Raw genomic sequence first — 144,179 nt, 5'->3', positions numbered from 1 at the left:
TAGAGGCAGGGGGAGGGGTGTGATGAGGGTGGGTAGACTGGGGACATTGGTATGGAGAATGTCCACTGGTGGAGGGGTGGGTGGTCAATCAGTCCATGACTGAAACTCAAACATGAAAGCTTTGCAACTGTATTTCATGGTGATTCAGTAAAAAGAAATAAACATAAAAATAAAATTCCTATTAATTGTTCAAGGTATGAATAATATCAGACTCATTGTTGTGGACAAACTCAACATTCCTACTAGAATAAATGTATTGCTCTTTTCTTTCCTTTCCTTTCCTTTCCTTTCCTTTCCTTTCCTTTCCTTTCCTTTTCTTTTCTTTTCTTTTCTTTCTCTCTTTCTTTCTTCCTTTTTTAAAGAAAATACCTGAATTCCTCTGTTCTCCAGACCACAGATGAATCCTTAGCTCAACAATGATCAAACTTCTACATTTTGGGGTAAGGGAAAGTTGCTCAGATTAGCTCTTTCTTGCTGACTCACAAGGACACTGTTGTAACTCAGTTTTACAAAGCCTTAGGGTTTTGTTCAGCTGGGATGGGACGTGTGCTTCTGACTTCTGTTCATCCAGAGTGGATTGTACATGAAACAGGTTTCTCTGTATAACCTTTAAATGTTCATCTGTCTCTTTTCCTAGACTCACTTGATTAAGTGTGGGGCTTTCTGTCCTTATCTTCTACTTTCAACAGTTCTTTCTAACTTGAAGTTTCTGTGAACAACAGTGGAATCTTGTCACCACTGTGCTAGGGACTACCACCGACCACTCTGTCTCATATTCCCCTCCCACCCCACCTCATATTTTTCCCCCTTAGAGAACTGCTTTGTAATCCAGTGGTGTCTAAAAGTGGTGACTCTGATGTAATTCTAACATGTTTCTGTTTCCAGAGTCTGGATTCTATTCCTCTTGCCCCATAGTATCACATTTATATAACCCAGAGAGTCCATGGAACTGTTTTTTCTTTTTGCATATTCAATCTCCTTGTGTGATTCCTCCCCCTATATCTAAGTAGAACATAAAGAACAGTGGCTGGCATGAATTATAAGTTCAACTCCTCAACAGATACCCTCTTTGATATATTAGCAAATACATCCTATGACAATGATACTCTGATAAGTTATATCCTATGGCAGTGATGTGCTAAGATGTCATGATTATCATCAGATATCCATTTACTTGGCACCATGAAACAAAGCTTGGGGCTTGCAATCTGGTAACTTGAAGTACCTTGTTTTATTTTCTCATGCTGAGAGTCTAGCCTAGGGCCTCACACATGCAAGGCATGAGCTCTGAGCCACATCCCCTCAGTTACATCCCTTGAGCTAGTCCCTATAAGCCAATGGCTTTGAAGCCTGACTCCCAACATCACTTCTGTGGTCAGAATATTGTCATGCCAGCCTCTTGGTTCAGACTCACTCACCCAATCTTCACACTGCAGCTGGTGTGATTCATCTAAACAACCACTCTGTGTAACAGGTTTAAAAAAAATCCCTGTTGCATATTCCAAGTTTGATCTATTGACCATACATTCCTTTCATATTTTAGAGTGGGGGATGGAGAGGTAAGGCATAGGAATAGATAAGGTAATATGAAAAACAATGGCAAGGCTGGAGTAAACACAAGGGTTGACCACATGCTTTGCATGCCTTGCATACTGGTTTTCTGTATTTGATTCCTAAAACTGCATCGTCCCCCTAGCACCCCTAGGACCAACTCAAGCACCAAGCTAGGAGTAGATACTGTTCATCATCGGGTGTGTTATGATTCAAAAGCTATATCTCCTACTCCCAGTCCCCCAAAAGCAATGGTGTTGTATACAGAAGTTATGAGAAATGAACCAGATCTTTATGTAGTGGCAAGAATGAATCACCAAACCACATGCCATGAGAATGACTAAAATTAGATTTCTTGCACATATATCTTATATGGTTTTATTTAGGCTCATTTTTAGACAAAGAGCAGAGTAAATAATGTCAATATTTAAGGGAATCATATAAATATAATTTTTGTTCTCCCCAGACTTCAAACTGTCTCATGTGGGGTCACAGTTCAAATTGTCTGTGCGCCAATTAGAAGGACCCTCCACCTGGGTCGTGTGTGAAAGAAGTGTGGCCCTCTCTCTCCCCTATGATGGGAGGGGTGAGAAGAGCAGAGACCCAGTAAGTAACTTCTCTATAAAGACTTCCACTTTCTGAGCTCTTTATCCTTTGGAAAAATTAATTATAAGCTCTTTCATAAAGTCTTCAGGTGGATGATGGGGTTATGTTGACTTTCCTCCTGCCTTCACCCAGAATTTCAAAGATACAAAATGCAGGACATTTGATAGACATGGAATTGGGTTTTTAAATTTTATTTCTATAAAGTTTTTCACAATATTTGGTTACATTTAATATCAGAATACCAATCCCACCACCATTATACCTCCCCACCACCATATTTTGGATGTTTCCATCCCGAACCCCAAGCCCTGCTGGGGGGATTTTTGCGCCCATGACTTTAGGCTTCCCTAAGGCCCAGAAGCTTCAACTGGGCCTTAGTGTCCATTCTCCTGAGTTCAGCTCTGGGCTGGGGTCTTACACATGAACAAAGCCAGGATCCTGGCCTGAAGGTTTTCAGACTAGTTGGAATTAGCCACCTAGTCATTCATTTTGTTTTTCAAAAATTATTTGTTTTTAATTAAAGGCCCATGAGTTACGAAGTTGTTCTGTCTTGAATTTTAAACATACTATGTTCCATCACCAGTCCCACCACCAGTGTCTTCTTCCCCCAACCAGGTTCCCGGGTTCCCTCCCTCCCATCCAGCTCTGCTTGCCACTTGGACAGGCACATTTTAAAGTTTGGTTATTGAAGTTTGGATCTCTTGTCTTCGTTTTGTTTGATTCTGTGGTTTGGATATTGAGCTCTATGACTCCTTTACACCACATATTCTTGGATCTCATGACTTCTCCCCATTGTTTTCTGTCTATCTTTCCCCCTCAATTTCTCTCCTCTGTCCTTCTCCTCCCTATACTCAGGGGTCAAGTGTGACCTAGACATCCTCCCTTTCAGACACTGTGTTCTCTTGTACAGTTCTTCTATATTCCACATGTAGGTGATATCATCCCATGTTTGTCTGTCTTTTTTCTGGATTATTTCATTTAACATTATATCTTCCTGTTCCATCTTTGCTGCAGCATATTGCATGGCCTCATCCTTCTTTGTAGCTCCAGAGTCATCTTCTTGCAAATGTTTTCTACCAACAAGCTCAGCCTCAGTTCCAGGCATGCCTGGATGTTGGGTATGCTAGCATGGGCTGAATGTTGGGTATGCCTGCTAGTCAACAGAGGGAAGAGAAGAAGGAGGAGAAGCAGATAGATAAGTACTTTTTTTCTGCATCCACTATTTGTGTCCCACATTCAGGTACAGATGTACCATAATTCTAGAAAATGTTATGTTAATATAATACCCACAACTACACTAGTATAAATTCTATGGGATGGCATCTGTTTACAGGTTCAATTGGTTAAGTAATTCGCCTTGGGTCACAGAGCTCATGAATAGAGCCAGAAATTAATTAATTTCCCTGAGGTTTTTCAATTTTGATGTTTTCTAAGGACTTACTCCCTCCTGCTCACCCCTTTCTAAGAGTTCTAATGCAGTGACCAAGGCCCTGGAAAAATAGATGACAGGTGCATGGTTTAGGTCTTGGTCCCTGCCTTCTCAGCTTCCTGTTCCACTTTCCTTCAGTGAGGCCCCATCTTTCAAGTGGCAACCTGTCACTCACAATGCTAAACATTTCAGAATCTTGCTATTTTCTGTGTTTATTTCACATCAAACCTCCCCCTGTATCTCTGTCTCTTTTCCTTCCCTTCCGTCCTTCCTCTCTGGTGGGTAATAAACTCAGAGTTTACAGTAAAAGCACAGGAAGAGTTGAATGATGTGTACCCTTCAGGAAAGTACCTGTTCCCCCAGGGAGCCAGTGACATCCTCAGGACCTCCTTGCCTCCTGAGCTGTGGCTCCTGAGGACTTTCAGTGAAGACCCAGTCACCTAACGCCTGCCTTTGATGTGGCTTCGACAGGTACAATACACAGCGGCCCTGATTAAGAGTTGCAGAAAAGTTTGCTGGGCTCTGTCACTGCTCTTGGGGACTGAGTGGTCTTGGGGAACCCAGGGAGAATGACAGAGAGCATGAACCTTTATAAAACACACTTAACATGATTTTAGACTTCAGGGAGCACCAACCTTTCTTCCACCTAAACTCTCCTGAAGTGGGAAACAGAATCTGTGTGCCTTGAGAAGCCAGATGAGGTTCCAAGGAAGTTCCCACAAAGACAATTCATTGATTAATCAGCCCTACAATCATCAGAGGTATCTATGGTTTTATAAAGAATCTTGCAAGGAATCTGCAAACCAATTGTTCATGTCTTATTTTTTTGAGCAGAAATAAAGATGATGGAGGATCCTGACTATTTCATTTCAAGTCATGGCTTTCATTCGATTCACTCTTTAGGGAGTTAGGGGAGCAGAGGCACACCATACTGTGTTTTGGGCTTATTCTTGTCTCTGTGCTCAGGGATCCTGGCCACCTGGGTCAGAAATATCATCATTCTCTTTCTCTCTCCTGCTTACCCCTTACCTCTCAGCAGCCAGTCCTTTACTTAAAGTTACTATGAGCCCAGAACTGGATCTGACCCCGTGATGGTCAGCTTTGCTGTTCCAAGTTTGCTTCCTGTCGTCTTCCCTGTCCTTGCCCACTAGACAGTTAATTCCTGATATTTGGAACATGTCTACTTTATTTTAAGATCTCTACCACCTAGCAAGAGGAATTTCTCAAAACTGATTAGCATGGTGATTAGCATAAGGAGTTTCTCAATACTAGTATAGAGAAATACTAGTATTGAGAAATACAGTGAAGTATTGCTGTTACTTTTTACCAGGTCTAGAAAAATACTGGAATCCATAACAGAATAGACAAAGTAGAAGACAAGCTTTTGGCCATGGATTATTTCTTGTAATTTTCAGATCCTTTAATTCACCCTCCAATGAAGTCATCAGAGTTGGTGACTCTTAATTCTTCATTAAATCCTGACTCATGGAACCATACTCCCCTATATATTACAGTGAATGTTTTCCCTCTCACCTTCCTCTCCAGTAACCTCCCCCACCTCCTTCTATTTCTGTCTTCTTGCTCTTTTTCATTGTGTGTGTGTGTGTGTGTGTGTGTGTGTGTGTGTGTGCGCTTCACCCAACAATGCTCAAAACTTGCTTTTGGTTCTGTATCAGAGATCATTCTCCTGGTGGTACTCAGAGGCCCATACAGGGTACTATAGTCTACACAATGCCATCATCCTTCACACTGACCTGCTTGTTCCACTAGACATGTTTGAAGTTCTAACCCAATCATGGCGTTAGTGCACTCAACAAGCTCTGTGATTTCCTTTCCACATGTTTTTGCTCGCCATTCTTGTACCCTGAAAGGCATCCCCCATCCCCATCCCCATGTGAAATTCATATCCTTAATCTAAAATCTAGGGAATGGAGACACATAATATTCGTATGAGTTTTCCCACCCCCAGCTTTCCAAGCTTGGCTCTTTTTCCTCCAAATTTCCTTAGCACCTCTAATTTTTTAAATTGGTTTCTTAGGAAGTACTCCAAGAGAGGGATAAAGTTTTGGAGATAGACACAGTATGTTGAAATTCCTTTTTAGTCCCTTTTGACATTGGCAGCTATTAACTTTAAGAATATTTATCCTTTCAGGGCCAGAGAGATGGTAGAGGTGCTAAAGTATTTGCTTTATGAGGCCTTCCCTTGGCATAACATATGGTCCCCCATGCACTGCCAGGGTTCTCTTCTGAGCACAGGGCCAAGAATATTCCCTAAACACTACAGAATGTTCTTCATCTCACCTCATTCTCCCCCCCACCCCCCACATAAGGAACTTTTATAGGCTGGAAAGGTAGTACAGGAGTTAAGGTGCTTTCTTGCTTGTGGATAAACGTGGTTCAATCCGCACAACACATATGGTCCCTTGAGCACTGTCAGAATTGACTCCTAAACACAGAGCCTGGGGTAACATTCCCCCTTATCCCCCAAGAATACTTAGAATTGTCTGAGTTTCCATAAAAAAGGAGATCACAGGTTATATTTTGGAAATTTGAGGGAATTCTCATTAAGAAGATTATGCCTTTCACTTTCACCCTCACCACTACTTTGTTTTATTGGCACCATCCTGCCTTCCACAATAGCTGAGACACCATGCAGGCTATAGGCCTAACTTAATGTCATCATATTTCAAGAAATAGTGATGATAGACTCAAAAATCACCACTATTGGCTATCATTCCTTTTATTTCATATGCCCTCATAGTGATTTCCTTAACTCCTTGTGTTTGTCTCTGTGTCTGGCAGGCTTGAATATCTGTCTGATCAGGGATCGAAGGTCTAGCTCAAAGTCCTTGTCTACTGGTTCAGATTTTAGGTTAGACAAAGGGTATTACCATCTCTGTATGGAAAAGAAGAGAAAACGTGTATGTGTGGAAGGAAAACAATTGGTTCTAGTTATGAAACTGCCTCTAAACTCATCCTGGGAGTTCCATCAAAACGACCCCTGGCTGGCCTCAGTTTCCAATCTGTGCAATGGCATGATGACACTCACTCTCCAAACAATGTTTACTTGGACCAGTGTCTGTGGTCTTTGATTTTGTTTAGGTGAGTCAGCTTGGCCTCAGAGGCCCTGTGGTACTGGAAAAAAGTATGATTTTTTTTTCTGGGTCCGGAACAGGGGGGACATCCTGAACCTGAGTTGCCAAGGAGCCTGGTGTGTATGTGTGAATTAGGGTGCGTGAGTGGAAACGGTCAATCCAAAGGACTGAAAAAGGATATGTGGCATTTATGGACCAAGGGACAGTCCCTGGGAATCCAGTCTCAGATAAAGGTAAAGGTAAAGGCCCTCCCGTTGATCATCGATTTGCTCGAGCGGGCCCAGTAACGTCTCCATTGGAGACTTTGTTGTTACTGTGTTTGGCATACCGAATACGTCACGGGGAGACAGTCTCAGAATTTTTTAAAATTTATTTTAATGAATCACTGTGAGACACAGTTACAGACTTACAAACTTCGGCAATTACATTTTAGTCATACAATGTTCGAGTACCCATCCTTCCACCAGTGTCCATTCTCCACCATCAATGTTCCCGGTATCCCTCCCACCACCCCCACCCCTTCCCACTACCCCCTGCCTCTGTGGCAGTCACATTCCCTCTTACTCTCTCTCTCTCCTTTTGGGTGTTATGGTTTGCAATACAGGTACTAAGTGGTCATCTTATTTGGTCCATAGTCTAGTTTTAGCACACACCTACCATTTAGAGTTCTTGAAGAGTCTCAATAACCTTTGTAGATTATTCCATTGCAAGTAATTGACAAGCATCTAGCACCTGCTGTATAAGCTCTGTTACACTGTTGTTGAAAGTTTTCCATTGATATTCATTCTTATTGTTTCTTTTTTATTATTGTATTTTGGGAACACACTTGGCTGTGCTTAGGTCTTACTCTTGGCTCTGTGATCAGGGTATCATTTGTGGGGCCACACATGAAACCTGGGTCAGTTGCTGGCAAGGTAAAGAATTTTACCTGCTTAAATAAATCATTTTAGTTCTGCTTTTGGGCAGGGTTTGGGGTTCATGATTGAAACATTCAAAATATGGTGGGAGAAGATGTAATGATGGTGGGATTGATGTTCGAATATTAAATTCAATCAAATATTGTGAACTACTTTATAAAAATAAATTTAAATTTAAAAAAGAATTTTACCTGATTTACTCTCTCTCCAACCCAATATACATGCTTGTATACATTGTCTATTAACTTGTACACATTATCTCAGGGCACAATGCCAGGATTAGCCTGTCATGCTAGTTTTATTTTACATTATTTTAATATTATGTTTTTTTCCCTGAATCATTTGGTCTGCTTCCTACCTCTCCCTTAGCTCAATGTAAGATTATGTATGTATGTATATATATAGATACATAATGATAATAATAATAATAACTTCACACCAAACTGTGGAAAGTGTGAGAGCCCTCCCCACCCCAAGGGACTCAGCCCTGGCTGTTGACCTCCACTGCTCAGTCACTGCCATGCTTTCCGGATGCTCAGGCCAAGCCTCACACATGAATGAAGTGCCACGGAACCCAGATAATGCAGATATTTGTGACCTTGACTCTGGAATCAACAAAACCCGGAACAGAGATCCTCTGCCTGCTTCCCCCAGTCTTCAGTGACTCAGGGATCACACCCTTAAGCCACACCCTGCCGGAACCAGATAATTTCCTCATCGGCCACCCTCCAGAACTCACGGATGCTCCTCCCAGATAGGAGTATAAAAGGAGGCCCCCAGAACCATGCCACTGGACTCTGTGCCAGGTTGTGGGATGGATGAGAGCCTTCCCCACTCCAAGGGATCTAGCCCCGGCAGCTGGCCTCAACTGCCCAACCACTGCCACGCTCCAGGCTGCTTTCTGGACACTTCCTTTTATAAGACACTTCCTACGCATTTGTGCCTCTCAGAGAGCCCGGCAAGCTACCAAGAGTATCCTGCTCACATGGGCAGAGGCTGACAAGCCCCCCGCCATGGCATATTTGATATGCCAAATACAATAATGACAATAGGTCTCATTCACCTGACCCTGAAAGAGCCTCTAACTGTTGGGAAAAGACAAGTAAGAAAAGGCTCTAAAATCTCAAGGCTGGGAGGAATAGAGATGTTACTGGTGTCCGTTTGAGTAAATCAAAGATCAACGGGATGACAGTGATACAGTCACACACACACACACACACACACACACACACACACATATGCTCGAGCAGACCCAGTACCATTTCCATTGTGAGACTTGTTGTTATTGTGTTTGGCATATCGAATACGTCATGGGGAGCTTGCCAGGCCCTGCCGAGCGGGCGAGATACTCTCGGTAGCTTGCTGGGCTCTCCTAGAGAGATGGAGGAATCGAACCTGGGTATATTTATGATTGAGCTTCAGGAATATATTGTTCCAACACCAATCCTGTCACCAGTGCCAGCTATCCTCCATCAATGTCTTCAGTTTCCCTCCATCCCCCAGTATGCTTCTGTGGCAGGCACTTTTCCCCTCCCCCATTGTCCTAGTGTTAGCTTCCCCAATTTATCCCCCCTCACCATGCACTGTGTCAAGCTTCCTACTGAAGACCAGCTCCCTTCTCTTTGTTTCTATTGCATTCGGCATATTTGATATTTCCCTATTTGGTTCCTTTATATTGCACATAAGAGAGCGATCATTCTGAGTCTGCTCCTTTCCCTCTGACCGATTTCACTCAACATGATATTCTCCAGACTATCCACATTAGATCAAGTTGCATAACTTTTATCTTTTCTTATGGCTAAATAGTATTCCATTATATATATGTATAAACACACATATATATATATATATATCGAGAGAGATATAGATAGATAGATAGATAGATAGATAGATAGATAGATAGGTAGATAGACTGTAGCAATAGCACAGCGGATAAGGCATTTGCCTTGCATGCAGCCAACCTGAGTTCGATTCCTTTGTCTCTCTCAGAGAGCCCAGAAAGCTACCGAGAATATCTTGCCCGCACGGCAAAGCCTGGCAAGCTCCTGTGGTGTATTAGATATGCCAAAAACAGTAACAAGAAGTCTCACAATTTGTTCTGAGATGTTGCTGGTGCCCACTCAAGCAAATCAATGAACAATGGGAGGACAGTGCTATAGTGCTCTCTCTCTATATATACATTTATATATATACACACATATATACATATACATGTATATGCATATATATATATTTTCATATCCACACCAAGCTCATTGAGGTTTCTCGGGAGTTCAAGATGCCACTCTGTCTAACGTTCATTGATTTAAAGAAGGCCTTTGATTCTGTTGAGACTGAAGTGGTCATCAAAGCCCTAGACAAACAGGGCATTCAAACTTAATACATCAGGATCCTCCGTGAGCTCTATTATGGATTCACTACCAGGATCTCACCATTCTACAAGGAAGCGATCATCGACATCAAGAGAGGGGTTCGGCAGGGATACCATTTCACCAAAACTCTTCAGTGTCACCCTCGATAATGTCATGAAACGACTGGAATGGGAAGGAATGGGAGTAAAGATAGACAGTCAGCAACTACACCACCTCTGCTTTGCTGATGACATCATTCTAATAAGACCAAACATTATCCAAGCGTCACAAATGCTGGCCGACTTTGACCGTGAGTGTGGAAAGGTTGTACTACAGCTGAATCTCACGAAGACAATGTTTATGAGAAACGAACTCATTCCTGATGTTCCATTTGCTCTCAATGGAAAGAACATCTCTGAATGCAGCAGTTATATGTACTTAGGTCAAGAAGTCAACATGATGAATGACCTGGCACCTGAGTTGCACAGGAGGAAGAGAGTGGCTTGGCACGCCTTCAAGAGCATCAAAGAAATAGCTAAGGGGACGAAGAACCTCTGGCTCCAGGCACATCTCTTTGACTCCACCATTCTTCCTGCATTAACATATGCCTCAGAGACCTGGGCCCTACCAAAACAGGATGAGAATGCTATTTGGGTTTCCCAAAGAGGAATCGAAAGAGTATCATACTTCACTCAAGTGAGAGAAGAAATCCGGAGTTCCAACCTCCATCGACAATCGAGAATCAGGGACGATGTCTCGTTTGCCAAGGTGTCAAAAATCAGATGGGATGGACACATAATGTGATTTGGAGATGACCTCTGGACTAGAGTTGTTACCGATTGGATTCCACAGGACGTCAAAAGAATGTGTCGCCGCCCACCTACGAAATGGTCAGACTTCTTCATCAAGACCCTGAATGATCTGTTTGAGGCTCTTCGTGTTCCTGGAGCGAGCAGATGTCGTTGTGCTACTCTAGCACATGACAGGAATGAATGGAGACTTTACTGGCACCCACTCGAGCAAATCGATGAGTAACAGAATGTCAAGTGATCAAGTGATCAAGTGATATACATACATACATACACACACACACACACACACACACACACACACACACATATAGTGGTTTCTTTATCCAGTCATCTCTTTATGGGCATTTGAATTGTTTCCCACGTTTTGACTGTTTCATATAGTGCTGCAATAAACATGAGAGTGCAACTGTTTTTTTCTGATTTGTGCTTTTGGACCCTCAGAGTACATTCCCAGCAGGAGGATAGATGGGTTATATGGAAGCTCATTTCCTAGTTTTCTGAGAAATGTCCATATTGTCTCCCAAAAGGCTGGACCAGTCAACATTCCCACTAGCAATGAAGGGAGGGGAGTCCCTTTTCCCCCTCATCCTCACTGGCACTCTTTTTGATGAGTGTTGGTCTCTGTGATGTGAAGAAATGGAAATGTGCATGTTTATGAGCTTTCAAATATGTGACTCTGTGGGAGTTACATTATTCATTTTCAATTCTTTTACTCAACTTTTAAAGCCTGTATTTATATCATTGAAGACTCTACCTACATGTGTTTCTAGTTGGCATTTGGGGTGTGTGTGTGTGTGTGTGTGTGTGTGTGTGTTTTAAGGGGTTGCTCCTGGAGGTACTTGGTGAACCTTAGGTAGTGCTGGGAATTGAACTAGGGTCAGCTGCATTCAAAGTGAGAACCTTAACCCCTTACACTCTCTGGTCCCTTTAGAGTTGGCCTTTGAGACTTCTACAGTTACGTACTATTTCACTGTGAAATCACTGTAACATCAATCCCTCAACCCCCTTTTATTTTCTGAGGAATGAGGCCTATTTTCATCCTTTATCCCCAATTTCAGAAACAGCGATGCAGCTCATTTGGAAGAGTGACTTTTACTGTTTTCCCAGTGTCTTAGAGAGCAGACACTGCTGCTAATTGATATAGTTTTGGATGGCATTACATGACTATTCCAAAACATGCCATTCTGATATTACAACATTAAGATCCTATCATATTGGAACTAATAAGTCATTGCTAATCCTCTTTGTAGGCAAAAATTCCCTTTCTTAGTAGATTAGGAGCAGACCTCAGGCTAAAATATTTGCAGCATACTCAACTGAAATTTAATTATGTTGGGAATTTAATTAAAATGTAACCTAATAAAATGTATTTATTCAAAAGGATTCTTTGACTTTTAATAAGCTACCCTGACTTTCCATTTAAAGCAGTGACATTCCATATTTAATAGAATCAAAATGTTTCCTATTATAAAACATCATTATTATATATTCTATTAAGGAAAAAATAATTCTACTAATTAAACTATCAGACATCACTGATTTTAGAAATGTGTTTTTCCAAAGATTAAACAATGTGAGTGACTGCATGTTCTTTTATTTCCTTTAACTATTAAACTTATTTAAATCAAGAAGAGATTTGACTGAATGGCAGGTAATTGACAACTCTTGTGGAAAGTAAAATTGGCAAAAATGAGGTATTGGTGCAGGAATGTCTCCAGTTTGAGAAGCCATGAACTATCTTATTTGGGTGTTCCTCACACCAGCTTTGTTTGCAGTATTATTATCTGTTGGGCAGTTGTGAGGATATGGCTCTCTCTAGGCCACAAGACTTGGAATAAATTTATATTCTGGCCAGCAGGTTCAATAGTCACCATTTCCAGGTACCAAAACCACAAAACCTGTGACCTGGTTCCAGTGTGGTCTGATGCTTGCCTCTCTCTATGAGATTAACCAGCTTCTATCTGATCTTGAGCGGGTCATCAGCCCTACGTGCTTGCAGCCTCCAATCATAACCACCTGAGTATAAAATCTTGACTATCAGTACCTTTCTCACAGTGACTCCTTACAAAAGGGAAGGAAAATAATGATGATCACTTATTTCTTACCTAATAACATCCACTAAAGGGAGTATATGGAAGACAGAGAATCCTCTGGTGGTACTTGTACTTCTATTACCTCCACTTTCACTATAATTGCTACTCTTAATACAAATTGCTAAGTGAGTTACAAGCTGTTTCACTTTTACTTTTATTCAATCTTCACCACAGTCATTTGAGTAACTATTTCCACATTTTATAGGTGGAAAAACTAACAATGTTAATTTTCCACCAAATCACACAATAATTGAGGGAGCCATAGATGATCTATGAAGACTTTCTCTTTCTTCTTAAATTTAAGTTTTAAATTTTAGAAAAAAAAGCAGATTCACTGTTGTAAGAAATAATACAGAGAGATTAGAAAGACCTAATGTTCTGTTTTGGTTTTGGGTTTTGGTGGTACTGGGTGCTACTCCTGGTTCAGTGATCAGGGGTCAGTTTCTGACTGTGCTTAGGGAAACATGTAGTGCTGGGGACCTAAAAAAGACCTCTGGACTTCCCACATGCAGAGAATATGCTAGCCCATTTAGTTAGCCCTTCTATTCCAAGACCTGGTGCATTAGCCCCTTTCTGTCATTGGTAATAACTTGGGAAACAAGGCATGGAGCAATATCACTCTCAGGAGGCCGGCATCCATCACCATCACGAGATCCAGAACAGGTTTGTGGTTGAGGAGTGAGAGAGGTCATTTCTATAATTATATCCTATAAGAAATGGTGACAGTGTAGGTTCGGGGCCGCAGTACTGATAGTTATACCCATCTTTGGTGTAACTTTGTGGTTTATCTATGTATTTTAACCACAGAGTCAACAACACTGGAAGCATATGATCCAAAGGACAATAACCAAACATAAAAATATACATGTCATGGAGGCAGGCTCTAGTGTGTATGTGTGTAAGGGGGTGTAGTTGGGGATACTGATGGAAGGAAGTTGATGCTGGTGGTGGGACTAGTGTTGGAACATTTTATGTCAAAATTCAACTATGAATGAATAACTTTGTAAATCATGGTACCTTAATAAAAGAATTAGTTTTTAAAAGTCACATAAATATCATCGTGCAGCATATATAATTGTCCACTCAGGTTATTTCTTTGGGTATTCATGGAGGTTACTCAGTGTGCCGTACACACTTCCTTTCTATGGCTGAGTCAGAATCTCTGATCCAATTACACCACAAAGTATTTAGCATCCAAACTTGAATTGTTTCCAGCATGGGGCTATTATTTCAAAGCTCTTAGGGACAGTTTTGTACAGGATTCTTTATGAACATAAGTCTTCACCTTTCTGGCATAAATATCAAGAGGACAAGAGTGGGGCTATAGTGGAAGTATGTGTTTGTTCTTATAAATTGCTTATCTGTGTTCCAGGTAGTCCCATTATTTTCTACCTCACTTCCCCAACAATGTCCGAGTGACTCTGTCACTTGACAAACATTTGATTTTGTCACTAATTTTTGTGTTAGCTATTTTGTAGATGTGTTGTTACAATTTGTGGTTTTAATTTGCTTTTCCTGCATGACTTACAATGCTGAAGGTGTTTTCATGTGCTTGGTTACCATCTATATATTATTCTTGATGAAATAATACTCCTTTAAGAATATTATTTCCCTTTTATTTGTTCCTCAGTGTCACTTTTGAAAAAACAAAATAGAAATTTATATTGAGATAATTGTAGATCTCTAGGCAAGAATACGACATGATGCAATCAATAGTGAAAATGATGCAAACCCAATTAAAAATGGGCAAAGAGTTCAAGTAGTTCTCTAAAAAACAAAACAAAGCAAATGGACCACACAAATGGACCACAAGCATTTGAAAAGATACTTAAGTTCATTGGCCATCGGGATATTGCAAATTAAAACTACAGGAAGTAACCACTTCTCACTCTGTAGGATAGTTAGAATAAAAAAGGAAACAGATAAAAAACAAGCATTGTGAGGACGTGGGTACATTGAAACCCACATGCACTGATGGTGGGAATAAAAAATTATGCACTTATTTGGAAGAGTTTGTCAGGAGGTTAATAAACAGAGTTACCGCATGAATCAACAATTCCAAACCAAGATGTATGTTTGAGAGAGTGGAAAATACATGATAAGGCAAAACATGAACAATTCCAAACCAAGGTATATGTCTGAGAGAATGGAAAAATATATGATACAGCAAAACATGAATATACTTAGTATTATCCTAAATAACCCAAAAGTAGAAAACAACACAAATGTCTGTAAGTGATTCAAAGATAAATAAAATGCGTATCTGTATAGTGGAATATTATTAATAAAGGAAAAACTGACACTTGTGTCAATAAAACCTAAATTAAAATGAACCAGAAAATAACCACATATATGATTTTATTTATATGAAGTATCTCAAACAGGCGAGTCTGTTGAGACAGAAAACAGATGTGTGGTTGCCACTGGCTCAGGGATAGAAGAATTAGAAGGTATGTGTAAAGAATGTAGGATTTCTTTCTTATTTATTTATATTTTGAGATAATGAACACATTTTAAAATTTGACTGTTGTGATGAACACATAACTCTGAACAGCCTAAAAACATTCAATTGAATACTTTGCATGAATACTCACCTAATAGTGAGTCATTTCTCAAAATCTGCTTATTTGTCGTTGTTTAAGGGCCTTCCTTAGTGGTGATCTCAGGGTCATTTCAGGCAGTTCTCAAGGACCGTGCAGTGCCATGGACCAAATTTGTTTCTTCCACATGCAAACCATGCACTCCAGCCTTTTGATCTATCTTCCTGCTCTCTATCAACTTGTATTTTTAAAACAGAAATAAAAGAAAAATTTGGTGTACCCATTACCTAGTTTTTGACAATGGTAATATTCTGCAAACCTATATATTATGAGAGAAATTAAGACCAGAACATTGAGACAGCTGCTATTCTACTGATTATTTAGATTAGATTCTCCTAATTTTATTTGTAGATTCCCTCCAACTGATCATGCATAGGGGTGTATCCACTACCCTAGTCAGCACTGAATAAAATATTGCTTCAGTAAAACTCTGTTCCCCCTAGACTCTGTCTAAAGCAGTGTTCCAGAACCTTCCATCTATCCTCTCCATTAATCACCCAAAGTAAGGGCGCCTTCTGTCTTGTCTGTCCCTCTTCCTATCAGGTGGATGTCTCCTTACCACAGAAGTGAAGTTACAGAGGGTCTAGCATTCCTAGCCTCAAAAGAGGAACAGAAGGTTGGAATTGTGGGAACCATTCATCAAGATTCTAGACTCACCCACGCTTCTGATGGAGTAGAAAAATTTCTCGCCCAAAGAAGGAAGATGAGTTCTGGAAGGTGATATATCCCTGTATTTTCCACTCCCTGCTTCTTCCTCCCACCCATTCCAGAAGCCATGTCTGGGACTCCCAGGCCTGAGAGTCCTGGGACGTGATGTGTCAGCACTTTTGGAGCCCTGGTATTGATCCAGTTGCAGCAAGCAAACACTCTCAAGGAGACGAATGACAATGATTCATTTGTACTAATCCCTGGGTTTTCATCACCCAGTCTTGCCTCTGTGTGAGGGGACAGCCCCGGGCACTCTTCCACATCATCATCACTTCTGTTTCTCTCAAAAATTTGCTCAGAAAAAGTCCAGAGTTTGGCCTTGGTTCACTGTGGGCTTCCAGGGGAATTTCCCATCCTCCTCACTCCATGAGCGAAGTTGCTAGAACTTTGCTCCTTACCTGGCAGATGAAAGGTAGTATTGACTCCTGCAGAGATGTTTGTTTTTGGCACCAAGTCAGACTTACTAAAATCACATCATTTAGCATGAAAGATGGGGCAAGAAGTACCATACTTTCTTCTTTCATCTGTAATCCCACTGCCATAAATTTCTGGCCTTGTTATAGCTGACCACATACTCAAGACAGCTTACTCTTTTCCCTGGAATTTACAACCACACCATTGTCTGGCTTCCTAGAGCATATATTTGATCCATCATAGGTCATAGGAGGCCTGTTGTGTCCCCCTGATTCTGGTCTCATATCCAATTCTCACCCCTCCACATCCTTAAACTCCAGCTTTCAAAGTTGAATGTTACACAGTTGTTGATTCATGATAGAATTTCTGAAAAAGTGAACTATTAATAATGATAACAATATTTTGACTTCAGCTACTTTTTGAGACAAACACATACTCTGAAATGTGAAAAGGTTTATCCAAGATCACATTGGGTAATGATAATAAAAGTGTTTAATAATGAATTAGAATGTCTTATTTTCATTACTTTTTTTTTTCCAGGGGGCTGGGTGGTGGGGAGGTTTACCCAGCTGTGTTCAGGGCTTACTCCTGACTCTGGGCTCCAGGATCACTTTTTTTTTTTTAAATTAATTGATTCCTCATGAGATACACAGTTACAGAGTTGTTAATGATTGAGTTCCATCATGAACAAAGTTCCAACACCCATACCTTCACCAGTGTACATTTTCTGCCACCAATGTCCCCAGTTTCCCTCCAGGGTCCCTCCTCCAGCCTGCATCTATGACAGATATCTTTCTTTTCTCTCTCTCCCTCTCCCCCCTTATTTTCCCTCTTAGGCACATTTTCTTTTACACATTGTTACTGAAGAGTTATCATGCATATCACATTACCTCCTTTCAGTACCCATTTCTTGTCCAGACTGATCATTTCCAACTATCATTATCATAGTGGTGTATTCTCCACCCTAACTGCTCTCCCCCATCACCTACATTCCACTCCTACTGTGGCACGCTTCCTACCATGAATCAGTTCTCCAGGCCCTCATTTCTATCATCTTCGACTATCATTTTCATTCTATGTATGTTTTATATCCAGGATCACTCTTGGTGGTGGTGCTCAAGGGACCGTATGTGGTGTAAGAATTGAACTCAGGCCTACTAAGTACAAGGGAAGTGCCCTACTCACTGTTCTATCCCTCCAGCCCCAAACATCATCTTTTAGTTGTGGTTTTCTTGCCGCTTTCTAGCTCCTTAGCCTTCTTTATTTCAGAGGACAGGTTCTGGACCTCCTTAGTGACACCACAGCCTTGCTAACTGGTCTGCCTCTAAAGAAAAAAAAAAGGTTTTCTAAACAGTTTAGCAATAACTCACATCCTTTGGACTGACTAAGAAGAAAAGGGTTCAATAGATCCTTTTACTTTACATTTTTCAGATAAAATATTAAGCATATAGGGCTTGTACCATTAAGGTTAAGGTATGGGGTTGATGTCAGGATTAGGGATAAGAAATAAGGATTCCTAATGCTTGATGAACACCATGTTTGTCAGCTGTTATAGGTCAGGATTATCTAAAGAAAACTAAAAATTAATAGAACGGATGTCAATATCTATCACCTATCTGCTGACCATCTTTCTACTTATCTACTCTTTTACCTATCTTGAGTCATCAAAACATGCAGAATAAACCAGCTGACTTGAGACCCAAGAAGAAATCGAAGTTGCAGCTGGAGACTGATGACCTTCTACCTTCAGAATTTCTTCTCCTTGAGTGAGATTAATCTGGGTTTTTTTTAGGTCTTCCACTAATTCGATGAAGTCTACCCACATTATGGGCAATCTTCTTTCCTCAAAATGTCCTGAGTTAAATGTTAATCTCACTGAAAAAAAAATTTGCCTTCTCAACAACAATTTGCTTTTGTCTTGAGCAAAACAAGTCGTTATCTGTTTATTCAAATATATGGGTTTCATGGCCAGGCCAAGTTGTCACATAAAATTAACCTTCACTTTAGTACAGGGCTGTATGAAAATAAGTCTTCTGGAAGGAGAGAGGATTGAACCATTTGGTGTAGGCATTTCCTCAGGGAAATGGAAGGGTTTAGATAAATGAAAACAAAAACAAGTATCCGAAACAGAAGTGATTCTTGCTTCTACTTTCTGCTTGGGTAGCTGCCTGCAGAATTACCTCACCGGATGCTGTTACAGTCAGGACAGCTACCTCAAAATAAACATGACAGCCTCGCCTCTGGATGGTTCTTTCACCATCCCTGCTTTCACTGTGCACTGTGCAGAGCTGGGGTGGGAGCAGCTTTAACAGTCTGGCCAGAGCAGAAACAAATTAGTTTTGTAGATAAGCTTGCAGAGATAAACTAGTTGGGCTGAGAGATAATGGTGTGGGGTTTATATAGTCAGACTTCAGGTATCAGGAAGGCGTGGCAGTGGGAAGACTAAATTAGCCAGGGAGCATTGAGACTTTGCTCAGAATAATAGAGTGGAAGGGCGGGGAGAGGGAAGGGGAGGGAAGAGTTAGGGAAGGGAGAGAAAGATAGAGGGAAAGAGAGTAAGGGAGAGAGAGGGAGGAAGAAAGAGAGGGAGAGGAGGATAGAGGATGATGGAGAGAAGAGAGGTAGAGAAGGAAAGAAGGATGTAGGAAAGAGAGTCAGGGAGTAAGAGGAAATGAAGAAAGGAAGAAAGAAGGAACAAAGGAAGAAGCAGTAAGAGAAAAGATAAAGAAGGAAGGAAAGAGAAAGAAAAAGAAAGAAAGAAAAGAAGAAGAAAGAGCAAGAAAGAAAGAAAGAAAAAGAAGAAAGAAAATCACAGAAGACCTCAGGTTTCACCTGGGGGCTTCAGTTGTGAACACTAGCAGGTCAGTGTCAATGAGCTGAGGTGGGTGGGTGTTAATTCTGACATCAACACACCAATATCCAAAGGACTTTGTGCCTCAGGGCCTCCACATTTCCTTCAATCACAAGGTGACATGAGTCACACCCATGCCCAGCCTTGGAGGAAGTTAGGGAAAGCTGGCAGAAAGCCATAAATTTTGAGTCTGATTCCTTTCTCCTAGAGATACGAGGAAGTATCTAAGCAGTCTACTTACAGTATTGGCTCAAATGAAGTAAGCATCATTTTGAATTTAAAGTCCACATTTTATCTGCTCACTGACATGAAGAACCAGGTTCATTTGACAAAATAATGTGTTTCAGCGTTGATGTGGGATACCTTGGTGACCTTGTTGCATTTGTCTGTGGTTGATCAGGAATAAAAAGTAGATTGTCAAACCAATGGTTCATGCTGACTTTCAAACAAGATTGATTATTGTGTTTTGTGTTTATAGTCTCCACCATCCCAGTCCTCTACTGACTTTGGTTAACTCCTGGCCCCTAGCCATGGCCTCCACACTTTTAATCAATAGTCCTTTTAGGCCGAGGAAAGGACAACTTCCTTATTCTTTGTGCAACTCATTGCTATACTTTTGTCACTATCATTTTGAGAAATCTATAACACACAGAATATAGCACATATTACCGCTATCCAAATACACAAATGATAAGAGTTCGTCACATTTTTTTCAGGTTTTTTTTTAAACCTGATGAATTTGTCATATTTGTATTTAGTTTTTTTCCACCACTGATGGGAACATTACCGTTGCAATTTCTATCCCTTTTGTCCATTATCTGTTGAATCATTTTCTTCTCACCTTCTCCAGCGGCAGATTCATAAGCCTGATGTGAATTCTCTTGCTACTTTAAAAAATTCAGTGGTATGCCCAAAGGCACACAAGCATGGAAAAACACAAAATATTGTAATGTATTTTAAAATCTAATCAAATGGTACCAACTGATAGGTAATTTGGCTACTGCATTTTCACTCAGTCTTAATGAGATTAGATATTTATGACTCTAGTTTTATATCTGAAATATTTTCCTTACTCTCCTATTGATGAACATTAAAACTTTTTAAATTCACAGCTAGAATTTCACAAGCCTATTTCTTCCAACTCCATGCCTTTCCTGCTGGCATGCTTTGGAAGTAGAAATGCCAGCTCACTTGCACCCAGAGGAAGTGGTTATCACTAGGGGAGGAGTAACTTGTGTGCACCTATCTGTCTTCATATCTAGGTGCTGATCTCCTCTGGGTAGGGGAGTCTGTTTTATTAATCTCTAGTGGCCAGAGCTAAACAGATAATATTGGGTTAATATATAAAAACACAAAAGCATCAAAGGTTCCATCCCTATCCCCCTGCTTAGGATCCCTGCTATAACTAACCACGTGTAACACCTACATGGTCTCACTGAGCAAACCCACTTCTCTGTCATCTATCATCTTATAAGAGATACAAAGATGCTGAGAGAAGCACAGCGGATTCCTGCAAGTGGATTCCATCACACAGTCTGGTAGGAGGAAACCTGAGAGTTGGCCCAAGATCAGTCGAAATCCAGTCTTGCTACTTTTATCTGCTGTTGTCATTTTTTTGAATATGGAAAAGGTGCGATCTTCAGTCTTAAGTGAGTCAGTTTTGATAATTCTCTCCCTCTTGGTGTCATTTTTTTACCCCACTTGGCCTCTGGTAAAAGGGCCCCTCTTTATTATCTCACAGCTTTGATTCCTCAATCCATCTTTCCTTTTAAGCTGATACCTTACACCCCAAAGTTAGTGGTCACTTTGACATCAGTGAGACCAACTCTTTCATTTAGGGAGGCAAATGCTATATTCAGGAGTTGAGCAAATGTGTTCTGGGCATGGATTATCATGAATTCTAGATTAGTGGATTAAAAGTGGGTCTAAGATCAGGAAGCAGGTGTCATCTGACCTAATTGATTCTCTTGAATCTGTTGTTCGAGGGGACAGCTCCCTTACAGAAGCCCTGAGTGGTGGATGTGTTTATCATGTCACTTTATGGAAAAGGCAATGAACAAAGGCCCTGGGCAGCGGCCTGGGGATAGGAAGAGATATATAGTCAATGAAGACCCGGCTTGGAGAGCCCCATATTGAAGCTTTAAGTGATGCTGAGTCTGCTGCGCTAAGATCAGAGGCAACTTGACTACAAGGGACTGTATTAGTCAGTGATGGTTGTTCTAAGGAATAGGCTCTTCACCCCCTTTTCTTAGTGCCAGGAGGCTATAAAAATATATCAATTAAGTTGGGGAGGGTCACATCATGTTCCAAGACTGCTGGTGTCCACTGTGGGATGATCCAAGGCCGTTGAGTTCTTTCCATCTTCAAAATTCTTCCCACCTCTCCTACCTTCACAGTCTGCAAGGTAATTTTCCAAGGGCCAGAAAGAGCTAATGGTGAGTAAAGGCCAGTCTGGGGCAGTACTTGGATTAGAGTGGCCTTCCTAGCTCCATGGTCAGTGGCAGGTACTTCTAATACAGTTCTGTAGATTCTTCTCCCTGAAGGAGCATCCAGGGACCATGATGCTGGTCCTCAGCACCAACATTTCCATTCTCAGTGGAATAAGATTTGTAGATGGGAGCTCGACCTGCAGATAGAAGGGTCACCATGGTTTCTTTCTCAGTCACAAGGAACTAAGCATCTGATCCTCTGAATCTGAAATCTTATCCTTTAAGGCACTAAACATTGAGGATATGTCTGAACAGAATGGAAAGACAGTTGTCATGTCACTGAGCAGGACACAATCACAGTTGTTGTTGTGTCTTTTTTGGGGAGGGGGTCACACACAGCGATGCACAGAGGTTATTTCTGGCTTTGCACTCAAAAATTACTTCTGGTGGTGCTCGGGGGACCATATGGGATGTTGGGAATCTAATCTGTGTTTACCACGTGCAAGGCAAACGCCCTACCTATTGTACTATTGCTCCAGCCCCACTGTTGTGTCTTAAGCACAGGGAACATCTTTCTCCAGGTGATTCTCTTCAGTCCTTGATGCTGCGTGTGCAGTGGGGGTTTTGTGGGGTCTGGTACTTGACCTTCTGCTCAGGGGGTTCTGGGCAGCCCATATTGGATCAGATGGTCAAAATCTCAGTGCTGCTTGGTCCTTGGTGGTGCCTGAGGATCTCCAAAATTATACCTGGCGATGCTCAGAGAACTGTGTGGTGCTGTGGATCAAAGTCTTATCCCTGAGAATTCAAGACACAAGTCCCTGAACTATGTCAGTTCCAGTCTTTCCCAGCCACACCTCTCTTCAGCCATCAGGCTCAATCCGCAGGGTTGGTTGTTGCGCTTGAACATGAGCTGAAGCATCATGGGCAGGAGAGTTGGCAGTGCAGTGCATGGAATTGGAAATCGAGTACCTCTAGAGAGTCTTGGTCATGCTGTTTTAGGAACTCACTCAGATCACCTATAAAATGAGGCAAATAGCTCGCAGAGTTGTTCTGAAAGCAGAATGAGCTCAGTGTGAAAAGTGCTTAGCTGATTGAAAGCAGACAGCACTCAGGAAAGCTGCGGTTCGGTTCCATTCATGCCCTATCCGTCATGCCATGCGTGATTTCTGGGCACTGGCAGAAGGGCTGAGTCAGAACTTTATCTTGCACTTTCCCTGGTGACCTCATTTTTATGAGCAGACTTTCACTCCAGGGTCTCTTCTCTGCCAATCCCAATCCTCTCCCTGAATTCCATCTGGCCTTGCCAAGGTCAGACTTGAGAGAGGCTGAGCCTGGGTAACCAAGGTGACCTGATCCTAGGCTGGGTGGGCTCTATCATCTTGACTCGGTGAACCCTGTAGTCTGAGACCTGATGCTTTTCCCTGGCCTGTTTATCACCTGCCTTGAACTGATCACACGGGTGTGAGCCGGGATGTCACTCTTGATCCTTATTGTGGTCCCTCCAGAGTGAGCATCTGCCTCAGTGAATGAGCCCTAAAGCAAAGCCAGAGACACGACTTGAAGAATATTCCAGGATGCAGCATAGGGATGTAGGCAGGGCAAGGTTGCAGAAAATGCCAGCACATTCTGCGGGCAATAGAAGCTCTGTTCCCTGGGGTCTTCTGGGAGAAGGCAGCCGGACTCACCTTGAAATTCTCTTGTGAACACTGATCCAGAACACCTGTCCCTCCAGGTTGAGGGTCCTCAAGGGATATCCCCCACCCATTTTGAAAATGTTCCTGGGTCAGATCTGTGTGGACTTCTCATGCTCTGCAACCCTAAGAAGTAGAGAGATCTTGAAGGAGTTGAGAGGCTGCTGGTGATGTAGGCAGGTAGACAGGGAGGGCCCCCTCCCGAGGCAACGACAAAAGCCATCCCTGCAGAAAATAGGAAAACAGGAACTAAGGCTTGATAAGACCCTCACCTGGCTCCAGCAACAGACCCAAAGAAGCTCCTCTAGGAACAAAAGGCCAGGAAAGGAATTTCAAAGAAGACCATCACCACTCCCATCCTCCCTGGCAACCTCCTTAGCAACAGGACATTTACCTGGGAAGAAGCCCAACGTGGGGGCAGGTTGGAGGAACCCTATAAAGGCCACCTTGAACAAAGGAAGCGCGCGCATATGCTGCCTGAGCCCATGTGCTGCTTGCGCCCATGTGGCCGAGCACATGTGGTTCCCGAGCACGTGTGTCGCCCGCATCTCCCCTCTTGAGATGTGTACTTTCATGCTTTCGTGTCTAACTTTACTCTCTCACTCCCTCTCCCTCCCTCCATACCTAAAAATCCTCCAAATAAAATCTATTTACTTCACTGCTTGTCTACTCCTGAAATTCCTTTCTGCGAAGCGAGACAAGAACCCAGCAACCCTGGGTCCCGAGTGGCAGAGGCAGATGGGGAGAAAGTGACTGTCTTTCTTCTCCCCGCTTCACATAAGTCACCCGTGGGGCCCACCGACATCACTGGGACACATGGAAGTTCATTGGCTAGAGCACGTTTGTGTCTCCCTGTGGGTGTTCCTCACTGACCATATCCTGGACCCCTCTCAGGATGGAGGTTCTTGTGTTCTCTTCTCAGAGGGGGCTTTCCTGGCATCAGATCTAAAGGATCTCCGTGAGGCTAAATCCATTCTCTGGCCATTTATTTTCTGTTTTCTGGCAGCCTAGCCAGCTCCTCTAAAAACTAACTATCCAGAGAGCTGAAGAGATAGTACAGCATGAAGGCACTTGCCTTGCATGCCACCAACCTGGGTTTGATACCTTGTACCCCATGTTGTCCCTTGACCTCCAAGAATGATACCTGAGCCAGGTGCAGGCCAGAAGTAAGGAGTCAGGAGTATGCCATGAACACTACCAAATGTGGCCTCAAAATAAAAACAAACAAACAAACAAACAAACCTACCATCCAAGCCTGTATCCTGGTATTAAAACCTGTTCTAAGAAGCTCTGCACCAGACATGGTCTGAAGTCAATATAGAGCAACAGGGAGTCTCCAATGTTCACAGCAGCCCAGGTGCCAAAGAAGCATGGATATTTCAGTGATCAGTGTTGGGGTGTCAGGATCAGGCAAACCCATTAAAGTGAGCCATGAGTAGAAACGTAACAGCCAGAGATAAGGACTTGGGAGGAGGAAATTAAGTCCAGCATTCTTTCTGAACACTGTGTTGGGTTGGCTAGAAGTCTCTTGGATGTGGACAAGACATGCCTTCTTCTGGTCTGCCTTTGACATTTTTTTGGGGGGTGAGGGGCTCCCAATCAGTACTCAGGGAGCCATGCATGGCAACACTTAGCCAGTCAGGTCAGACAGTTCAATGCAAATGCAATAGGATGTGATGCTGCAATGTCACTGAGGGACCAGGTACCACCAAGTCCACTTGGGTGATGCTCAGTAGCCTCTGGGCCATGCACACATGGTGTTTAAGGAACATCAAGGTCAACCCAGTGTTGCCAAGGGTCCATTAGGTCCATCCCAACAGTGTTCCAGGTTCTGTTTTGACATCTCTTATTCTTTTTATTCCAGGCACTATGGTTTACTATTCTGTTAGTGGCATAACACGTTCCAGAACCACACTCTCCATCACAGTGTCCTCTCCCTTCTGCCGTTGTCCAGTGTTCCCCGCAGCTGACCTTCCCATATACTGCCATGTTAAACTTATTACTGAAGACTGGTTCTTAGTTTCCGTTGCCTTTGGGCATTTGTTATTCCCCATCTCCGTTTATTTATATCCCACATATGAAAGTGATCATTGTGTGTCTGCCCTTTATCTAATTTCACTCAGCATGAGATTTTCCAGATCCGTCCACACAGCAACGAATTGCATTAATTTCCACTTTGCTTATCGCCAAGTAGTATTCCACTGTGTATACGTACCCATGTTCACTGCAGCATTAGTCCTGAGAGCCAAAATCTGAAAACAGCCCCTGTGTCCCACTTTACATCCTAAGGGCACTCTTCTGGGTGGGGATCCCATGGCTTCCCTCGGCCACACCAATGCTGTCATTAAAGGTTGGGGAAGCAATCCCTTCCAGGCATATCTCTTTGAACAGACATTTTCACCTGGCTGCAGTTCATTCTGAAACTCTGACGGCTGAGGCACAGAGAGAGTCTAGACCTGGAAAGAGATTCTTTTTGAGTCTCGCCCCAAAGAGGAAGGTGCCTGCAATAACTCCTAGAGAACAGAATGCAGAACAGCAAGGCAGTTGCTTCCACTCACCACTGTTTTCTGAGTGCAGGTGGAAGAGCTGCTTCTCCACCAGGCCAACTCTGCATGGGGAGCTCTCTGGAGACAGCGAGAGTCGCCTTCTAGTCTATGGGCAGTAGCGGGGGCTGCTCCCTTCTCAATGACCTCATCGTCCCATCTCAGTTTTCCATGCTGTGGAAGTGCATCCTGTCAGAGCACCAGTGCATCTCTCCCCATTTGCCTGGCAGGCAGAGAGAATAGTAGGGAGCATGGTCTTTTGCCTTGTGACTCTTTTCTCCTTCCAGCCCAGTTCCAACCACGATTCACCTCTTGACTTCTGTTGTTTGCTGTAGTCAGGCTGTGCACTTCCAGGTTGTAAAACTTGACTGGCAGAAGAAAAATTGAGTTTCCTCCCTGTCTGCAAGCACTTGTGGGTCTGCACTTGTGGGCTCATTGCCAGCATCTGAAATGTATTAATTGTATCCTGTCATCAGATAAATGGGACCCTAAATGAAAGGATCCCAACTTAATAATGTCTGAAATACAGTGCCTACTCATGGGTGCAATTTTGAAATCACCTCTCTGTGCCTCAGTTTCTCACCCTGCATAATGGCTGTGATGAGATCACCTTTCTCATAGGATTTTTGTGTTTCCAGCATGGGAAACACTTGACAGGACCTGGTATAGATCCAAAGATATGAGTTGACAGTTGCAAGTCAAATAAATAGTCTACGTTACAAGTTGACATTTGGTATTATTATTTTGTGCATCATAATACATTTGAAGAGAGAAATTTGAGAGAAGACAAATACCATCTTAAAGGTGGGAGTCTGTGTGTAGCTTCGTGTATATATATTTAAAATAAATTAATTTTTATTTATGTATTCTTTTGTTTATTTGAGCCATACCTGTGGTGCTCAAATACTGATACTACCACTCCTGATACTCCTCCTCCTCCTACTCCTTCTGATACTCCGAGGTGGCTCCCAGAGGTGGTTTCAGAAACACATGGTGCTGTGGAAGAAATCCGTGCCTCCCACATGTGAAACATGGATACTCCAACCCCTTAAGCTATATTTCTGGTCTCTCTCTTTAAAAAAAAATTTTCCCCCTTCCATCTTCTTTTTCTTTTCAGCAGAAGAATTTACAGTGCTTTATGGAGGTCACAGAAAATAAAATGGAACCATTGGGATAAAAAAGAGAACAGAGACCCATGAAAAGAGCTAGAAGGAATAGGTTTGCCATAGACCTGAGTCATTCCATTCATTCATCCACTTATCCAATCTATTTCTGATTATGGGGCCACATATGCCTATTTCATTTTCTGATCATAGCAACTGATAAGAATTAATCTTCAGAAATAAATCCATTGGTGACACAGAGAGGAGACAGAGGCAATGAAAATTTATGATAGGATTAGTTTAAGTGAAAATGACTTTGGGGCCAGAGTCCAGGAGTTAAGGTACTTCCTTGCTTGTGGCTGATCCTGGTTCTGTCCCCGGCACTGCATATGGCCGCTTCAATATAACCAGGAGTGATTCCTGAGCTCAGAACCAGAAGTAGCCCCTGAGCACTACCAAGTGTGGCTCCCAAAAACCTCCTCCCAATGCCCACCCCCCAAAAAAACCCTCACAAAGATACTATTAGGGAACAGGATAGAGAAGAGCACTTAGGCATGCTGCCAATCTTGGCTCAGTTCCCAGCACTGCATGGTACCCTGAGCATTACCTGGTACAGCCCTGGAGGCCTGTAAGCACTGCTAGGTGTGGCTCTGGAGATCCCCAGTACCTTCGAGGGGACATGGGTATCCCCAGCACCTCCAGGCCCAGGCAGTTTTGCATCCTCAGGACCTTGGGATGAACTGATGTCCCGATTAGGAGATTGAGTTTGGGACTTGCAGGGGCTGGAGTGATAGTACAGTGGGTAGGATTCTGCACCAGAGTAGGTCTCAGCACTCTATCTGGCCTAGGAAATGGCTGAATGTCAACTACTGACGTGAACAAAAGGCCACACAAGAGGCAGCTGCCTCTCAGTTAACAGAACCACTTAGTTTAAATTTCCTTCCTCCCCTCCATCCCAAACTCTTCTATGGAACATCTAGCAGCTGCTGTGAACCCAGGCGCACAAATTCGCCTCCCAGTGCTCCTTCTTGTCAAGGTAACTGGGAGCATTCAAATCCGTTCCCCTGAGCCATCATACAGACTTTGGATGTTACGTTCTGTGGAAGCCTGGTTCTAGGTATGGTCAGTAGCACCAACTCTATGTCAGAAGCTTTCTACGACGCTGTATCAACAGGAATCCTTTTGGAAAACATCATCCTTTGAGTTTTGATGTATAGATGAAAATGTTGGAGCCGTTTGGTAATCGACCAAAGGTTATACCAACAGCTCTGTAAGTTGGAAATGATCCATCTAGAGTTACATCATTCACTGATGTAACTCCAGGCTGTCATCCAGGCCAGGTATGGACTGCTGAGGCACATGTTACTACAAAATCACTCTTGCCTGGAGCCTGCTTACAGTCTGACCTGGATGCAATCTCCTGAGTGCTTGTCACTGGGTCTGGTTAGAATCAATTTTGTCTTGGAATGAAATGCATGCATGATGGGATGTCCCCGGAACTACTTGAAATTCTGTGGTAATGCACTTGGTATTTAGATGAAGTGGGCAAAGAGGATTACGTGGTGACTGCACTGGATCCGTGGAAGAGTGATAAGACAATTTCTTTTCCTGTAGATAAGGGCGAGCTTTTATGAAGGCTGCCTCTTGGCACCCGCCTCCTAAACTCCCTAGGTTAAGATCAGAAAGTGAAAATGGGCTTTGTGCAATCGCTTGCCTCCAAGATGCTGGCCCAGGAGGCCGTGAGATTCTTTGGCAGCAGGTCCTGATGGGGACAGCAGATTTCTTTCTCTGTAAGTTTTCTTCAGAGAATTTCTTCCACTGGGAGTTGGCAGGGAAGTAAGGATTTGCCAGCTTGCAAGCCTGACTCCCTACCGGATCCCTGCGTGTGCAGAAGAATGCCTGTCTCCTCTGTCTTCTCTCCCCAGAGGGTTCACCTTTTTTTTATAGGCAGATAGGGACTCCCAAACAATGCTCAGGGGGCTCACAGGTGATACTAGGCTTCTGAGGCCATCATGATCTCAGGGGACTTTGGGACACTCTGATGGTGCTCATAGGCTTCCAGAGATACATCAGGTGGTACTCAGGAAACACACAACGCAGGGGATTACATATGGGGATTTAACAATCTCATTGTCCTCTAATCTCCAAGATCATCTTTTGTAAAAGAGAATTGCAGTTTCAAAAATCTCAACTCCTTTTTTGTTTGTTTTGGGATCACTCCTGGAAATACTCAGGGATTTTTCCTAGTTCTGTGCTGAGGAATAACTCCTAGCAATCCTCAGGATATCATATAAGGTGCTGGCCACGTATGACCAACCATTAACTTAGGTCTGTCCTGTACAAGGGGGTGTCTTTTTTAAATTCTACTTTATTTTTATAAAGTTGTTCACAATATTCCTTCCTTCCTTCCTTCCTTCCTTCCTTCCTTCCTTCCCTCCTTCCTTCCTTCCTCCCTTCCCTCATTCTCTCCCTCCCTCCCTCCCTCCCTCCCTCCCTCCCTCCCTCCCTCTGCCTCTCCCTGCCTCCCTCCTTCTCTTCTTCCTTCCTTCCTTCCTTCCTTCCTTCCTTCCTTCCTTCCTTCCTTCCTTCCTTCCTTCCTCCCTTTCTTTCCTTTCTTCCTTCCTCCTTCCCTCCTTCCCTTCCTTCCTCCCTTCCTTCCTTCTTCCCTTCCTGCCTCCCTCCCTCCCTTCCTGCCTCTCTCCCTTCCTTCCTTCTTCTTTTTTTCCCAGAATTGAACCTGGGATCTCACAATTGCAAGGCAAGTACTCTATCACTGATCTCTGCCCTCCTCACTTCTTTCTTTGCATTTAAAACTCAGACTGGAGACTGAAAATCGAGAGCAGAAATGCTTTTGAGACCAGACATGGTGCTACAAACGCAGAGGAGAAGAGTACCTGAGGGCTAGAAAAGACATCCCCTTCCCTGGAGGTCAGGTCTGAACTGTACTTGAGGCCTTGACTCACACAAGCATTGTATCTCAATGAGGAGGAAGCTTTTACTAAGTGTCCCTTTAAGAGTTCCCTCTCTCCAACTGAGCCTGCTTGAGACCTCAGAGTCCTTTCCAGAGAAATGAACATCTCTGAGGATGATCAGGCCTCATTCCACTCTGGAAGACAGAGGTGCTGTTTAGAAAAGTTTTAGAACCCATGACTAGGTGGGTCTGGTGTAAGGATGCCACAATGATGGCAGGTTGCTTTCTCACTGGCCTCTTGGTAAGCTGCTTCAGTGAATGGAGATCAATAAACAGTCAGACAGTTCAGCTACCTTTGCTCCCTCTCTCACTGATCCTTGAGAAATGATGGTTCCTTAAAAAAAAAATGGCAGTGCTGAGGATGGAACATGGGACCTTGGGACTGCAGCAGGGAAGGTGTTTGCCTTGCACATGGCTGAACAGAGTTTGTTCCCTGACATCCCATATTGTCCCTGGGGTCCTATCAGGAGTGATTGCTGAGCACAGAGCCAGGAGTAAGTTCTGAGCACTACCAGGTGTGGCCCAAGGATATGAAGAAAATAAGGAGAAAGGATGGCTCTTGCTGGTTCTTCTTTGACAGGGTGGTAGGGTCTGTGCAAAGAGAGACTTGGTTATTCTCCAAGGGGCCGTGTGTTAGGGAAGTATGTGGGGAATAGAAGACCCCACCTGCAGATGGGCAGCTGTTTGCACACCTGATCCGTAGATTGGAAGTTATAACCACGGTTCTAGAACAATTGGTTGTTCTAGAGCCATTGTTCATAAGTACTCTGTGAACCCTGATCTGCATGTCTGCTGCATTTCCTCCTCCTTTGGCTGAAAGGCAGTCTTGGGTCACACCTGTCACTCCCTGGGAAGGGCCACGGCTGGGACTCCTAAGAGAACAAGCCCTTTTCTGTTTCTTTAAATCGCATTAGAAGGTTTTGTTGCGAATGTGGGCGCACATCTCAAACTCTACCGCACTGATAAACCTGTAGTAGCACACCAGATGGGGTACAACGTCAAAGGCAACCAATCTCAATTAACAAGATCTAAACAGAGAAGGCTTAGCCTGTAACAACATCTTAGTAATTCCCTTATGCAAGGATTTAGTGGCTCTATGTTAAAATATAACAGTCTTCACTAACTTTCTTCTAAGGGATCTTTTTTTGATCATTCTGTTAGCAAATTGCTGATAGCAAGGAATATAAAATACATTATTGAGGGCCTGCTACGGGAACAGGCTTAAGGGCTGGTTGAGAAAATTGGAGACAATGATGGAGGGAAGGTGTAATGGTGGTGGGATTGGTGTGGGAATAGTGAATGACTGTAACAAATCATCATGAACAACTTTGTAAAGTATAAGGAAAAATTTGGAAAAAAATTACAAAAGGGGCCAGAGTGATAGTACAATGGGAAGGGAGTTTGCCTTGCATGCAGCCGACCAGGGTTCAATCCCGGGCATCCCGTATGGTCTCCCAAGCACTGACAGGAGTAATTCCTGAGTGCAGAGCCATGAGTAACCCCGTTGCATCACTGGGTGTGATCCAAAATGCAAAAATAAACGTTCTCCTGTTGTTCATCGACTTGCTTGAGCAGGCACCAGGAACATCTTCATTGTGAGACTTGTTGTTACTGTTTTTGGCATATCGAATATACCACGGGGAACTTACCAGGTTTTGTCCTGTGGGCAGAATACTCTCAGTAGCTTGCCGGGCTCTCTGAGAAGGATGGAGGAATCGAACCTGGGTTGGCCACGTGCAAGGCAAATGCCCTACCTGCTGTGCTATTGCTCCAGCAAAAATAAAATAAAATAAAATAAAATACAGTCACAGTCACGGTCCTCCCGTTGTTCATCGATTTTCTTGAGCGGGCCCAGTAACGTCTCCATCGTGAGACTTGTTACTGTGTTTGGCATATCAAATACATCATGGGTAGCTTGCCAGGCTTTGCCCTACGGGCGAGATACTCTCTGTAGCTTATTGGGCTCTTCGAGAGGGGCAGAGGGATCGAACTCGGGTCGGCCATGTTGGCTGCGTGCAAGGCAAACACCCTACCCGCTGTGCTATCGCTCCAGCAAAAATAAAATAAAATAAAATAAAATAAAATAAAATTATTAAGACAATAAATCACACCAGAAGGTAGTGACCCATCATGCTGAGGTGCGTAGGAACTGGAATTCAAATCTCCTGGGAGTGCTCAGCGACTGTGCAAAGACCATATCTACGTTTGCTGCTGCTAGTATGATGATCTAGGAGCAGAGGGTACACACAGAGCAGAGGGTACACACAGAGCCCATATGAGGCTCGTGAAGACGCTCACCTCTCCTCCAAAGCAGGCACAGACGTTCAGGCTCTTGTGCTCCAGCAGTCAAAATTGAAAGCAAGAGACCAGAAAGCAAATGGGCGAATTCAGTCAAGATTTCATAAGTATATAAAGTACTTATATACTTACTTATAGAAGTAAATCTAATTTACTTATATTAAAGTCAGTATTATAAGACTATATGATTGAATACAGAAAATTCAATAGTGACTTTATAAAGTCTTTAGATAAAGATTCTATACAGGGAAAGGAAGGGAGTCAGGGAGGGAAGCCCCTTGGATTATGGAAGAGGTCTCCCCGAAAGCAGGAGCCTAAAGAAAGGCTGGAGCCCTCCCCCTTTTATGCCTTTTTAACAAAAGTGGAGACTGAGCATTTCCTTTTAAAGCTGTAAGGATGTGGGCCATCAGAACAGGAGAGGATGCTGAGACGATTCTCTTCTGGGGTTCTGGTCCAGCAGAGCCCGCATGGTCCCGGTTCACAGGCACCACCAGGCCTTCCTTGTGACCGTCCAGGTAACTCCTTTTCCTAGGGTCATATCCAGTCTCTGACTCCTGCCTGCAGAGGATTCAACAGATGTGCCACACGCACACACAATTCCGATTGTCACAGAGCTAGATGTCTAGAAAGTAAGTCACTAAGGGAACAGGCTATGTGCTGGGTAGAAACACAAGTGACAAAGAAAAATAGAAGATGGGGGATGGGAGGGTGTGTGTGCATGTGTGTGCATGTGTAGTGTGTGTCTGTTGTGTGAGCATTGTGTGTGCGGTGTGGTGTATGAATGTTTGTGTGTGTCTGCTGTGTGAGTGGTATGTGATATGGTGTAGGAGTATTTATGTGGGTTTGTGTGTATGCGTGTGTAGTGTGTGTGTCTGTTGTGTGAGCATTGTGTGTGTGATGTGGTATATGAATGCTTGTGTGTGTCTGCTGTGTGAGTGGTATGTGTGATATGGAGTGTTTATGTGGGTGTGTGTGTATGCATGTGTAGTGTGTGTTTGTTGTGGGAGCACTGTGTGTGATGTGGTGCATGAGTGCTTGTGTGTGTGCATGTGTGCGTAGTGTGTGTGTCTGCTGTGTGAGTGGTATGTGTGATGTGGTATAGTAGTGCTTATGTGGGTGGGTTTGTGTGTGTGCGTGTGTAGTGTGTGTCTGTTGTGTGAGTGTGGTGTGTGTGATGCGGTGTATGAGTGCACGTGTGTGTAGTGTGTATAAATGTCTGTTGTGTGGGTTTGGTATGTGGTATAGAGTGTGCACGTGTGGTGTGTGCATGCGGGTATGTTTGTGGGGAGAGTGAGCACATGGTGTGAGGTGTGTGTGTGTGTGTATGTGTGTAGTATGGTGTGGTAGACGTGTGTGCTGAGGAGCAAGCTCACAGAGAGGGTGACCTTGAGAAGGTCACAGGGAAGAGAGGGAGCCAGCATTTTCCAGCAGGGAAGAGCTTGGAGATGAGGGGTCTGAGTGGGGAGGATGCGCTTGTTGGGTTTGAAGAGCAATGAGGGGGGACAGGCAGAAGTGTCCTGACAGAGGAGTTATGGTCAGCGCCCTAACTGACCAGAATCCAAGGCCATGCTAGTGCCCTGAGCTTTACTCCTGGCCGGAAGACAAGCCATGGGGGCAGGATCCCAGACAAGCCTTGGGAGCATTTTGATGAATTAATGAATTGATTTTGGGAGGAAGGGGGTCCCCCAGAGGTGCTCCGGAAGTCCAGGGATCCACGGCAATACTTGGTGACCTTGGGCCATAGCGTCTTGGCTCAAGGGCCCAGGGTGTGTGATGCTGCCTGGGTCCCTCTGGGGCCTGGAGGTGGCGCAGGGCACCTTGACATGCAAGCCCAGCCCCCTCATTGCTGCACCTTCTCTGGATCCTGACACTTTTCTATTTTTAAGAGCAGTTCTCGGCTTTGGTTCTGGGGACACAGGCAACGGCACGCTCAGAGTTGCCTCAGCTACTGAGGTCCCCGGAGGTCCGGCTCCAACAGGCATCCCAGGCCCATGTGGCAGGAAGGGAAGACAGTGGCCAAGGCAAAGGGGCTCTTACCCATTTCTAGAGGCACTGAATCATCCCACTCTCAGCGCTGGAAGATGAGGCCACTGCCAGGGCAGTGCACCAGCCAAAGGAGTCCTCAACAGGAAGTGGAAGATTGACCTTCGCTCCCAACATCAGGGCTTCAGCCAGCAAAAGCAAGTCAAGTCCAAGATGAGACATCAGTGACTCTGAAGGCTCGGGAGCTCCTTCCCCTCAGGGCCGTGCATTCTGCTTCCCTCCATCTGGATGCATTTTGTCATTGTTGCTTATTTTTTTTGGGGGGGGGTGTCACTCCCACTGGCACTCAAGGCTGACTCCTGCTTAGGGATTCCTCCTGGAGGTGCTTGGAGAACCATCTGGGGTACCAAGGGTTGAGCCCAGGTTGGCTGCGTGCAAAAAAAGCTCCCCTAGCCCCTGTTCTAGTATTGCTCCGCCCCTGGATGCTTTCAAAGAGGTGATAAGCAAGAAGGTTCTCTGTTGAACAAAAAGGAATGCTGCCCTGCCACAGAGGTGGGGTGGGATGAGGGGGTTGGGGGGTGGGAGGGATACTGGGATTAGTGGTGGTGGAGAATGGGCACTGGTGGAGGGATGGGTACTCGATCATTGTATAACTGAAACCCAAGCACATACCTCATGGTGATTCACTAATAAAAAAATTAAAAAAATGATTCTCTGTTGTGGACTGGAAGTTTTGTGCAGCAGAGTGAAGGCAGGAAAAGAAAGGAAGCCTTCCTTGCGTTGCTGCCCCTTGATGAAGGTCTGAGAGAGGGAACTGAGGAAAGGTGAGCCTGGGTAACCTGATTATCCTGGGCTGGTTCTCACCAGGGTGTTCACTAGCAGCGGGGTGTAGGGCTCGCCCAAGGTCAGGAAAGGCTGCCACCTGCTGGTTCGTTTAAGCATTTCATCCGGAGGCTAGGGACAGAGGTCCTTCACCTTTTAGGGAGACACATCCCTGTTGGTGTTCTCTCAGGACTAGCCACACTCACTGCCTGTCTTCTCCCTTAAATCATCCCACATTTCTCACCCGCATAGCCTTCTTCATTTTCAATTTAAGAAATACTCAAAAATGAATTGACTAGGGCAAGATTGCTCGGCCCTTGGAAAACCTGGGCTTCAAGTTCAGCTTGGAGGCAGAGTTGATGGCCTTCACCATCCTGTTACAATCATCTTAGTTTTGCCACGCGAAAAGTGTTATGAGGGAAGCAGCAAAGGCAGGTGTTCCCTCCCGGAGGGGACTGGGAGAAAGGATAGAGCAATGAATATGCAAGTGGGTGGTCCTCAAGCACTATAGTCTCAGGGCTCAGGAGACCTAGAAACCTAATCTCAGCTCTACCACTTCAAGCCTGATGCATTTTACTCTCTTTTTTTTTCTTTTTGGGTCACACCCTGCGATGCTCAGGGGTTACTCCTGGCTCCGCACTTAGGAATGACTCATTGGCGGTGCTTGGGGGACCATGTAGGATGCTGGGAATCGAACCTGGGTCTGCCGCAGGGAAGGTAAATGCCCTGCCCGCTGTGCTATCGCTCCAGGTCCCATTTCACTCTCTCTTACTCTCTCAAACACAATTCCTTTATTCAGAACTGCAAATTTCTTGAGCTGGTATGCATGCGAGAGCGCCTGTGTGAGAGTGTGCGTGCATGCGTGCGTGCGTGTGTGTGTATGTGTGTGTGGGTGTGTTTGTACTCTTTAGCTTACTGAAGTCTATTATATTCCAGAGTTGGTAGAATTAGAATGAATCTCAAGAAAAGGACCTTTAACCCTCTTCCTTTCTAAGGTTTTAAAATCCATTCCCCGAATTTGCCGGGAAGGAGGAGGACAGGAGAGCGGCTCCCCCTGCTGGTCATTAATATAGCACATCATCCTTCTTGCTGGGAGCAGAGACGCACCAGGATACACCTTTTCCTAGTGTGAGGATGAGTTTGCTAAGGAGCAATGACGATTTTGTCATCACATGGTTTAGCTCCATCAGCAACTCTCAGCTGTACTCCGCGAATCCGTAGGTTTTGAGACTGGCCTTGGCCGCCTTATCGCTTTTCTGTCTGCATCCAACCACAGCCTCCCTGCACATCCTGCAATTCTCGTTCTATTCACTGTCACCTGGCCTCTGCAGCAAAAGAATTTCGCTGTCTGTTTTTAACTAGAAAACATTTATTTAAACCCAAAAAGGAAAGCAATGGAAAAATAAGGAAACAAATGACAGACACAAAATACATAAAACTCACATCTCAGCTTGGTAGATATATATTCTACCTTATCTGCAAGTTAATGTATTGAACACTGCAAAGGGCAGAGGTTTAGAGAACCAATAAGAATCATATGCTCAAAACAGAGATAGATAAATGGGACTATCTTAAACTAAGAAGCTTCTGCACCTCCAAAGAAACAGTGACCAAAATACAAAGACAGTCTACAGAATGGGAAAGGATATTCACCGAATACACATCTGACAAGGGGTTGATATCCAGGATATACAAAATACTGGTTAAACTCCACAAGAAGAAAACATCCAACCCCATCCAAAAATGGGGCAATGAAATGAACAGAAACTTTCTCAAAGAAGAAATCCGAATGGCAAAAAAGCACATGAGAAAATGCTCTACATCATTAATCATCAGGGAGATGCAGATCAAAACCACAATGAGATACCATCTCACACCTCAGAGACTGGCCCACATTCAAAAGAACAAAAGCAACCGATGCTGGCGTGGATGTGGCGAGAAAGGGACACTCCTTCACTGTTGGTGGGAATGTCCACTGGTTCAGCCCTTCTGGAAAACAGTATGGACGATTCTCAAAAAATTAGAAATTGAGCTCCCATTTGACCCAGCAATACCACTCCTGGGAATATATCCCAGAGAGGCAAAAATGTATAGTCGAAGTGACATCTGCACTTGTTTGTTCATTGCAGCCCTCTTTACAATAGCCAGAAACTGGAAGAAACCTGAATGCCCAAGAACAGATGACTGGTTAAAGAAACTTTGGTACATCTACACAATGGAGTACTATGTAGCTCTTAGAAAAGATGAAGTCATGAAATTTACATACAAGTGGTACAATATGGAAAGTATCATGCTAAGCGAAATGAGTCAGAAAGAGAGGGATAGACATAGAAAGATTGCATTCATCTGGGGGATATAAAGTAACAAAGTATGAGATTAATACCCAAGAATAGCTGAGATCAGCACCAGGAGGATTACTCCATAACTTAGAGGCCAGCCGGGTATCCTAGAGGAAAGGGCTATTCAGATAGAGAAGGGAGCACCAAATAAAGGATGTTTGGAGGATCCTCCCAGGAGGGGAGATGCATGTCGAAAGTAGACTATGGACTGAACATGTTTGCCACTCAATGCCTCTTTTGCAGACCACAACACCCAAAAGGAGAGAGAGAACACAGGGGATTGCCCTGCCACAGAGACAGGGGGGATGGGGGGATGGGGGTGGGAGGGATATTATCCATGGTGGTGGAAAATGGGCACTGGTGGAGGGATGGGTATCTGATCATTGTATAATTGAAACCAAAGCACAAAAAATTGTAAATCTACAACTTTAAAAAAAATAAAATAAAATAAAGGGGAAAAAAAAAAAAGAATCATATGCTCTAGCTATTTTCTGTATGCATGAGGCAAAGTTTAGTTTTAAAGATGCAAATAGTTCTAAGCAAAAAAGGTAAATCAATAAAAATGATGTTTTAAAAAGAAAACAAAGGTGATTAAGAAAACAAGAAGTTTCTTATCTAAAAATTCTATTTTGGGGAGAAAGAATGGTTTACAAAGAACATATAATTTTCCCTGCTTAAATTCCTTTACGGTTCCCATTGCATTTAAGCAGAAGACCAGAGTCCTTTTTTTGCAGGATTGAGCCCTGCCATAGGGCCTCTGGTTTTCTCAGGCTTCTAGCAATGCTCCAGCTTCTGCCTATTGCCTCTTTTCAGGTTGACGTCCTCTCCTTCCATCCCCCAACACCCTCTTCCCATGTTGATGTCCTCTCCCTCCATCCCCCAAGGTTCTCCCTGGGTCTGGCTTGTGTTCTCAGAGCCTGATACTTGTGTCCAATGGACTTGCTTCCATTTGCTTGTCTGAGATTGGGATTCTTGCAGCCTTTTTCTGCTTGCAGTATTCGCAGGTGGGTGGTCAGGGGGCTTGTTGGTGCCGCTTTTCCTGGGTATGCTCATGGCTGACTTATATTTTATTATTGTTTTAATTTTAGGCACCATGGTTTATAATCCTATTCATGATAAGGTTTCATGCATACAATATACCAGCTCCACATCCTTGGCCAGCAAGTCCCCCACTCAACCTACCTCCTCATCCACCTCAGTCCTCCACCATTGTAAGTTCCATTTTGGAAACTAGTTTTTTTCTTTCTTTCTTTCTTTCTTTCTTTCTTTCTTTCTTTCTTTCTTTCTTTCTTTCTTTCTTTCTTTCTTTCCTCCCTCCCTCCCTCCCTCCGTTCTTTCTCTTTCTTTCTTTCTTTCTTTCTTTCTTTCTTTCTTTCTTTCTTTCTTTCTTTCCTTTCTTCCCCCTCCCTCCCTCCCTCCCTCCCTTCTTTCTTTCTTTCTTTCTTTCTTTCTTTCTTTCTTTCTTTCTTTCTTTCCTTTCTTCCCCCTCCCTCCCTCCCTTCTTTCTTTCTCTCTCTTTCTTTCTTTCTCTTTCTTTCTTTCTTTCTTTCTTTCTTTCTTTCTTTCTTTCTTTCTTTCCTTTCTTCCCCCCTCCCTCCCTCCCTCCGTTCTCTTTCTTTCTTTCTTTCTTTCTTTCTTTCTTTCTTTCTTTCTTTCTTTCTTTCCTTTCTTCCCCCCCTCCCTCCCTCCCTCCTTCCTTTCTTTCTTTCTCTCTCTCTCTCTTTCTTTCTTTCTTTCTTTCTTTCTTTCTTTCTTTCTTTCTTTCTTTCTGCTTTTTGGGTCACATCTGGTGATGCACAGGGGTTACTCCTGGCTCATGCACTCAGGAATAACTCCTGGCGGTGCTCAGGGGACCATATGGGATGCTGGGAATCCAAACCGGGTCAGCCGTGTGCAAGGCAAACGCCCTACCCATTGTGCTTTTGTTCCAGTCCCACAGACTAGTTTCTTGGCTCTGTTTTCTCAAGCTGTTTGTTATTGCCCTACTGTGTTCTCTCATATAAGAGATCATTCTGTTCCTACTTTTTCTGGCTGATTTCACTCAGCACTGACTCTGTCCAGGTGTCACTGGTGGCTTTTAAATGAGAGCTTGGGGAAAGGCGAACTAACCAGTCCAGCCCCAGTCACAGAGCCCCTGGACTTCTTAACCTTTCTCCACTTGCCACCCCTTTTCTTTTGAGAAATACAGCCTAGATGAGCCAGAGCCTGAAACACCTCAGATTCATGACTTGGTTAAATTTGAATAGTTTTGGGGGCCACTGTTGTCATTGTGTCTTCAGAAACATTATTGTCAATTGCTTTTGCTACCCTGTTGCTGGTTATTGACTCCATATGGGTTTCAGGATTCATACTTTAAGGCGTGAGACTCTAGAATGGGCCAGACATGGATGGAATAATGGTTTAGAAGGAGAAGCTAACGGAGAATGAGGAGGTCCTGAGAAAGTCTTCTGTGTGTCATGTGAAATTAATGTGAAGACTCAGGTCCTTCTTGGTGGGCCCCTTTAGGGGACATTTACAAATTCCAAAATCCAGGACTCAGGACTCCTGTTGGATGTAGCTTCTGTACCAACCAGAACAGGGTTCTGGTATGTGACCTGAGGGAGCCCCATGGCAGTTAAAATATCTCTATATTTCTTGGGATAGCACAGCGGGTAGAGTGTTTGCCTTGCACGCAGCTGACCCAGGTTCAATTCCTTTGTCCCTCTCGGAGAGCCCGGCAAGCTACTGAGTATCCTGCCTGCATGGCAGAGCCTGGCAAGTTACCCGTGATGTATTTGATATGCCAAAAACAGTAACAACAAGTCTCACAATGGAGACGTTACTGGTGTCTGCTTGAGCAACTCGATGAACAATGGGAGGACAGTGCTACAGACAGTGCTACTTCTTTTTTTCTTTCTTTTTTTATGTAGTAGTACTGCTATTTATTCAGTCACTGATTAGCTGATTGAATTGGGCATGAACTCCAACCTTACATTTTTTTTTCATTATTTTATAATTTTATTTATTGAAACACTGTAAGAGCAGTTTCAAAGCTTTCGGGTTTAAGTCTCGGTCATACAATGAAACACCCGTACCTTCACCAGTGCCCATTCTCCACCACCAAAAACCTCAGTATACCTCCATCCCACACCCTCCCCCCATCTGCATTACTCTCTCTCTACTTTGATCACATTCAATATTTTGACACCAGACCCACAATTATTTGGGATTTTACCCCAACATTCAGATCTGCTGAAAAGGCAACAGTAGACAATTTGTTTTCTATTGTTGGTTAAGAAAAACATATGATTTTGCGTGGTTGCAGTAGTGGCTGTGCAGTTTTGAAATTCCAAAGTTTTAACACTAAAATCTGGAGGGATTTCTGCCAAAACCTGCTGGGTTCCAAGATTTGTTCCTGAGTCTCTGGGTTCATGGCCGTTAAGCAGCTTGATCAGGAGCCAGAGAGGCCGTTCGTGGGCGACGACTCGGGGTCTTGTTCGAACGTGGAGGAAAGGGTCAGCTCCACCCCCATCCCATGAGGCCCCACGTGTCTCATCACTGCGGGCCCAAACCTGACTGTCCAGTGGCCTCTGGCAGATAGCAGCCACCGAGCCACCAAGGGGGAGCAGGCGGAGGGACACTTTTCCCCCTGCGGTGGACTGACAACAGTAACCTACTGTGGGGTCAAGATGCATTTCTGCCAAAAACCACTGGGTTTTGAGATTTGTTTCTGAGTCTTTGAGATCATGGCCATTAAGCAGCTTGATCACGAGCCAGAGAGGCCATTCGTGGGCGACGACTCGGGGTCTCATTGGGGTGGGGAAGAAAGGTCTGGCTCCACCCCCATCCCATGAGGCCCCATGTGTCTCGTCACTGCGGGTCCAAACCTAACTGTCCAGTGGCCTCTGGATGATGGTAGCCACCAGGCTGCCAGGGAGAGTTTTGTGCCAACCTGGGTTAGCTCAGCACTGGTAACCTACTGCAGGGACAGGACACATTTCTGCCAAAAGCCATTGGGTTTTGAGATTTGTTTCTGAGTCTCTGGGATCATGACTGTTAAGCAGTTTGATCAGGAACCAGAGAGGCCATGCCTCCAATTATATAGCTGAGCCCGAGGTGGTTTGTGGGTGTGTCTCCCACATACCTAACTTTTGGCTGTTTACTTTCTTGGTAAACTTTGCCCCAAGTTATTGGGGTCTGACCAAAGGCACAGCAGCAATTTCTGGGGTTTCTGGAAGACTGATGTATCATCAGGCTGCTGAAGCACTCACCTCACAGGTACAGATTGACCTGCTGGTGGCACCATACCCTCCAGACAGTGCTATTTTTCGGGAAGGGATAGGATTAAGAGGCTCAGCATTTCCTAAGGCAGTGGAGCGAGAGGGGTGGCTAGAGCAGGCCTGGTTGTGAGAAGAAATGTGACTGAGATGCATGACAAGGGGAGGGTGCTGGATCTGGAAGCAGCACCAGGTCTTCGACTCAGCTTTTATTTGGTGGCTGCTGTTCCCCAGATGGTGCTTGGGAGGACACATAGCCTTGCTCCCACTTGTTTTGTGGGAGCCAGGGGTGACCTGGGTTCTTATCAGAATCTAGAGCCAAATTATTGTGTCACTTGTGTCACTTGGGGCCATCTTTGTCCTTCTCTGGGCTACAACTCCCTTGTTTTTATTTTAGTTGATTCTTGTTTTTGTTTTGAGGCTGTATCTCACAGTGCTTGTGGTTTACTTCTGGCTTTGTACTCAAGGATCATTCCTGATGGTGCTCGGGGCACTGTATGTGTCGCCCAGAATCTCAGCAGGGTTGTTGGTTGCACGCAAGGCAAGTGCCTTAATCCCCTCTACTATCTCCCTGGCCCTCACTTGTTTCTAAAGTGAGGGAGATGACTACTAATCCAACACAGTCTGTATCAAACATATCCTCTGTTCCTTCTGCAAACGATTGCTCAGTGAGCCTTCTCCCTCTGACTTCCTTTTACTAATAGGATGTTGGATAACATTGCTTTGTCCTTCAAGAAGCTTAGGTTTTATCTGGTTACACCCACCTTAGTGCTCCTGAAGCACTTCCACTTCCATTGTGTTTATCTGTAAACAGTCTTCCCTATGCTCTCCCACCCAGTTAATCAGCTTTCCCCTTAATCAGACTTTGTTAATTTGTAAGATCAGTTTCCCAGAAATCTATGATTTTATATGTATAAGTGAAATATTGCCTTTTTCCTCTCCTTATGCCTTATGAATAGTTTACCTTAAAGTAATATCCTTTTTGTATAGATACAGAAAGAACGTTAACATTATGCTTTGTAACTTAGGATTTGATTGGCCTTGAATATTATTCACTCCCGGGCATCTTTCTCGACTTAAGCCTCAGTTGCCCTTAGTTCCTAACACCCCAAAAGCAGGGTCCCGACGAGGGACTGAATGGACCCAGGGCAAGCAGTGAGCTACCCTGGCAGCGAAATGGGCCAGGCCAAAGTGCCACGATTCTTAACTATAAGTTAAGAGTTAGATCATGGACAAATGCTGTCATGATCCAACGTAACGACAAGACTAGGATCCTGCTAGGGGTGGGAAAGACTATCTGGCCTGAGCACCGCAGTCTGAGATCAAGATGGCCCTAGGAGAGCAATTCTATAAGTTTAAGATATTTCTTACTGTATCCATACAAAATGATTTATATTATATTTTATATGCTTGTCGGACAAGGAGAGGAGAGGCACGCCCATGGAATTCTGCTCTAGGGTGGGTCCTCCTGTTAAGGAAGGATCTGTCCTAGGAGCGGTCTTCCCTGAGGCTAAGATTTCTACCCCTGTTCATCTCCACCCCTATTGATTGTGACCACACCTATGTGTAATTGTTCCCCCAATTCCTCAGGAGAGAGGATTTAACTGTACTGTAGGAGGGAGACAGGGGCAGGAGAAGGAAGAAGAGAGTTCAGAGAGGGGCAGGAGAAGGAAGAAGAGAGTTCAGAGAGGGGCAGAAGGAAGAAGCAGAAGTTCAGAGAGGATCAGAAGGAAGAGGAGGATGAAGGGGGATGGGGAAGGAGAATGAAGTAGCATGGGAGCAGAGACAGGAGAGACGAGGAGAAACAGAGAGAGATGGGAGCAGAGAGAGAGAAGGAGAGACAGAAGGAGAGATGAGGAGAGAATCAGAATAAACTACGACTAATACCTACCAGCCTGGCCCTCGTTCCTTCCTCCGCCTGACCATCGCCATCGACCTCTCCGGGGTGGTAGAAGGGTGAGACTACCGAACGCGGGTGGTGGGAGAGATAGAGCCGCCGCCGTGTGGGTGCCGTGCCCCCCAAGTTGTGTGAGTTTACACAATAGGAAGTCACAACTAACCCACCTTGTGCTGGCATTTCCTCTCCCCATGCCACCTAATCTCTTCCCATGTGCTACTTCATTTACTCATTTATTATGCCTGTGGTTGGTTCATCTGCTGCTGCAAGAACAGAAATTCCATGGTAGGAGGGCACTTTCTTTTCTTTGCAGTGATGAATTCTTCCACATGGGGCCCTCTAGAAGCAGATGTTAAAGGAATATAATGCTTCTGTTAAGTGTGGGGAAGGTATCCTCTTACGGTGGAGAACGTGGAATCAGGAAACCCGCATTTCAATCTTGGTCTCAGTTTTAGTAAACAGCATAGGCATCCTCCTGCTCTCTCCACTGCTTCATCCCACTTGGCTTAGCATCCCTGGGAAAAAGTGGGATGATTTCCTCTCTTACAGGTGGCTCCCATGATGACCTGACAGACACTGAAAGCACCAAGTCCGGGAAGAGTCTCACAAGAGGCTCGTGGTTCAGCATAGTGATCTTCAAGCTCAGTCTGAGGATGTGAGCCAGCCCGCAGGTGTAGAAAAGCTACAACCACTAGTCTACCAACCTTGCTTCTTTCTAACTGCTGCATAGTGGACTGTTTTGTGGGAGAATGGGTGCAATCCACGGGTATAATAAAGGAGGAAGAATGTTGGGTTTAGGGGAAGGAAAAGATCAGGTCTTTGGTTGCAAGCACCAGCCGTCATCCAGGACTATCTGAGCAGAAAATAATTTTTCTGAAAGGGTGTCTGGAAGCTCATAAAGTTGATGGAAGACTGAAGAAACTGTCTCAGGAAACAGGAAGGAACTGAAGGAGGTCAGGCAGAGGGAAGCATCCAGCAGTAAGCTTCTGTCACTCACTGCTGCAAATAGACCATTGCTTTTAGAGAAAACTATGGCTATACCCTGCCTCAGATCTGCCACAAACCATCATTGGCTTGGTGGTGAGAAGCCAACTATGTACACTCTTCATTTTGCATCCGTTGCTGAGGGTTGAAGATAGTGGAGGCTGGGAGATAGCTCAATGATCATACTTTGCATGCTCATGAACTCCTTGGCTCTCCAGGAAATGCTGGGTGTAGCCTTGGAGGTTCCCAGCAGGACTGCTAGGTAGTCCTGCTGGTCCCTGGCACTGCAAGAACAAAACAGTGTTTGTATCCTCTGCATACCCAAGCTTTAGCTTTGAGCTACCTGGCTCTATTGGCTGATTAAGGTAGAAATGGCCCCCAGTCCCTCTGAGCACTGCTTGAAAGATCACACAAATCACAAAATCACAAGTCATCCTGTTAATCGTCGATTGCCTCGAGCAGGCCCCAGTAACGTCTCCTTCATCCTAGCCCTGAGATTATATTCAAGGCTCTTTAGGAGAATGAGACCCATCATTGTTACTGGTATTTGGCATATTGGGTACGCCACGGGGAGTTTGCCAGACTCTGCCGTGTGGGCAGGCTACATTCGGTAGCCTGCTAGTTTGTCCAAAGTAGGAATGAGATAATAAGATGTCATAATAGGATGTCGCAAATGCGGCCGCGCGGTTCCGGGAGCTGGTTTTTATAGTCTCTGAGTCTTGGCCCTTACGGCTTGGAAGATACCCCCTGAAAAAAAATCCTGTGGGTATCCAAATGACAAAGCCCAAATGATATATCTATGTCCTGACTTTCTTAGGGAAAAAAAAAAGAGTATCTTTGATTGATGAGAGTTGACCTCCTTTTTAAAGGCAAATTGTCAGCACACAGGAGATTTCAGAGAAAGAGTTGAAGATAAGTACCTGGACTCACCTTCACCTCCTGCCTTTGGTTCTCTTTGTGTTCTGGATCCTGTTGAGACAACCAGAGGCAGGTCTGGGATCCTAGGAGTCTGTTGATACAGTCTGCCCTGGTGGCCTCCAAGGGTGAGGACAGGAAGGAGGGAGGGAGGAGATGCGAGTGGGCAAGGAGAAACCCCTATAGGCTGGAAACAAATTCTGGAGATCTATTGAGTGCTTATGCAGTGAGAAGTGGGGAATACAGAAGTGGGCTTGGGCTTTGGGGGTGGAGAAGAATTTCAGGAGACCCTCGGCCATGAAGAAGGTGGCTGGAACAGAGCCAGAGTCAGTGGCTGGACTGAAGTGTGCATCTGAGAAGTGGATAGCTGACCTGCCTGCCAGAACTCAGGGCATGCATGTGGTTCCAAGCCAGAGCGGAGACTAAATACTTTGCCTCCACCCTTCTCCCTTGGGCCTCATTTTGGAGTATCTATAAACATTCCAAGACTGTGTCCTTAGTCATGTTGGATGTGACTTCTGTCCCATCAGAAGTGGGTTTGTGTGCGACCTCAGGGGGCACCTCTTACCAGCTATGTCTACCGGTCCTGGGAGGGGACAGGACCTGGGACTCAGAGTCTCCTAAGGCAAAACGTGGGGTGGCTGGTGGGGTGGCTTGGCACCCCCTTCTTGCCCAGAGGTTTGGTTGTTACAGGGAGCCAGTTTGTTTGGGTTACACTGTAAGGCAAAGGCTGCTCTGGCTGAATTGCAGGCCGCAAGTCTTATGATCTGCACTTGCAAGTTGTGTATGTAACGTCGCAGCCTTTATTAAAGCAAGATAAACTCTGCAGCCAAAGATCTGGTGGTGCATACATTCCTCTAATCTTGACGTCTGAGCCATGGCATTCCATTTGCATGAGGTCGATCAGCTCAAAATTTTCATTAAAGAAGTCAACTTGCTGAAAACCCCCAAGAGAATGAACTGGAACTGGTTCCCCCCACCATCACCCCAGTTCCATGCCTCCACTTCCAGGCAGAGACCTGTAATGTGTGGTTTGGACGGAATGCTGTGTGCTGAGAACAAACAGATCCGTGGTCTTAAATAGCAGGGAGCTCCCTCAACACTAGAAATAATCAGACTAGGGAACATGACCTGCCATGTTCCTTTGGGGGAACTTTGAATACACCATCAGGGAGCTCTTCTTAATCTATCTTTTGGAGTCCTTGGGAACTGTAGGACCTGATGGGATTTGAGGGCCCACCCTCCACTCCCCTACCCTCAATCCCTCGCTCTGCAACCTGTATGTTCTTGCCTTGACACATAATTAACCAGGAAGGAAAGGAGGCCTGAGTCTGCATTCAAGTCCTGCTATTAATTGGATAAGGAGTCACGGGTAAGACACAGCATGTCTCTGAAGCTTACGCATCCTGGAAAAGGTGACACAGTGATGGTTACCAGCACGTATGCTGTGTCCCGCTCTGGCCTGGTGATGTCACCTGTGTTTCACAGAAGTTCTAAAACTGAGAAGTGTAAAAGATTGTGACCTCTGTACTGGGGAGAAAACTGAGTTCGGGAGAGGGAAGAGAGTTAGGGGAAAGGGGTCCCAGATTTGAACTCAGGGGATTTTGACATGGCATGAAAATTGTCATGCAGTCTACCTTGCAGTGTTTCTACAGTTGACAATAGAAAATGAGTGCAAGTATGTCTTTGAAGCCCGAGTTTCCTAAAGTGGGTTATGTCACACCCCCACTCCAGCCCTTGGGGTCACTAGACTGGTCCAGAAGGGAGTCAGTGGCCCAGGATAATTGTGGGGAACACTTTCTGTTTGGTACTTAAGGTAGATTTCCAGGGGTGGGGGACACTGAATAATTTTTTTTCTGATAATGGGAAGTCTTGTAAGTTTGGGAACCTCTATTTTGAAACATCAATTCCTCTGGGAAATGTGGAGTAAGAAACCAACTCCTCAGTGCTAGCCACATTCTAGCAGGACAGCTTTGCTCAGGAAGTTTTTCCCTCCTGTTCAGCCCATCTTTCCTTCTCCATTCCCATTTGATGGTTTTCTTTCCATCTTTCTTCCTGCAATTTCTCCCAACGTTCAACTACAGTGGCTTTGTGTAAATCAGTCTGGTCCATGAAAGACAAAACACTGCTTAAAAGTACTTGTGCTTTTATTAAAAAAAAATACAATTAGGTAGGGTTCAGGTGTGTTTTGGAAAGGAAGATCTCTTAAAAATCCATAGTTTTCATCACCATTATTATTATATTAATAATATTAATTCATATTCTTAAAATGGAAACAGAATTGCCTTTCTGGTTTCTGTGGTATGTAAAAAAAAAGAGGAGGGGGATATAGCTTCCAAGGACACACATTTAATTGCCTGCTAACCAAAATAATGATCATTAATTATACAACTTTGTGTAAACTACAGCTGGTTCTAGAAACTACCACTGTACAGCCTACCCCTTTCCCCTTCCCAGAGCCACCCAAGAGAAGGAACACCATGGTGATACTGTTACTGGAAGACTTTTGCTGAATCAACAACAAAGCAGAAACCTGCTGGAGACTGCTGTCTTTGGTGCGAAGGAAGTAATCGCAGAGTTGACGGTGAGACCAGGGCAGTTGCTGTTGGCTTTGATGATCATGGTTAACTTTAAGTCCTGCCCAAAATGCTCAGGTGCAGCTTGGTGGTGAGACTGGTGGTACTGATGCTTTGGTAAAATTATTTTCTTTCTCTGGGCCCCATTCTTCCCTTACCCAGTTGTCCCTGGAATTTATGCCCGTTTGCGCCTGCCTTCAAGATTTCGGAAGTTGCTAGGTCTCAGCTTCATCTCAGCAAACTGGATTGAGTATTCATGGCCCTTCCAATGGAACCAGTTCACGCCCTGCAAAATTAAGAAGAACTCCAGATGGGTTTGCCATTGGCCAGGCGTTCACCAACCGCTGTAGTTTAGTTGACAAATAAGATTTTACGTGAGCATTTGGTGGTTCACAGCTGTCTCTTGTGTGTCTAATGGTCTGTGTCATGAAAATTGTTAAAGGGTTTGCTAAATTGGACCCAGCTCCCTTACTTTAGCTGCTTGTCAGTTGAGTTTAAATTGAGTCTTGATTTGCCATTTTAAAACAAAATGGTGGCTGACCCCCAACCAAAGTTTTCCACCATTGCATACAGGAGCTAAAGAAATTCAGGTCTTGAGTGGAAATCATAGAACTGAACATCTAGATGGAGGGTAGTCTATTTCAGAGGATTCCTAAGGAGCCCTTTCATAGGGATTTGTATGGAATGGCAGAAAGGACATGAGTGGAAAACAAATTCTGGAACCTGATTTAAAGGGTTAAACCTTAGTACTCTAACTTGAGGACATATAGTTTCCAAGTCACCATCTGAGCATCAGTTTCAGTATATATACTCTATATACTTTTGTACAAATTTCTTTAATGAGGTCTGAAAATGTCAGCCTTGAAAGGGCATAATGAAAGTCAATGAGTTTATAAAGCAGTTATAATAGTACTGGGCAATTGTAGATGCTTGATTGCTATTGCTTCCTTAATACCAAGCAAGGGGAATATCCTTGTACATTTTGTACCTTGGTCTCCTAGTCTATTACTTGATTCTTCAGTAGAGTATAATTCATGCCCACTGAATGCCACATGACCCTTTGCTTCATGTATAAGTTTGCTCCTGAGAGGGTACCAGACCATTCACTGACCCCTCTTCTCTGTCAGGTGTTTTGGCAGGTGAGGGCACAAGTCTGTGGAAAAGCTAGTGCCCAGTGAAATGAGGAGAAAAAAGAGACACTTGATTTGATTCTAATTTCTTGGCATTCACTGATGATTCGCAGTGCGGTTTAAGAATGGTTGTATCATGGAACAGGCAAAGTTTACAATTACTCTGCTACCATGAGATCCTTCAGCCCAATACTTGGGCCTCTGACTGTCATTCTCTTTCCTTGTTCTTTCCTTGGATGGGAAACTGGGAGCAAGAGACCAGAGAGGGAAATGGACTTTATAGCTGCCACACAGCCCCAGAGTTGAGTCAGAGTTGGGATCAAACATTAATAACGTTCTGGTGGCTTCTACACCATCACTTTCTTCTAAATTAGGATGGAAGGATGAAAAGAGAGATTTGCATTTTGGCAGGTAGTTTTTCTCTACTTTTTTTTCTCACCAGGAAGACTTCAGATATTTTACTCCCTAGACTTCTACTCTACTCCCCCAGAGTAGAAGGGGAATTGAGGCAAATAAAAGGAAGAATACAAATATCTCAGAACTGTCGGAAAATATGTCCTTTCTCTCGCCTTCACTATGTGATAATCTTGTCTTGGTCCCCTTGCAGATCAAAGCTAAGAAGCTATGAGAAATCTAGCTGAGATCTCTTTGGAAGAGTGATAAGGTCAAGTAAAAACTCACAAAGATACTTAGCTATCAGGTAACCAAAGCTTAAACACATGCATCAAAATATAATGATGGGAAGAAGCAGGTGAAAAATAAACACACCAACTAACCCGCAAACAGCAACAACCAAAAAGGTACATATGAACAAAATGGCATGCATGCATCACACCGAGACTTGGCATACCAGAGGTTCAAGGGTGGGAAGGAGGGATTCTGTCCTTGACCTTCACATAAAGCCCCTGGGACTCCAGGTGCAGACCAAGAAAGAGCCCCAGTCTGCAGGGGTCTGTTAGAACACCCCTCCTTCCTCCCTCATCCCCTTGTGATGGGGAGCACAACTGAGCAGGTCCCAGGCAGAGGGCTGGGTTATGACCAGAGCTGAGCTCATGCTCCTTGTTTCAGGCTCTGTGGGTGATAGCCATGGAATGGGGGGTGGTGGTTAGCCCACTAATATCTGGGGGGACGCTTCCAAATCTGTGTCTGGGGTTGTAGCAATTGTGCTATTGTAACATGGGTGAGTAGGATGACACAGAAAGTGGGGATACTACCCTGGGGACTATAGAGAAGTCACTGTTCTCTGAGACTTGAATCAGCATCCCAAGAACATGACCCACCCCAGGGTTCCCACCTGTCTCTTCTGCCCTCCTTCCTCCTGACTCTGTTTCCTTCCCTTCCTGAAGTTGTAATTATCTGAACAATATCCTGACAGTAGATATTTTTGGATGAAGATGCTGAGTATTGGGTGCTTTCTCTCTCTCCATCTGCCTTTATTCATGAGCTACTGATAGACTTTGGTGGATTTTTTCCCCTTATGAAGTCTGGGGTGGGTCCGCATTCCAAGGTTCACTTGGGGGGTTCTGTGGGAGCTTGCAGGCCAGAGAGAGGAGGCAGCTCCCAGGCCTGGATTAGCCACCTCACTTCAATAACCTACACTTAAAATAGGAACCAGCCTCTGTGGGGCTCAGTCCAGAGATGGGGGGCTGACAGTTTGGTGCTTGGGGTCATCAGAGCCACAGGCAGTCATGCTGCAGGGACATTACAGAGGCTGACATGTGTTCTGCTACTTCCTCATGTACCTGTTTCCTTCCCTCCAACCAGTACCTTCCACTTTTATCTTCTTTCTTTGGGGGTTTCAGACAAAGACCAGGGTGTGAGGGATGCTTTCTGAGTTTGGGGTTTGCTGTCTTGGTGAATCATCGTGGGCTTCCCCCAGACTGTTTCTGGGAGACTTTACCTGGCACGCATTGTCACCGAACACTTTCCTCACTGTTCTGGGAAAGAGCTCGTCATATCCATGAGATTTCTGAACCCAGGTTCTGACCAGGAGATGAAGGGGCTGCTAATTTGCCGCCTCCCCGTCACCAGAACTCCTCAACCTTGCTGGGATTCTCACAGTCCACTCACCTGACTGTGGCTGTTGTCCCCGTATCTCCCCATCAGATTGACACGGTGGCAGTTCTTGTACCAGAAAGCCCCCTTGTAAGACAGCGCGCAGTTGGTGATGGCAGAGTCTGTGTCCTTGTTGTAGGTGGAGAAGGATCTGCCATTGTGATAGGCCATGGAGTCCCCTGGGAGAGAGAGAGAGAGAAAGAGAGATGGGGGAGAGGCCTCAGTCATGGGTCCTAGAGTTTGCAGATGGGCCAAGAAAGGCAGACGGAAGTAGAAATGACAAAAGACAGGCTCTGGCTTCTGAACATGGCCCAGAGTAAGGTGACACTTAGGTCTAGATGGGCCCTAAGAGTCAGCATCCAGGAAGAAGCAAAGTGTGGTGAGTACAGGACTGCAGAGGGCTTTGCAGAGTCCAGCCTCTCCCACTCCTTAGCTTTGCCTTGGCCACTTGGTCTTGACCTGAGATCGGTCACTTGACTTTGCTCAAGTCAAGTTATTAGGGAACGCTGCTCCCAACAAACAGCCACCGCTGTGTTCTCAGGGAAACTGAAGATGGGTAGAGTAGGAGAAAGTAGTAAAGAGAGTAAAGGAGAAACATCAGTATTATGATACTCTGTATAGTATTATAACACCAAGTCTGGGAGGGACCTGGAGGGTACTCAATCTCCCCAAAGCTTCTGCATTGGGACTCTCTGCCTGTGGGAACTGCTGGAAGCAGCCAGAAGAACCCAAAAGGGACCTACGCAGAGCTGCCCAACATATGGTGAGCCTGCCAGAGATGCCGGGCTTCCAAGGAAGAGGCTGGATCCAAGTGCAGATCAAGTTGTTTGGACCTGATTAATCAGGTCCCCCTTAAAAACTCAGAGCTAACAGAGTGACAGTCTTAATTCTCCAGACGAACTGCTCTCCACTAGAGCATAGATCCACTCCTTTTAAAAAACATAGTCTTTCTTGCTCTTTTGGGTCAGTGCTTCTCTCTTTTCAGTGATTTTCATTCTTTGAAAAGATGAGAGTCTGCTCTGGGTCTGGGAAGAGATTCGCTGCTTGTCACAAGCCTGTTGCTGAGTCTCAGTTTTCTCGTCTATAAAATGGAACCAGTTTATCCAAAAAGCCCATGATGTAGAATTCTATTTGAGAATCTAGCTTATAGATTTAATACATTAAGCTTCAAAAACATTTCAGTGCCATTTCTTTCTGTGTCCTTGGCTGCTAACTATAGTGAAGGTGTCCATGAAAAGTCAAGAGTCTGAGGCATTTTTTTTCTGCCTACTACTTTGAAGCAAGTATCAAAGGGGACTGAGATGCCTTTTAAATGGATGGCGAGACCAGGCATGTAGGGATGACAGCTGGACATTGAGGGCCTGAATACCTTCTGGTGGAGAGGCTGAGACCTAGACACACATAGGGCAAAACAGCCTACGGGGGTTCTCTTGGGAGGGGGGTCAAATATCTGTTCTAACATCGGCAGTTGGAGCCAGGCGGGAGGGGCAGCATTCCTGCAGCTCTGAGGATTTGCCCTCTGTAGCACTATCTTTCTGGCCTTAAGAAGCCGTCTTCCCCCACAGGGGTGTTTATTGCCAGGTACACAGTGTCCGAATTCTTTGAGGGATAGAGGAATGGAAACAATTTTCACCCTGGGATCTTTCCCTTCATTTGCCACCAGGCAACCTTCTCTAAAGAGCCTCTTTAAAGGGAGTCTGGCTTTTGGCAAAACTTTATCTGATGTTTTCATCTATCTGAGGAGAATTCTCAGAGATAAGGAGTCTTGTCACACCATGTACTTACATAGACTTAGCTGGGAGTGGCCCCAAGTGACCTGGATTGTCATAAGGCATCCACACTCTCCAGCCTAATCATTCCTTGCTACCACGTACATGTCTTTGCAGACAGACTTACACCCTGGGTCCAGGTTATTTCCACTTGGGCAAATAACCAAACAATTTTGTTTCCTCTTCTGCACAAGAGTCATGCTATCCTGCGTGGCTTTTGTGAGGATTAACTGGGGGGAATGCATGTGAAATACTCACAGGGGAGTATTTCACTGTGAGTATTTTCTAGGTAGTATTATCTAGGTGGTCTGTGTGCATGTTATCTAGTATTATCTAGGTGGTCTGGTGCATATTGTTATCTTATTTATTTCTTTTCTAATTTGGAACCAGAAGGAAAGTTTATTCCAAGTAAAAAGAATCTGTAAGAGTTGAACTGGGTAAGAATAAGAAGTGAGAGGACTTTGGGAGAGTCTGTGAATGAGGGTGTGTTCTGAGGCATGGATGCATTGGATTACAGTTTGATGAGGGGGTGGACTGTTTGTCACTCAAAGTTTCATGGGCTGCACAGATCAATGACAATACCCGTGATAGAAAACCAGGGACTTAAAAGAAATAAAGACGCTCTATGCAAACCAGAAAATCCCAGTTAACACCTGCCACTTACTGGGACCCATTGGTATGTCACGCTTCTGAGAAGCACTGAACATTAAATACAAACATTAACCACCCCCACCCCCCGAAGACTGTTTTCCTATCAGTCTGAAACTTATTATCTAGAAATGAAGAAAAGAGAGACTGTTTTGGAGTGATGGTTATTAAATTACAATTTTGATTGTTCGAATGCCCAATCTCTTGTATGTTTTCAAGACCCAAATATGTCCTCACCCCTTTTCTATTGCAAAAGTCCTGGACCAGGAACTAGTAGGCATTCAAATGTTTAAGGATAAAATTAATGATTTGACTAATAAAAGAAGAAATAATGAATGGCATTGAAAATAACAAGTGAGTTTTGGGGGCTGGAGCAATATTACAGCTGGCAGGGGATTTTCCTTGCACGGGGTCGACCCAGGTTTGATTCCCAGCATCCCATACGGTCCCCCAAGCACCACCAGGAGTAATTCCTGACTGGCATATCCAGAATAACCCCCGAGCATCGCTGGGTGTAACCCAAAAAGAAAATAAAAAGAAACTTAAAAACAAAAGTGAGTTTCTTTTCTTTTGGTGGTGGTGGTGGCGGCGGGGAGGAGCTTCCAAGCATAGCTCAAGAGGTTCAAGGGCCCCAGTGTTGGTTTTGGGCCAATAAGGCTGGTGGTTCAATGCAAGGGGTCGAGGTTCTACTACAGTCCTGTGGTGCTGGAGTTGCCTGGGCCATCACACAGAGCTGGAGGCCTCCAGGGACACAGTCAGCAATATTTGGGAGTTCCCAGGGATGCACCCAGTGAAGCTTGAGGGACCATTTTATGCTGGGGACTGAAGCCACTTTGGGCACAAGCTGAGCATGCACCCTAACCACTGTACTTCCTTCTCTCCCCAAGTGGGTTTTTGTAATTTTATGAGTTCTTTTGTACCTGCTGTGCCGCTGTACCCCTCCACCTTCAACTTGTAGAAACTCTTGGCATCTCCCACGCTGAACTTGTCGTATACAGCATAGGCTGAGTCTCCATGGTCCCTCAGGTCTACCCGGAGCTCATACTGCCCTTGGGATGTGATCTTGTGCAGGTTGTCCAGTCCTACAGATGATAAAAGTGAGGGTTACTGAAACAGCACAGTGACTAAGGTCATTTCTTTTCCACCCTGTAGGAGCAGCAATTGGGGTCCCTGCAAAGAGGTTTATCTTCCACAGATAAAGTCTTAGAGCTTGGTCTTCTTCTCTGTGGTGTAATACCAGGAAAATGCATGATCTTTCTGAGACTCATGTAGAGACCACCTGACATCTTTCCCTTCTAATCTCTGAGGGTCTTATGAAGATCAAAGGAGATCGAGCGGAGAAAACACCTTTTCTTCTCTTAGGCTCTTTATCAGTGGAGGCAAATGTATGAAAGCAGGACAGATTTGCCAATCTGGGCACCTGTGTGAGGAATGGTCCCCCTTGTGATTTGGTTGGGTTGTCAGAAGTGGGAGCTGTATGAAGGGATGGCTGATGGTGTAATAACCTTGACTAGGGAGATTATAAGTTAACTTTAGTCATACTTCTTACTGGCTAGATTGCTAGAGGTAAGGTATTAACTCCTCAGAGACTGTTACCCCAGAAGCCAGAAGGAAATTGCGCATGGTCCAAGGGTGCAGCGAGACTGAGATATTATAGCTCTGAGAACCTGTCTCAGCAACTGGAGATCAGGACAGAAGCAGTCAATGATACCAAGTGACAAGTAGCCTATAAGTCATTCCATGAACAATTTAAAACTAGATTAATCTGAAAACCTGGGTGTTGGCTTTTCCTTGCCCAGATTTTTATTTTCAATCCCCTAGAGAATCTAGAATCTTTTTTTTTTCAGTGAGAATTTAATATATTGTGTCCAAGGTGAATTACAACCAATGGCCAGGGGTGTATAAAAAGGATATTTGGAGCACAGAGATGCAGAAGCAAATTACCAAGCCAGAACTCTTCTCTGCGGTCCCCAAACCCAGCTTCATAGGCTTTCCAGTTTCGATAGAAATCTTCAAGTCCATTTTTGCGTCTCAGGAACACCTGTAAAAAGAACCAATGAAATCTGGACACCCTCCAGCTACCGTGGGGGAAAAGAGGGGCCATTTGCCAAGGGAGAAGCATCTGATGTAGTGAAAACCCCTGCCATGGACTCTATTGCTGGCACGCTGTGTGACTTGATGGCTGCTGTCTCCTCTCTCTGAGACTGAGAGCTTTCACTTGAGCATTCCAAAGGAAAATGCTGCCCAGTTATGGCTGATCAGAATCTGCCACTGCAAGTTTTGTTGTTGTTGTTTTTTTAACTGCAACAAATGCATGGCTTTGGTGCAAGATACTGGTGTGTGTGGGAGACACAGGGAAATAAGGGACTTCTCTCTGCTTTCAGCTCAGTTTTGCTGAGAACCTATAACTGTTCTAAGCAAGACATTATACGAATTAAAAATAAAGACCTACCCTATCATGATAAAAGGGTTGACATAAACCCTGAAAAATCACTTGACACAGTGCTTTTTCAATCCTTTTTCCAGCACATGATCTGTGTCTCTGCCTTGCAAAACCTGGTGCACAGGAGTATCCGAGTGTGTAGGGAGAACCCCCATAGTCTAATTTGTGGGGGATCCTTTTGGAAAGATACTCACGATCCATCCACCTCCGTCAGAAGCCATGTCACAGAAGACCTCCAGCGCCTGGTCCTTATCCCCATTGAGATAAATGGTGTAGAGGCCAGAGGTTGTGTCCCCATTCAGCATGGCTTGGGAGCAGTCCCTGGGGAATGGGTACAGAAGTCCAACTGTGGGAGAAGACAGTGGGGTATCAGCATGGGAGGCCTGAGGGAGGAAGCTTCTGTTGACTCCACTGCAGCTAACTGGCTGCACGCCCAGAGACAAACAACTCCCCGGGTGTTCTGGTCCAAGAGGGAGATACAATGTTTCATAGCTTGCCTAGGGAGTTTAGAGCCCATCTATTTAATGCTCTCATACTGGGGACATCAGATGACCCTACCCCTCAGTCCCCTGTGTTGGGGGGGAGCTGAGCAGCTGGGAAATACATGAGTCAGGTGGATCTTGATCTACTCAGAGCAGCTAGCTGGGTCCCGGTGCAGCTAGGACTTGGCCAGGATGACTGTCTCTCTTTCTGGGGGTCAGGGTGCTCTGTGGGGCTGGCTGCAACTCTGTCTTTATAGAGGGTTCTTAAATCAAAGACAAAGATTGGAGTCTTGAATTTGCTATTTCTTTCCCAGGATTCTGGAGGAAGCCCAACAGACAGTGCCCAACCTGGGAATCTCAGAAGGTAAGACAGAATGCCTGGGGAATTTCCACAAATAGTGGAAATAGCATGTAGGCCCATGCTGAAAAGTTCAAGGAAAATGAATGCCATGGAGGGTGTGCTTGTTGGAAGTCAGAGAACTGCTGATTCTACCAGCAATTCTTTTGGGAATCTCTGCCTGGTACTTGACCACATCTGCAGTTGAGGCGTGAGTGGTTTCCCTGTTTATCTCATGTCCCCAGTATGAGAGCATTTTCAAGGTGCACATAGGTTTATGACCCCAGCACCTGCTATAAGAACTGCATGGGGTCCCCTGGGCCCCATAGGTTTGTCCTTCAGTAGGTGTGTGCAGTGACCACAGTGCCCTGTGTGGGACAGAAGGCAGTGTTGGGCCCAGGTGATGACTCTCCAGGAACGAGCTCCTCTATTACTCAGCGGTTATTACAGGAACCACTTGTACTCTCCACATCTGCAGCTGACAAGGTGCAGGTCTCCAACCCCAGAACAGCAGGGCTCAGGGGTTGGGGTCTATACCTGATGATGCTCAGGTCTTATTTACTGCTCACTCCTGAAAGTGGCCAGGGGACCGTATACAGTACTGGTAATGGAACCAGGGTTGGTCATGTGCAAGGCAAGTGCCTCACCCCATGTGTTTTTGCTCCAGAGATCAATTTTGACTGTAACTCATGGTATATTTTGAAGCAGGTGATTTAGGCTCTGGGAAAATTTGCTTCCTCATCCCCCAAAATGAGGCTGCTGATCTTGGTCCCCCACATTCATTTGGTGGGAGGCCCAGGTACTGTTTTGGATAGAGAAAGTCTTTGTAAATGCTGACAGAAAAAGATAGAAGCCCTGAGCTTATTCTTATTGGGCTTGGGCAAGGCTTAGGTGAGGCATTCAAACAACCCAAGGAACCTCTTAAGGTCCCCCTAAAGGAGGAAAGTCTTTCATTCCATTGCACTGAACCACCTGAGGTTCAGGACGGAAGTAAGTTTCCCAAGTTACACAGAGAAAGTGGTGGAAAGGAGGAATAAATCCAGCTGTTTTCACTACGGGCTCCTCTCACCATGAGGTCCTTGAGCAGGAACAGGAAATTGGTTCTTTCAGACCGATGCAAACACTGAAAGAGCAGTCTGAGGAGAAGCCAGGGCTAACACACGCATAAAGTTCATCCTTGAGCCCCAGCTGTTCCCTCAAGCCCTTACTTGTGGTGAAGATGATCTGGACCAACTTGCTCCTCAGGGGCCCATTCAGGGCCTGGATCTTGGCCGTGTAGTGGGTGGATGGACTCAGATCTGCCAGGTTGTAGGAGGTGGTCTCTGGACCCACAATTACTTCCTAGTGGCAGAAGAAAGAATGCAATAACTTTGGGTCCCAGTGCATTTTCAAGGTATAGCTGATGCCTCTCTTCATCCATCTTTTCATTAACTTATTCCACAAAGTCCCAACAAATATCACTCTGTGTTAATTAATTTTTTCTTTTTGGGTCACACCCAGCGATGCTCAGGGATTACTCCTGGCTCTTCACTCAGGAATTATTCCTGGTGGTGCACTTGGGGGACCATATGGGATGCTAGGGATTGAACCTGGGTCAGCTGTGTGCAAGACAAAACCCTACCTGCTGTACTATCATCCTGCCCCAGTGTTAGTTTTTGTGTTAATGGCTAGGATGTTACAGGGTAAGAGTGAAGGCTGAGCAAAGATCCTAGAGCCAAGCTAAATTAAAATGATGCAAGGAGGCACCTCAACCATACCAGATTTCTGGATGGGAAGTGGTATGAACAAGGAAGCTTAAATGCCAATCTATGGAATTGAAGTTGTCACCAAGAAATGAAGATTCCTGAAAGGCTAGTGAATGGTATAAACTCACCTTAATCAGGTGTCAACAAACAAAAAATCAGGTGGCATGAAGTCTTACAAGAAAGATAAAAAAAGGTTTACACTTTTAGAAAGGCCCATAAATAAGACTTGACTGCAGTTTTCTTTGGTAAAAGCTTTAAAGGAATATAATGCCTGGGTTCAATCCTGAGAGGACTAAATCACAGTAGTCAGACATGGGGCCGGGCTAGGGGTGAATTTGGAATCTCCCAGATGATCCTTGTGTATGAGCAGTTTGGGAGGTGTTTAGTTTGTAGTGTGCAGGAAACCATTTCATTTTTTAATGGCTTTTTGGGTTACACCCGGCAATGTTCAAGGGTCACTCCTGACTCTAAACTCAGGAATTACTCCTGGCAGTGCTCGGGCGACCGTATGGGATGCTGGGGATTGAACCTGAGTCAGCTGCATGCAAGGCAGATGCACTACCCGCTATACTATTGCTCCAGCCCCAGAGACCATTTTCTTCTAAATATTCTTCTTAGTTTATGATGATCTCCGTCTTAACAGGTACTCTTAATGTCTAGGGTTGTAATTCAGTGTACATTCCTAAAAGCAAACACATGCTTGCTCTCTATAAACTGAAAACATGCCAACGAGTCAGTGTGGAGGCTTCTGGAAGGTACTCCTACATCTTCATCACAGGGAGGATGGTACTATCACGAATTTTCCACTGAAGGGGGTTAGGGAGCATAGTTTTAGTGAGTCTTGCTCTCATTCCATCATTTGATGGTGACCGAGGAGTCCTGGACTTTTTCCACCTCCTGGAGTCAAACAGACAGAACAGGGGTCTGGGCCTATGGCCAAGGAAATGCAGGTGAGTGCACATTTGATACAAGGCTCCAGGGAGACCCATGGGTCAGCTCCATATCTGGTCCCCAGAGAAGGATCAGGTGCAAAGTCATTTTCATTGAATTACTTGGGGATACAGTTACCTATCAGTTTTCCAGGCTGCCATGCAAAGTTGTCTTCCAACCAGTAGAGCGAATGGGAATGAGACTCACAATATCAGGTAAATGTTGAATCCTACCATGCCTGACAGGGAGTGGCCTTGGGACTCATTTTGTAGTCAACACGATGGTGCTCACTTTACAGAAGTGAACAATGGCACTCAGGAAATATGACCTGCCTTGGTCTTCAGTAAGGACTATGATAGTAATGAGTTCCATCAGATTAAATGTGCCTGACTGGACATGCCAGTTTTTCTCTGCTGGATTCTGAGAGTCATTCCAAAATAAGAGTTAAATGTCCAAAACACAAGCCCACAGCGAGAGGTTCTGTGGCAGGGAAGAAGAATGACATGTGATATCAAGAGTCTTGGTGGATATACAGAGGGCATGGAGTGACAGCAGAGGGGCAGATGGAGAGAGCAGGAAGCTGAAGGGACAGGCTCATTGCAGCTTTCTGAATGCCACTCAGCCCCAGTGAGATCAGGGACTGACAGCAGACAAAAGACAAAGATGCCTCTAAAGGTCAGCATAGGAAGTAGCAGAACAAATTCTGTATAAAACCTTTGTATTATGAGCTAAATCCTCAGCTTCCTCATCCCTCGCCTTGATAATTGTCCTTCCTTATCCAAATGGTAGGTTTTACTCCCTGGAATGTGAATCCACAAGACCCAGTTCTGGGAGGTACTGAAGAGTTACACTGGAAAAAAAAAGTAGAAGTTCCTACAGGTGGGAAGTTGAGGTTCTCTTTCTAGTTATGCTACTGGAAGTCTGCTTTCAAGGAGTTAGGGAATTCTCCCAGGAGAGTGATTCACTCGAGAAAAAAGGCTTAAACAAGTGTTATTTGGATGTTATCCACCAAACATGGCTGGTACTTGGCCAGTTCCTTGATGAACCCAATAAGACATGATATTTGCTCAAATAAAGACAATGAACTCTTTCTTTGAAATGGGATCCTAAAACCAGCTGTTTCACTGGACAAAAGGATCAATAGACACTGAACAGATGTCTCCAACCTAAAAGATAGAGATCCAAACCAACCGAGCCAGTGAAATAGCATAACAAGCAAACAAATAAAAAAGCAACCCAAAAATAAAATTTGGAAAAAATATGCAAATCACAGGCTAAAAGAATGTAAACAGCCAAGCCCAAATTTATGAGAGTAAGTAAAAGACTTCATCAGTGAAGTGATTGATATGATAAAGATGCAGAAGAAACTTCTCGCTTGTAATCAATAGTAAAGTGTCAAGAGTCTATCCCTCAATGTCCTCAAGCCTTGCCTACACTGGTTCTTGATCCAGGCTGCCTACCAAAGTAGTGAGCAGATGAACTGGAGCTCTGACATGGACTCCAGTCATGTCTCTACTAATTTATCATTTAGCTCTCAGGTTACCCTGGATCATAAATGGCACTAGGATCATTCTTTCCTCCTGAAAGGACCAGGAAAGTGTTTCAACAGACAAGAAAAACTTGACTATAAATTTCAAGATACCTTCACTGTACCATCCACGGATTCATATACCAACAGGTAACCAGTGACAGCTGCTCTCGGGGGTTTCCAGGTGAGGAGGGCGGTTTCTGGCAGGACCTCGGTAGCAGTTAAGTCTTTTGGAGGATCAAGTTCTGGAGAAAATGAAATGCTGAGTATGGAATGGGTCAGCAAGTGTAAAACAAAAACAGTAACATAATCCCTGCTCGGGTATCAGAGTGGTTTGAGTTCAAGTCCTGATCTTTTGATGGACCTTTATGGACTTGAGAAAGAGTATTTTCCATTTGTAGGTGATGAAACTAAGCCAAGTGACTCCTGGGACATCCTTCTCTGTCCTTCATTCTTATTCTCTGGGCCACTTTCCTGAGCTTACCATGACCTTGGTTGGATTTGGAGAGAGAGAGAGAAACATAGTTCTCTGTGCACATTAATACTGATCCCTCTTGTTTCTAACTAAGGGGAAAAAGGTGTATTGATATTGGTGATTACCCCTAATGAGAGGATGTGTCATTTCCCTATTTTCTATAATGTATAAAAAAAAACAAGAAAGAGAAGGAAAAAAGAACTCAATTGCTTTATATTCTACTTTCAGCATGGTGGAGGGATGGGTAATTGATCATTGTATAATTGAAACCCAAGCACAAAATTTGTAAGTCTAGAACTGTACCTCATGGTGTCTCACTAATAAAAAAAAAAGAGCTCAATTGCAAAAACCCCACACACATCTAGGAAAATTTGCCGGAAAAATCTTTCTCTTAAAAATCTTTCCCTGTCCGGAACATGGTTCATTAAGTACTGGGTTTAGAGCCAGTGGAGACTGGTTTTCCACTTTAAATGGATTTCTCCTCTTCTAATGGTTTTCAAGCCTGTGGGGAGAACAAGGTCGTGTGGGTTGAAAAGGAAGTGGTGTGTTTTCCAAAGTCCTGATTCAGGAGACCTGTGAGGTCAGTCATTGCTGATGTCAGCACATGGCATGGATGGGACTGAAGGAAGAAGTGCTGGAGAGTTCCAGGGACAGGGTGTGGGCAAAGGCTTCTGTACCTGTTGTGAACTTGGTGGTGAGGCTTGCGCTCTTCTGAGGCCCCTTTTCCGCGAATATCCTCAGGGTGTATTCTGTGGCAGGCTCCAGATCTGTCAGTTCAAACTCCACCGTGTTCCCGGACACCGTACGTGTGATTTCTGGAACTGCACACCAAACACACACACACACACAGACACACACACAGACACACACACACACACACACACACACACACCAAGGTGGTTACATCTCCCCAAGCCATCAATGGCTTTGGCCTCGAGGAAGCGTACCCCTCCTTGGAGCACACAACCTTTCAGTGACCCTGCGGAAAAGCAGGTTTGCTTCTGCAATGACTCACCCCTTGCTCTCTCTTCAGCACTCACCTCATAGACAAAGGAGTCATCAGAGGCAGACTGGATTTTTCCAGGCACCAAATCAGAAGGAAGGGGAACTGAGGGTCAAGAGAGTGTTTCGTATGGGGCTGGCTGGGTCAGTTTTGTGGCTCAGACCCAGGGACTGGCCAGAGAAGGGCTATAGGTAACAGCTCCAAGCCTTGGGGTGCCCACGTTTCATTTCTCCCATTGCCTGGTTTTTCTCTCCTTTTCACAAACTTCTACATCCACTGCCAAATTTCAAATCATTAGACTGGAAGAGTCGCAGTAATCTGGTGGTGTCAGCCTTCGGCCTCTCAGCACTACATATTTCCAAGTCCTCAGTCACACCCATGCACCTTGGCGGGCCACTGCAGCGAGGCTTCCCTTCCAGTCTACATTGGAAAAAGTCCCAGAGAACTGGGACAAGTTGGGCACCCTCCCTCATCCTCTGTGACTGGACACGATGCCTTCTCCACCCTCTGTATGAGGCTCTTTTTTTGGCTTGCACACATATTTTCCAGGAACCCTATAAATTGCATTTGGGTAATTTTAGGTGGGACAGAGATTCCCGGATCTCTACGGCCTAGTGCTCCCCTTTGAGAAAACAAAATCACTTAGCCCCACCAATTTCACCTGAAGCCATTACTGTCACACCCTGAGATCATTTTAGGGTCCCCCTAATGACCACTTTAGGAAGCACTGAGGTGGCACTATCGTCCCTTTCCTGAATATTTACTTCCATGGAATAGTTAAGAACTGAAGAAGAAAATGAGAAAATTCTAGCCTCTGTTTTTCTTTGTGCGCCTGTCACTTAACTTCTGTTTTCATGTGGTGGATGCCAGGGATGAAAGAAGATTTGAGGGGCCTTGTACACAATCTGAGATGTCCTCTCCTACTGTCACTTGTTGTGTCACCAAACGTTAAAGACATGTATTTTGAGATGGTCACTTTCCCCCTACTAGAGATGTTCATTCTAAAAGTATGGATTTGCTCGTTTCCAAAAGCTCTTTCTCTTCTCTTCTATTTAGTAGGGGCTCACCTTGGGGGCCACCCAGGCTGCATTCAGCAGGGCTGGAGGTGACATTCAGGGTGAGAACCGGACTCAGGGCCTCACATGAGCATGTGTTTAACCATTTAAAATATTTCTCCAGCCCTCTGAGTCTTTTTGTTTGTTTGTTTGCTTTTGCTATAGAAACAGAGCTAACTTTCTATAGCAAAGCTCAACAAATATGAAATTGACAATCCCTTCCCAGGATAAGAACTACTCAGTTCAAGATATAGAACATTTCCAGCATTGCAGAAAGGGCTTGATCATTGGCCACACAAAGCATGTATCCCCAAGAGATGACATTTCAGAAAAATCGATGTTCCAGGGATTGTGGTTGGCTGATGCCCCGAATGAGGCACATGACCACAGGTGACTGCTAAGACATGGAAATATTTCTTCCTTTTCGTCAAATTTTCTCCAGCTGGCCCTGAGAATCCCAGGATCTCAGCACCACTAGAAATAGGCTGTTGTGCATTTTAGATTTGGGATCCCTTCCTCCTATGGGATCAGAGCTGCTTACTGGTGAGAACCCTTATACTGACAGGCCAAGGGCCCCACAGGGAGGAGAAATAGGATGACAGGAGGCTGGAGATAGAACTTTCTTCTTTTCTTTAAATGGCTTACTGTGCTCCTTTTACAGTTGTGTTCTCGCGAGACAACCAGCCCAGGAATGTGAATAGCACTTCCCTATCCCAGCAACCCACCAGTACCCATCTAGAAATATCCTCTGGGGTGGAAGTCAAGACCATAAGACCCTGGCCTATCAAGAGCATATTGTCTCCTGGTACAATGTCACCAACCCATGCGTTTTGTCATCCTGTGCCAAATATGCACCAAGCAGAGAGAAGAGGGGAAATTCAAAGAACAGACATGCAGAGATCACAGGGTTCTAGATACTATCTTACCTCTTTCTGCTACGTAGGAGATAATGTATGTGTCCACGGGGGCGATGGCTGGCTGCCACATGGCCAAAGCTTCCGATTCGGTGATGTTGGCTGTCACCAGGCCAGATGGGCCATCCAGAGCTGCAGACAAATTGGTGACATGTTAGAGATAGACAGTCTTGAGTAGGACGTCAGCCCACAGCTGCTTGGTATCTACTTGGCTTCTGGAACCTGGGTGTTGGTTTACTGTGTTAGCTGTTGCGGAGTCCTAAGCTGGGAACCTGGGTGACAGTTGAGATCAGGATTCCTTCCCTGGTTCGCTGGTGTGAAGTGCAGATAATAGTTCCACCTGATTTCATTCTCAGAATTATTTTCTTTATCACCTGGTGGTAAGCTAGTAAGGTGCTCTATCAACTGGAAAGGCTGGAACCCAGGACAGGGTTATCCTGTAGTCCCCAGGGGCAAAGCTGATACACATATAGAGAGGTGACTAGCAGGGAGACTCTTAGGTGCCAGGGATTTTGCTGAGCTTTGAGTGACACCTCTTATGAGTTGGCCTATAGGGGACGATAATTCAGGCTCCCAAAGTTAGTGGCCCAGGGTGCTCCTTTGGCTTCTCTGTCATCTTGTCTCTGTGTCCGGGAATAATATCCATTCTTTAAATCTCCCTTTCTTCTGTGTCAGGGGTAGTTGCAATCAGGAGGAGCTAGATGTATTTGCAATATGCTCAGGACACCCCCTCATTCCCACCCCCTGTCGAAGACTCTGTTGCACAAGTCTTCAGCAAGAGCCATTTGGAGTCTTAGCCATGACTTTCTGGTGACTTGAACTCAGCAAAGACATTACTGGCCACTTGTACTACTCACTATCCCTTTCTTGGAACCCAGCCTAAGCATGACTATTTCCCTCCTGCGTGGGCACTGCCATCTGAAGTCCTGGGGGAGGATATGCTGGAGGGCATGAGCATCTACTTGGGAAGCAGATGAGGAACCCGAGCTGCAAGAAATGAAAGGACTGGCTAGGAGTCAGGAGGTGGAGGAGTAATCTTGGAAGCCACCTTGTCTTCTCTGAGTTCCTTCCTGTTTGACCCCACATGGACAGAGCTGCCTTTGACAGAGGAGGACAATGGGGCCGGGGAAGAAATATACCAGCTGTTGTGGTCTGGTGCGGGGAATGAGCCTGAATGCAAGATTTTTGTGGAGAAATCAGGGCTTGGGTGGCAGGGCGGCCAGCACACAGGGTTCCCAGGGGACGTTTTAATTGCATATTATCAACTCTTTCAGACTAGTAGGATATTAAATTTTTTTATGAGGACTATTAAAAAAACCCTGAGTGGATGAGCCTGGGTAATTACTCATATATCAAAGGAAAAATTGTTAAGGGTTACAGCTGTATGAAGAGAAATTTTCCACTTCATGCTTCTTCAATATAATTCATTATTTCCTCCTCCTTACAGTATGCTGTTCAAATTGATTTATAATGAAGAAATAATCCTTTATCTTAGGGGGACACAGAGTTTGGAGTTAGGTTGACCTAAGTTCAAATTTTGAGTAGTTATGAGTTATATGGCTCCAGCCATGGTTTTAAATGTCCCCAAGACTACATTGTTTGCTCTGCGGAAGGAGAAGGATAGTGTCAATGGGGCGTGAGTCAGTTTCTTGGACAGTCCTTGGGATGCAGGAACTGCCACCTGTGAAGCTGCTGCTTTATCTGACACCTTTTTTTCTGTGACGTCCTTACATGTCTTCAAGAACCCTCAGCTTGGCAGGGTCTCCCAGTGGTCACAGCACTAGGTAGGTAATGGCCGGGGGTGAAACAGCATGCACGTTTGGTTATTTACATTTGAAGATGCTTTCCACAGACTGTTTCATAGGAGTCTCACGACTCCCTGTCAGGGAAGCAGAATTGTACCCATTTTGCAGAGAATGAAAGGACCCTAGGGAGATGAATGAAAATTTGAAAATGGTGGGCTTGGAATTTCAACCTTGATCATCAGGACACCCTTTTCCTTCTGCCATAATCCAAGAAATGGGCCTAGAGGGGGTTAAGGGTGTCATCCAGGGTCCCCAGCTCATAAAATGCCCTAGAAGGGGTCTGGATAAGATTCTAGTTCTCCAAATACAGTTCACTTTCCACTAGGCTTTCCTAATTAAGAGTTTCCCCACCCACTACATCCCACCACCCCAGCTACTGAGTCCTGAGCAATGATGCAAAATGAAGATGAGGGAAAAAACCTGTGGTGAAGGTCCCTGAGACAGGGTCACTTTCCTCAAAGCCCTTCATGGCAATGACGCTGACCAGGTACTCTTCTCCAGGCAAGAGTTTCACCAGCCTGCTTCGTGTCTCGGTTCCATCCACAGTTACCACTGAGGGGGTGCCTGGAACACAGTCAAAGAATAAGGGAATGAGACCCACAGAAACGTGCTCTTGTCCCAGGCATGGGTGGACCTGATTTGGAAATGAAATGATGTCTCTATCCTCTACCATTCTCTTGGCTTCTCACTGGCTCCTACCCTCTGGCAGAAGACAAGAGGTCTCACTTTTTTTTTTTGTTATAATGCTTTTTTTTCCATTGGTGTAGATGCCAAAAACCAAGCCAGGAGGGGAAAAAACATGAAGTCACAATGTGTTAAAAACAGCAAGTTTCCGTTCTGTAGTATCAGGCCTCTGGTGCAAATTTTATTTACTTTTTCTCCCAAAGAAATTGGAATGCCCACTAATAGTAGATCTATTTAACTCATTGTATGAAATTAGGAATATATAGATTTTCTGACTAGTAGAAATTCTACTACTTAAATCAGAGATGGGGATCTGTTCTTTTTCTGCCAAAGGCCATTTGAATATTTATAATATAATTTGTGGGCCATATAATACAGATAGACAAGTTTTGAGCTACCAATGAGAAGCTTACATATCTGTCCTATAAGGTGCCAGAGTCATACCATAGGATTTCATGGGCCACATATGGTTCACAGGCTGGACATTCCTCATCCCTGATTCTTTTAATTTGTCTTTAGGCCATGCCCAGTGGTGCTTAGGGCTTACTCCTGACTCTATTCAGGGATCTCTCCTGGCAAGGACTGCGGGACCATACTGGGTACCTAGGGTTGAACCTGGTTGTTGAACTGCATATAAGGCAAGAGCCCTACCAGCTGTAGTATCTCTTCAGCCCACTACCCTTGATTTTTAAAAGATGGCCATAGTTGGATATATATTACTGTGTATGTTGAATAGTCCCATTTTGTTTTCTTAGATTTCAAGACTGGTGAGTTTTATATTAGCTCATCAAACTGCCCACTACATTCAGGGAACCAACAATCAAGAACAAACAAGTTCTTTGATGGATTCCACTGTGTTTCCCCAGTCCACTCTCTCACATGTTTTCTGTCATAGCTCTAAACCCCTAACTTTGTTAAGTCACACCTTCCCATCCTAGAGGGAGAGATATCAATTGATATTGAGACCTGAGAGCAAAAGAACCTTTATGCTTTTTTTCCCCCATTGGTGCAGATGCTTTTCAAATGAGTTCAGTCTAGGAAAAAAGGCCCGTGAGTTTAGACTCTTCCATCCTGTGTGTCAACAATATTGGTGATCTATTTCTCATAGAATTCTAGAATCTCAAGGTCAGAAAGGAACTACTTCATAACAAGACCATTCTCCAGGGAATTCCTTCCAAAGACCTCTTAGCACCTTACTAACAAAATCTATTCAGATGATTACAAATATGAAGATGATATTTTCTTTGGCCACAATGTTTGGGAGGAAGGGGTCCACTCCCTAACCCCCAACCCCAAATCAGGCCCTTTACCTCCTCCAACAGGCACATAGGTAACCCGGAAGCTCTCCACCTGGGACATAGGTGCCATCCAGCTGACGGTGGCTGAGTTTTCAGTGATGTCTGAGAAAATGATTTCTTTTGGGGAGCCCATTGCTGTCAAGGAGAAAACACAGAGGAAGTTCAGAGCAATTTAAAACTTCTTCATTAGTGATATTTCCTGATTCCTTGTAACAGAAAACCCAGCACCTAGATTCAGCTAGTGAGGTTGAGCAGAGTCCTTAAGATTGAGAACGTGTGATGTACAGTCAGGCTGTGACTCAACAGAAACAAATCATTCTTTCATACATATATGGAGGTCCCCACACCCCTTAGAGCCATTTGGCTCCATTTATGGAAAATGTTTACACTGTTGCTGATTCATAAGAAGTGACCTTAGAATATGCCTTCTTTCATGTTTGTATTTTCATATGCCTTTTCCAAAACTTTGTATTTTAGTTCCTTTCATTAAATAAAACCCAGTCTAGATCATTGTACAGGCCTTTGCAATTTATAAAGCTTAATCCTCATTTAGAAATTCCTATGGAGGAAGTGAGGGTAAGGTTGGAGCCATGTCACGGAGCACTCGATGGAGGCTCAGATCACCCATCAACATATTTGTGGTGTGACCTTTCTAGGTCCCAGGACTGCAGAGTAGAGCCCAGCACAGTCTTGGGATCCTGGAAAATAATGTTCATCTGGCAGCTGACCTCAGCGAACTTATTCCCATAACTGGAGGGGAATCCAGAGCCAGGGGGAACAACCTCGAGCCCATCACCAAAGCAAACGGCCCATCGACTTGGATCTACCTGTGGGGAAAGCTAGGCCCAGGGGCAGCCTCTGCTGTGCCAATACCGCCCCTGAAAACTCAGTTGCCTTTGGCTTGTTTCTGTGTATATTTTGGCCTCGTTTTTTTCCCTTCTTCAGCTGACCGTGCTTAATCAGAGAATTCAGGAAACAATTTTCAGCTCTCTTGGGAGCTCACTTCCTCATCTTTTCCCCTTTCAAACCCATGTGGATCATTCAGTTTTGAAACCTACAACCAACTGTGGGGAGGTGTTATTTTTATCCTCATATTCTCTTGTCCTGTGGTATTCCTCTGTGACTAGGAAGCCCTCTTGTGTGCCCCCAACTCTGACTGTCTGGGGTTTTGTCCTCCTCTTGGAAAACTTTAGAAACCACCAGGACTCTGGAAATTGGGCAATCTTGACTGTCCAAATACCCTGAAAAGGTTGGGGAAACTTGAGGTAGGTCTGCTCAACTTGGTGAGCCTCAGTTTCACCATTTGTCCAGTGAGGGAGGGGAAGTGGTGCCTATCCACAGAAAGGCTCTGAGGATTAGCAAAGTAACTGTAAGATCACAAGCACAGAATCTGACCCACAGAGATGGTTTAGTAACATGATCACCCTCTCTTTATTTTTTCACTCCTGAGATTCTTTCCTTTGTGGACCACCCAGGATTTTGAGATATCCCCAGGAAAGATCAAGATGCAGACATGTAAGAAATAAACCTTAAGACAGTCTGTGAACTTGAGAACTGATGCTCTTTTGCTGCTGGCTGAACTACTCTGCCTGTAAACCATACCCAAGTAGGTGTTGGCACATTTAAGCAAGTGTGTTCTTAGTCCTTAGTCACAGCTTTGCTCTCTATATTTCAGTTTTTACGTATGTAAATTAGCAATGATACTTGCTCTACCTTAGAATTCTACCCCTCTTCTCCAACTAGTAGCATCCCTCATCCTGCACTCCTGAGAGGCATATTTGCTAACTTAGTGAGAAGACAGCCTTGCGCAAGTTGAAAAAGCCAAGGAGGGGTTAAATACCAGGGGGCAATAGGGAGAACAGAATAAAACACAAACTTTATTCTTAACCTTATGGAACTTTTGAATTTTTTAAACAAGTGGCCCATTGAAGTCTATAGTATGTCACTCAAACATAATGTAATATGGTTTTAGTGAGTAAGGAAACTTTTGCTCAAGAGAAGGCATTCATAATTTCATTTAAACCTCATGATGACTTTGGGGGTAAATTCTATTTGCTATATGAGGAAACTAAGGCTCAGAGAAAAATTGCCTAAGGTCCATGGTTGGTAAAAGGTGGGGCCAAAGTTAGACTCCCAGCAACACACCCAAGGCTGCAGGCTTGGTTGGTAAAAGGTGGGGCCAAGATTAGACTCCCAGCAACACACCCAAGGCTGCAAGCTTGCCCTCAAGGCAACAGGGTCTCTAGTGACCATCTCCAAGGGCAGAAAACATGTGCCCAGGCAGAGGGGTCTTGTGTGCATGAAATTGAATCAATTATCAAATTGATGAGGGGATGGTGGAAATCAGATCTCTATTATGCTTGAGACACCTCACTGTATCCTGCTGGAGTACCACCACATAGGTGTTTAGGTACACACATGCACATATAAGCATGAATTTGCACACATGGAAACACATATAAAGACTCATATAGACAGGCACATAGATACAGGTATACTTATATTTATATACTTCTATTTATATAAATAAATAGAAGATACACAGAAACACACATATACATACATAGACACACAGAGACATGCGCAGGAATACACTAGAGGTAGAGAAATATAGATACATTGACAGACAGACATACAGAAAACACGCGGAGACAGATACACAGAAACACAAAAAAATACACAGAAACACAAAGACATACACAGAAACACAAATAAACACAGGTACAGAGACATAAACACATTCACAGATTCACACACACTGATGCCTCATAGAAACACAAACACACACACACACACACACACACGCTCTCCCCCCACACAAAAAAAAAAAGCCCCCCCCCACACAAAAAATAATCAAAAGAAGACTTTTGATATGAAAGACCAGGCTCTGCCTTTTCTTTTGTTCTTATAAGTGAAAACAAAACCCCTCATGATTATTCATTCTCTTTTTTTTGGCTTTAGCACTTTAGGGCCTCTAGAAAAAAAAAATCAGCAAACAAAATCAATGACGAGAAGTCGACTTGGAAAGCCCTGTTTATAAACCAAGGTCAGAAGCAGACTCTGAGCAGCAGTTAGTTTATGGACAGCCGCAGGGAGGGGGGACGGGACCCACACCCCTTCCCTGGACGAGTGTTCCTCATAATTAGAAACAGGGTCATTTTTTCCTCAAACTGAATTGTTGCCTGGCTCTCAGCATTTCCTTCCCATTTCCAAAACCCAGTGGCGATTTTTGTCTGTGCTTTCTGCTAGTTCTTTAGGTTTTGAAATATACTGAAAATGCCCAGAAAGAGGAGCATGTTTTGGCTGTCATTCTCTCTGCCTGGAAGAAGCAGAAAGTACGTCCATTTGTTGGTTGTCATCCATTTGCTGAGATTTAACAGTGTAAGTTAGCATTTAGGTTCTTTTTCAAATCTGGCTGTGTAATCTTTGATGAATTTCTTTGCCTCTCTGAGACTCAGCACCTTCAAACACAAGCAGAAGTAACACCACTCCCCAGGCCCCTTTGATCTCTCACATGATTCTGAGATTCTTTCTTTTCTGTCTACCTTCAATCAGCCATTCTCTAGAGGATGCTGCTGGCTTGTGTTTCTCCTGCAGTTTCCTGAATCTTTGTTCCCTCAAAAGTCACGGTAGGCTTAGTATCAGCATCAAGATTATTGTTATTATCTTTATTTTTTTTCTCCTTGCAACAGCTCATAAGTAGGGCTGGAACTATAGCACAGCGGGTAGGGCGTTTGCCTTGCATGCGGCCAACCTGGGTTCGATTCCCAGCATCCCATATGGTCACCTGAGCACCGCCAGGGGTAATTTCTGAGTGCAGAGCCAGGAGTAACCCCTGTGCATCACCAGGTGTGACCCAAAAAGCCAATAAAAAATACAGCTCATAAGTAAAAGGGTTTTCTTTTCTCCCAGTGGTATTTTGGAGTTGTGTGGATGGACATTCAATAAATTCTTAAGCTTCATGAGAGCATGTGGACGCCTGTTCTCTGTTTTGGTTCCCTTCCTGATCACTGATGACTCACACAAACCATTTTAAAGGTATGGTTCTGCATTTGGAGGGACCATTTCCTTAACTTCAAAATGTAGTAGGGCATATTAAGTTTGATGTCTGGGGTAAAAATGATGCACTATTGAAGAAAAGTAAATGCCCTTGGATTTTTTTTTATCATTGTAATGATGGGGATGTCTTAATGACAGTCATGAAAATGTTAATAGTTCATCTTTGAGGATTATGTACTATGATCCAGGCTTTCTGCTATGGGTTTTCTGTGAATTATCCCAATGAGTCCTCACAATGTTATTACATGCTACTCTTCTTTGCTTTGCATAAAGATGTAGTTAGAACTCCAGGTGTCATGTTCTACAGTGGAAAGCGCCAAGTTCTGAAGACAAGCCTGTGTGATTCAATAACCCCATCATTTCCCGGGTTCATGAGAAGCAGACCTTAAGTCAGGACTTCTCTATTCTCTCCTGCTTACAGTACCTGTTGTTGCTAGAGCACTGACTGGTTGGGATCGCCTTCCATTGCTTATTCCATAGAGCTCAATTTCATATTCAGTGGCCTCTCTGAGACCTGTTATGTCCCTGGTACGGTCAGGGGCAAGGAGAGTTATTTCCAGTGGCTCAGACTGCTTTTTGGTATCTCTGATTTTGAGAACAAAACTGTCGAAGACCCCCTCGTCAGCTGTCCAGGACAGACGGAAACCGTCTGGGGTGGCATCTGAAACCAAAAGGTTGTCAACTTCTGGCTCGGCTTCTAGAGAGGGAGAGAATGGTGGAAGGAGGAGAGAGAATATCATTTAGCAGCTGTGTCAGCCTCTGTCCAGCGGGGGTGTCAGTAGGCAGGGATGGCCCACATCTCAGAGAGAGGTGTCCTGAGATACCCAAAATAAATAATTCAATACAAACAAGTTTAGTAGGTCTCTGGGAGAGGAGAAGATGAAGTCGACACATTTTATTACTAGCAAGGGGATACTTGCATAAGTGAGTTTTGTCTAAAAAGCAATTCTATAATTTTTCTCTAAAAAGCACATCTGGACTTTCAACCAGCTCCTCTTATGCATTATTAAACAAGTTCAAAGCCAATAACTTGTTTACATTTCCTCTGTCTCTTCCAGTGGCTGAGTGCCATCCTCTGAAAGATATTTCTTTCCTTTTTAAAAAGACAAATAAACTAACATTAACAATCTGTAAAGCTGCCCATGATGATACTGCTGATTATATTTCCCTTGATTCTGAGCGAAATGGCTTTTAAAATGTTATAGATGTTATGATTCTTTTTGTTTTTTCTCTTGGAGATGTTTTACTCAAAAGGCACTTTGTCTTGACTTAGGTGCTTTTTAAAGTCATTAAGTGTTCAGATGGCTAGGTTGAGGCTGGGAACCTCTCATGTCACACACTTTGATATCACTGTATTATTTTAATATTTTGGATTGCCTTAACTAGACAAAACTCATTGTCAAGCTAAATTTACAATGAAGTTTTCCCAAAGTATCCCTGGAACAAACTATTCCTGTTTGATCTTATTTCTTAAATGGTACCCATGGTCGAATAAGTGCAGGAAATTTGGCCTAAAGAAGTACAATTTGGAGATACATACACACATCAGGATACTTTGTAAGCCAAGAGTTGTAGTCAACAATCCTGTTGGACAATGTTTAACTGGTATTTCCAACACTTATTTGATCAGGGAATTTCTTCAATGTAGAGCCTTTAAATATTCCTTGAAGCTAGTTATTTCTAGAAAGACTTTGGGAAATGCAGATCTCTGTTTGTTAAAGATGTTAATATTAAACTTTGAGAAATTATTAGTCTTGAGAAAATTATGGATTTAATCTTTGTTGCAGAACCTTGATAACATTAGCATTTTCCTTTTCCCATGTAATACGTTTGCAACTGGGTTTTCCAATAAGAAACCTATCCGATAAATTTTTCAAGATCATTGTTGAAAATTTGAGATGGCAAATGTCAATACATTTTTTGAAATATACTCAACTGTATATTTCATTTGAGAAGGCTGAAATGTAGCTGGGAACTACTAAGATGCACAAAGTGAAGGGGTGTGTGAAGAAAGCATACAAGAGATATGAATGACACAATCTAAAAGATTTGGGCCACCAAGTGGAAACATTTCGACCTTCTCTTTTCTGAAGTGGGGAAAAAGGGAGTATTCATTAGAAACACAAGACAAATGAGAAGAGAAGAGGGAAGATTAAAAAAAACAACAGGCTACGTCTATGGATTAAGGAGGGAACATGGACAAGAATGTTAAAACCAGGTTATCTGGCAGATGGATTACATGGGAGGCAACCAAGAAAAGGAGAAAATTTCTCACTTGAATCAAAATACCTGTAATAACCTCAGCCCTCAAGGGCTTGGTTTGGTGCCCTTGGATGAAGCCAGAGAGTATAACCTCATAGCCAATGCCAGTTATAAGGCCTCTTAGCTCCAATTTCCTCTGGGTTCCTGAAAGGGTGAATTCCTGGGGATCCAGCAGCTTCCCAGAATCCACCACCACCACTAGGAAACTGTCAAAGGCATTCTCCGATGCCATCCAGGACACTGTGAACCCGTAAGGATTAATGTCGAAAATGGTTAGGTTTTCCAGAAGGGGCAGAGCCTCTGAAAGAAGGGAGGGTGAAAACAGTCAGGTTAGTCGTGCTGACTGGGCTGGGGCAACAGTCCCCACGAATGTCAATAGACTCCTGGCTAATCACAAAACAGGTTACCACATCAGAAAATGAACACTGAGTAAGAATTTCTTGAGGGCCAGGTAAATTCTCTCACATATTCTCTTCTCTTGTCTATAATGAGTTAGATCTGATTCTCATTATACATTAAGAAAATTGAACCTCAAAGAGTTTGACTGACTTGGACAAAGTCTCAGATGTAGTATGAACAGAGATAGGTTTTCAGCTGTGTTGAACTTTTACGGTTATGAACTTTTCCCTGCAAAATACTTGGAGCATTTTTTGTGGATTTGGTCCCTTTTCTCTAATACCTCAACTCTCTTCCAGTCTTGGGGTAAATCAACTTTTCTTTTTTTCAAATATATTTCTTTTTCAATATTCTATTTTACTTTTAGTTCACATTTGAACTATTGGGAGAATTAGTGACATACATCTACAGTCATTGAGATAAGTGGAGGAGACAATAGTTTTCATGTGTCAAAAAAAATTTATGGTCATGGCATAGTAAGAAATACTGAGACTTGTTAATTATTTTGATGTCTATTTTCCTGGGTAAATTTAGGGAATAAAGACATGTCTAGATCTTACATAAGTTATACAATCATCATTTGTTTATTTGTTCACAAAACAACTATGTCCCAGGATCTTGTGTCTTCATTGCCAATAGTTCTTTTCACAAAATAGTGAATTTCAAAAAAAGTGAGTGAACATGTATCTGTCAAATTTCTATTAGTCCTTTTTTATAGATAAGGCTTCATGTCCATTAGTGTATGAATTTGTGTATATATATTTGTGTGTTTGTGTGTATTCTTTGTTGGTCCTCTCAAATGGTACTCAGGGAATCCAACTGTTGTTTCTGGTGATACTCAGCCAACTAGGCCTACTGTTTAATTCTAGGGCCCAAGGATTTGTGATGTTTTGGCCCTGCAGTGCCAATGATTGCTGAGACCACTCAGCAGTACTCAGGGCCTCGAGAGTCACAATGCTTAGGGACCTTCAGGGCCTCACTTGGTGATGCTTGAAAGAACATGTGGTAGCAGGGATAGAACCCAGCTTGGGTACAAGCTAGACATGTACCCTAAAAGTAGCTCCTTATTTTTGCATTTAATCCTCACAAAAATACTGTAAGATAGGTTTGATACTAAGCCTTTCACTTCCATGACATGTAAGGAAACATCTAAAGGAGTCAATGATTTATCTGAGATCACATATCTCCTAGGTAGCTGAACTATAATCTAACCCAGGGTTACCTCATTTTAAATTAAATGTCCTTTTCACACCCAAAGCCAGTATCTAATTAGTCAACCCCATCAATGCTGGCAAGTCCTGGACAGAGAGGGATTAGTGGAGAAGGTCCAGGACTTCCCCTCTTGAGCACTGATGCTCTAATGGAAACTTTCATAGAGACAAATGACCTGCCACAAATGCCCAGAATATAATCCATGGGGTGTGAAGGAAATGTTTTAAAAAGAAGTGTTTGGTGACTGGGTGGATAAGTGAATGAATGCCCCAAGTAGAGATTGAAATTTTGCTATGGCTGAAACTTCCTGTACTTATTTTGAAACCCTCGCTGTTTATTTTGAGGAAATTTTAAAACCACCTTATGTGCTCTCCCAAATCATAAACCTATCAAAAGCAAAGATGAAGTAACATATACTGTGCAAATATACTTCTTTGTGCAAGAACAGCCTCTCAGATTCTGCTGCTGGTTTTTTGTTTAGATAAGGGGCACCTCTTTGTGATATCTGGCTTCTTTGTATCTCTGCCACCCTCAAAGCAAAGAATGCTGATGAAAATGAGGGTATTGGGAATAATTAGCCAAGAGATTATTATTTATAATTCTTGAGGTTCAGATTGTTTTTCTTTTTTTTTAAATATGCTTCATTGCAATGTGGTCTTTTCACTTCAAGGATTAGCTGAGACATTATTGTAACTGGATGGAGAATTCCCAAGAAAAGCTCTAATTAAGCTCCCTTTCTTCTCTTTGTTCTGTGGGAGGTCCTTTAAGATGCTATAAGTTAGGGGCCAGTGACCAGCCATTCCTATCCTGGGCAGAGTCTGGCACCTGGCATGACTACTGAGAAACTTCCAGGCTCTGCATCTGATGACTGAATGACTAGATATACATTATATAATTATAGAAAAATATAAAGACTCTTGATTATATTCAACATGTCTTGTGTTCTTTTAAAAATAATAGGAAATTAATATTTGCATAGGCCTATTATTTTCAGACCTTTGGGAGACAGAAAAAAGAATCCAGCATCTATAAAATGTTGACTAGATACAAGAGATTCAGTAACTATAAAATGTCGACTAGATACAAAAAAGTTAAATTTTATCATTATCCTTTAATGTGACTTTAGTTTTGGGAAGTGCAGGAGAATAGATCCTAGGGCCTCATACATTCAAGGCACCACACGTGGTGCCAGGGATTGAATCTGCATTGGTTACATGCAAGGCAAGTGTCTTGCTCACTGTACTATCTCTCTAGCCCTAATATATCTTATTTTTAGTAATTCTGACTTGGGAGAAAGTTGATTTAATGTAAGAATTAGAAGAAAAAGTTGATCTCCTGAAAATTATTAGTAGCAGACAGGGATTTCTAAATATTTTATGAGAATTTTTTTTCCCTATTGATATTTGGTAATTTGGTACTATTTGAAACCCTTGCTTGTATATAACATAATGTTAGGAAAGAAAATATAAAACTATTTATTTACATGATTCTAAGAGAAGTTAGAAGTCAAGTTTAAGGAATGAGCTTAATTAAGCTTAAATTTACTTGAGATCCTAGATTGAACATTCATTAATTCTGGTGTCAAATCCATTTACAAGAATTGTATTTTTAGAAGAAAATAATATGTTTCTCAGGCAGGAAGTTTCTCAACTACCTTACCTAGCAAGATTTATGGACAAATGGGCCATTAACATTTTGCTCTTTAGCCAGGATTTCCAGACTGTGAACCAGACAGTCTATAAAACAGGGCAGAACAGTCCTTTAAGTCTTTATTGAGTCCATTGTCTCCATGTCCTAGGAGTGGATATGAAAGACTATTGTTTTTTTGTTTTGTTTTTTAAAGTAGTATCTGTTCTCTTTCTACTTAGAAGTTTACATATGGATGAAGACTACACTTGGCTTCATTTCCCTTTAGAATGCCAGTCACCTTTCCCTTCCTCCTCCCCACTTCAGTATTCTAAACAGACAAGTAATAACCTTTGAATGAGTACCTGTCATGACAAAGGCAGTGAGGGGTCTGGTAGGTTTCCCAGCCTGGGTGGTCCCTGCAACACTAACGTCATAGCCAGTGCCCTCCACCAAGCCGGTGATGTGAGCGTGCTGTGCATCTCCTGGGACCGTGAATTGCTGGGACTCATGTATCGAGTGAGCATCACTAACATTGATAACAATCTTTGCAAAAGGCCCATCTTGGGTGGTCCATGACACGTTGAAGCTGTCAGGAGTAATATTGCTAAGGATTAGTGTGGCCAACTGTGGCTCTGGCTCTGAAGGAGAAGGAACATGGGTAGAGAGAATGAGAAAGACATAATTAGAGGAAACAGTGGATTTCTCCAGAATGGGAACATACAATATGAACTTAAGGGAAGTAACCAATCCTCCGAATATTTTCAGAAAGGTAGAATAGTGGGCAGTGTCAGGATCTGCTTTGACATATTGGTTTCTCAGTAGGCATGTCTTTGCACTCTAAAAATATAGACACAACCATTTGCTAGTTGTGTATAAGGAAAAGTGAACACACCGCTGGAGCAGGAGATAGGGGTAATGTAAAGAGGACTATACATTTTCTAAGGCTTTTAATGGGATACAAGCTCCATAAGATATTCCAAGGAAATACAGCTTCATGGTGAAGTATGTATTATAGACTCTGAATATTCTATCTTACCTAGATACTCATGAAGCAGACTAGTACTTTAGATTCTCAAACACAGGTCTGGCAAAAAAAATCTACTTAATTTTCTATGTTCTCACACTTCATAAACTTCTTGATCAATGGGTAGGCTATTCAAGAAATATTACTGGAACATTTTAAAGAGTTGGTGTTCCACTGAGAATGCCTTAGAAAATGCTACTTTATTTTTCTTTTGATCTACTTGAATTCTACAAATTAAAGGATACTATTCATAGAAGCAAAATTCTCTGGAGTATTTATAAACCCAAATAAGAGCACCATAGGAAAATATCCATCCTATTTTAATACCATAAAGTAAATGGCTTCCATTAAAAATGTCTAAGGACTGAAGAGATAATACAGTATCCAGAATGCTTGACTTGCAAGTGGCTGACCTGAGATCAATCCCCAGTACACCATATGGTTCTCCAAGCCCCACCAAGAGGGTCATCTGACATACCTGACACAGAGCCAGGAATAAATCCTGAACGATAAATGCAGGGTGTGGTCGCAAAACAAAACAAGAAATGCCTGATACATGATAAAGTTCAAAGAAACTTGAAGTTAGGCATCATGTTTTTGAATTAGGAGATTCACTTATTGGATAACCTGGAGAGGTGAATGGTTGTCACTGAGGTTATAGGTCTATGGTTGGTTTCTTAAAGCATAGATACTGAGGAGAAAAACTCATATTTAATTAAGGAAATATCCACTACTTGATTTAGTTTTAATTTTCATTTACTTTGTGAGCCTCCCTAGCAATGCTCAAGGATCCAGGGGCACACAGGTGATTCTCAGCCAACCAGGTTGTAGATTGAGCACAAAGTTCTGAGGCTTCAATGCTGCTCAGGCCCTTCAGTGCCAGGAAATCTGGGCCATCCCATGACACTGGGGGCTTCAGAAAAATACGTGACAGTGCTTAGAGGCCTCCAGGGTTATACCCTACAATGCTTGGGACCATATGGTGCCTGGAATTGAACCCATGCCAAGCATAAATGCCCTGTTGTACTATCTCCCCACACCTATAATGCTAGTTTTAACTAGGATGAATATAGATTTATTTACTAAGTGTACCTTTTTGCCCCCCCCTCAGCATTATCACTAAAATAAATTCGGTTCAGACAATATTTTAGAGAAAAAGCAGTCTTAAGAATTGAGACATTGAATATTGAGATCAGTATTTAGGGTTAGGAGAAGAAGACTGTATCTTTTAAGGATATGGGAGTTGTTTTTGTTAAAGCTCCTGTTTTTGGAAAAATAAGGGGTTTATTTGGAAAAAAAATCTAACTGGGCAATTGAGTAGCATAATTCCATGCCATAAAGTCTTCAAGTCCCCAAAGCATCTGGCTCTGGACTAGAATATAGCCATAAGTAATAGTGTGGCATTTTCTACTTAGCAATTAGTTTGAGAAGCTAATGGTGCTATCATTTTCAGCCACAGCATTGGCAAATTATCCTAACCACACCAAAGGTAAAATCCTTCAAGAGGGTCTCTGCTTGTGCTTTCCCTATAATTTACTGTGGAAGCAATCTCCTGAATTAAGAATGAATGTGAAGACTCTTCTCATGTACAGTCAGAATTGGGCAGTACCAATTCATGTTGAATACCATGTAGAATGAGGCTAGTTTCTTAAGGTCAGAGCTGTCTCCAATTCAGTCCTAGAGTGCACACACAAGCTGAAAATGAGTAGCAAGACAAAACAAAGCAAGAGAAGGGTAGTTAGGGCTATTATATAGTCAGTGTTTCATGCAAAAAGACACATTTTTCTCTCACTACTTTCAGTCCTCTAACACAATAAGGGCTGGCTGTTTCGGGAAAGCAACACTGTAAAGCTCTGAATGTTCATAACATACAAAGACACTTGAACAAGATGATGGATTAGAGGAAAATTCACACAGTGACAATGACTATCAAAACATGCTTAGAGGCAATGCCAAGAAAGAGCCTATATTTGTAGGGAATGCAGGAAAATATAAGTCTCAAAACAAATAAAACAGAACCTCAAGGTCTTTACATGTGGTTCTTGAGGTATGTAGTGGGGTCTTTATTTTGCATGCTGATGGCACCCTTATTTAAAATCTTGGTAGAGAGGAAGATAAATCATTCCGACTAAGAAACTGAAATCGCATGCACACACCTCTTGGAATATGACACAGGCAAACTTTGGTTAGAAAGACCACAGGCAGATGAAAATTGGTGGAACTGGAAAGGCTTACTCAAGATCAGACAAAAGCACTGTTTATAAATTCAACCGAAGCAAGTCAGGTTAACTCCACACAGATAAACAGCAAAATGCACATGTGAGTGGATGTCTAGGACAAAGAGGTTGACACTGACATCCTTTCATTGGTATCAAAAGCTTTTTCTTAAGCGTAATCATTCCAATTTGGGTGAATTATTTGTATTTGAGTCAGACCTGAAGAAACTAAGAGAATAAAAAGATGGGTAGGGTGGTTTTCAGAGCATTCTTCAAAGGAAGTGCAATCAAGAAAGAAGAACCCAGAATGGGAAATACCTGTGGTTGCTTGGACCATCAAGGTCTGAGCACGCTGCCCACCAATCAGCCCATGGAGGTGGGCAGTGTAATTAGAAGAAGCTTTGAGGTTGCTGATGACAAGGCTGTGGAATACTGCAGGCACAGAACGCACCACCGTCTCCTGGGGGTGGTCAGAGTTCCTAACTTCTATAAGAAAGCTATCAAAGGTGGAGTCCTGAGCTTTCCACGTGAGAGTCACACTGTCCCAGGTCACATTTGAGACTGTGAAGTGACTAAGGAGAGGCTCAGCTACTAAAGCAAGAAGAAAAACATCAAAGTGTATCAATGAAAAACAGCAATCCAAAATCAAAGCACACGAGACTAAATCCATAAAAGTTTAGGCTTTGCCGTCTTATAAAGAGGCCTGCCCTTTGTTGAAAGCCAATTTGAATCATGTGAAATAAACACATAGAGCTGGCAATTTCCACCCCCACCCCCACCACTGGGAAAATTTTTGTGATATTGAATCTGGCTGAGAGAAGAATTAGATTATCGGAGCTCAGCCCTTTCTATGTTCTACTCTTAACAGCAATCTGCAGTCTCATATAGAATGAGAATAGATTCTCTCTCAATCATGGCTGACTTAGGATAGATCACTTTGATATGATAACACTCCCCCATTTCTTGACTCTCGAAGAATATGGCTCTCTATTTTGTGAAACACAAGAATAGATTCTCCTGTGCTTATTCTACCAGTCACATTTTATTTTTAAATTTATGATGTCAAGACCAAGCTCTGCATCACAACCTGTGATGTACTCTTTCTCACTCCATCTCCTTACATTTTTCTAAATAGAATTATTTTAATTAAAAAAAAAGAAAAGGCAGTGACCAAGAGATGCTAAGCATGCACCTTTTGAGAGGTCAAAACTTTTTTTACTAAATTCACAAGGAATCAATTTTATTGCCTGCCAGCGATCATCTCACGTATTATGAATGGCACAGGCATCATAAATTTAAAGTAAAATATAATTTACCAATTATATTTACCAATATAATTTATGCTTGTTTACCATATTCAAAATTTAAAAAAGAACTTTTGTTCTTATTTTTCACCTACCATAAATTATTATGGAGGCAAGAGAGAGAGAGAGAGGGAGAGAGAGAGAGTATACATGTTCTGATCTTTTTTCCCTAAAGTTTGCTTTAAAATTAGAGAGGGATGTGATTGGAAGCATGATTTTCCCCTCCATTCATCTGGTAAGAAATCCCTGCCTTTTCATGGCTGAAACAAATACAATAGCACTCGAGCGGGCCCAGTAACGTCTCCATTGGAGACTTTGTTGTTACTGTGTCTGACAATAGCACTATGACAATTTTATTTAATCACTGTGATATTTGGGGGGTATTAAAATACCAAAAGCACTATGAAGACAAGACACTAGCATAACACAAAATGTAATTGTTTTGGAAAACTCTTTGATGTAGATGTCTTTCCAAGTCAAGGACAACCCTCCTTTGGGGGGCTTTCTTAGCTACTAAAGAATACTCCAGTTTTCATATCATGATCTAGACCAAAGCACATTTTAAGGTTCAAATGCCTTGGTCAGTAATAAATCAAGTGATGAAAACTTCATGTGATAAAACTTTTATGTGACAAAACCTTTATGGGATTTGCTATCTGCGCTGCTGTTGGAAGAGAGATCTGTTAACTCTTGTTCCATCTCGGCATCCTGTAGGAGTTAATATGCTATGGCTTGAGCATATCTCCATGGAAGGGGAATAAGTTCATCCTGCAAAGAAGAGTCTGTGAAGAGGGTGTTAGAGATGGAGGACACACTTGTACCTGTGGTGGCTGTGGTGGTGATGGTTTTGGTCCCGATGTTGGGAGTGAGTCCAGAGAGGTAGACAATAAAATCATTATTAGGGCGGAGCCCAGAGATGTGGGCAGTCCGTTCAGCACCAGAGATATTATATTCCAGTGTCTTCAGGAACCTATTGGAATCAATAATTTCAATGGTAAAAGTCTCAAAGGCGCCATCTGTCGCTGTCCAGGAGAGATTGAAGCTGTCAGGAGTTATGTCAGAAACCTCTATGTTTCTGATTTCTGGTTCTCCAGCTGTAAAGGAGGGGCAGGGGAGAAGAAACAAAGACATCGGTGTCAATTATTTGGGTTGAAATGAAGGTGAAGGTTGTTAATAGGACCGTATCTGGGAAAAAACATCTGAGCATTCAGGGTTATGGTGGAATGAAGAAGAATTGCCAATCCAGTGCCAATGGGAGAGAAGGGAGCATGGTTAAGAGAAACACACAAGGAGAGTGGGCAGGGAGGGGGGTGGGGCGGGGGGGAGGAGAGGTAATTTCACTTCTCTGCCTGATGGAGAGCCTGACTGTGAAAAACAGGTTGAGCAAACACAGTGGGCATATTAACTGTGTTTTTGATTCTCAAGGTTTCCAGGAGCTCTCCCTACCTCAGGGTTGCTGGCTATCAACCAAAAGACAACTTCAGTCTTCATAATTGCACTCAGGAGACCCAGATCAGTTGTATTCCTCCTGTAGGCATCCTTCTGGTTGATGCTTCCTTCTAGTCCAATGAAGACTAAATAATTCTGGTGCCATGACCCTACCAAGGAGATACCCCGAGGCTTCTGACTATGTGATATCAAAGGAACTGACACCTAGTCATTGCAATTATTGGTATACGTTCTACCTCAGTCAAATCTGGGCTAACTATGCTTATATTCTATTAAAAGAGCCTGTCTTCCCTTAACAACCTCTATGTGGGCCAACAAAATGACTATTGCTTTGCCAACTAATAGAGTCAAGCCAAGACAGCCAGGTGACTCTGTGTAGTCAAGAAGTGCCATTTGTGCTTGCAGGTGGTCCTACCAATGCTTTTCCTGGCAACAGGAATGAAGCACGCCAAAGGCTGGCAGAGGCAGACTGGGAATGCTAGTGGCAACTTGGTAGTGAGGAAGGGAGATGCCTTCCTAACTCAAGAGATTTGGTGAGCCACAGAGCAGATGGAATTTAGGTTCTGCCTCCCCACAGACCAGCATTGCAGAAGCAAGAATGTTGCTTTCATCAAAGAAGAAAACAAGCCCATACAACTACTAAGGACCCCAAACCACAAGGTCTACACTGAAACCCAGATGTGGTGGATGATTTCTCTGGTATAAAGTGGGCAGACTGAAAAAACCGTGGCCCCAGCAGAGCGGCCTCTGCTCCTCTTTCTAAGTCTTTACAGGTCAGGAAGCTGTTGCCTACATTTGCTGTTTAGATAAATAAAATTGAGAGCTCGGCATGAGTCACTGCCACAGTGGAAGCTAAGATGTGGAGTTAGGTTTCTGCCAGTCAGCCAGCACATTCAGGGGGCATGGAAATGCAGCCACAGTAAATAGCTAAGAAGGGGCTAGGAAGATACAAAATGAAGCACCACAGCCAGCCTGAGCATCAAACACTGGGAGTTATAGCAGGAAGAAACCCTTTGCAGAGCAATTAGAGGAAGGGCCAGGCTCCTGGGAACCACAGGGACCTTGTCCCTGCAGTGGAAAACACACCTCTGGCCTGAGAAGGTGCCAGACAAAAGCTTACCCCCAGGGAATAAGTCTTAATTTTAAGAGCAAAAGGGTATCCTATCTCTGACCTTCAGAGCTTGGGACATTCCTTGCTCCAAATGCTGTGTGTCCTGGTAATGAATGTATCTTTCTTTGCTCATGACTCCAGTCATAATTGTGCTTTCTTTCTCTCTTTCTCTTTCTCTTTCTCTTTCTCTTTCTCTCTTTCTTTCTTTCTTTCTTTCTTTCTTTCTTTCTTTCTTTCTTTCTTTCTTTTAATTTTGTGTGTAGGGGGTGCGAGTGAAAGGGGCTGTGTCTATTGTTAATGTGATATTCTAACAATGACTCGGTATCTCTGAGAGTAGTGCCTGGAGGATGGAAATTCAGTTTTCTTATTCCACTCAGTGCATTTAAAAGAAACATTTCTTAAATGCAAGCACCTGTAGTGCATACCCTGGAGGGATTCAGGATGATCAAGCATCTTTTCTATGAAGGAGGCTCTCTAAAAACAAGAATCTGTGCTCCATCAGAACTCACATGGGTCTCAGAGCACTGGAGAAAAGAATTCAAACTGTCAGGCTGACCCCTGAAACAGAAAGCCATTGTTCAACAGTTAGAGTGGTTGGGTTGGTGGAACCAGACAAAGGAATTTGGGAAGCTGGAGGGTAGAAAAGTTGAAAACTGTTATCATTTATTCATGCTGGAGGCCAAATGCATCTGGACCAAGCTACAGCCCACAGGAAAGCATCTTGGGCATGCAAGGTCAGCAGCTAAGGGGAACATGAAACGGTTCAGACAGGAGGGAAGCACACACCCGGTGTGATCTCTTCAAGGGAAGCAGTGAGTCTTGGGGACAGGACATGGACATACAGAGGGAGGTACCTGTGAAGGCCTCAGCAGAGAGTGCTGGTGTCCTAGAGTCCCGGATCACCCCGTAGAGAGTAACCCTATAAGGGGTGGCAGCCTTGAGACCTGGGATGTCCACATCCTGGAGGCTACCAGGTACTGTGAAGTTCCGAGTCTCCTCAACATGGTTGGCCTCCTGCACCTGAATGACAAAGTGCTCATAGGCTTGGTCAGCTGCGGTCCAGTGGAGTTTGAGGCCATCCCAGCCAACCTCTGTCACAGCTAAGTCTCCCAGCTGGGGGAGCTCCTCTGAAGAAGGACAGAGAGGTATTGGTCAGTCCAGTAACCCCTCCCTGAGAGAATCATATATCTTATAGCCCCGTTCTATAGAAGAGAAAAATGGTGAATGAAAATATTGGAACTCAGTGATCATCCTTGATCTGTGGGCATTTCCTGTGTGGTCACAGCTGTTCACAGCTCTCTTTTGAGATGAAAATGGTCAGAAAGGAGGACCATTTAGCCTTGAAATAGAGATACCCTCAGGGCTACTTCAAAATCATGGGGAGAAGGCTGATCATGCAGCACCAGTATCTAGTGGCATGTGGAAGAGGTAAGGGAGGGAGTCATGTCAGGGAAACTATAGGCTCTAGAGGTAGATGAACCTTGGTTAGAATGGCAATACCAGTATTTGGTAAAATCTTCAGCGTATCACCTCACTTATCAATGAGTCTTCCTCTCCTCGTCTTTAGGTGGACTTGGTCATCCCATTTCTTTGGATCATGTGTTAGTGCAATAATATTTAGAAAACCTCCCTGCACAGTCTTTCTGACACAGAGTGAAGTTTGAGAGGTTAACAAGAATAGATTTTTTTAGATAATGCCCATGAACACTTAAGAATCACTTACTTAATGGCCTTACTGGTCCTAACGAAGAGATAATTTCTCTTGGGGACATACTAACCCAGGTTCTGACAAACAGTTGGTTTCTTTGGGCTTTTCTGTACTATTCTCCAGTTTGGTTATTTCCCTTCCACCTCTTTCTGCTGGTACTTTGTGTCTGAATGAGAATAGCTATGGCATGAAGGACCTTGGTGGGAAAGAAGAGGCCTGCTGTTCATTACAAGTGATTATGTTTTGCTTAGGAAAGGGTACAGAGCAGGTCCTATTCTTAATTTTTCCATAATGTAAGGAGTAAATTCAATGTGGTTATTTTTGCTGGTTCAGGAGGTTTGCATTCAGAGCTAGAAAAACCCAGTGTGAGTGGATGGCTGCTCTGGGTTAAATGCCATCTTTCAGTTCTTATTTTTTTTTTTACCAGACTGCAGGGATCATGGATTAAAAGAGAAAAAATAGTTGCAGGCACTTGAGCCACAAATAAAGAGATAAGATACTTTTCTCCAGGCCTGCTGGGATTCAGAGCACTGGGAGTTTGAGCATGAACTGATATTGGAAGGAATGCTTTTAAACTGAGTCCCACATCAATCAGATGTTTTTAGGAAAGAACTGGGTACAGGTGGCCCCTTCTCATTTTCTCATTTCTAGCTCACCGAGATCAGCTGCCCATCGCCTCCTGGGTTCTTGGTAAGATCTCTTTTGTGTTCTGCAATCATAAATATAAGTTTGTAAACTGGAAATTCAGATCCTTAGCTTCCTATACTTGGACCACATGTGTCTCAAAGGTGCCTTCTGCATATGTTTACTGGAAGCTATTTTTGGAAATGCAGGGCAATATTAGCCCAGTTAGTTTAAGTGGATTACAGCAACAACTTTCTGATTGGGAATATGTAGTTTCAAACAAGGAAAAAGATTATTTGCTACCAGGAAGCAAAAACAAACAAAAAACCAACAAAACAAAAATACATAAAGCAAAATCCCCTTCAGTTGATTTTGAATTAGGTCAGTTGGATGGTATTAAAGGTATTAAATACAGCGTTTAGAAAGGGGAGTCTGGGTTTGGGACCCAGGATAAAAATCTTACTATTTAAGTGTTGGCTTATTTCTTCATAGTTCCTTTAAAAAGCATTTCTAGAAACCTCATGAGCAGCACAGAATTTCCTTTTCCAGATGGAGTGAGATAGATTTTCAGGGGACAAATTCAGTTCAATTTTTATTTTTCTCACCATACTGAGTGAGAATATTGACATCAATTCTAATTGCTCTTTCTTAGACATGTCTCAGCTTGGAGGAGCTGGGAAGGAGAAAGACTGGGCAAGGGCAAGCTGCTCCCAAGTTTATTCCACAGATAGGTGCCTAGGAATTGGGTGGCAGGCAGCCAGGACCCATGTGGCTACTTATAAGGTCTCTTCAGAAAGTTCTGACCTTAATCTTGACTTAATTATTGAACTTCTTGTTTATGTAATTTTTTAATGATGTTCTATTGCTCACTGGAAAACTTTGCTGTTTGCTGTTCATTCTACAGGGTGGATGCATAGTAGCACTTTCCTTCATGATCTCATTTATGCCTCCTGATGGGCTATAAGGGTTAGCATCTGTGGGTTAAGATGAGAAAAGAAGCTCTTGGATGTAAATTAATGAACTCAATGTTACTCAGCAGGAAGGTGGATTTGCAATCCAGACCTTCTCAGTAGGCACTTGTAGGCATGTTGTTTGTCAACAACATTGGGAGAGGACACTATTCCCACCCTGTGGTTATGTTGCTATTTTGATCAAAGACCAGTTGAGTCACATCCCTCATCTGGGAGGTTGATATACCTGTGATAGCCTCCACAGCAAGGGGTCGAGAGCTGCGACCCCTGACCTCGCCATGCAGGGTGATTGTGTAACGGGTGCCAGCCCGCAGTCCTGGGATCTCCACTGAATGTAGGCTGCCAGGCACTAGGAGCCTGTGGACATCTTCATCTTGCTCTGTTTCCTGAACCTCAATGACAAACTGTTCATAGATCCCATCTGGGGAAGTCCAGTCCAGCATGAGGATATCCCAGCTAACCTCAGTTACTGTAAGGTTTTCTAGATCTGGAACCTCCTCTAGATAAGAAGACAGAGTTGCCAAGTTATGAGAAAGGTCAACTGCACCCTGATGAGATAGCATTTTGACTAAGAGGCGGGGTATAAAGATGTGATTACTGATGCATGATTTAGAATAGGATTGAGTATGCTCTTATGGTTGGCATTATCAGGGCTTTTTATTCAGCGATGGGGAATGAAAGATGGTTCTAGAAAGTGTTTACGATTTTTGTTCTTGACATGAAAATTGGAATTTGAAAAAATTTCTTGGTGGGTTCTTAAAATGAACTCAGATCTTTCTTTCTTTCTTTCTTTCTTTCTTTCTTTCTTTCTTTCTTTCTTTCTTTTTCTTTCTTTTTCTTTCTCTTCCCTTCCTTCCTTCCTTCCTTCCTTCCTTCCTTCCTTCCTTCCTTCCTCTCCCTCCCTTCTTCGCTCCCTCCTTTAATTTTTTCTCTTCCTTTCTGTGTGCAGATTGTGCTTTCCAACCTTTTAGATATACAACTGAAATCATTTTAATGAATAAATAACTGTACTTTGGAAGAAAATTTCCCTCTCTCTCTTGCAAAGGAAGAGGAGGTGTAATCTTTAAAAAAATTCACACCGTACTATGACTAGAGCATGTTCAAATTTGGGATATCGCACTTAGATAGAAGCAAGGATGATGAGTCACTGGTATTTCCCCCACATGTCAGGAATGGACCCAGTTTCTAGCAGGGAAAATCCCCCTGAGAAGACATAATGGAAGGAAGCAAACTAAGTCTAGAATACCTGTCAAGACTTCAACTGAGACAGGGGTTGTGCTGAAGTCCTGAGCGACCCCACAGATGGAGACTCTATAATGTGTTGCTGCTTTGAGCCCAGGCAAGTCCATGGACCTCAGTCCTCCTGGGACTGTGAGGTTCTGAGCTGCCTCTACTGTGTCTCTCTCCTGCACCTCAATGAGAAAGTGCTCAAATGCCCCTTCGGGAGCTGTCCAGTTGAGTGTGAGGGCATCCCAGCCCACCTCGGACACGATGGCTTCTCCCAAACTGGGAGTTTTCCCTGGAGGAGGACAAAGAACCAGTTTAATGATCACATTGCACCAGGTCCAGGACATCTGTTACACAAGGCAGTCTCTATATTACCTACAAATGTGATAAACATGAATCATGCATCTTCCTAAATTTAGAAATAGAATAAATGTGGGTTAGAAAAAATACTTTGTTGCTGTTTAAAAATGTATTTATTTATTTATTTATTTATTTATTTGAATTACACCCAGTGATGCCTAGGAACTGCTCCTGGCTCTGCACTCAGGAATTCCTCCTGGTGTTGCTCAGGGACCATATGGGATGTTGGGGATCGAACCCTGGTTGACCGTGTGCAAGGCAAATGCCCTACCGGCTGTACTATCTTTCCAGTTCCCTTTGTTACTTTATTAAGAAATTCCTCTAACCTCTAGAAAATAAGAGGGGGGTCACTTATTATCCTCCCTTTTTACATAAAGGATCTTAACTTCTTTTTATCAGAGTAAACTGTTGATAAGAGTAAAGGGCCCTTCCCTTTGGGCCTTTGTGTATAGTCCCCAGGCTGGACTCTGCACAACTCCAAAAAGTTTGATTCAGAGAGAAGCTGCCCTTTGGAGTTGTGTAGTCTATTACTGAATCCCAGAGTGTTATTACCTGGGGCAGAAGAAGTTCATGAATAAATTAGTTTTGTCTGATCAATTTTCTGTCCCAAAAAACAGAATCTAGAGATAGGAAAGTAAGAGGTACCTGTGGAGGCCTCAGCAGAGAGTACTGGTGTCCTAGAGCCCCGGGTCACCCCATAGAGAGTCACCCTATAAGGGGTGGCAGCCTTGAGGCCAGGGATGTCCACATTCTGGAGGTTCCCAGGGACTGTGATGTTCTGAGCTGCCTCCACCCCACTGGTTTCCTGCACTTGAATGACAAAGTGCTCATAGGCTCGATCAGCTGTGGTCCAGTGGAGTTTTAGGCCATCCCAGCCAACCTCGGTCACGGTGAGGTTTTCCAATTCAGGGATGTGGTCTGAATAATGACAGAGATAGGATCAGTCAAACTATTCCTCAAGAATGCTTTCCTTCTGAGCACCTAGAAATGGTCAACTTTCTGCCCCAGTTTGCATGAGGATTTCACTCACCAATTCCTTGAGCATGGCTATCACCATCAAAACACCAACAGAAAAATCAATGTCAGACTAATTTTACCTAGAAGTAAATTGGAGTCTGTCTTTGGATGATGGTATTTTCCTTTGGGCCAGTATCCTATGGATCTGGGAGGTTCTTCATGCCTAGGTACATAATGCTTTGGGTTTCCATTTCCATTTTGGAAATCACCTTGTCATGAACTTAGATCATATGAAACAGCCTAGGCTATTCTTGGTATTTTTTTGTTTGTGCTGTCTGTAAATTTGGCCAACTGAATTTTGAGAAAATTGGCTTCTCATAGATTCCTTTCCTTTTCGTGCTGTTTCAGTCTCCAGCGAAAGGTCTGTTTTGCAGTTTCTTTATCTTGGGATGTTTTGTGAGTTTTCTGGGCTCACATAAGTTTACAAAAAAAAAACTTCAGTAAAGATCAAAGATAAACGAACACAGTTAGACAGCCTTGAGGGAGGCCATGGGTCTTTACAAAACTGTCCTTCAATGGCCCTGAGAGAAACAGACCTTATTAAGCTCAATTAAAATAGAATGTGCCCTCAACATTCATCTCAGGAACACACAAAATACAATAAAAACACACTTGTCTGGATATGCCTACAAGGTGATAATCTGCCCAGAACTAGGCTTAAGAGGACTTTGTAAGACCTGGGAAGAAAGCATTTTCTCTAGAAATGAATCCTGTGAACAACAGAATAAGCACTGCCTTGAAATCCTATAAAAGAACAAACTATTTCTTTATTTATTTATGCCTTTCATTGGCTGTTGCTGGTAATGAGCACTATTTGTGCATGAAGGCAGGCTTCTAACTTGAGCAATTTTTTATTTCAATGGAATTGAAGATATCCTTTCAAGAAACTACTTAATTCAGACGTTTCCAAGTCCTGGGGAACATTCTTCGTAATTGATTCATATTGGCAAAGTTTACAGTCTTTAAAATCCTCATTTGATTTGGAATAGAGGTTCACAGACGAAGTCACTTATTGGCCAAATCTGGCCTGCCTGCTGACTATTTTGTAATGAGCCAACTAACAACAATATATCTAGTTTTGAATGCTGGGAATAAAACTCAGAGAAGAAGAAGACATGTGAATATATGATATTCAAATTCTGGTGTAGTGGATTTAGTTTTATTGGCACACAGCCATTGAGTTCACTTATGCCTTGCTGATGACTGCTTACATCTTACAACAACAGAAACCATATGGCCTGAAAAATCTGAAATATTTACTATTTGGCCCCCTTAAGAAAGTGTTTACGACACCTGATCTTGAACTATACTCTGTGGGTTTCTCATATAACCCAAATTCATATCTTGGAATTCATATCTAATGCCCCATGGCTGTTCTTAGATGCAAAAACATGCACCTCATGAGAAAGCTCTTCAAAATGCAAGACATGTATTTAGTTTGGGGAATACAAGGTCCTATATCCTCATCCATTTGCCTGTAGGAGCCCAGGAATATCAACTCTGACACAATATTTTCCTTGACTTTGGGATTTAAGAACAACTGAACTCAATCATACCACCTTTATGAGCAGTTGTGGCTGTGCACGAAGTTTTTCCTTTCAAACAGGGTTAAAATTTAGAGAGAGAGAGAGAGATGGAGAGAGGGAGAGAGAGAAAGAGAGAGGGAGAGGGAGAGAGGGAGTAAGGAAGAGAAAGAGAGGAAAAGAGAGAGAGGGAGAGAGAAAGAGGAAGAGAGAGAGAGAGAGAGAGAAGAAAAGTGCCTACCATACAATTGAGATAGAGAAGGGATCACTAAGTCAGTGACGGTTGGAGAGATCGCTTGGGATGGGAGATATGTGCTGAAAGTAGATAAAAGTCCAAACGTGATGGCCTCTCAGTATCTGTACTGCAAACCATACTGCCTGAAAGTAGAGAGAGAGTAAGAAGGAAATTGTCTAATATAAAGGCAGGGGGTGGAGTCAGGTGGGGGTGGCGGGAGGGATATGGGGATATTGGTGGTGAAAAATGTACGCTGGTGGATGGATGGGTGCTTGCTCATTATATGACTGAAACTCAATCATGAAAATTTAGCAACTGTATCCCACAGTGATTCAATAATAATTAAAAAAAATTAAAAAGTGTCTACCATAGAGGCAGACGGGTGGGGGCAGGAGGGAAACTGGGGACATTGGTGGTGGGAAATGAACACTAATGAAGGAACAGGTGTTGGAACATGGTGTGACTGACATCCAAATCATGAAAAACTTTGTAACTATAAATCTCACTGTGATTAAATATGCATGAAACCCTATTATCAATAGTATTGTAAATCATGCTGTTTTAAATAAAAAGAACATTTAAAAATGAAAAATTAATTATTTAATTAATAAAATGGCATGCATTAAAAAGAAAAGACTGATAGTGGGAAAAAAAAGCAGAGTCAGCCAAGCTACTGCTGCAGGAAGTTAATCATTCTGACTCATCAACTCACTTCTTAGTCCATTTTCTTGTTTTTGCTCTTTTATGCTGTCAAGACCCCTTATCAAGAACTTAGCTGACAATGTCATTTTATGGGAATTAACCTCTCTTTCTCTTCTCTTCAGGTAACTATTTTCAAACTACTTCTCAATTTCTGTTGTGAGAGCTACTTAGCTAGTGCTGATGGTTATCAATCAAGCTATTACTTTAAGAATAATGGAGAGAGGAGATGAGGATATCCACATTGGAACATATTCCTTCTTGATGAGAACAACCTTTCTCTTCAAGTCCGTCTTTAAAAAAAATACAAAAAAGTGGGTTCAAGAGGACTTTGTATGACCTGGGAAGAAAGCATTTTCTCTAGAAATGGATCCTGTGAACAACAGAATAAGCGCTGCCTTGAATTCCAATAAAAGAATAAGTTGTTTGTTTCTTTATTCCCCCTTTCATTGGCTGTTGCTAGTAATGAGCCCTATGTGTGCATGAAGGCAGGCTTCTAACTTGAACATGCAATTGATAACCTTTAGCACTGCTTAAAAGGACATACTTTGTGCCCTGTCACACTACACTGCTATTTATTTGGTAGAGTAATTACCACACCACATACTGCTTGTTGCTCAGCAGAAACTCACGATGATGATTCTTCCACTCATTGTAAATTCTAAGTTTTAGTAGGCAGGTCAAGAAAACGCATCAGGTTAGAGCTAAATGTTGCAGGGTAGTGACTGTTTCTGAAGAGGATGCTCTTGGTAGCCCTCTCTGATCCTACCATAAGCACAAGTCAGATACAAGAACCACAAGCAAGTTCAATGGGTAATATTGAATGAAAGGAACCCATGAAAGGGAGAGGCCTAAGAATGACAACAGGGGACAATCAAATAGAAATACAGCAGACAACAGCTGAGGTGGGAGGGTGGGGAGGGTAAATAAGTTTTCCATACTGGTGAGCTTGCTGCCCTGGGAGCCCAGGGTTTCCCCTGTGGAGCTCCACATGGAATGTCTCAGTATTTCTTGATGAAAAGACTGTTGTCTTTTTTTCAACAGCTGTTTGCTGGCATCTACCCTTTGGATAATGTCAGGGAGCCTGGGAAATCTGAATTTCGAAATCCCTCCTTTTATTTGAGCTTTCATGATCAATTCCCCAGCTGTTCTGGAGGAATTTCTGACAGTGCCAACTTGCAAGCTTTAGATTTCACCCCCATATGGATAGAATTGACTAAGGGCTGCTGGAGGAGGAATTCCCTTATACTGTACATTGATGAGAGCAATTCTTACACAGCCAGAGATAGTGAGAGTCAAGTCTTAGGACTCCAAACAATCAAAGAGTAGATAAAAAAAATCATTTTGAACTTATTCAGTGATAATAAAATGGCAGCTAGAAACTTTAATCTGTCTGAAAACTTTTCGATGAATTTTAGTGTGAAAAATGAAGTCCAAGACCCTTTGTAAGAGAGCCATCACTCTTTGTTGATAGTGCTGATATCTGCAACCTTGCACCTGCTCTCACAAGCTCAGCATATAGCAGGCAACCTGTGTCCACCCAACTAGGCTGCTACATCCCTTCTGATTTTTTGTATGCCACTTCTCTATTGGAAATATTGTTACTTTTTCTCTATTTCCTAAGTCCTTTTCTTTTTTTTTTTTTAAATATTGACCAAGAATCACCTTTTCCAAAAAGACTTTTCTTACATCCTTAATTTTCTTTGCTCAGATCTTGGATGGGTAACTACCCTGTGCTCCCATAACTTTCTGTCACTTCCTTCTTAGGTAGACAAGTTTGATTCTAACACCTTTGATTTGGGGCTCTCTTTCTTGTGGCAACATAATTTCCTTGAAAGGAGGAAATGTGTCTTTCTCTTCTATATTCTGTATCTCAGCAATGCCTCGCCCATCGTCAGTAAGAACTAAATATTTGTTGGATGGATAAATATTTGAATACATTTTGATTTGCTCCATGAAATAATCAAAATGGCAAATCAGAGCTGAATGTTCTGTATTATTCCCAGCTGTGGCTAAAACCTAAATTTTACCTCTCTGCTTCCCAAAGCCATGGGAATGTCTGGATGTCACTGTGGAATCTTGCTGGATGAAAAATTGTTTTGCTGATCTGTATTTCTTTATGATTGCCCTGCTTTATGACCCTTACTGCTTACGACAAATGCATAGCATTTAGCTTAAGCAGTACTTCACTTAGTTTATCAGAATGCAAATGCAGAGAGGGGGTGGATGAGAGAGACATTTGACTCACCCTAATTTTTATTCAGTGGTAATAGGATTAGTACTTTCCTTTTCTCTTTCCTCCCTTTCTCCCCTAACTCTTTATGTTCTTCCTCCCTTCTGCCATTTCTTCCTTCTTTCATCTTCATTCCCTATTTCCCTCTCTCCTATCTTACCTAATTTCTTTCTTGCTTTCCTTTCCTATCTATGTTAAGTTTAATTGAACACTTTCAGGAATGACATTCTTCCCTTCCTCAGAAATGCTAATGGGGAGAATTTGAGTTGCTAATGCAGAAATATAGGGAAAATACCAGAGGAGTCCATGGAAATACTATTTATTTCTGGAGTAACTGTGGTCTTTGTGTACTCTTACAACACTAGGGCTGTAGCCCTGATGGAGGAGACTAAAACCTTTCCTTTCTGGTTAGTAGGCCACAAATAGATAAATGAACTACGGAACATGTAAGACCTAGTAATTGCCATGAGGGGCTCTAGAGAAGCATGAAAGGAGCAGCTGGAATGGAATGACCATTTTCCATTTTGGTTTGGTGGTCATAGAAGTCCTTTGTTTCAGATGACAAGAGCCCAGTGAGATAGGGAGATGATAGGGGAAAAACTGGGAAGCAAGTAGTTGCTAGGCAATAGAAATAGCATGTGCAAAGACCCTAATATAGAAACACTCTGGGTATTTAATAGTGAGAGGGCTAAGGTGACCATGGTAAGAGGAGCAAGAGGATCCATGTCAGTAGAATGAGAGCTAGAGAAGAAAGGCCATATTCTTCAGGGCCTTGCAGCTCACAGACATGCTCTGCTGCTAGGTCATGCATACTTTTAATTTGGTGCTGCATTAAGGGAAAGACTTGTATGTTGGCCCAATTCCATGGCTTGAGCTCTGAAATTCCCTGGGAAAAAATGCTTTGGAGCTACTTATTCCCCGCCTTCTCTGTAAAACCCATAGATAATGAGGGTCTTTTTGTAGATTTCTACTGTGAAGAATCAGTGATGTGAAATGGGAATTCTTTTCTCCTGAGCTTTGAATCTAGGTCCCTTTTTGTGTTTTCAAGACCTATCACCACATAGTTTTTCACCCAGTGACTCCCCCTTTTCCACATTCTCTTTTTTTCTCATACCATTATGACATCAGTCATCTGAGATGCTTCCTCTTCCTGTGCTCCCTAATAGTCTTTTTTGTCTCCTAAATATACATGAAAAAATCCCAAATTCCTTCCATTTGTATTCTCCCCTTTTCCCAGATTATCGTTTTGTTCATCTTGCTGTGTCCCCAGATTTAGCAAGTAGAGTGCTGTATTGGTGTCGTAAACAGGGAATTCCTTGCAAACATAGACCTGAGTCACACTTAGAATAGAGCTCAACTATAGGCTGTTAGAAATTGAGCATATGTTGGAGTCTTGGGAAGACAGAATTCTGGAGAAGAAAGAAACCCCCATCTCATCTTCAATAATATAAAATAGTTCTAGAGAAAGAATGAGTCAAAGAGAAATACAAAATATAGAAGAGAAAGAGCCAATGCAGGGAATATGGCACAATTTTCCTGTAATGAATACTGCCTTTAAATATACAATATGATTTCTCTAGAACAGCGTAAGGGAAGCATGGATGGGTCGATGAAATTCATGATCCTCTGGATGACAAAACTCTCAGCTAAAGAAATAATAATTGCAGTCCTTCTTTTACTCAAAATCTTTCATCTTCTTGAGTGACTGAGTTCTAGGGCTTCACATCTGGAGATGGGGGCTTGGGGGTTTTGTAATCAGAAGATGAAATGCCTGAAGTAGAGGAAGGAATATTTCTTTGATACAGAATTTGTCAAACTTATAGAAAAATGGAGATAAGGAGAGAGAAAAAGAGGGAGGGAGGAGAAAGATGGAGAAGGAGAAAGGATAAAAAAGAAGAGGAGGAAGAATAAAAGGAGAAAAAACAGAAAGGAAAAGGAAGAAGAACTAGTTTTTTATATTTATTTTTTATCACTTCACATTTTATATTAATATATATATATATATATATATTTGTTTTGGGACCAGGGTCGTCCCTGGTGGTGCTCAGGGCTTTCAGGGCTTACTCCTTGATCTGTGCTCAAAGATGACTCCTGGTGGTGCTTAGGGGGACCATATGGGATGGCGAAGATTAAACCTGGATCTGTCATGTGCAAGACAAATGCCCTACCCACTGGACTATTGATCTGGCTTCAAATAATAATATTCTAAAGACTGAATATTCAAATATTGACTGTATATTTATCTCTTCCTAATTTGATTCTCCCCTCCCTAATCCATGCTTCAGCCACCCTTCCAAATTACTCGTGGTCATTTTATAGCTGAGTGAGAAGCAGTCCTGGCACAAAGTCAAGAGAATTGACCTTCTGAGTTGACTTTAAATTTTACCCAGAAGGCTGCTCTTTATCTAGCAAATACGTCAATCACCAACCCACCACTGTTCTTCTTTCTTACAAACAACCAAACTTTAGGTGGGCAGCAATAGGCTCAGTTGAAGATAACTTTTCCTAGACTCACTGTTATCTACGAGTGGCCAATAAAATGAGAAAAATCATTGAATTTTCCTGAAAGATTCATGGAGAAGTTCTTCTTCTTGGTTATTTTTCTTCCTCCTCTGTGCTGTCTAGATCGCAGGTGTAAGGACTGTTCCACATCAGTCATATTATGATATTGAGGTGATCTTTGAGAATGAAGTCAAGTAATAAAAAATAGTGGTCATGGAAAGAGAAAAGGAAACTAAACCAATTTGGATTCCAAACAATCTGGAATGACAACACCATCCCTTAATTACTTAAATTCAACTTGTATTGTATGAGAGAAGAAAACACCTTCAAGCCCACCTCAATAGCTTGCGATTTGAAATTGGGTTCTGTTATAAGCAGGCGCATGCATGCATTGACTATGAATCTTTAAGGAATTTTAAAATATGCCTATTCTACTCTTTTTCTGATTCACTGAGGAATGATCTCTGCTGTGACAATTTCTGGCTATTCCAGAATCCTCCAGTTACTTCTTTTCCAAGACTGAGCTCTGTGAGACACTTTTAGTATGTCATCTTTTCCAAGAACCATAAGCAGATAACCACTAGTCCAAACAATAATGCTAAGAATGTGACTCAAAAGTTCTTCTAATACCAGCATGCTCTCATATATGCAGTGGGTGCTTAATTAACACTTACTAATGCAATTAAACCTAGAAAATGTTACTTATAAAATTTGATAGAATGAACAGTTTTAGGTATAAATATTTGGTGGCCACAAATTAAATTAAATGTGCTTTTTTTTTTACACAAAAAGAACATATATTTTTCTGGTTGCTTTCCATTTAGCCCCTGGAAAAAAAACATGGCATAAGGTACAGAAGGGAGTATAATTGGGATGGAAGTGACCATAGAGACCAGAATGGAGCTTTCCTGGGTTCAGGAGCTCAGCTATTAATAACTAAAAGAGAAGAAAAATGTAAAAGGTCCTGTTGAAGGCTCCAAGGGAACAAATACCACTCTGCAGGGAACTGAAGGGGACAAGAGGATCTGGAATAAAAGCAATTAGTGGAAAATGATCAATGAACTATAATCAATGTTGCAGTTATTTTGAAGCAAAATGAAACAAAAAAGTAAATTGTCAAGGCTAAGTTCAGAGGAAGAAAATCAAGAAATATTTGAGTATGAAAAGTACAAAATACTAATAGCTGGAAAGAAAAAGACAGACAAAACAAAACCTTTAGGCTTGAAGTTATCCTAAGAAGAAATATTTTTAAATGGATCAATGGCATATCAAAGAAATTTGATGGTTCTATTGGTTCCATAAGAGGAAAAGAAAATAAGTAAGTTACTCTTTCCAAGTGACAAGTAGAGACAGCTTAAGTACAGAAAGATCCCGTCTTCCAATTGGTATTCTCCTGCAAAAATAACTTGACTAATTAACCCTCTAACCCCTCCAATCAGCAGAGGATCTGAAAGGATCAGGGGCTGAGCTCACCTGTGGAGGCCTTCACACGTGCTGGCTTGCTTCTGTGTCTGCCTTTCTCTGCCTTTAGGAGGATGCTATATTCCTTCCCGGGCTCCAGATCTTTCAGGACGTAGGAGGTAACGTCTCTGGGGAGCTGCACTTCCATGGGCTGTCCTCCTGGAAGGCTATAGTTGAGACGGTAATGGTCAAACTTGGCCAGTGGCGCTTTCCAGAGCAGGTTCAGGCTGGTCTCTGAAGTTTCAGAAACCCGAAGGTCCTTGGGTGCATCCAGATCTGGGAGGAAAACATATTTGAGTGTGTTGCTGCTGGCTGCAAGTCTTGGCTACAATGCCCTAGCGGGACTATGTAGCTTCAGGCAGAAGTCTCAGTTTTGAACCCTTGGAAAAAGCAGTGGTGTGTGAATAGTGGAGCTTTTGAAAGACAAAAAATAATAAGGTTCAGTACTATCCACCTTATGAAATGTTACTCAATAAAGAGTCTTTCTTTCTTTCTTTCTTTCTTTCTTTCTTTCTTTCTTTCTTTCTTTCTTTCTTTCTTTCTTTCTTTCTTGCTTTTTGGGTCACACCTGGCGATGCACAGGGGTTACTCCTGGCTCCGCACTCAGGAGTTACTCCTGGCACTGCTCAGGGGACCATATGGGATGCTGGCAATTGAATCCGGGTCGGCTGCATGCAAGGCAAACACCCTACCCACTGTGCTATCTCTCCAGCCCCAATAAAGAGTCTTTAAAAGGCGCTCACAAGTGAGATGAGGGGGGCAATGAGAAGGGGACTTTTGGGACAAGGGGTACTTGAGGAGGGAACCTGAGACAATGGTGGAGGGAAATGGACACTTTGGTGGTGAGTATTCTGTTATAGTCATGAAATTCTGTCGTAAAATTATAAATTGTGTAAATTTATGTACAACTTTGAATGAATTATAAAAATTTAAACCTATAATTCACAGTGAGGAAAATAAAAACTAAAAAATATAAGCACTAGAAATATACATACCTATTTAAAAAAAACTATTTGGAAGTATTTCAAGAGGAGTAGTTCAACGAAAAAGTGATGCTAAAAGTTACATACTGGATGATTCCTTTCATGTAGTGTTCTTGAAATAACAACATTGTGAGATAAACGGACCAGTGATTGCCAAGGATGCAGGAAAGGGGGAATGGGGCAGTCTAGTTTCAGTTTAGTTTCAGCTTTCCCTGAAATATATATTTCCTATTTTACTTTCTATTTTACTACCTTCTAGAGACAGAAGGCTTATGTTCTTTTAAAGTCAGACATGTGGGCTAGAGGAGCCTAGAATTCCCTTTTTCCTCTGAGCATCTTCAGTTGCTTTTAAAGTAGATTTCTGCCCCTGGGTAGTATCTGTGGGGGTCAACCCAGATAAGATGGGGGTCCAGAAGTGCCTCACCTGTGGCCGCATTTATAGTGGTAGGATCGCTCTCCTTGTCCCCCTTCACAGCTGATACACCAATTCCATACTCAGTTCCTGGCCTCAGACCTAAAAAGAGAATGTGCAGGTAGAGATTATGCCCCAAACCATAAGGTTTTCCAAGGGTCATACAATAGCCCTGAGTTGGTTCCCCAGAGGCTATGAGTTCTTTGTTTCCAGAATGTTCTATAGGCTGACTCCCCAAAGCCCAAGTGACAGGAATAGCTGAGAACATCACTGGTTCTCTGTCTAGATGGTGGCTAGTGGGAACAAGCTCTATGCTGTGACCAGCTGGGTCAGACACATGGTGCTTACCAGTGAGTGTAGTTCTGGTTGTGGCTTCTTGGCTCTTGGGGATTTCAATCTCAGCGTGGTCACCCCCAGCGATAGGTGCAAACTTGATTCTGTAACTGTCCACATTTGCTTTGACATTCCTCCATTCCAAGGTAATGCTGTTGTCTGTCTGAGAGGTACGCCGCAGGTTTCTGGGGGCATCCAGGCCTGTTTGGGAGGGGAAGGAGCATTGGCATGGAGAACGCCAAGTAGCCCAAGAGCTCAGTCTTTTATATTCAAATTGAGATGCAAAATCCACTGAACATTATAGACAAAGGACAAAATCACCTCCACTTCCTGCTGTTGTCACTGCTGATGCACAATTCTAACCAGGCAATTTGTCCATAACACTTTCCACATTTCTCCACCCATGGGTGGGGTTGATGGTTTTAGTTATTCTTTACTTTCCATAATGTGATCTAAAAGAACTATATAGGATCTGGGAGATAGCTCAATGGTCAGAGGCACACATGCTCTGGTATCCAAATTCAAACTCCATGACTACATATCCCACCTCCAGCACTGCTGGGATTAGCCCTGGTGATCCCCACCCTGTTACTCCCTTTTATTACTGGGAGTAGCACCCAGGAACTCAGAGCACTGCTTGAGAAAACTGTTACCCCCAAATAAAGAATTATATAGAATCACTATCACTATCATTATCACCCCATTGTTCATCGATTTGCTCGAGTGGGTGTCAATAATGTCTTCATTCATCCCTATCATGTGCTAGTGTAGCCTGATGTCATATTGGGAGCTCTTTTAGGGTCAGAGGAATGAGGACCATCATTGTTACTGTTTTTATTTTATATATATAATTTTATATATAATTATATAGAAACTCAGAAAAAATAAACTGAGCTTATATGTATATATAAGTATATATATCTTACATAATAAGTATAATATAAGTATAAAATATGTTTATAATATACTTTAAAGTATGTATTAAGGTACAATATACTTTCTATAAGTACAATAACTGTTCTGTTGTATAGACTGTATTTCTAATAATTCACACAATGTTCATTGCGCTCCCGGGACTATTTATTGAATATTGGATATTGAATATTGGATATTGAATATTCAAGTTATTTTTGAAAAAGGTCAGAGGCTAAGTGGCTTGTAGGCCTCTTTAGTTCCCATAATTTCCATATCCTGTTACTAAAGTATTCAATTTTATTTTAATTAGAACTTTGAGAATGTCAGGCTGGCATCTTGCATGTCTACAAAAATTTTGTTTCTGCTCTGTAACATTATTTAAAGCATATATGTATATTTAATTAATAATTCTTGATACTCTTTAAAGAAATAGAAAGTATCTCTGCCATGAAAAGAGCTCTACGGCCATCCCCACGTGGAACAGAATGACTGTCTCCTAGCCCTTTCTTCTTGGCTCGCTCACTGGGGGTATTACCCTTTACCTGTTGTGAAGGTCTCGTTGGCTGGGGTGCTGGACATGTCGGCTCTGCGGGAGATAAGAGACACCTCATACTCTGTGTCTGGCTTCAGCTTCCCAATGGAGAACTGGTTCTCATCATGCGTGAGATCGATGGTGGTGCGGTCACCAGGCACATCTTTGATCCCATAGACGAGCTCAATGCCATCGATTTCTGCCAGGGGCTTGACCCACGTGATCAGGGCAGTATTGTCTGTGACATCTTTCACCTCAATCTGACTGGGGGCATCCAAACCTGTGGTGGGCAGAGGTCAGAGTGTTTCAGAGACTGGAGCCCATGTCAGAGGCTGAGCAGAAAGGAAGCTATGACCCCCCTTCCCCAAGAGTAGACATTTTAGGCAGAGAGTAGCTACCTTCCTTCCTTCCTTCCTTGGCCTTCATTCCCGTTTGATGAACTATATGTGGTGTTGCCAACCTGGTAGATTTGTGTGTGTGTGTGTGTTTCTCAAATATTAAAGAAAATCATATTTTCAAACCCTGGAGCACAGAGCCTGGAATGTGGTGGTTACATGATACATGACCATTAAGCTGTCATTATTTTTATTACTGCTCTCATAAGTTGAAGAAACAGACTGGGGGCTCCTTTACTTGAAAAACATTGACTTAACTTCTCTAGTTTTTTTTTTTTTCATTCGGCAAAAGTCCCTGCATGGTTGATAATTTTTCCATCAAATTATTGAGCCAAAAAGTGAGGCAATGGACGGCTGTCTTGGCAGAATAAGGAAAGTGGATTTTGATGAAAAGAATCCAGACAAGAAGATCATTGCTATCTCAAGTCTTGCATACTTTTGTGTCTTCTTCTTGTCCTTTCTCTGCCCTGGACTCACCTCTTGCTCCTTCAACCCTGCTATTTCCGCTCAGAAGGCAAGTTCAAGAGTACCCTGAGAGGACAGCTCTTTCTCCTCTCTCTCCTTCTCTGTCTCCTCTTTTTTCTCTCCTCTTTCTCTCCTCTCTCTCCTTTCCATTTCTCTCTTCTTCTCTCTTCTTCTATCTCCTCTCTTCTCTTTTTACTTCTCTCTCCTCTTCTCTCCCTCCTCCTCTCTCTTCATCTCTCTTTCTCCTCTCTTTCTCTCTCTTCCTCCTTTCTCTTCCTCTCTCTCCTTCTCTTTACTCTCTCTCTCTCTGTGTCTCTCTCTCCCTCTCTCCCTCCTCTCTCTCTCTGGCCCAAAGCCATCTGTATTGGTTATTCCTTTGTTGCTACTTCTGGAGATCAACCCCTTAAAATTTTTCCTATTTATCCTTTGAAATTCCTCTCTATGTCATTTCTAGATGAGAAGGCTTCCTTAATATGCTGCAATCAGGCAACCATATGCTCCCTCCCCAGGAGGTCAATGACATAAACGGATGTAGTTTTAGCACTCTGCTGTAGTACATCATGCCATTCAAATGTTGTACACTTAAAAACTGAAGAACGTGGCTCTGTGTTAGTTAAGTGTCCTTATTGTAATTAAAATTAACAGCGTCCTAATTTTAGCCTTCTCTTGCTGTTCTGTAACAGATTTTGTTCCTACGGTTTACTTGAATTGCATCATTCAAATTAGACAGAGGGCCTTGTCCTTGGCTTTCATCGTTGGTATAGAATCTGACTTTGTCATTCATGTCTTTACTTTTTTAAGTTACTAAAAGAATTTTAACACAAAAAATGAAAATATACCAGATATTTAATAAAAGTCAAAAAGTGAGATAAGCTAGGTTGAACTGAGATATGCTAAAGTTATTTCCTTCATTTTTTAAAGAATCGTTCATGTTTTTCAATATTGGTTGAAAAAACAGTGTCAGATGAAAGGAACTTGGTTTTATAAAGAGAATGAAAAGAAAGAGCCACTTAGAGCCAACTGTGAGAAACCTGCAGAGTGTACTTTATGAATACTGTTTGCTGATAATTTGTATCCTTGTTGGTTTTGTCAATATTAATTAATCAGTTGATTAATTTAAGATTTTTTGGAGGGTCACAACTGGTGGTACTCAGGGCTCACTCCTGGTTCCACACTCAGGATCACTTCTGGCAGAGATATTTTTGCAAATACCAAAGGCCTTTCTTTCACCTACCCTTTTAATTTTATTCTGAATTTAGGAGCTGGCTGCTTTATTTTCTTTATTACCAGAAAAACATCCCAACTTTTGAAGTTTCATAGTCACATAAATACCAATATCAAGGTACCAATATTTGTTTGGTTAATTTTTCTATGGAGAGTCAGCAATTGAACCTGGGGTGGCTGCATGCAAGCACGCAACTTTTCCACCTTAAACTATTCCTCCAACCCCCTCTTGTCAGTATTTAAAATAAAAATATTTTAGCAATATATTTCTATCAATAAAGTCAAAAAGCTAAAGGTAAAGGTAAAGGCCCTCGTTGATCGTCGATTTGCTCGAGCGGGCCCAGTAATGTCTCCATTGGAGACTTTGTTGTTACTGTGTTTGGCATATCGAATACTCTCGGTAGCTTGCCGGGCTCTCCGAGAGGGGCGGAGGAATCGAACTCGGGTTGGCCATGTTGGCCGCTTGTAAGGCGAACACCCTACCGCTGTGCTATCGCTTCAGCCACAGAAATAAAATAACCCCCTATTTATGGCTATCTTCTTAAGGTAGTTGTTAAGCTAAGTAGAAGCCAATGGCTATCCACAAATTATATTTAATTAAATAAGGCTATTAAGAGGTCAAATTAACCTGCCATACAATCTGTTTGCCACTTTACATTTTCTTTTTTTTGCTTTTGTTTTTGAGTCACACCTAGTTATGCTCAGGGCTTACTTTTAGCTGTCTGATTGCTCACGATTACTCTTAGCAGTGCTCACAGGACTGTATGTGGTACCAGGGATTGAACCTGAGTTGACAACAGGCAAGACAAGTGCCTGATCCACTGTACTATCGCTCCAATCCACTGTCCACTGTTTCAAAAGAAGTTACATTTTTAATTTGCTCATGATATGCCAAGTGTCACAATGGAGACATTACTGGGCCCGCTTGAGTAAATCGATTAACAATGGGAGGACAGTGACATGGACATGATAGTTGAGCAAATTATGAATATAACATAGTATATAATAAATGCATTATTTCTAAAATCAAGGGCTTTAAATTTAATGGAAAATAAAATGAAATACGTTTTTGTGAAAACATTCAAGTGTTCAAGGCAAAACTTAATAATCTTCTATTGAACATGATTAAAAAAAAGGTGGACTTAGGATTTCTGAAATACAATATTAAACAATGTTTTGAAAACTACCTTAAGGTGAAGAAGGCTGAATTATCAAAATAAGGAATACTTTTCATACACATGAAAAATGAAATGGTGAAGGCAGATCTAAAACAGACATAGCAACTTTGAGAGAAATTGAAATAACATTAGCTACCTGTAATATACACATAATTTTAGGGAGTAGAGCTTTCTACATTAGGCTTAGGAAATCAAAACATTATTAACAGTCTTTAGCATAATGGCACCAATTTCTTAGAGAGCAATTTTTGGGTTTATTCACTTTTAATTTCTCATATAATTAAACATTTTCAGTAAATTTTTGAAGTGAAAAATTGTAACTCTACTTTTTAATAGTTCTCTGCTGTTTAACTCATCTTTTTAAAATAGAAGCTATTTTAATACTGTATGAGAATCATGATACAACATTAAAATAGCTTGTTCTGCTTGCATCTAGATACAAATAAGTACCCAGTCCTGCATCCATATATGTTCCTTAGCAGCCCTATGATTAAAGGAGTGAGGAGTCCATGAAGGATGCTGTTTTCCCATAATTTTGATTGCTTAAATAGAAGAGACTTTGTACTATTACTATTATTACTATGTGACAAGCACAGTGCTTTGATATTTTTATCTTAACTTTTACTGCAGCCTTCAAGATTTCATAAACCTGTTTTCTGGGCAGAGGGTGGGCCGACTTGAGGTGATGGGGAGTTGCTCAAATTTAGGATCATTTAGGTCCAAAGCTTATGTTCATCCTGCTTTCAGTGAAGACTCCTCCCACAAACTTATGCATCGCTTATGCATAGTTGTAGCACAGCTGTAAAACTTATGCATAGTTGTAATACAGTTGTACAACTTACGCATAGTTGTAATACAGCTTTGATTTTGAGATCAGAGGGAAGTAGCAAAGTATATTTTGGCATCAACATGCTTATGCCCTTTCAACTTGGGCAAAGTTCAAGTGTCTCAGCAAAATTAACAGGGAAAATACAGGTTCCTTGATATTGGCATTTATGTGACTATGAAATGTCAATGTTGGAATGTTTGGTAATAAAAAAGAAGATAAAGCAGCCAACTCCCAAATTCAGATTAAAATGCAAAGGATAGGTGAAAGAAAGGTCTTTTCTATTTGCAATATGCCTTTTCTGTAGCAAATATGCATTTGTTTGATCTTTTCTCTATCCCTTTCTGGTCATTGAATGATATTTTCTTTCCTGTTGATACCTGCCTTCTACCTACCACAAAGCGTTGTTTTCAGGATGATGGAAAACACTTTCTTATAAAGGAGAAAAAATTCTACATGTTGGCTCTGAGCAAGGTGAAATGTGCAAATATTTAAATGAAAGATCTTTCTTGTCATTAGTCAACAGATTTAACTTTTCTCACAATCTCCTGCCAAGAAGAGTCAGTTCCACCAACAGTTGGCACAAGTGCTATCTTGAAAATAAACATTTTTAACAAATGATAATAGAAAAATTACTTCCTTATTTATCAAAACTTTACTCCGTGGGGCCAGAGTAATAGTACAGTGGGTAGAGTTTTGCCTTGCATGCAGTTGACCTATGTTCGTTCCCCAACACTCCATAGGGTACTCTCTTACTCTGGTAAGAGTGATCCCTGAGTGAAGGAGTAAGTGCTAGGTATATCCCCTAAACCAAAAACAGTCAGACTAATAAAACCCCTTCACTTCTTGTTAGAACAATTCCAAATTTGGATTATTCCATCCTACGCTACCAAGTTGTCCAGTTGTTTAGTTCTCGCTCTTGGAGAACCTGGCAGGCTACCTAGATTATCCTGCCCACATGGCAGAGTCTAGCAAGCTCCCCATGGCGTATTCGATATGCCAAAACCTAGTAACAATGATGGGCCTCATTCTCCTGACTCTGAAAGAGCCTCCAATGTGGCACTTGCTAAAATCTCAGGGCTAGGACGAATGGAGACATTACTGGTGCCTGCTCAAGGAAATTGATGAACAACAGGATGACAGCGATATAGTGATATCCCACCAAAATTACCTAACAGTACCAAACCTATTTTACATCTAAGAAGTTTTGACATAATAAATGTTGAGTGGCATGCACTTTAGATTCCTTTTAAAGACACGGAATCAAGATCCTATATACATGAAATTCATTTCCACTCTTGGAAAAAAACAGCATTAATATAGATCCTTCCTCATTTATGGGAGGTACCAATAAGTACCAATAGTAAAGTATATGACACACTAGGTCATTGCAACATCTTCCTGTGGCTCTACTCCTGGGAACTGACACTTTAAAGCTCCTCTCATCAAGAAATGGAGCCTTCCCCCACCTCTTCAATCTGGGCTGGATTGAGATTCATTTTGACATAAGTGACACAGTGCCCACGTGGGGTTTACTCAGTTTCCATGTGATCTAATATAGGATTGCAAATTGGAAACTGAGGGTCATGTGACACAAAGAAGTACTTGACTGAGTCCATTCCAGGCCAATCGAGCCCTAGCCCACACAGAGGACTATGTGAATCAAGTCAATAAGAAAAAAATTGCCCACTGGAGTCCTATTTCAAATCACCAATGCAAAGAATTACTGTTTTTTAAGTCATAGAGCTTGCTTTTTTGTACAGTATAAAAGCTAATTGGTATAGATATTATGCAAGAGACCTTGTGGACGACAATACATATTAGAAGCTTCCATCAGTTTTGCCTTTGTGTGAGTGGTATTAAAGGTGATACTCACGCGTGGTTGTCACCCTCTTCACTCCTGGGCCTCGGGTGTTATTTTTCACGATGTGCAGAGTTATCTCATACTCTTGTCCAGGCGCCAGGCCAGTTTGCCTGTAAGTAGTCTCTGGTCTCCTCAGGCTTTTTGTGATCTCTCCCTCATCTTCCTTATTCTGAAAGACAAGTCACCTTGGTAATCCCTTAAGGAGGGGGTGAATCTTTTCTTATGTTTTTCATTCTTTATTTGCTATTAATTCATTAATATTTATTTTTTTCATCTATCTATTAAGAATCAGCTTAATATGCAGGAGTGAAGGATGTAGAGATGAGAAAGTTTGATTCTCCTTGTTAACCTCACATATTTGATACTCCAGTACAATGACCAAATGGGAGAGATAAAATAATTCTGGAGCTACAAGCTCAATCCCTCTTTGATATACAAGAAACCAGCTTTACAGGAGTTTGGAGATTTACTATAGTTCAAAAGCCATTTAATGGCATAACCTGTACTTGCATTTATGAATCTACTTCCCTGGCTCCCATATGGTTTGCAGCCTAGAGGGAATAAATATTCAGTCTTGGGTATGCTTTGAACTGTTTTGGGACATAGATCCTTTCTTCTCTTCTGAATAGAAAGAGTGTGATGAGAAATCAGAACCTAGAGATGATACAATTGTCCTTTATTAGTTCTCATTCTTTAGAACTGTGCTTATTGACTTATTATTATGTGCAGCATAGAGAATTTGTTCAATAAACATTTCTCAGTACAACCTTCCTGCTCCCATGCTGTCCCCCACATAAGATGCATCTGTGCTTTTGAGAATTTGGAGTGAATTATTTTAAGCCTCTTCAAGGTGTCTGGAAATAGTTCTTAGGCATCAAGGTAAGAACAAATACTGCTAAACACTAAGATGAACCCCCTTGAAAATGTAAGTACAAATATGGAAACAAAGTAGCAAAATAGTAAATATGTAATGGCTTCAATGATTTTTAAAGACATAATTAAGTTGTAGGGGAAATACCCGATTTTCACTTAAGAAACTGCCATATATGTACTTAGAGAATGTGTTTCAGCCTTTCAGCCATTTTTGTATGTGTTTTTGTTGGGGGACATACCCAGAGGTGCTCAGGGATTACTCCTGGCTCTGTGCTCTGGGGTCACTCCTGGCAGGCTCGGGCGACCATGTGTGGTACTGGGGATCAAACCCAGGCTGTCTGCATGTAAGACAAACACCCTACCTACTGTGCTATTGCTTCAGCTCCAGCCCGTGGACTTCGATTGTTGAGTATTAGAAGCAATTGTTGATAACCTTTTCCAGTAAATTGATTTAAACAGACAATCCCTCTTAACAGATTATTCACTTTTTAAAGATTTTTAGTGATGGGGCTGGAGCAATAGTACAGCAGGTAGGGTGTTTGCCTTGCACACGGCCAGCCGGGTTTGATTCCCAGCATCCCATAAGGTCCCTTGAGCACTGCCAGGAGTAATTCCTGAGTGCAAAGCCAGGAGTAACCCTTATGCATTTCCCAGTGTGACCCAAAAGGCAAATGGGCTGGAGCGATAGCACAGCGGGTAGGGCGTTCGCCTTACAAGCGGCCAACATGGCCGACCCGAGTTTGATTCCTCCGCCCCTCTCGGAGATCCCGGCAAGCTACCGAGAGTATTCGATATGCCAGACACAGTAACAACAAAGTCTCCAATGGAGACGTTACTGGGCCCGCTCGAGCAATAATAATAATAATAATAATAATAATAATAATAATAATAATAATAATAGGGCTGGAGAGATATTACAGCAGGAAGGGGGTTTGCCTTGTATGCAGCCAACCCGGGTTCAATTTCTCCACCCCTCTCGGAGAGCCCAGCAAACTACTGAGAGTATCTCACATGCATGGCAAAGCCTGGTAAGCTACCCATGACATATTCGATATGCAAAAACAGTAACAACAAGTCTCACAATTTGTTGTGAGGTGTTACTGGTGCCCACTCGAGAAAATCGATGAGCAACGGGAGGACAGTGCTACAGTGCTACAGTGAAGCATATAGGTGAACACACAAGGTGTTAAACAGAACTTGTATCCATCCAGAGCTAAAAATATAGACTTTATATAAAACTTTGCAGACTTCCTTGACTATCTTTTAGACCCTGGCCATTTAATATGTCTGTTCTTTGTGCACCTTACCATATTGCGGAAACTGATTTCCCATGTTTCAAAGGCAATATCTAGAGGGTCCCATTCCACTTCCACAGATGTCTCTTTGATAGACTTGAATTTTAGGCCTTCAGGTGCAGGCAAGTCTGTTGGGAGAACATAAAAATGAGGGGAAGATGCGTATAGTGGGGCACCATAGCCTTGATTGCATTAGACATTAAGGTGGATGCTTGTTACAGGCAGATTTTCAGATCCTCTGAGCAAGTGGGTTCTTCTTTCTATGGGTTCTCCTGAGGTGCTGTCTGCTGCAAAGCGGTATAAAATGAACAGCAGGACTAACCAATATTAAACATCAGCAATGTCCTGTTACTAAACTTACATACTTTACATACTAGTCTTGTCTAGCATCTGAGTTTCACCATTACAACTTCTTTGTGCTTGGATCAGTTTCACAAAATACTCTGAGCCTCTTTCATCATTTGAAAAAAGATCATCAGTACATGCCTGCCCTTTGGAAAGTTTTAAAGACTCCATGACACATCTCGTGAAGACTGCTGGCCACAATTTCAGGCATCAAGCCCAAGTTTAGTAAACAGTAGCCAATGTTGTCATTTCTAAGTAAAACAAGCAAGTCAGTTTCTAACCACAACTTAGTTTTCAGGTGTGGACGGAATTGCACCGATGTTGGACTGTGTGTGTGTTTGTGTGTGTGTGTGTGGGGGGGGGGATTGAAAGATTGAAATAAGGGGCTCACAAACGAGCAACATTCTAGGTCCTGGTGTTGAACTTTTAAAGGAATACCATGAATGTCAAGCGTCCATTCTCATTTTTTTGTTGTTGTTTCCAAGTATAGATAGTGAATTTCAAGGAGAATTAGCATTAGAACATAGTGGTTAAAAGTGTAAATTTATAGTCAGAATGCTACTATCCAATTTCCCTGTTTATCACTCATCAGCTGTGTGACAAGGTTTTTTTTTTTTAACTATTCAGAGTCATAGTTTCCTCCTATGTAAAATGGGTAACAACAGTTCCTGTTTCATAGGATTTTATGAGATAAACAAGTGGAGATATGCAAATTATTTTAATAGCTTGGAGTACAGAAGATGAGTGCTACCTGTAATGATTCTTTAAGGATATGCAGGGTAGAAGAGTGCAGGGAACAGATTTTGTAGAAAATAATGAGCTACTGACAACAACAATAACAAAATGGTATTCAATGGGCTTCCCTGGAATGCAGAACTTAACTGGTATAACTCTATAAGATACCTACAGATCTATGTAAGTACAGGTCAGGCAGTAAGTAATTCAAGGGCTTCAGATAGGTGCTGGACAAGGAAAGGGGGCATTGAAAGTGCCACTAGCCATGCTCACTCACAGGTGGCCACCCGGGCACTGACGGGAATGCTCTTCTTGTTCTCCAGGATGGCAAACACGCGGATGAAGTATTCCACTCCAGGTTCCAGCTCCCGGATGGTGGTGGATGTCTGGTCTCCAGGTACGCGGAACTCCATTTCCAGGCCATCCGCATGAGTAGGTGTATACGTGATGAGATACTCTGTGACCCGCATCTCATTGTCCCAAGCCAGATTGACAGTCTCTTCTGTCACTTCTGTCACTATAAGGTCTTTGGGAGGAGAGACTGAAAGCAATAAAGAAGTCTGAGTCAGTAACGTCCACTGTGTTAACTATTCATTTTCTTTAGGCTTTTTCCTTTGACCCATCATCCGATCTTTTATCAGGAATCTTAAAATCTAGCTTCCATTTTGTAAAATCAAGAAAATTTTCTAAAATCAAGGACTTCCTATTGTGGAACCCATCTATAATTGTTTTTTGGGGTGTGTGTGTGGGGGGGGGGTCAGGACTCCCAAGCAGTGTACAACTGGTCTGAGAGGGGTAGAACATCTGATGACACTCTGTCACCTGGATCAGAGGGTTCAATATTAGGGCTGGTGAAACAACATTGTTTTGGACTCTCTGGCTCATTTCTTTTATTTTCTCCACATGATTGAGGCCCAGGGACTGTCCAGCTTTGCTTAGCTCATTTAATTTGAAGCTTATACCCCCCATCTACCTACGTGGTATCTCTCTGACCAGTGCCCATGCTTTGCTCTTGTTAATTTGGTTCATTTTTATCTATTGATACAGCAGGTAGGGAATTTGCCTTGCACGCAGCCGACATGGCCAGCCTGAGTTTGATTTCTCCGCCCCTCTCAGAGAGCCCGGCAAGCTACTGAGAGTATCTCGCCCTCATGGCAAAGCCTGGCAAGCTCCCTGTGATGTATTCTATATGCCAAACACAGTAACAGCAAAGTCTCACAATGGAGATGTTACTGGGCCCGCTCGAGAAAATCAATGAACAATGGGAGGACAGTAACAGTGACAGTGACTTTCCTTGAGGAGAGAACTCCACAATGATCAGCGGATGGGGTGACAAGGATGAGACTTGTGCAATGCCAGCATTAATGGCCTCCACTTTATTTTCACTCAACCATATTTACTGCATACACCAGCACACTTAGGTCTTTTAACACAATGCTCCCATGAGGAGCTCACAGTCTTCGAGATCAAAGACAGAGCTGAAACTATGAGGCCAAGAGATAGGTCTGCCTCAGAGCGAATCAACATTTAGTTTTTAGCTGATGGGTATTTGGAGGTTTTGTGCAACCTCTATTCCATTGAGCTGAATTTTGACTTTCATCTAAATAAAGGGATATGTTTGATGATGGGTTTCATGCCAGGAGGAGTTCTTAGCAAAAGGGAAGTCACCATTTCCTTTTGGACTCAGGGTGTTAAGTTCAGCATACATAAGTTAGGTCAATGTAAATACCAGCTCTGTGATGCACTTGCTGTGTGTTTTAAGGCTCATTCCACAGCTTCTCTGAGCCTGCAACAGGCAAATGACCAGGACCCCTTGACAGAGTCAGTGTGTGTGTGTGTGTGTGTGTGTGTGTGTGTGTGTGTGTGTGTGCGCGCACGCGCTCGTGTGTGTGTTCATGTGACTGTTTAGTATTCCAGTAAATCCTTCTCTCGCACCCCTAGACCCACCCTTGGTTCTGAGCACTGTCACTGTTGTCTGGGCACGGAGCACTCACCCTCAGAGCAGTCTTCTCCGGTGTGGCCCTCGTTACAGATGCAGCGTCCGGCCACGCACTGGCCCAAGTTACTGCACCCGTTGGGACAGGAGCGCTGCGCACAGTCCGGGCCCTCGAAACCCTCATGGCACACGCACTGTCCGTCCACGCACCGGCCCTGGCCGTGGCAGTCGGCGGGGCACCTCCGCTCCTGGCAGTCTTTGCCCGTGAAACCTTCGTAGCACACACACTGCCCGTTGACGCAGCGGCCCTGGCCGTGGCAATTGGCGGGACAGGCGAGCTCGGAGCAGTCAGGGCCGGTGAAGCCGTCCTCGCACTCACAGCGACCGTCCACGCAGCGGCCCCGGCGGCTGCAGTCTCGGGGACAGCGGCGCTCTCGGCAGTCCTCGCCGGTGAAGTCGTCCTCGCACACGCACATGCCGTTCACGCAGCGGCCCTGCCCGTGGCAGTCGTGGGGACAGCGGATGTCGCTGCAGTCGGCACCCTGGAAGCCAGGCTGGCACACGCACACGCCCTCCACGCAGCGGCCCCGGCCGTGGCAGTCGTTGAGGCAGCGGCGCTGCCCGCAGTCCTCCCGGGTGTAGCCCTCGTCGCACACGCACTGCCCATTCACGCAGCGGCCGTGGCCACTGCAGCCGTTGGGACACTGGAGCTCGCCGCAGTCGTGCCCAGTGAAGCCGGCGTCGCACTCACAGCGCCCGTGCACGCAGCGGCCACGGTGGTGGCAATCGGCGGGGCAGCGGCGCTCGCTGCAGTCGGGCCCCGCGAAGCCCTCGTGGCACACGCACTGGCCCTCGTCGCAGCGGCCCTGGCCGTGGCAGGCGTGGGGGCAGGTGAGCTGGCCGCAGTCCTCGCCTTCAAAGCCCTCCTCGCAGTAGCACGTGCCGTTGACGCAGCGGCCGCGGTCGAAGCAGTCGTTGGGGCAGATGAGCTCGCTGCAGTCGTCGCCCGTGAAGCCCTCGTCGCACACGCACTCGTTCTCCACGCACCGCCCGCGGTTCTGGCAGTTGTTCAGGCACAGGGGTTCCGTGCAGTCGTGGCCTGCGAAGCCGTCCTGGCACACGCACTGGCCGTCCACGCAGCGGCCGTGCTCTTGGCTGCACGGCACCGGGCACACCTCCTCGCTGCAGTCGGGCCCCGAGTAGCCCTCGAAGCACACACACTCCCCGTTCACGCACTTGCCCTGGTCATTGCAGTCACCCGGACAGGCCAGCTGGCTGCAGTCTTCCCCCGTGAAGCCTTCGTCGCAGACACACTGTCCGTCCACGCACTGGCCCCGCAGGTTGCAGTTGCCAGGACATTCCGACTCGGAGCAGTTGGGACCTTTCCAGCCCGGTTCGCAGATACAGCCACAGCCTTCGGTGCTGAAGTTCCCTCTGCCATTGCAGAAGGGCCGGGTGTCCAGGCGGCCTGCAGCAAAGGGAATAGAGGCTATCAGCGGAATACAGAGTGACCACTCTCTCAGGTTCTACCCAGGAAACCCGGATTCCAATTCAGTTCAACTACCCACACCAGACTACTGTGGTTTAAAAATCCGATTTTTTGCATATAAAACTAGTTTTGATAAGTAGGAATTCTTAGCCTAGAATTATATGTGCATACATGAGTTTATAAGGGTGGATGTAATGTAGGCATGTGTTTGCTTTCGGGGGAATAGATCTACAGTTTTTATCAAATTTTTGAGTGCCCTATGACTCCAGTATTTAAAAATCCCTGCCTGTTGGTTTTTATTATGCTGGGCTCTGTGGCTTCTTTGATGTCTAGCCAAAAGTAGGCACATAAGATATGTCGTAGGGGATAGGTAGATGACTCAGTGGACTGGAGCACGTTCTTTGTTTGCAGGAGCTTCAGGTCTGATCCCTGGCACACTTACTGACCTTGGAATAGCCCTGAACAACAATGAGCTCAATCCCCTAAATCCTGCCCCATTTAAAAAAATGCCTAAAAACAAAAATCAATGCTTGGATGACCCAGCTCCCTGGAGTTTAGTTTCTTCATTGATCAACTAGAACAATATCCCACTTCCAAGGGGTGAAGGGAGAAGAGGGAGGGGAGGGATGGAGTCTATTGGGGTTAAATGAGGGCATTGTGTGTCTATAATTACACTCATTGGCGTTTTCTTTTCAATTGTCGTAGGGTCTGACTCCAGTTGGCATATAGTTGTATCTGACATAAGTATGCTGAAAAGAGTCGCTAAGGAGTAGTTTTCTGAATCTGCCCCCAATTTGGTTCTGACCCCACAAATCTCACATACTTCTGTCTTTCCCCTCTCTTTCCTAGTGAGAATACTGGGGTGAACCTGAGATCTATATGGTCAGTGGTGAGATGATTCTCTCTCAAGTCTACAAATGTCTGATCTGCAGGAATCATTGGTGAGAACTCCAGGGAACCCATTTTTCTTATACCTGGATATAGTTGTATTAATGTTACATCTCCTTCCTGTCAGGAGGAGCAAAAAGAATGTAAAGAAAAAGTTGGTTTGAAAAGTGAGAATCTAAGGTGGTGCTGATGCCCCCTCTCAGTATGATGCTCATGAGATGCGTGCAATTGTTAAGTGAGTTTTGTCTGGCCTAAGCTAAGGTGTGTTGTCAGTGAAAAATAGTGATTTCAATGACAGTATAAAAGAGATGAATGCTTAATATCCATTCATTATTTTCTTTATCCCAGATGGAAAGTGAATATTGGGACAAAATAAAATGGGCGATTTAGATTACTTTTACTTGTTCTTCTTTTATTCTTTTTAAATGTCACTGCTGGAAAATTTAAGATTATGTTCATAGTTCTCCTTATATTGGTATTGGAAAGCTTTCATGAAACAATGATTTCAACCCACTCTTCAGCATTACTCCTATTGGTATTCTGTCCAGGAGTTGACAGAAGTGGAAGGAATACACACACACACACACACACACACACACAACAAACACCTTTTCTTTTCTTCTTTGAAACCCAGATCACATACTTTAATACTCTCCACTTATAGTGATTGAAATGATTTTTATTGAAATGTTTTTAGGAACTTTTTTCTGGTAGCTGCCATGGGGATATTTATTTTATTTGAAGCTATTGAAACTGCTGTGGCTCTATCAACCTAAGGGAGGGAAAATATGGAGAAAATTCCAAAGTAGGAAAAAAAAACACTTTAAGAAGATGCTTGTGTAATGCATGTTGCAGCTATCTTGGTGGTCCCTAAGCATGACCTAAAGTGTCTCTGGCTCCCCAGTACCACCAATGTAGCCACTATGACAATGAAACACAAATTAAGATTAAATAAAAAGGATGCACACAGTCAGCAGTATAGCCTCCATGACAAAGAACCAAAAATTAAGAGTAAATAAAAAGGATACACACAGTGAGCAGTATATTGGAAGGTTGACTTGTGGGAAACTCTATAGGTTTTATTTCTCTTGGTGTCACTGTGTGAGAATTGATAACTTGGGCCTCAGTTTTTTGGTATGTAGAATGGGAGCATGAAACCTTATTTAAAGGACTGTTGGAAGTGTTAGATAAGATAATAAATTATACTGCATGGTCCATAAAGGCACTTTAATTTAGTCGCTACTTTATTATAGAATCAGATAAGAACATTTTTTCTTTTTCATTTCCCATGTGTTGCACCAGCCTTGGTCTGCACTGTATCTGCAAGAGCACATCACGTCCAATATCCTGACTTGGTTCCTTATTACAGGATCTGAAGGATTCAAACCCTCCCTCGGGATCTTGGCTTCGCTCTGTGTACAATAAGTCAATGAGGCTAAATTCATATCAAAGAGCTAAATAAGTAAATTCAAAGAGCTAAGTAAGTGCTCTTTGGGTCAGTTATTTCATAAATTTTATGTCAAAGAATTGGTAGATTTTATGCTCCAATACATTTTAGAAAGCGGTATTTAAAGTGAAACAGAAGTTTTCAAATCAAGTTCCCTTTGAGTTCATAAAGTTCTTCTGAGAAATTACCAAGACTCCTCCAGAGTTGCATAGATATAGTTAAAGTCTTTTTTTTTTTTTGACCATAACATGTCTTCTTAATGGACACAGAATAAGGCTAGTTTCCCAAATAACCCATTTTGGAGAGAACCTGCTATGCTAATTTCTGCCCTGTGCCCAGGGAAAGACTGGACCAATCCCCAGCTCATACCTTCAGCAGACTGGAGACAGCATCCTGCCCCTGTGTTGCACTGCTCTCGTAGGGAAGACACCACACTCTCCAGCTCTTCCAGTCGATTCAGAAGCTCCTTGATGTCAGGAGCAGAGGCACAACCACAGGCCCGGCGGGGGATGTTGATGCGATGAGTGAACACTATCTGGTTCTGCCCATCCACGGTGTGTTCCTGAAAGCTTTCACTAGGCTCTGGTGGTGGGGCCACATCTTTATCACCACTGGGGGATTCCAGATCCACTGAGCATTGGGTACCCATGGGCAGCTTGATGTTGTATATATGATTAAATACTAGTGGCTGGTTTTCCTCTGGTAAGGTAACATTTGCCCCACTCTGTCGCTTGTGCCGGATGACTCTCTTAAGGACTCCTCCTTCAGTTGGAATGGTAGACAAAGCTAGGAAGATTCCAGCCAACAACCAAGTCACAGCCCCCATGGTAGAGGTGGGTTTGAAGGATGTTATGGGGGACGGGATGTCTGCAGTCCTTTGGTGTTTTACTCTTAGGCAGAATTAAAGATTGAGGTTCTCAAAGTAGAATTCAAATCTTTTGTCTGCTCTTCTGGAGAAATTCTCTTCTATAAGTAAACAGAAGAAATGAGTAAGTTATTAGTTCCTACTGTTAATTGCATTTACTGAATATCTGAAATTCTAAGTCAATTATATTTCCTGATACAGCCAAATACTGCATTGTTTGGAAAAAGGAAATGTGATTCTTAAAGTTTGTGTATTTCCTGTGGCTAACAATGGTATGAGAGCAGGTGGGTATTTGGTATAAGACTTTGTTTTCAGCATAATGGAAAGTGCCTAAGGTTTGGAGTTAAGTGCATCTGGATCCAAATGTCATTTATTATCTCTGTGTCATTGACAAGCTGTATATCCTCTCTACTCTATGTCATTATTTGTAACATGGAGCTTGATACCTTTCCAGAGGAATTATATAAGAGATCTTACATAAAACACCAAACACATTATAGATGCAATATTAAAAAAAGGCCCTCCTGTTGATCGTCGATTTGCTCGAGCGGGCCCAGTAACGTCTCCATTGGAGACTTTGTTGTTACTGTGTTTGGCATATCGAATACTCTCGGTAGCTTGCCAGGCTCTCCGAGAGGGGCGGAGGAATTGAACTCGGGTTGGTCATGTTGGCCGCTTGTAAGGCGAACGCCCTACCTGCTGTGCTATCGTTCCAGAAGATTTAAAAAAAAATCTTCTATTTTGTTGCATTCTTGGGTACAAAACCTAACAGAAGGCCAGTAAACTCTCTTTTTTGTTGACCCTGAGCTTGACTTCCTTTATTTCTGAAGTTGTAAATTCAGCAGTAAATTGGATGTAATCAGAGAGGAGCTACAGAAATCACTTAGGGGTACGGAGGGCAAAACTTATGAAGATAAATGGACTAGAACCATACGTACTTATTCTAAAGAGGAAAAAGGGGAAAAATAATAACTTTTAAGAACATAAAATGTCCCTCTGCAGACATCTTTTGAGGATGGACTTAAACTAGTTTAGATTACAGTTTGTGTTTAGGTCAAGCATGAAAGTCATGTTCTGTTAGGGCTTTTAAATTTTCAAAAGAAGCACGTGGTTTTATATAGAGTCTTAAAAATGTAAAACAAGAAGATTCTTATCTTTACTGGAAGTGTCCAGACAATGGAAGGTCTGGAAAATATCTTTCAGGAGTGAGTAATGCAACCATTGTGTCTTGTAATTACAAAAATTAAGGTTGAAAGGAGACATGATTGTCCAGCATCAATCCTGTGAGTCAGAATCATGCTTGTCCACTTATGGCTGCAAAGGACAGAACAAGTGTCAATGTGTGTATGTCAAGGATAGGATGGAAGGATGGATAAATGAAGGCACATCTCAATACAACCACAGAAATATTTTTCTCCGTTGGGATTATCTCATAGGAGGGATTCTTATGAGAATGCAGGAAGATCTAAGATACTGGAATGTAAGTAAAATGATGCTGCAAAGCAAAGCAAGGCTTAGAGACAAATTGTCTTGGGTTGTGGTTCCGTCATATTCTCCTTTATGGGGCAAAGTATCATCTACTATTGAAGGCCAGAAACAGAGTCTTGGCATCGATGAACAGCAATGACAGTGCCCACAAAGATGGCTGTGAAAAGTATAAAAAGTACTTTGTAACAGGAAAGGTGCAGAGGCCAACAACAAAAAATAAAGGGAAGCTTTGGGAGTAAAAATTATAGACTTCAATTAATAATGTTTTTGTGATTTCTTTTCTTTTTGGGTCACACCCGGCGATGCACAGGGGCTATTCCTGGATCTTCACTCAGGAATTACTCCTGGTGGTGCTCGGGGGACCATATGGGATGCTGGGAATTGAACCCAGGTCGGCTGCGTGCAAGGCAAATGCCCTACTTGCTGTACTATCACTCCAGCCCCTTTTGTGATTTTCTTTCTCTCAGTTCCTGAAACTATGTTGGCACATAGAGGTCTGCTTACAAAAGAAAAGTTCTGGAGGTAAATAGAAATTTCCCTTTGGCTCCCAAGGAAATATACTCTGGGATATCTATCTCTGTCTCAGACTCTGTTTCCATCTCTATATCTGTCAATTAGACATATTTTAATATAAACACAGGTATCTGTTATGATGAAATAAAAGTACTGGTGTATATACTTAATACAGAAAAATACACATAGATTCTGGTTTCTATTGTAAGCAAAAACATGCATTAAAATCAAATTTACTTCTCAGTATTAAGAGAAAAAATAACATTGGTGGTGGGATTAGTGTTACAACAATTGGTGTATTCCTGAGATTCTAATATGAGCAACTTAATAAACCATGGTGCCTAAATAAAATTAAATAATAATACTTAAAAAGTAAACTAACTGTTGTGAATTGCATTTGGAACTATTTAGGTACCCCCTATTTCTGTTAACTTCTCAATTTGCCTTCAATATTGTAAAGATTTCTTTATCAAATAGATTTAAGAAGATGTAGAAAACTTGGACTTCATCAGTCCATAGTTATGTGGTCAATGTGGCACTTATTAACTATAAGCAGTTATAAAAGTAACAATAAAGTTAAATACAAGTAAGATGTCTATCCTTAATGGTACTACCTACATCTCAAGTATGTCAAGTGTGTGTTGAAAGCATACTGTCAAACCAAAACGTTAAACTAAACTTCCAACTAGTTATTTTATCTATTAAAGCAAACTTGCCTAACAAATAAGTGATTGTGTTGCCAAAGTGCTTATGGGTGAGTGCATTCGAGACACTTGTCAGGGAGAACAGAAAGAGAAAATAACATTTTATTTTCAGTAATTCTCTTAAGAAAAATATGTGTCTGAAATTTCCATACCTTACATCCAGTTACAAGTGAGAAATGGAATTTATGCCTATTAACTTGAATAAGAAGGAACATTTACCATTCATTACCTTGCCTTAGATCAGCATCCTTCCCTACATCTACTTTTTAGGATGAGGAATGTATTTTTTTCTCTTTATCTGCATACCTCAGAGCCTAGATTCTCCATAATGGTATTTTTTTGGCCTCAAATCAAACTGAAAATAAGCTTTCCTAGTCAGCCCTCTAGCCATGCCTAATATCTTGTTCTATTCTGCCTTACCAATTTATTAGGATCTTGTAGAATTTGTCAAAGAGAAGTCATGTCTCTCCTATTAATTATGAAGTTCCTATTGTGGTTGGTTTTTGGAGGTTTTCAGTGAATTTATTTTAGCAGCTTATTCAATTATGTTGCAGTATAATATCTTTCTTTTTTTTTAGAGAGAGAAATAGAACTGTGTTAGAATTCACATCTTCCAATTACTGATTACTACCTATGAACATTCATTTCTCCCTTCTGAGTATCACTAGTTTTATCACCTACATGGCCTTAAAATCGCCTACTTCATAGTGCTGAGAGAGAATGGGATAAAATGAGAAGATGCATGTCTGCTAAAGTACAGCTTTTGGCACATAGTAGGTGCTCAATAATATGAAAGCTAATAACAATTGAAGCAAGGGTAACAACACCGATCAAATAGAGAATTGAGCATAAGAATTTTATTCAGAAAGGATGGGAGAATCAGAGATCTACATCACAGCTACAATAATGGTGGGTAGCAAAGGAGAATGGCAAGTTAGGTTTCAATGTTCAAAGCGGAGAGAGGCTACAGTCTTTTGGGGGTCTAAACATAGACACCTCAAAAGAGCTTCTATGTGAGATGAATTTGAAAACTGGGGGGACTGTTAAGAGGGTGGATATAACTATGTTGGGTAGGTAAAATGTGGACCTTCCCAGAGTCTGGAAAGTGAGAACAGCAGAGAAAAAGCCAAGCAGTTGGCATTCATTCATGGGAGATGAATATATAAAGATGCTCATAGTAACGTCCTTTTTCACTGCCTGGAATAGATCAAGGTAGGTAGAATGCATATAAAGGGGGGTCCATATATACAGTGAGGAGTGAGAAAAACTTGAGGGAGTAGAAAGGGGAGAGCATAATAAACTGGAGAACACTAGTGAGGAGGGCATTAGGGTCAAATGTGAAGAGATGAACTGGAACCCAGTAAGCACTGACACACCTTTCCAAGTCTGGGTGTTTCAATGCTCACAGTGTCCTCTGTTCAGGTAACTTGGCAGAACACAGGACTCTTTCATGGTTTGTTTGGTTCCAAAATACCTGGCACATTTATGGCACTTAGTTTATTACTCCTCACCATTCACAAAAAAGGATAGCGTTTGCCAAATAATCTGTCTTGTACCTCCATTATTAAAAACATAAAAACAATAAGTATGAAGGAGAAGGTGGCTCAGGGGAGGATATTAAAATGTTAAGACAAAATGACTGATGAGAGATGCAATTTAATTCTTGTTTTAATTTCCTTTTGTGTGTGAAGTAAGAAAGTTTTAGGTAAAGGTAAAGGTAAAGGCCCTCCCGTTGATCGTCGATTTGCTCGAGCGGGCCCAGTAACGTCTCCATTGGAGACTTTGTTGTTACTGTGTCTGGCATATCGAATACTCTCGGTAGCTTGCCGGGCTCTCCGAGAGGGGCGGAGGAATCGAACTCGGGTCGGCCATGTTGGCCGCTTGTAAGGCGAACGCCCTACCCGCTGTGCTATCGCTCCAGAAAGTTTTAATTGAAACTTATTTAGAAAGAAGTGAGGGGGGAGAGAGGGAGAAGTACATGTTTGAAAGGGAATACAGGCTTCTCTGGGAATAAGCAAGCAAAGATAGAGACAAGCAAGAACACGGACTTGAAGAGAAAGACTCTTGTTTCAATTTCTTTGATGTTAGCATTGCTAGTATTGATTGCATTTCTCTAGATTTTGGTATTAGAGATTTTTTCTCTCTGATAAAATTAATGGTTTTATTCTTATATCAACATATATTATGGAGTACTATGCAGCTGTTAGAAAAGATGAAGTCATGAAATTTACATACAAGTGGTACTACATGCAAAGTATCATGCTAAGTGAAATGAGTCAGAAAGAGAGGGACAGACATAGAAAGATTGCATTCATCTGGGGAATAGAAAGTAACAAAATGGGAGACCAACACCCAAGAATAACTGAGACAAGTACAGGAGGTTCACTCTGGGGCTTGGAGGCCAGCTGCACATTCTGGGGGAGAAGGCAGCTTAGATAGAGAGGGGAGCACCAAGTGAAGGGTGTTGGGAGGATCCTCCCAGGATGAGAGATGCATGCTGAAAGTAGACTATAGACTGAACATGAAGGCCTCTTCTGCAAACCACAGCACCCAAAAGGAGAGAGAGAACAAAAGGGAATGCCCTGCCACAGAGGTGGGGTGAGATGGGGGGTGGGGGTGGGAGGGATGCTGGGAACACTGGAGGTGGGGAATGGGCACTGGTGGAGGGATGGGTACTCAATCATTGTATAACTGAAACACAAGCACAAAAATTTTCAAGTCTACAGCTGTACTTCATGGTATTTCTCTGATAAAAATTTTAAAAATAAACTAAAAAATGTGTATAACATACACTAGAAGGATTAAATATGAATGCCACAAATTTGCTACTCCTGGACTCATTGGTCTTCTATAGTTTCTTCTAAGCCCAACTAAGTCTGACTTTGATTCTATTATTTTATTCTGTCTGTGTCTATGGGTAGTGCTGAATATTTGAGCCAAACACTTCCCGTCAGGAGCTATGTCTTGAAAGAATAAACCTCAGGCAGCCTGTTCCAGAGAAAGCCCTGGTTAAGCAGCATCGACAAACCTCCCAGGAGCAATACAGCCTCTTGGCCAGAGTACTGACCTCCCAGAAAAGAACTCAGTCATAGAATCATGGACTTGATTTTTATTGCTACTGAATTACAAAAATGGAACAGAAAATAAAACCATGACTACATTACTCTCTACATACTGTCCAAATGTTTTCAGATAACCCCTGTCACTCGAAAAACTGAAACACTGAAGGATTACACATATCCATGGTATAAACAAGGGTAGGAACTTTTACTCCTTCAGATGGGTGCCTTCCACAACCATTTTATTTTAATAAAAGACACAAAGTGCTACATAATAACAGCACACACCAGTTGCTTAAGATAGCACCTCCTGTTAGTCATATGTCTTAAGATTTCTACATGATAACTCATTAATCTCATGTTTACTCACTTGCAAGTGACAGAATTTTATTGCAGTAAAATAGTACTACTGGTACCATTTTACAAGCAAGGATGCTGAGGTTCAGGCAATGCTACATATAATGGTCATGGCTACTAGATAGAACCAAATAAAATTACTCCTAATCAACCATTTTGAGTTAAAAAAATACAATCACATATGATCCAATAGTATTTGATTATCAAGCAACTATTTTTCAGACAAAGCATAAACTCTTCTAAGACACTAGTGAAGTTTGGTATTTGAAATTCTTCTTTATTCCTCCATTTGCTTTATGTCTGTTTCCTTCTATGGAATATGGATTGATTGAGGACAAGAACTATCTTTCACTGGTGTTTTGAAACACTCTCCCATACCTAAGATCAGAAAGTGAAATGTGCTATTTAGTTCTCATTCAACTCATTTTTGTTGAATGCAAGAATGAGCAATATTTTTGAAGGGGGTTTATTTTCTGGCCTCTGGGATGGTTGCTAGTTCTATAGTCATCATAACTAAGCACCAGGTAAACTAACATCCTACCTAAGTGGATACATACTCTTCAGTGCTGAGATTTAAATACTCAGGGCTTGGAGAAACTTTGGTTTGGCAGCCAAAGATTTCTCAATTCTTTTAAGACAAAGGTTTTGTAGACTCACTCAATTATAAAGGTCAGATGTCTTCAGAAAAAAACAAACAAACCTACAACCTAGACTTAAGGTTCTTTTATGGACCTTCTCTCTTCCTGACACATTCCAAGAACAAATTTATGGATCTTGGGAAGCACAGGGGGTGAGGAATTTCTATAACCTTAACAACACCCATGTAACACAATGCTTAACTGACTGTGGACAGGAAAATTCTCTTGCCTGTGAGCAAGAAGAAAAATTTAGTGTGATCTGCCTCATACATTGCCAAAATGATGTGGAAAGAAATTCATCTGCATTTCTAAACAGTAGGAATCCTCCATGTCCCCCAAAGCTTAGCATATCTGAGTGTGTGCCAAGTAGATACATATATTTTATGATTCACCAAAAATGAAGTCATTAGTTACTAATTTTGAATATGATTCTAGTTTTTTGGAACTTTAATCTTTATCTAAAAATGAAACTGTTGGGGCCGGAGCGATAGCACAGCGGGTAGGGCGTTTGCCTTGCACGCAGCCAACATGGCTGATACAGGTTCGATTTCCAGCATCCCATAAGGTCCCCCGAGCACCACCAGGAGTGATTCCTGAGTGCATGAGCCAGGAGTAAGCCCTGAGCATTGCCGGGTGTGGCCCAAAAAACAAAACAAAAAAAAAGATGAAACTGTTTATAATCCTGCTGAGACAAGAGCAAAATTTAAATTTTCGAGCCCTTCATTTGGTCTCCTTATTCTATTCTATTTGGTCTGTGGTAAGGCATCTAAATTTAATTTAGTTTATTCACTGTTATTTCCAAAAGTTCAGTGACTCACCAGATTTATTTTTTATTTGTTTGTTTGTTTGGGAGTCACACCCAGTGGTGTTCAGGCTTACTACTGGCTCTGTGCTCAGGGATCACTCCTGGCAGTGTTGGGGGATCATTTGAGATGCCAGGGAGTGAACTGGGTAGGCTGCATGCAAAAAAATGTCCTACCCTCTGTCCTATCCCTCCAGCTCCCAAGAACTTTATTAGAAAAGAGCAAAAACAAAATTAAAAGAAGACAAGAGATAATTTACAGCGATAAGTCTTCTAAAAGTTTATAAAATTATAAACTAACAAGATCTTGGGACATTAAAATAAGTTAGTATTAAACTATTCTAGTAATGTAGAGTCTTAAGAAAACCTTGCAAATCAAGAAACTGAAGCATAGAATACTGGCTTATGCAATGACAAACATCCATCAATAAGTAGAGTCAAGATCTGAATACAAGTTCTTTAAGCCCAAAATCTGAACCATTATTTTATGCATCCTTGTGTTCTAAAGAGCCAATGAAATTACTTATGGCTTATGATTAGACCCTTATTCTATTCAAATAACTTCTATGTGGATCAAAAAGTAAGACTCAAAACAGGTGATATAATTACACATAAAAACCATAAGAATATGCTAAAAGCAACATAAGTAAAAAACAAATGGCATTCTATATTCATGGATGAGAATAATACACATTATTGCAATGACCATATTATTAAATCAATCCATAGAATCAATGAAATTTCTTCAATATAACAATGACATCTATCAAGGACCTAGAACAACTATAAAATTTGCATGGACTATAAAATAAAAATTCTGAACAGTCAAAGCAATTCTGAGAGAAAAGAAGAAAAATGAGGTATCACATTCCTTAACTTGAAACATGTTGTGAAGCAATAGTAATTTAAAGTATGGTATTGGGATAAAAACAGGAACACAAACAATAGGGGGGGGGGAGAAAACCCGTAAATAAACATACACATATGTGACATTTTACCTATAATAAAGGAGTCAAGTTCATACCAGGGAGAAAGTAAAGTCTCTCCAAAATGGTGTTGGATTGTAGCACTTAATTCAGTAGCCAGGATATAAATTCAACCTAAGTGGCTTGCGACAGGTGAATAGGTAAAAGAAGTAGTAGCATATATCCAAAAGTGCATTTGTAAGAATAGATGAAGTATTGCAGTTCAGTGTAACTGACTGAAATAAGCTGGAGGGAGAAGGGCAAAAACCAGATAACCTCACTCATCTTTTGTATATAGAGAACCAGAACGAGGGAAAAGAGAGCATTGAACAATAGCAAACCTTGGTCTTGGATCACAAAACCAAGATTTATCAGTGGGAGTCAGATGGAGATTAAGAGTTGAAGATGTGGACTAGAAGTAGCATGTGTATTATTGATGGAGGATACTGGGTGCTCTCCTAAGGTGAGGTGCAGTAACTGTATAACAAAGCCATAAATGTTGACATGCTACCTTAACTACAACAACAATAAAAGAAATAACAAACTCCTAAAATCAATTCAGAGTGCTAAGAAAAACAAAACAAAACAAAAACTGGTGATGGGTAATTGGGTAGACAGACATCTACCGAGAGAGAGAGAGATAGAGAGAACAAAATTTTATCACTTTTCATAGACAATTAGTTCAAGCTGGATTAAAGCTTTGTATTAGATATTAAACCACAAATTCCAGAAAAAAACACATTTCTTGAGGGCTCAAAAGCTAACGATTGCTAAATAATGTGCTTGTTATGCATGTAGGACAAATGTTCAACTCCTAGCTCCATATATGGTTTTTTAAAAACTGTCAAAAGTAATCCCTGAACAGAGAGTCAATAGTAAATCCTGAAGATATCTGGTTGTGTCCTCTCTCAAAAGATTAGTGATATACTCCAGAACCTTGACATTCATAAGGTTTATATTTTGAGTCTTAATTTCAATGGTAAAGTTAAGACAGGCAATAATAAAACCAATTGGACTACATCAAATTAGAAAGATTTTACAAAGCAAGAGTAACTACCACAAAACCAAATTGGAAACCCAGCAATCGGAAGAAGATAATCGCTTATCATCATCAACATTTGACATGGAGTGAATATAAAAATATATCATAGATAGAGATAGAGATAGAGATAGGTAGAGAACTCACAAGTCTATCCCCCCTCACCACCACAACAAAATAAACAATTTGATCAGAAAATGGCAAACAATATGAATAGATATATTTATTTAAGGAAGACATACTGGTGGGCCATGGATACATAAAAAAATGCTCCATATCATTGAAATTCCTTGTACTTGAGAGATTATTCCTAGAAAATTATCTGAAAGATATGAAATTGTCTAAAAGATGTGAAAATACTAAATTTAAAGGACACTTCCATTCTGGTGTTCAGAGTAGGATTATTCACAGTAGCCAAATGATGGCATCAATCTAAATGCCCCAGAAGGAATGACTGGTTACAAAAGTTGTGGTATCCATACTCAATGGAATACTACTCTGCATTAGAAAAGATAAAATTTTACCTTCTGTAAAATGAATGGAAAATAAATGGAACTTGAGGTGATGATGCTACCTAAAATTATTGGGTAGTTTCATTTGTATGTGGAATATGAACAACCAAAGCCAACAAACTGGCAAAAAACCAATAAAATGTACCCGTAGATGCAGTGAAAGTGTGGTTGTTAGCAGAGGGAAAGGCAAAAAGGATGAGAGAAATGAGTCAAAGTGTCTCTTGGAGTATGGGTGAGCACTGGGACTCCAGTGATGGGGTGGTAACATATAAAACTAAACCCTTCACATTTCATAAAAATGTAAAACACTGATAAGTCAGTCAAAAAATAAATACAGAAAAGATGCGTTCTAGAAATTTCCTGGAATTAGATCCTTAGACTATCAGCACCTTATGGATTTAAAGCAGCACACAGAAACCTTGGGGATACTAGTCACTTCTCAGCTATAACTGAAAGAGGATCCCGTAGGCTCAGAAGACTCCACAAATGTTCTTTACCACATTTCTAAGTAGGATAACCTATCTATTCTTTTTCTTTCTTTTTGGGTCACACCCAGAAATGCACAGGGGTTACTCCTGGCTTTGCACTCAGGAATTACTCCTGGCATTGCTCAGGGGACCATATGGGATGCTAGGGATCAAACCTGGGTCAGCTGCTTGCAAGACAAATGCCCTACCCACTGTATTATTGCTCCAGCCCCAAGCTATCTATTCTGTAAGATGAAGTTAAAAAGTTTCATCAATTGGTAGAAGTTTTCTCAGGTAATCTTTTTCTTCTCTTGAATACTCTGGGCACTTGATCTGATATAATTTCACGTTATTCTAAATAAGATTTGGGGTTTGCTATGTTTTATATGCAAAGTTTCCTAGTTTAGAATAATCAGAAAATTCCATCTTGCGTTTATGCTAATAGCTGTGTTTAAGCAGCTATTCATTAATTATTATTTATAAGTTGTTTTGTGTGTGTATATCACTTTTTTTTAAAAAATTATTGAATCACTGTGCGATAGTTACAAGCTTTTATGTTTGGGTTGCAATCACACAATGATCAAACACCCATCCATCCACCAGTGCACATTCCTCACCACCAATATCCCCAGTATACACCCACCCCCATAAATTGTTTGTATGTAAGCTCCATCAGAGTAGGGACTACAACTGAGTATTTGGTATCTTCATAGTCAACAAACTAATGTGACTAGAATGTACTAAGTGCACAATATGATTCTAATAGAATGAAAATATAAGGATATTTCTTGATTTCAGCTTATACATAAAAGATACTCATTTTTATAGAATTAATGAATGTACAAATACTCTCACTTTCCTGATAGGATAATATAATAAACCCTCTGTGGTGTTTTTCTAATACAAAACCTATCAAGAATTTCACCATAGCTACAATCTTAGAATTCGCACATTTTATTTATTCAATATTTTTTAATGTGCCAGAAACTATACTAAGGACAACATTCACAAAAGTGACCTAGACAGACTAGGTTACATCTTAAATTTTCATTAGTAGTCCAAGTATTCTTGGGAACCAGTGCTTTGAGAGAATATTTCTATGTGACTGAAGTAAACTCATTGCACCTTAGGTCAAAGGTGAACCTGATTGGGACTCTTAGACACTCTGTGTTATACTCTGCTTTTGATATCAAGGAAATATTCTGACTTTTATTCATTAATTCTTCCAATTTTGTGTTAGTATTTGTTGGTTGCTTTTTTTCCCACTCTTATTTTGAAACTTGACTTTTCATTGCTTGTTATTAAGCTCCTTGAAATGTGAGGTTTTCATGAGACAACAGAAAGTGCAACAAGCAGAAGAGACAGAAGATAGCTCTGAATCGATTCTGCCAATTCCTCATTGTATAACCTTGGGAAAGGCACACCTCTCTTAGGATCTCAGATTTACCTACAAAATAAGCAACTGTGTGTGACTCCAGTGCTAGAATCTTTTTTATACTAATGACCTGTAGTTGACTGCTAATTTTGGCAATATTTCTGCTGCATTTCAATTTGTACTTTATTTTAGACCCAAGTTAAACTGACAATATGATGTAGAACACACCCCTTTACCCCATATTAAGTGTTTCTTTAGTTTGCCTGGCTTAAGCATTGGTACTGTTTGTGGCTTCCTCCCTCCCATACCCCAACAGAATTTTTCATTACCATCCAAATTAAGCTCACAAATCTTAATCCATAAAATATTTCCATTCAGACACAATAATGAGATTCATATTTGTGGTTTAGAATACCTAAGAAAGCTCAGATGAAATATGACTAGATCCATTGATACATTCAGACCACAAACTGCTCTGGTGCTGTCTGGTTTCAATTCCTGAAATAAAATTTCTGCAGAGCACTTGATTTCTCTCTTCGATTTCTTGCCCAGACAGAAAAGAAAATAAAAAGTGGGCCTGACCAAGTGGTAACAATATAGATTCCTGTAAAATTCTGGAAAATCATTTCAAAAATAGATTTGAATTTATTTCCTAATAGAACAATGGCCTCCTCTGTTTGGGCCTTCATCCAGTATTTTAAACATCTAGTAGGCTCTTTCACAAGTATTAGACAGAGTTCTTGAGTTCTTGAGTAAAGGTGAGGTTGTAGATGGACCCACAACTTTAAATAAGAGATAGGCCTTCTGGGAAAGGTCTTTGTAGTGGCATGACGACTTTTATGAAACTATAGTAAGCAACACTCAATGCCTGAGCTTCAACCTTGTAGTGAGCACTGTGATGGGAGAAAGAAGAATATAGCCTTCAGAGTTTGAATTCTGATTATCTGCTAATGATCTCTGGACAAAGTCCTAAAACTTTCCTTTATTTCTTTGCCTGTAAGTGAGGATCTATCCAGTCTTGTTGAAGATAGTGATGGAGGATCATGGTCCTTGTAATGGTAATTAAGAATAAATGCCAAAGCTAATATTCATTTTCTTTATTCTTCTATTAGGGAGTTCCACAGCACTGACCATATTTGTGTGTGTGTGTGTGTGTGTGTGTGTGTGTGTGAGAGAGAGAGAGAGAGAGAGAGAGAGAGAGAGAGAGAGGAGGGGGGGTGGAGGGCAATGCTGTTGTAGAGGTTATTGAATTTTAGATAAAAGGATGAAATGGTTTGGCAGGAAAAATTTCAGCCTGTGTCAACTTCACTGAGCTAATGTGGCTCCCTAGAGCAGATTGAGGAAGAATCTTGTGGTTATGTTTGGATCAAAGGGGAAAGGTATGCTAATAGATTATTCTCGTCTACCCTGGGAACAGAGGAGTGTTGATTATGCATGCCAAAATTTAGCATTGCAAGAATAAAGAAATTTGAAAATCTTTTCCAATCCAGTGTAATAAGCAAATGGATGGAATGCTGCTCAACTGAGGCTTGTGTCAGAGAGAGTCAGATGACATCACTGAAAACTACAAAAGCCTGTAGGAATCAAGTTCAATAATTGTCTATATATTCTGATAAAAATTGACTTCCCCAATGAAAATATCACTTTAATATTAGAAAAAAGAAATTTGACTCTCAAGGTAAACTAGGAGTACTATAGTGATTAATTTATGACATCTCAGACTAGGTAGTATACTTTCATGGTCTACTTTTTTCTTAAAATGCTTTCATTTAAATGTTATTATAATGACTAACATTGATAGGCTAGATCTGTTCTAGGAACATCCCTCTTGTGGATGATCTCACTGAATCCTCTCCAGGTCATCTGAGGTAGCCATCTTTTATTTTTCCTCAATTTATGATTGAGGAAACTATATAACTACAGTTAAGTTTATACATCCAGAATGGAGGGTGTTGCAGGAACTTAATCTGACTGGACTGGGTTATGACTCAGCGACACCATTTCTAGTCATCAGGTTTGATGCCATATTTAGTGAGTTAAAAAGAGTAGTTTATGTGACACAGGTAAAAGCACTAACTTCAAAAGGACCAAATGTATATACCCAAAGTATAGATTAAGTATTTACTATAAACATACCGTAAAAGACATTTATACCTTACAGATATCAAGAGAAGATTCATATAAATCTGAAAAATGGCTATTCCTAATTTCTGAATTAGGTTTAACTCAGCTGTGTAACTTGCAATGGCATATTTTTCTAAAAAAAAAAGTAATCTGATAACATTTTGACAGCTCTTACTACAAGGAAAATGATTCTCTAAACATGTTTGAAAAAAATGCTCTTCTAAACCAAATGCCATTTAAGCCAAACTAATTACACAGTTTTCTTTACATTAAGATTTCCAGAGTTATTATTGCATTTGTGTTCATTGGAAAGCTCTAAGAAGAGAAGCATTTACAGAACGTTGTCCAAACTCACTAGATTACTTTGTGTTTGAAGAATATCACAGGATTAGGTTTGATGGCACACAGTGGAGGAAGTGAAGATTAGCAATACACCATAAAACCCTAGATTCTTATTCCTTTCATTTCCTTTAAGACAACATAGGACTAATGATATCTAACATTGACCAGTCTGTGATAAGCGTGAAACTCTGGACAAAGGCTTTCTAACAACTTAAATGAAGAATGAAGCAAACAATTTAACATTATTTCTGTTTCTGGCACTTTTCAGTTGTGTATAAACTGTGATATCAACTCTTTGAGTAGTAAAATTTGGAATTTGGTCTAATTTTACAGCTAAGCTAAAGGGGCTTGAGAGGGATAAATAAGTTGCCCAATCAACAGATATTTGACTAAAAAATTGAGAACCTACTCTCATCATTTGAAACCCTATATTTTCTGCTAGATTAGCTTATCTTTTTTTTGGGGGGGGTCATACCCGGCGATGCACAGGGTTTACTCCTGGCTCATGCAGTCAGAAATTACTCCTGGCAGTGCTCAGCAGGACCATATGGGATGCTGGGAATCGAACCAAGGTTGGCCACGTGCAAGGCAAATGCCTGACTTGCTGTGCTATCACTCCAGCCCCAGATTAGCTTATCCTTTAAAATAAATTTTCTTCTTCTTCTTAAGGAATGAATAGATATGCACTGTACATTAGAAGGAAACCCAATATCAATGACATAAATAGCTGTGAGTATCCTCAAATGGAACCTCTGGGAAGACTGGTGTTAGGGAATTGAGGTGCCATATGAGGTTTATTTTATGGTCTTAAACTTGGAAGGAGACAGAGAGTCAAATATGCCGTACTCATCGTGTCTCATGTAAATCTTTAAGATCTTTGGAAGTAACTTACTCTCCTTAACTCTGGCTTGGAGAGAAAATGAGTATGTGAGAGGAAGATAAAATAAGAAGTGGCAGACCAGGGATCTTAAATATCTTCTCTTCCAGAAAAATTTCTATGGAATTTTTACTATGTAATGTCCCAAATAAAAGTATGAATTTCATGAAATTAATCAGGGTACAGTAGCACTAGAAATGTTCTAGAAATTACATTGTTCAATTTTTTTAAAAAAATAAACTTATATGAGCAAATAAATAAGAAAAAAAGGGGAAATTTCTTCTAGATAAGAATATTTTCTCCTAGACAAGTTAATTAAATAAGTAAAAGTGACCAAAAAATTTAGCGTAGAGAATTAAAAGCCAGAATTAGGGACCAAAGTAATGAATTATACAAATGAATAACTCTTCTTTTTATTTTTTAAGTTTGAGTTTTGGGCTCACACCTGGCTATGCTCAGAGATCACTCCTGGCAGTGCTCAGGGGGGCATTATAGGTTGCTAGGGATAGGAACCAAGTTAGTTTCCTGCATAGGAAATGCCTTATCCTCTGTGCTATCTCTCTGGCCCTTAATTCTTTTTCTATGTCTCTATTCATGATTATAGTTTGGAATTACACTTTTGAAGGGGAGCCTACTAATAAACCTTTATTTTTGTTTCAACTTTTTTTTATTGTTTTGCATTTTGGGGTCACACCTGGCGATGCACAGGGGTTACTCCTGGTTCATGCACTCAGAAATTACTCCTGGTGGTGCTTGGGGGACCATATGGAATGCTGGGAATTGAACCCAGGTCAGCCATGTGCAATGCAAATGCCCTACCCCTGTACTATCGCTCCAGTCCCTCAACTTCTTTATATGTATAATAATACCCACCTTGCTAGGTTGTGATGTTTAAAATTATGTATATAATATGACATACTGGAAAAATTAGGAATATTTATTAGGTAGTGAATATTTATTAGTGATTCAAGACTAGATATTTAGACTTTTGCAGATAGATATTCTGTCATAGGTAATTAACTCCACTATTATAAAGACCATATACATGGGCATGACATAAATGAATAGGCATGACAAAAATTAATAAAAATTAATGAGTATGACTATGTTGCTCGAGCGGGCCCAGTAACGTCTCCATTGGAGACTTTGTTGTTACTTACAATAAAACTTTATTTACAGAACTAGGCTGCCTATGGGTAGAGTGCTGAGTCTTACAGGAATATAGAAGCTAGGTAATAAATGACAACTATCATTATAAAAACAAGATAGAGATTTTACTGGACAGAAGGAAACTAACATTTTGTTGCGCGCTATTTTATGCCAACTCTTGTGTTAGATGCTTTTATTTACACACTATCATTTATCTAGTTATATGTCATGACTCTGTTGAGAAAGGTATCATTATATCTATTTGGAAACAAAACCAGAACTCAGCTTTTTGGTGACTTTTTAAGAAGCAGAATCAGTTTCTCGACCCTAACTTGTGATTTTAAAATGTGTAATCTCAATTACTATACTAGGCTGACTCATTAAAGATGAGCAGTTCATATAAGGTGAAAACCTGCATTAGCACTGCTAACAATGTGAGTGATCAGAACTCAAATAGACCCCTTTGCCATCTATTTTTTTATTTCTCCAACAGCAATCTGGTGGCTGTCCTTGAATAAACACTAAAATATATGACCTCTGTCTTTCTTTCAGAGCCTCTGGCTGCATCTTAAGTTTGGTACACTTCCCGTTTGGAGAAAGCTGAAGCTAAGGTGTACCATTTGCAAGTACTTATTTGCCTCCAGGCAGATGTTGGCAAGTTTCCTTTGGTCTGAGAGTCTGCTGAATCCTGGCTGAGCTCATGGATCATCTTAGCCAAAAAGAGTTGCTAATTAGGGTGGCACCCTTCTTGTCTCTACCTCTAGAGTGAAGTTTTCCCTACTCTGGGCATGTCTGTTTCAGTCTGAACAATTTGTTTGGCCTTTACTGTAAGTCTAGATGAGCAAGAACAAATTTACAGTCCTTTTAAAATGTGTGAAGACTTGTGCTCCAGTGAAGAATTTGCTAGGCTATATCCCAGTATGTTTTTAGATAGATGTCCTAGAGGAAAAGGCTATTTGTTGTCAAGTATGACTGTGAATACTGGGTGAAATAATAGTGAATAGATGACATGCTGCAGGATTTCCCAGATCACATACTCTTTTTCTCGCTCTTTTTTTTTTCTATTGGTTTTGATTCTTGAGCTACACCTGGAAGTGCTCAGTAGTTAGTCTTGGCTCTGTACTCAGGAATTACTCCTGGTGGTGCTCAGCGTACCATACTGGATGCTGAGGCTGGAAACTGAGTCAACCAAGTGCAAGGTAAATGCTTTACCCACTGTACTGTCACTCCAGCCCCAAATCACGCATCTTTTATCCCAAACCTCCCATTGATTAGAAGATTTAATTATACTCACATTAAAATAAAAACTCCTAGGTATGGCTGACAGAACTCATTTTATCATTACAATCTTGTACAGCTTAGTTGTGGAACAGACACCCCATTTCTTAGCCATAGTTTGTAAATTTGAAGCTAGTCACTAGGCCATTTTATACTTCCTCACTTCTTTTTGACATCAGACTCAGGAAAGAGAACTGTTTACAAAACATTTGCCTGAGACAGAAATATTATAGCATATTTGGCTGTGTATTTCTCTTCAAGTTTAAAGGGGAAGTATTTCATACATTCACAGTGGAATATTATGCAGTAAGATAAGATAAAATTCCATTGTCTTTTGCTGCAACATGGATGGAACTGGGAGGGCATCATGTTTAAGCGAAATAAGTCAGAGAAAGAAGGACTACTCAGTTTTAAGAAAAGATGAACTCTCTTTAAGGATGAAACAGCCCTGACCCTGCAATTGGAAGCAAACATAAACAAATGGGACTACGTCAAACTAAGAAGTTTTTGCACTTCAAAAGAAACAGTGACCAAAATATACAAAGAACCCACAGAATAAGAAAGAATATTTACCCAATACCCATCTTATAAAGGATTAATATCCAGGATATACAAGATACTAGTAGAATTGTATAAGAAAAAAACCTTCAAGCCCATCAAAAATGGAGAGAAGTAATGAACAAAAGTGTCCTCAAAAAAGAAATACAAATGGCCAAGAGGCACATGAAAAAATGCTCCACATCACTAGCCATCAGGGAGATGCAAATCCAAACAACAATGAGATATCATCTCATACCACAGAGACTGGCACACATTCAAAAGAACAAAAGCAACCAGTGCTGGCATGGATGTGGGGGGAAAGGGACGCTCTTTCACTGTTGGTGGGAATGCCCACTAGTCCAACCTTTCTGGGAAACAATATGGACAGTCCTTCAAAAACTAGAAATTGAGCTTCCATATGACCCCACAATACCACTTCTGGGAATATATCCCGAGGATGCAAAAAAGCACAGTAGAAATCACATCTGTACCTATACGTTCATTGCAGCACTGTTCACAATAGCCAAAATCTGGAAAAAACCCCAAGTGCCCTAGAATAGATGACTGGTTAAAGAAACTTTGGTACATCTACACAATGGAATACTATGCATCTGTTAGGAGAGATAAAGTCATGAACTTTGCTTATAAATGGATAGACATGGAGAGTATCATGCTAAGTGAAATGAGTCAGAAAGAGAGAGACAGACATAGAAGGACTGCACTCATTTGTGGAGTATAAAACAACATAACATGAGGCTGACTCCTAAGGATAGTAGATACACAGGGCAGGAAGATTGCTCCATAGCTGGAAGCCTGCTTCATGAGCAAAGGCAAGAAGGCAGCTGGAATAGAGAAGGAATCACTAAGATAATGATGGCTTGAGGAACCTCTCAGGATGGGAGATGTGTGCTGAAAGCAGATAAAGGACCAAACATGATAACCTCTCAGTGTCTGTATTGCAAACCATAATGCCCCAAAGCAGAGAGTATGGGGAATATTGTTTGCCATGGAAGCAGGGTGAGGGAGGAAAAGGGGGGGTAGGGAAGGTATACTGGGGATACTTTTAGTGGTGTGGAATGTGCACTGGAGGAGGGACAGGTGTTTGATCATTGTGTGATTGTAACCCAAACATGAAAGTTGTAACTATCTCATGGTTATTCAATAAAATTTATTTATTTTTTGGGGGGTCACACCTGGCAATGCACAGAGGTTACTCCTGGCTCTGCACTCAGGAATTACTCCTGGTGGTGCTCAGGGGACCATATGGGATGCTGGGAATCGAACCCAGGTTGGCCGCATGCAAGGCAAACACCCTACCCACTGTGCTATCACTCCAGCCCCGATTCAATAAAATTTAAAAAAAGAAAAAGAAAAGATGAAATCTTGCCTATTGCAACAATTTGGATGGAGCATGTCATATAAAATAAATTTGAAGAAGAAAGACAAATGCAGGGTGATTTCATGTTTTATATTATTTGAAAAGCAAGGGAATGGACCTCATCTACAATCTTTAAAGATAACAGTAACCTTTGAGTATAGAAAGGAGCTTATCAAGTGACAGGAGAGAACAGGATGGGAGGAAGAGACAGATCAGAAGTGAAATAAGTATAGTGGTGGAGGGTCTTTAATACTTTGATGGTGATGGAAATAAAGTAATTTTTTGCACACTAAACGTAAAAACATGAATACTGTTATAACCATATTACCTCAACTATAAAATTTTAACACAAACACACACACAGTGTAAGCCATCTTTGAAAGCAAACATGCTTTGCTTGAAGTCTGCTCCAGAAATAGTTTCCTTCCCCAGGATTAAGGTTGGTTTCCTCCTGTCACATGCTATGACATCATTCTAAACATTCAGAGCTTAGGGCCCCAAATCTGGAAATATCACATTTTGAACTTTTTGAATGAAGGCAAAGCATGCATTTGGGGTACATTTGTTGAATGCAACTAAATTTATTACAGTTGTGCTTGATTGCAGATACACCAGATAAAAATTCTCATTTCAAGAACATTATTGGTGGGAGGAGCTTCTCTATGAGCACATAGGCAACTTGAGAAATGACAGGTGATTAGAGAGAAAAATGTGATGTAGGATGGTACAGCAGCAAAGGAGCACCAAGTTTTCCCAGGCACAGGTGGTTGCGAAACTGAATTCTGAAAGGAGACTATGGGTAGATGAAAAACATAGAAATAAAGTTCTGGGAGAGAAACAGTATTTGAAAGGGGTAAAAGGTTGGTAAAAACCACGAAATGGTTGGTCTAGAGATTACAGCTCTAGTACATGGTATATTTGGAAACTAGGAGCCAGATAATGGAAAACATTGAATTCCAGGTTGTGGACAGGTATTTTTCCACATCATCAGAAGGGAAATATTTAGGAATAATTAGGTCTAAAAATGTGACTCCTACAACCCACACTGAGGAATAGAGTGAAAGAGAAGTTTTGGTACAAATAGTAAGATATTGCATGGTCTCAACTGTGAGGTACTCTGACCTAAAATTTATTTACTTTTCAGGGAAGCAGAATCTGCATTATTTGGTATATGATAAGGTAGCAAGGAAAATGAGAAAAGGGAGGAATTAATTCTATATTTGGTCATAAATATATCTGCCAAGAGAGTAAACAGTTTGAAATAGGTGTGGGTGCAATGAAGGAGCTTCAGTTATAGTTACTCTGAATATCTGGCTTTTGAATAAAATGCACTTGAAGTCAATGTCCTGTTGGAATATGTAAAAGGAACCATGACTCCACAAAAACCTCTAGCATCCAATGCAAAACATGACTCCACTTTATAAGTGGGCTGTTAAGATAAACTATCTTATAAACTGCCATAATTATTCATTTCTCATTTAGAGGTGAGATGGGTTAACTGGTCATTGATAACAAGTTATCAGAGATTCATAACATTAGATTGTGGGAGATAATGGCAGTGAAACTTTAAGATCATTGATACTGGTCCCTTATTTTATATCCTTGTGTAATTCCTTCCTCTTGTATATGAGATTTCCTAGTGGTTTAATTTTAACATAATGTGACAAAGCTATGAGAAGTCACTTTCATAACAAAGCTTACTGATAAATCTTCCCTACAAGGCTGTGTTGTCTGTCTTATCTGCAGGCAAGCTCTGTCTTTGTCTCTGATGAATCAAATGACTATGTTGGAGGAGTACAATTACAAGAAACCAAAGATGGGTCAATAGCCATCAAGAACTGAGGCCTTCAATCCAACAGTCTTTGAGAAACTTTATACAGCTAATAAGCATATAAATGAGTTTGAAAGGGAATCTTTCCTGAGGTGTCAGATGAAACCCCAAATCCTGAAGCACACCACTGTAGTCTCACGAGAGAGAACATAGATCTTCCAGGTAAATGGGATTTAGATTATTGACTACTGAAACTGTTGCATGATAAATGTGTGTTGTTTTCAATCACCAAGATTGTGGGAATTTGTGATACATAATAAGTAACCAATACTGGAGATTCCTTCACTTGGCCCATGTGAGTGAAGGTTATTCAGAGAAGAATTTTCCTCCTATTATTTTCCTTTTAAAAGAATTTATTACTTTTGGTGCTTTTTATATTATCTCTGGCTTCTAAGGGCAAGAGTCTGAAGACCTAGAATCCAGTCCTAGTCCTATTGCCAACTGGCATGAGATCTTAGAAAGACTTTCCCTTTCTCTGTGTCTCAGTTTCACCATCTTTAAAATGAGAGTTAAACTAGGTCAGTAATTTATTTTAAAAGAATTGCTTTTACCACAGAATTCTTGTATTTATGAGCAAACTCAGTGTATAAAACAGACAGAAGTAGAGGGACTTAGGACTGGTGTAGGCATGGAGTTTGCCATCCATGACACCAACCTAAATTCAATCCCTGGCATACCATATTGTACCCCAGACTCCATCAGGAGTAATCCCTGAGGACAGAGCCAAGGATAAGCTCTGAACACAGCCTGGTATGGCCCAAATACAGATGAAGAGGAAGAGGAGGAGAAGAAGTGGGGAGGGGGGAAGGGAAGGAAGAGGGGAGGGAGAGGGGAGGGAAGGAGGAGGAGGGAGGGAAGGAAGAGTATGGGGAAAAGAAGGAGGAAGAGAAAGATAGGGAGGAGGAAGAGGAGGAGGAGGAGGAGGAGGAGGAGGAGGTGGAGGAAGAGGAGGAAGGGAAGGGGAAGGGGAGGAAGAAAGAGGAAGAGGAGGAAGAGGAAGAAGAGAAGAAGAAGAAGAAGAAGAGGAAGAAGAAGAAGAAGAAGAAGAAGAAGAAGAAGAAGAAGAAGAAGAAGAAGAAGAAGAAAGAAGGAGAACAATAACAATAACACAACAGCAATAACTTTAGTTGAAATAAGTGTGAATGAAGTCCCTTAATGGTCTCACATCTCTTGAAGAAAACCTTCAAATTATCCTAGAAGAGAGTCTTAATCACAATTTCCAGGACTAGGAAGATAGATAAAAGGGGTGGAATGTATCCATGGTATGTGCAATGCTCCAAGTTTGATTTCAGATACTCCAAGACCACCCCCATCCCAATTCTGGCCCGAGAATCACTGGATGTAGCCCTTGTAGCTGTGACACTTTTAGTTTCAGCAGCACTACGTCACTGGGTCCAATCACCGATCAGGCTCAATCAGTGATTACTGGCAAGAATGGTTCCCAGTGTTCCTGAGCACCACCGGGAAGACTGCCTCAAAAGATAAAATCTAAGCTCCAAACCTCAGACATGGGTGTACCATTTTAGTTACAACACTTTTAGGGGGTCAAGGAAAAATTTCAACTTTTAAAAACCCACACATATGTTAGAGCCCCCTTGGAGATCTCTTTGCTTTAAGTATCCTCCATGTGATCACTTAATGACTCATAGAAGTTGTGAGGGCCGGTCACTTCTGAGGGATCCAGCCCTAATAGTATTTCTGCCCACTATGAACTTATTCTGACACCTCTGAGTTCTTCCGAACCAACTTCGTTGCATCAAATTTCCTTAGGTATTTGCTTCCCCAAGAATGTCTCTTCTCCGAGTGGAAAGTCAACATCCTTGTCTGGATGTTTTCACCTACTTTGTTATAGCTGTTGTTGTGGCAGCTGCTATGGCAGTTGTGGTTTTGTACCTTGGAGCCTTTCCTGGGTGTGGTGTTCCTGCAGGTCTCTGGCTAGAAGGAGCTGCTCTAGGTTTGCTTGTTCTGGCTGTGGTTTATCAATTCTTCAGTGAGGTTACTTATGCTCATGTCTTTATACTCCTGGCAAAGTTCCCCAGAGAAACTGCCTTTTAAAGCCAGGGCTCCCCTATGCTATAGCTACAGGTTTACTTAGAATTTGAACACAAATGTGAACACTTACCATCAGTAGTCTGCTTTTTCCATTTTTTTTCCCACCCACCAAGTATAATTTTAACTCTGAAGACATTTCTGGGTGATGAAATTTGAGCGCTATTCTTCTAAAGTATCTTCTTGCCCAAAGTCCACCACTTTCTGGTTACCTCTTAACCAAAGTGATTTTTTTCTTTCAAAATTGTATTAAAGCACCATGAATTACAAAGTTATTCAGAGTTAGGTTCTTGATATACAATATTTCATTACCAATCCCTCCACCAGTGTCAACTTCCCTCCCAAAGTACTTTTAAAAAAATAATTATGATCATAGAATGTAGCCTATTTGCTCTAACTTATTTTTCCAGTTAGTAATTGAACATAATACTGTGTACTAAGGGGGACAATAAAAGAATCATTTTGGGAGTTAGGTCTGGGGAAGGACCTCAATACCATCACATTCTACTTTTGCAAGTGACAACTTTTTCTGTTCTTAATTTATTTACCTGTAAAATAAGATGTATCTGCTGGGAGAGGCTGAAAGTGACACATAGAAAAATTAGTTTATAAATTTGTGAATTTATGAGTACCTTGACTTTCAAAAATATACCTGGCATGTGAAAATGCTTCCTTAAACCATATAGCACTATTTGAAGAAAAATAATATCATATTATTCTATATTCTCTGGGACCACGAAGAATCTCTTCAATAATAACTTTCTGAAGGCCTGATATCTACCACCAAGTCACTAGACTCTGGGTAAAAAGAACTCTGGCACATTTTTTCCTGCTCACCAAAGCTTTTGACCAGAAAAGCAAGGTATCAGGTGAGTGTAGTTAGGTGATAACCATCAGGTCAGTGTGGTAAGCCTAGAGCTCATGGCACCATTTAGTGTGTCTTCAGAGAAGTCATGGTTCTTGCTTAGATGTGTGCCTGTGATTCATGTTTCCAGCTGAAAGAAAGGGCCAAGTTTTGCCTACGTTTCAGCCCCTACACTTTAGACTCCACAAGAAATAATGTATTAAGTATAATTTCCAAAGGAATAGAATCCTCAAGGACCAAGCTGGAGATGGCAGTCTGATAAAGAGAATACTGCAATGGGAAGAAAATCCCCGTTTTTCTTAGTTTGACTGTATTGTAGAGTTTACTCTTGTCATAGGTGAAGAAACTAAAACTTATCTAGCCATTGAACTAAAGGTTTTAACCACTTTCTTGGGTTTGAGTTCTGACTCCACCATTATCCATGTGGCACTTTTAACCTCAGCTTCCCCATGCTCGAATTTTGGGGATTGGTTAAACTTTCTGGAACAATGGCCGATGATTAAATGAAATGATGCTTATAGAGTGCTGAGAATATGTTAGTAATTACAATCATCCCCTAGGCTTCAATTGAAGAACATCTTAGACATGTTCAGATAAAAGTTAATTACAACCAACTCGCCTTCAAAGGCAAGAGGTGATCAGTAGTTCTAGAGCAAGGCATTCTACTTTCAGAGCTTGCAAAATATCTCTGGCTCATCGTGTATGGTATTTGGGGAGGGTGAAAGGACCAACCAAAGCTACTTGAGTTACCATGGCTGCATAATTAAGGACTTGTGTAAACTTCAGGAAATTTCTAAAGTCTGAGACAAATTAGCATATAATTTTTTTCATTTGCATTCACAAATAGACCAAAAATACACATGGAATGGATTTTCTATTCCTGATCTGTTTTCCACGTGGATGTTCTGTTTTATTCCATGATACACGGTCAAAGGGAGCAATGATAGTAATGAATTAGGTTGTCATCAAAGATCAAGAGAGGAAACAAAAAAGGATTTTTGAGGCTAAAGACTAGTCATCAGGGTTAGAATCAGAAAGGTACAGAGGCTTTCGTACTCTGCAAGGAAGCC

At 42.1% G+C, this 144,179-nt stretch overlaps 1 protein-coding gene across 1 annotated transcript; it reads right to left on the bottom strand.

The window, feature by feature from the left end:
- Window positions 1–47,793: 47,793 nt before the first annotated feature.
- TNC (tenascin C) lies at window positions 47,794–118,724 on the bottom strand. The gene is made up of 29 exons (XM_056138702.1): window positions 118,262–118,724; window positions 114,127–115,536; window positions 112,410–112,673; window positions 111,065–111,180; window positions 108,897–109,053; window positions 102,943–103,212; window positions 101,501–101,686; window positions 101,165–101,254; window positions 99,770–100,033; window positions 90,733–91,005; window positions 89,747–90,019; window positions 88,727–88,999; window positions 86,052–86,324; window positions 83,459–83,731; window positions 81,652–81,924; window positions 78,456–78,731; window positions 74,884–75,156; window positions 73,019–73,291; window positions 68,548–68,670; window positions 66,974–67,117; window positions 64,761–64,880; window positions 62,454–62,597; window positions 61,416–61,546; window positions 58,307–58,439; window positions 56,474–56,625; window positions 55,781–55,877; window positions 54,757–54,918; window positions 51,435–51,598; window positions 47,794–48,520 (listed from the first exon to the last, which is right to left on the bottom strand). Exons 1-29 carry the CDS (start codon window positions 118,716–118,718, stop codon window positions 48,410–48,412), a joined length of 7,155 nt encoding a protein of 2,384 aa, XP_055994677.1. The 5' UTR covers window positions 118,719–118,724; the 3' UTR covers window positions 47,794–48,409.
- Window positions 118,725–144,179: the final 25,455 nt, after the last annotated feature.

Source organism: Sorex fumeus, unplaced genomic scaffold (assembly GCF_029834395.1).
Source record: "Sorex fumeus unplaced genomic scaffold, SorFum_2.1 ptg000129l, whole genome shotgun sequence".
NCBI lineage: Eukaryota > Metazoa > Chordata > Mammalia > Eulipotyphla > Soricidae > Sorex > Sorex fumeus.
This window is presented reverse-complemented; position numbering and strand designations above follow the sequence as displayed.

Bases quoted from the DNA above. Each gene is read 5' to 3' on its own strand.
- TNC (XM_056138702.1), bottom strand. From the start codon at position 118,718: ATGGGGGCTGTGACTTGGTTGTTGGCTGGAATCTTCCTAGCTTTGTCT. The intron at 91,006-99,769 runs GTGAGCTCAGCC...GTCATTATTCAG, and splicing joins ACGTGTGAAGGCCTCCACAG to ACCACATCCCTGAATTGGAA. The intron at 55,878-56,473 runs GTGAGTATCTTT...TTCTTTTTACAG, and splicing joins CTGACGGAGGTGGATGGATC to GTGTTCCTGAGACGCAAAAA.